This window comes from Anas acuta, chromosome 4 (assembly GCF_963932015.1).
Source record: "Anas acuta chromosome 4, bAnaAcu1.1, whole genome shotgun sequence".
Taxonomy (NCBI): Eukaryota; Metazoa; Chordata; class Aves; order Anseriformes; family Anatidae; genus Anas; species Anas acuta.
In genome coordinates this window covers 53,144,412-53,288,590 of record NC_088982.1, presented here as the reverse complement: position 1 = coordinate 53,288,590, position 144,179 = coordinate 53,144,412, and the positions used below count along the sequence as shown (strand labels likewise).

The 144,179-nt window shown below is 35.8% G+C and overlaps 2 protein-coding genes and 2 long non-coding RNA genes across 6 annotated transcripts; 2 read left to right on the top strand and 2 right to left on the bottom strand.

Annotated features, from left to right (window-relative positions):
- The first annotated feature begins 14,568 nt into the window (after positions 1 to 14,568).
- Positions 14,569 to 28,909, top strand: AGA (aspartylglucosaminidase). 2 transcript variants are annotated; one of them, XM_068681262.1, is made up of 9 exons: positions 14,569 to 14,878; positions 16,597 to 16,750; positions 17,382 to 17,494; positions 19,441 to 19,553; positions 20,439 to 20,550; positions 22,603 to 22,678; positions 23,496 to 23,603; positions 25,621 to 25,754; positions 26,563 to 28,909. In XM_068681262.1, the coding sequence occupies exons 1-9, from the start codon at positions 14,584 to 14,586 to the stop codon at positions 26,661 to 26,663; spliced, it is 1,206 nt and encodes a 401-aa protein (XP_068537363.1). In that variant the 5' UTR covers positions 14,569 to 14,583; the 3' UTR covers positions 26,664 to 28,909. The 2 variants fall into 2 exon arrangements, with proteins under 2 accessions (XP_068537363.1, XP_068537364.1); XM_068681263.1 differs by lacking the exon at positions 14,569 to 14,878 and adding an exon at positions 14,901 to 15,220.
- Positions 28,910 to 43,357: 14,448 nt separating this feature from the next.
- On the bottom strand, positions 43,358 to 64,983 carry NEIL3 (nei like DNA glycosylase 3). 2 transcript variants are annotated; one of them, XM_068681259.1, is made up of 10 exons: positions 64,785 to 64,982; positions 62,107 to 62,222; positions 57,227 to 57,361; positions 56,266 to 56,479; positions 54,175 to 54,249; positions 52,856 to 53,022; positions 49,814 to 49,983; positions 47,260 to 47,662; positions 45,332 to 45,503; positions 43,358 to 43,982 (listed from the first exon to the last, which is right to left on the bottom strand). In XM_068681259.1, exons 1-10 carry the CDS (start codon positions 64,899 to 64,901, stop codon positions 43,806 to 43,808), a joined length of 1,746 nt encoding a protein of 581 aa, XP_068537360.1. In that variant the 5' UTR covers positions 64,902 to 64,982; the 3' UTR covers positions 43,358 to 43,805. The 2 variants fall into 2 exon arrangements, with proteins under 2 accessions (XP_068537360.1, XP_068537361.1); XM_068681260.1 differs by lacking the exon at positions 54,175 to 54,249 and having other exon boundaries at positions 64,785 to 64,983.
- Positions 64,984 to 66,743: 1,760 nt separating this feature from the next.
- LOC137856201 (uncharacterized) lies at positions 66,744 to 75,533 on the bottom strand. The gene is made up of 3 exons (XR_011096279.1): positions 74,965 to 75,533; positions 70,941 to 71,064; positions 66,744 to 70,256 (listed from the first exon to the last, which is right to left on the bottom strand). It is a non-coding gene; the product is annotated as an uncharacterized lncRNA (long non-coding RNA).
- On the top strand, positions 73,141 to 138,949 carry LOC137856200 (uncharacterized). Its single transcript, XR_011096278.1, has 4 exons — positions 73,141 to 73,376; positions 74,823 to 74,948; positions 131,728 to 131,790; positions 138,862 to 138,949. It is a non-coding gene; the product is annotated as an uncharacterized lncRNA (long non-coding RNA).
- The last annotated feature ends 5,230 nt before the right edge of the window (positions 138,950 to 144,179 follow it).

The window sequence follows — 144,179 nt, the reverse complement described above, 5'->3', positions numbered from 1 at the left end:
TGTTTAGCTGAAAGCTGAGATTCTTTCTTGAACGCAGGGTTGGCAAAATGAATGTAGACAGCAAAAAGAAATATAAAATATAGTATGAGTTCTCCTGAATTGCAGCATACATTTTAACAATAACCAATGGCTACTTCTTAGCTAGTCCCCTAACAAAACAAATCATTCATAAACATCAGAAATTCAGAGATATACAGCAGGCCCAGTCCAAAAATAATGAAATGTCTTAAATAATTACTGTCCACTTGACAATTACAGCAAAGGCACAATCTATTGAAGTAATGCAGAGATAATAGAGACAATTTGACAGAAAGTGCCCAGGCCAAAACAACACTGGGTAAGACAGAATACATTGTCAGGGTTATAAAGCACTGTGGCAGCAAAAACTCCTCAACATAAACATTGCCTATTGCCCTGGAGTAAAAAGTATGGACATCTTACAAGACAATAAATTAAGCAATCAAGTCATATAATGAAATATAAGAAAACAAAAGGCTGCCTACAGAAAACTGAACAGGCAGTTAGCCTTACATGAGGTCATTCTTAAAAACAGCAAAGATTGAATCTGTATGACATAAAATATTTCATTAATTCACAAGGCAAATGAGAAAAGGAACATCTTGGCTCTGTATAATATAGTATCTGTATTTTAACACTTCACATTTTATGTCCATAAAAAAGAAGATTTAACACTGAAGTGATCAAATCATGCAAGCAGCCTATCTACTGTATGCACGGTGAATCTTAAAAGGGGAATTGCAACGGGTCCTTCTGGCTGTCTCCACTGCCACAGTGCCTTCTGGCCCTGCAGTGCAGACCTTGTTCTGCCTCTAATCAGCAAATGTTTCTAATCCCTGGCTGTAATCAGGCTTCTCTCATGGACTGAAATTAACTCTTCCCACTGAAGTGACAGAGCTGCATGCATTCCTGTTGGCACCAAACTCCATTACACTTCAGGCATACATGTAAGTACCAGAGGTAATGAGGAGTCCATTGGCTTTCCTGAGCTACCTTGAAATACCTCATGCGACTCTTGTAGGCTTTGCAGTCCACCCCAACCTCATGTCTTCTCTACACAGGGTCGGAATTCTTCTAAGCACAAATATATATATAATTAAATTAATATTACAAATTTAAAAAAATAATAAAATAAGAAAGAAAGAAAGAAAAAGTTATTCTTTATTGCAATCCAGAGTGAAACAATTGTCTGGTGCAGTTATTTCTGATCAGTACATCTGATCAGCTGATCAGCTGATCAGTTATTTCTGATCAGCTCTGCTGTAAATGTGCTACAAATTACATACTACATTGCCACCTAGCGAACAAACTTGGAAACTCAAGTACAATAAAATGAGCGTGCAGCAGTAATTTTATAATAAAGGTGTCCTGAAAATTCACAGATCAATGACTCCCCTATGATAGTTATGTGGTACATAATCCCATGTTCACTAGTCATCATATTCATTGGGTCTGTTTGTGTGTTTGTGCACGTGTACCTTATCCTGCCTAGTCACAGTGTGCATATGCATAATTATGACTGTATTCGCAGGATGAGCCCTTTATGAACATAAGTTTTACCACTTAAAATATATATTTGCTGCCACCAATGTCAAGGAAGAACAGAAACGTTATGTGTCTGCCATGTTTGTCACCACACCACTGTAGGTGACATTAAATCTGATTTTTTCAGTGATGAGACAGTTCAGATTCTGCTTAGATAAAAATGTAGCAACCATCAGACTCTGCTGGTTTACTTGGATTCTTCTATGAACAAGCTGGCCTACCAGAAGATTTGACATGGTTTCCAACATAGACTGTGTGGGTAAAAGATCTGTGGTGGAGTTCCTGGACTGACAAATTGCAAGTGATATCTTGACAACCTCCATATGAGCTTTTATGTCATGTTCAAGGCAGATTAGGGACTGACATGGGACATGGCAATGCCAGACAAGAGTAGACACAATGAAAATGTACTTATCACAGATTATGAAGGCATAAGGCAGCGCTGCACAGTGAAAACTTTTGAATGTACTCAATCAGTGTGACTGCCAACAGAGTTGTTTCAGATGACATCTTCCTCACCACCACTCTCCACTGAGCATGCAAGGTCAAGACGTGAGAAGTTTAAGGATCAGTTTGTCATTAGTTTTTCTTGCAGGAAACATCCAGTTCCTAAGAGAAAGATGACAAAATGAATTATATGACAAGGATTGTCTGTCTGGAATATTCTGGATCATTGCATAGAAAGGCTAATTTAATGCACTAGTTGTTGGAGTATATTCTGTGTCTATACTGAAAGATATAGCCATACAAAATCACAACTCCTAACAAACATGAAACAAGTATAAATTATTCATGGCATATATGTCAGCCCAGATTTTTTTTTTTGTGTGATATTGTTGAATTTGTAATTAGGAATTCTGTTGTAGTAAAAAGCAAAATATGCTTCACTATGAGCTGGAAATGAAAGACATTCCTTGCAATGATGTCCTTCATTTTAACTGGATACATCAGGACAAAAGTAAGTAGTAACCTATAATTAATATGTTTTTAGCTCCAAAGTGTGTTGGTGTGTGTGGATATATATACACTACATTTCTTAATCTTTACTGTTCTCTAGAATAACAGTGAATGACACATTCAAATGCAGATGATCCAGCTGTGTATCTAATTACAAAGTCATTTGTTGATCAAAGGTCATTCTCAGTGGTATACTTACACAGTTAGGTTCACTCCTGTTAGTATAAAACAAGCTGAATGTAGTCAAATACATGCAGTTCACAGACCCAGATGCTGCTTCTGTTTCATAAGTCGAAAAATGAAAAATACTGCTTGAAAATCCACACACATACCTGACAATATTGAATGTAGAGGAAGTTCCATGTCCCATCTGGTTTTCAAGGGAATTTTGTTATATCTCTTAGATATATTTTTCAGCTTCTGAGTATTATGTTTATTACCTGGATTGATTTGTAATCTGTTTTTCTCCTTGACTGAAACCTGTTTTCATGAGTGAGAAACTGAAATAACATTCTCTTTCATCTTCTAGTTCTTACAGATTGTAGATAGAATCATAATTTCATACTTTCTGTAGACTAGTGGGAGTCTGTATTTGCTACTTCAAAGCCAGATATGTGTTAAATTAATGAATGATTTTTCTTTAAAAACAAGCAGAGGCATTACTTATAATTAATGCCTGTATAGCTCTAGGAGTAAATACTCCTAGAGTCAAAGATGGTGCTTTCATTGGAACATCTTTCAATTAATAAAATAAAATAAAATAAAAGTAAAAAATGCAGAAAAAGACATGCTAAACTTTTAAAACTATAGATTTACTCATTTCACATTATCTGATCTATTTAATACCTGATTAATATTCTAGCACAACAGGAATTTCAAAGGAATAAACAGAATCAGTCTCATTTATTTTTACATACATATGTAGAAATAGGTAGTGTCACAGACCATATGACGGTTTAGCAGTACACAGATCTTGATGGGGAAATGGTAGAAAAAACAGAGTGACAAAAATAGTAACCATTTAATTTTGAACGCATATATTACAAGAAAGAAAATTGAAACTGCTGAAGTGATAAACATCACAAAACAGATTGACACCAGTCAGTCACACACAGAATGTGAATCATTTCCCAGAGTAAGCACCTATAAGAAAGGGCCATCACTGTCTTATATTGATGAAGCCACTTATAAAAAAATCATTGGGTGATATTCTCAGTATTAGAAATTAGCACAATCCCTGATTCTGTATTTTTTTTTCTGTGTGTAAAGTGGACAAAATTTGTATGTCTGATATGAAATTATACACTATAATCTATTAGAATGCATGTTTGATTGGGGCAAACTCTCATAAAAACATTCAAAATAACTTAAAAAGCAACGTTACCAATCACATCACAGAAAAGTGATGTCACTTTTTCAGTCATAGCTGAAATAACAACAGCCATCTTTGTTCTCATAACAATTTTACTGATTAAAGTACCTCCCAGGTGGTACATTACTTAGGCATGACCATATTTTCAATTCAAGGATTAATGAAATTAAAAAATGTTAGAAAAGATTTCTATACAAAGAATAAGATGTATTTTCTCTCAAAGTCTGCAAATGATTTAATCCTAAACACTGTTTATTGGGATAGGCCTTTTGGACAAAATTTCATTAAATACTGTGCCACTGATGGATTAAGTCAAAACTTAAACAAAAAAAAAAAAAAAATATGGGAAATATTTAGAGCTTAAAAAAAATAAATAAATACAGAATACAGAAAAATCAGCCATATTTTGTTTGATTAATTATGACACAGGGCTAGGGCAACTGCTCATGATTCCATGCTCCTCCTTTCTGCTGCCATACTCCCAATAACTTGTGGTTTAATCAAAGTTCATTAAATTGATATGTTTTCAAAAACTGTTTATCTTTCAAGTAATGCATGCAATTTTTAATGGTGTGGAAAAGAACATTACAAACATTTTTTTGCATTGAGTTCATATTAGGATAGATACAGAAAAGAAAGACATGCCCAATATAAAAGAAAAAAAAATATTTCAGTGAAGTTCATTTAAGATGTCTTGTGTAGTGAGAAAAAAAAAATAAATGTGGATGTACTTCAGTCTTCCAGTACTTCAGCCATTCTATATATGTCTAGTCATTACTTCTGTCTCATTACACATTAGTGTGCTGCTCTTCCTCAGTGACTCACACAACCACATTAAACCTCAAGTCTTCATTTGTTCATCCTAGAGATGCTATGTAGCTACACAGGCACTGGTGGAGGCAAGGACAGAGTCTTCTGAAAATGCTTACATGTAGGTCTTACTGATGTGAAAGAGGCTAAGAGGCTGCAGGTCATTTTGCACATCCCTGAATACAGAAGATGTAGAATTAGACCCAGTGTGCGAAGATAGCTGTAGATTTAAGCACAGGCTGAGCAGTTATTTTGGGTTTCACTGCTTTGGACTCAAATGCTTACTCTCCTTAACAGTCTCCTTTTTCAGCAAACAGCCATTGGTCACATTGGTTTTGTAGTCCTTCCTATTGCGTTCATAGTTTCACATAGGTGGTAGTTTGGGAACCTATGCATGAGTCAGATGCTAGGCTAGGTCCATTTTGAATCCGCCTCTTCTGCAAAATACGATATATGCCATATGGTACTCCCTTCAAATAAAAACTTGTAAATATAAACTATGTTTTTGTTATTACATCTCTGGTAACTCTGATTACAAGGGAGCTAGACATGATAAATTAGTCCTATTACATTAAGCAACACATGCATGCAAATTCTGTGTGTTTTCTGGTGGGTGAATTGCCATTGCAAGGGTTAATCTAAGCAGCAAAGCACCATCTATTATTCTTAAAATGGATTTCACTAGAACAATCTAATAGAGTAATGTATGTAGAATGAAGGACACCCACGTATTTTTATGGTTTATCATTATGAATTTGAATCTCCAAGCTATACAGTTGCCTTTCATATACAAATGCAAATAATACATAGTAGAATATATAATACAACAAATATGTTTGGATAAACAGGGCAAAGCTGTTAACATAGTTCCTCTTCATAAAAAATGTGTAGTGTAGTGTAGTGTAGCACATACATGTTTTAAGTAAAAATTCTGGCAGGTTCTTTCTACAACCAACCCCCAAAAGTGTTATTTCTGTTTAGAAGCTTGACAATTTTTACTGAGTCACAATAAAACATCTTGTACCATAGCAGCTCAAAATTAAGATCTACTTGGATGGAGGTCTACACTGTAACTCCATAGTTTAAATACAACATTATTCAGGTTTTCAAGTTTTAGGATATCCTACATATGCTAAACAAAACAAAGTGCTAGTAGATTTCTGCTTTTCTATAACCTGATCTGGCAATTTGGGCAGATTATTTAAATGTGTGTATGTGTGTGTGTGCGTGCTCATGTACGTACAGGAAATTTCTGAAAGAAAAACCTGTATTTGATTGTAGACGCAAATAAACATTTGACATATTTAGAAAACGCAAATGGTTGTGTTGTGTATAGTGTTACCAATGGTAAAATGTAACACAGCAGTGCATTTTCTATTCACAATTTTTATAAAGCTTCTGAAGCTTCTTAATCAAAATTCCAGCAATTAATCCCCATTCTTGCCTATAAAAACTCTTTTTAATAGAAAAATCCAAGAAAATCAGATAACATACATCCTAATTCCATAGGTTCTTACATCAATATTATACTTGTGTTTAACACACCAATTAATGGTGTTTAGCTTGTGTAAGATTGGATTAATAGAGGAGAATATCTGGTACATAAACTAAAAACTAAGCAGACAGGAGGATGCAAATGCCATTCCAAAACATATGGATAGTAATTTGGGTAGCAGACATACAATAAAATTTCTTAGAAATAAAATGTTTTGTTTTGTTTTGTTTTGTTTTGTTTTCTGGAAAGGCATATATGAATGTGTTCATGGAAATCAAGACAATGAAAAGATGACTATAGACAATCCTAAGTGAATTTAGTAATTGCTGCCTTGCACACCATTACCGTTAACTGTTACAGACCAAGAGAGCCCCAGATCAGAAGGACAAAAATGTATTCCCTTTTTGTCAAATGACCCCCTAAGTTAGCTAGTTGTGCCCTGCATGGCAAAGAGCTCCAGTCAGTACCACTATGTAACTCTTAGCTGAACTAGTTCTGCTGATAAGGGAGTAGTCATTTACGGGATAAATCTCCAACAAATCTAATGGGACCATCTGCAGCAGTAACTGCCTGAGAGGTCAGTTTAACTATTATTTATTCACGATCTGAATTAATATTTTTACTACAAAAGCAAAGTAGCCTAGCTTTTCAATGTGACTCTGAAGTCTAAATATAAAAAGTAACTGTAAAATCATAACCCTGGAAGGAAGAAAATAAATGAAGAGATAAATTATTTTGAAATTTATCTAGGGTCTGTAATGAGTTTAACATTAAATTATACCAAAAGTGAACATCAAAGATGACAGAAAGTGTGTGAAACAATTCCTTTATCTGAAGTAAAAGCTTCCAGAATTTGAGAAACAGCTGCATCAAATGAAAACACAAAAATTGAAGAAACAAAATTCTGCTCTTGCTTCAATCTAGTCTCCTTTGCATTCTGTGGCTATGCATTTGTGTGAAGAGGAAAAATTGAGATTATTCTATTCAAACAATCAGACTAAATCCTCACAACATAAATAAATTCAGAGCCATACCTGCTGCTTAACCGTTGGCTTGCCCTGTTGTCTCAAGGTATCATATCCTATGATTTAATCGGTACAGAAGGTCAATTTCTGGCACAAAAGTGAACTTAAAAATGTAGTGCTAGCTCATAACTTTGTATTTCTGTGCTTTGTATCTCAGCCATTTCATCTAAAATATAGTTGGTAAAATGCTATCTAGAGGGTTTTTGTTAGAGATTCTAGTTTGTCAGTCTGAAGCCAAAAAAGATGTATTTCTCAGTTAATAACCCCTGTGGTTAGTATCAGAGTCCAGAGGAACTTCCAAAGGACAGTAATTGAATGGTTGGTACATTGCTGAAATAGATTCTCAAAATGACTTTGACCTGATTTGTACATTTCTTCAGTGGTTTAGAAGCACTGCAGAGCCATAGATACATTCAGTTCAGACATCGTGAAGTAGGAACTAGCTCTTTACCACTACTCAACCCCTTTCTTAAAATGTCTTTAAGGTTTTTTAACCATGTTTACACTGAACATTACAAGGCTGTGATACCTCAGCAAACTTCATGTGGATGAACTTAAATATGACACACAGAAGCCTGTGTAAAACCAGGGCAGTACGTCAATATGCACAGACTAACAAAGGAATACATGTGCAAATACATGCACAGACCAGCATTAGTGCATTTTAAACAAACAGCTACTACAGAGAAACTAACTTGGGTAGAGTGCTCTGCATAGACATCACACATTTTTTCTTTTTGAAATTGGGGTTCACACATTGTAAGTCATATCCCAAAACAATTACTTACTACTTTGGGGTGTTCTAACCCTGAAAACACCACAGTGCAATGTATATTGGTACACTTTCTAGTCTTAAATAATCGTAACTCAGTGAGGATCCTGTTTAAAGGTCTTGGTAGATATACTCTAATCACTTGAAATAGATGTAGATGCTGTAAGTTGCTATATTTCTAAAATAATGTTTGTATATATAATACAAGGTTCTAGGTACCTTCCTTTCACCATTGAAAACTTAAAGTATGTTCATTTAAAAATGCCAAGACAACTTTCAGAGTTGGGGGAAGCAAATACTAACTTGCTGTATTTGTCCAACATCTTTATTATTGCCATGGATCACATTTATGAAGACATCATAAAGTTACAAACAGTAGCAATAAAAAAAGCAGTTCCAACAATGTAAAGTGGTCCATTGCATGTTCCATATGACAACTTTATTACTGCAGTGGACCAGTACAGCAATTACAAATAGGAAATATATTACACATAACTTGTTTTGAGACAGAACACTACAACAGGCCAAAATAATACGGTGAGAACATATTATTCTGTAAGACATAATAATTACTTTGTGACTACAAATAAGAAAGTAAGCCACTGCAATTTAGCAATCTGATTAAAAACATTGGTAACAAAAGCAGATTTGTCAATGGAGACATGAGTATTAATTGTTGTTTAGTTACCATTAATAGCTGCTCGGTTACTTTAATTAGCATCTGTATTTTTTCTCTTATGTATATTAATGCTTATTAACATATCGCCAGGGAGTGCTAAGCTAGGACACACCAGTGCTACATGCTGTACAAATTTAAAATGACAACCCATACCCAAAAGAGCTTAAAGTGCAAGTAAAAGACAACACATAAAACATGGGAAAAGACTGTTGAGAAAGACATAAAAACATGAAAAGAGTATGGGAGGCAGAGATCTTAATCCTGCGACTTCAACGTTGCACATTTTGACAGACCTCACACTGATGCTGAGTTTTAGGGAGGATTCAGAGGAGGATAACTAAGTAGCTTTGAAAATATTTACAGATAGCTCTTCTCATGCTATGCTTGAGAGAGAGAGCATAAAGGTCTTTCCTAGAAGATTTAATAGGTAGGTGATGGAGATATCCACAATAAATCTTGTCATCCCTTCCAATGTCATTTAGGGAATGAGTGAACATATGTAACATGAGATGAAGCCATGAAAGGCATCAAAAGAGAAACTGAGGGGAAAAAAAAAAAAAAAAAAAAAGAATCTCAAAAACAGAACATAATGCTTCCATGAACCTACTCAAAACAGAAAACTACAGCTTAGGGTCATTTAAGAATGTATTTTAATTGCAAGTAAGATGGGTTCAAAACTCTAGGTGTCAAAAAAAAAATCACAAGTAAGCTTATCAGTCAAATATTTTTATTAAGAAAATCATTTTCATGATAATTTTTATGTGTTTATGTTAATATTCAAATATGTATGTAAAATAAGATAAAAAGTAAACAAATTATGAATATAACTACAATGCCTAATTAGATTTCAAAGCACAGTTATGGAAAATTTGAGACAGCAAAAAGGAGCTAGGCATGCATTTTTGAACAGATGGTGCTAGATAAGGTCACACAGATATAATTGAGGTCAGATTTTGGCCACTGTAGGAATAGACACTGAGTGAAAGAGGTGAATTTCCTCCTGTGGTTTTCATTAATTACTCAGTGCCATTCAGTCACAGTATTGTCTGTGGTAGATCCTCTCAGTAATCCCTTGTCCATACAAGACTTTCTCTAGAATATTCTTTCAATATTATACACTTGAAGACAGATTCTGTTCATGGAATTGTTGATTTGCTTTTCTACTGCAGAAACACTTAAAAGCCTACTGGTCTCACCATTTATCTTAGCTACAGGCTGTAAGATACCAATAAGTATCAGGAGACAAACAGATTAAGGTGCTTTTTTCAGCTGGTGAAAGAAGAACTAACAGAAAAGACCAGCTAATGTTTATGAAAATACAAATGAGTTTTAAATTCAAAGACCAATTTTGAAATACTTTGTATTTGACAGAAGGCAAATCAAGAGCCTGGATAGATGCAGCAGAACTGACTTGTAGAGCCTGACACATACTGGTTAAATCCTCCTCACCATTTTGCTGTTGATTTTACACAAGATATCTCAGAGCAAATTATGCTTTTTGAATCTTTTTCACACCTTACATTAAAGATATATGCTATTAAATAGCTTTGTACACATTAAATATGTGTACATTAAATATGTATACATTAGAATATGAATCCATTATTGTATTTATTTCTAACAGGAAATCATTCACTATTGAATGACAGTTAGAAATAAAATCAACTGAGTTCCTACATTGGCCTCAAAGCATATTGATACGCTCTTTCAAGTCTTACAAAATATCTTCTCCACTGATTTGCAGCTTCAGCCTGCAAATGCATCCACCACGAGCAATACTTTTATATGAATGACACCCATATCAAAGTCTTGTTACTTCACAATGGTCTATTTTAGATGGTTAAAAGCAAACAATATTTGAAAAATGTCGTTAATGTATCAATTTTAAGAACCAGTTTGATTATATTTTCCTTTTCACTTATTACTAGAATTACTTTCCTGAAAATCTTTTCCTCTGTTTTCCTTTAGTAACATTAAATCAGATTTTTATTTTGGTTCCTTTCTCTTCCCTAAAAGCTTTTCAAAGAAATACGTGACAGAAAGAATAACAGTAATATCAGAAATAAATCAGCTAACAGTATTTACCTGAGTCAAGGTTTCTCTAGACTACCTGTAGTTTTACTTTGGGGAACCAGCTGAAAACAAGGCCGTGTTATTACTGAACTCAAACCCAATGGTGTAAGTGTATTTTATTATTTTCTGACTTCTGTAGTAAAGGATAATACATTTGTTTTGTGACTACCATTTAATTCCAATGTCTGTGGATCATTTTGGTATAATAAAAATAATATTGCTTCAGGCTTTTTAAACCAGCTTGGGCACACTTAAAGTTTATGTGTGCCTAACAATCTCAGCCTTGTCATGCACGAGGTCCAAGTGTCTTCTTACAACAAATACTACAAATACAAGACCAGATACATTGCCGGTAAAGTGTAAATGAGTCTGGCCTATCAGATGTTGCAAAAGGCTAATGGCACTGACCTGAAAATTTAAAAAGTAGTAAAGTAGTCGATTTCATATCTACTTCTTCTGGTAGAAACAGAAACTTGGTTGTTTGTTTTGTTTTGTTTTGTTTTTAACATTGCTCAGAAATAACAGCTGGCTGGTGATAAGCAACTGCCTGAATGTCATCAGCCCTTGCTCACAAACCTGTGCATCCCACCAACAGCAGGTGGACGCGCGGAGCTGAGGTCTGTCAGACCACTACGGCAACATGACTGATTTAGGGTGTCTGTAACACAAGACTTTCTGTAAAGCTACCCTTGTGAGGCTCCACTTAGAGTACTGCATCCAGGTCTGGAGCCCCCAGCACAAGAAGGATGTTGAACTGGGTGCAGATCAGTGCCATAAAGATGATCAAGTGGCTGCAGCACCTCTCCTACGCAGAAAGGCTGAGGAAGCTGGGGCTGTTCAGTCTACAGAAGATAAGTCGAGGCGATCGGCTCCGGGGCAGACGCGTTCTGCAGTGGAGCGGGGGATCGGGCAGGCAGGGCTAATTTTTCCGGCACCGAGCCCACTCGAGGGAGCCGCCAGGACCCGGCAGCCCTCAAGAGGGAGGGGAACGAGGTGAGAATGAGGCGTAGGCAGAGCCAGCAGTGCCCCCTCCCCGGCCGTTCATAAACTGCCCCTAGGGAGCGCGGCGACCAGGACGGGCAAACAGGGCGTGGAGCGTCAGTTAGCGCGGCAGTTAACAGGACAGGCAAACAGGGCGCAGCAGAAGGGCGTGGCGCGGCAGTTTGCGCGGGAAGGGCAGAGCGCTCCCCCCGCCCATACGAACACCTCCTCTAACGGCGGTCTACCGCTAGCTCAGCTGCAATGGTGTACACCAGGCACAGTGTGCTCTCCAGGGAGTCTGTACACACCCAGACCGACTGCCTGCTCAAAACTGCGGCAGTTCAGGTCTCCGGGTGCAGGGAGTGCCTGAGCCTGTTGCAACCACCTGCGGGGGGCAAAGAGACTGTGTGCGTGAGGTGCCAGCAGGTGGATGACCTGGTCCGCCTCATGGCAGAACTCAAGGAGGAGGTGGAGAGGTTGAGGGATATCAGGGAGTGTGAACGGGAGATAGACTGGTGGAGCAACTCCCTGCATGGCCTGAAGGACAGGCCCCGGGGTGAGACACCCCAAATGGAGGTGAACCCCCTGCCTTGTTGCTGTCGGGCAGAGGCAGGGGACCTAGGAGTTGAGGAGGAATGGAAACAGGTCCCTGCTCGACATCACAGGCAGTGCCCCCTCCCACTGGCCCCACCTTCCCAGGTGCCCTTACACAACAGGTTGGAGGCCCTGGAGCTTGAGAGATCAGTAGCTGAGGAAGAGGTAGAAAGTCTACCCAGGAGGATGCCTGGGGCGAGGAAGTCGACTCCATGCCTCAGGACTGCCTTCACCAGGACAGAAAGAAGGGTGATTGTTGTGGGCGACTCCCTTCTCAGGGGAACAGAGGGCCCTATTTGTCGGCCTGACCCTACCCGTAGGGAAGTCTGCTGCCTCCCTGGGGCCAGGGTCAGGGACATTGCCAGAAAGCTTCCCAACCTGGTTCACCCCTCTGACTATTATCCTCTTTTAATAGTCCAGGCTGGCAGTGATGACATTGAAGAGAGAAGCCTGAAGACCATCAAACGGGACTTTAGGGTACTGGGATGGTTATTGGATGGAGCGGGAGTACAGGTGGTGTTTTCATCCATCCCTATGGTAGCAGGGAGGGGTACAGAGAGGACATGGAAAGCCCACCTGATAAACACGTGACTCAGAGGCTGGTGCCAACACAGAAATTTTGTGTTTTTTGAACATAGGGCACTTTACTCGGTACTGGGGCCGGTCCTCTTTAATATTTTTATCGATGATCTGGATGAGGGGATTGAGTGTACCCTCAGTAAGTTTGCAGACGACACCAAGTTAGGTGCGTGTGTCAACCTGCTCAAGGGTAGGAAGGCTCTGCAGGAGGATCTGGATAGGCTGCACCGATGTGCTGAGGTCAACTGTATGAAGTTCAACAAGGCCAAGTGCCAGGTCCTGCACCTGGGGTGCAATAACCCCAAGCAGAGCTACAGGCTGGGAGATGAGTGGTTGGAAAGCTGCCTGGCAGAGAAGGACCTGGGAGTATTGGTTGACAGTGGGCTGAATATGAGCCAGCAGTGTGCTCAGGTGGCCAAGAAGGCCAACAGCATCCTGCCTTGCATAAGAAGCAGTGTGGCCAGCAGGTCTAGGGAAGTGATTGTCCCCCTGTACTCGGCTCTGGCGAGGCTGCACCTCAAGTACTGTGTTCAGTTTTGGGCCCCTCACTACAAGAAGGACATGGAGGTGCTTGAAAGAGTCCAGAGAAGGACGACAAAGCTGGTGAGGGGTCTGGAGAACAAGTCCTATGAGGAGCAGCTGAGGGAGCTGGGTTTGTTCCTTCTGGAGAAAAGGAGGCCTAGGGGCAACCTTATCGCTCTTTATAAGTACATTAAAGGAGGCTGTAGAGAGGTGGGGGTTGGTCTATTCTCCCACGTGCCTGGTGACAGGATGAGGGGGAACGGGCTAAAGTTGCACCAGGGGAGTTTTAGGTTGGATATTAGGAAGAACTTCTTTACTGAGAGGGTTGTGAGGCATTGGAACAGGCTGCCCAGGGAAGTGGTGGAGTCACCATCCCTGGAAGTCTTTAAAAGATGTTTAGATGTTGAACTTAGTGTCATGGTTTAGTGGAGGACTTGTTAGTGTCAGAGGTTGGACTCGATGATCTTGAGGTCTCTTCCAACCTAGACAATTCTGTGATTCTGTGAAGTCTCCAGAATGATCTCATTGCAACCTTTCAGTTCTTGAAGGGAACTTACAAAAATGGAGAGCAACTCTTTGCTCAATCAGATAATGACAGGACAAGAGGGAATGGTTTTAAACTAAAAGAGGGCAGATTTAGATTAGAGGTTAGGAGGAAAATCTTCACTCAAGAGAGCAGTGAGGCACTGGAAGAGGTTGCCCAGAGTGGTTGTGGATGCCCTGTCTCTGGAGGTCTTCAAGGCCGGGCTGCATGCCCTGGACAACTTGATCTAGTGGGTGGTGTCCCTGCCTATGGCAGGGGGGTTACAAGTAGTTAATCTTTGAGGTCCCTTCCAACCCAAGCCATTCTATGACTATCAACTAGTCCATGAACTATTTGCCACAGTAGATCCACAGAAAATTCTGTGTCACAAGATGCTTTCGACAAAGAGCATAAAAGTTAACAAGAAGGCATGTAAAAGAGATGCTCGTGGACCTCTGAGCACATGCTGCGATTGCATTTTATTCAGAAGCTGGCTGAGGAACACGCTTTATCTCAGTCTCTCGAGCCCACCAGCCCACTGCCCCACAGCCCGGCCGCCGCTGGGCCAGCCGCGGTCCCGTCTGGATGACACCTGCGGCTCTTCCTTGCCGCAAACACACTCCTGAAGGGCCGATGCCATGCCCGGCCATTTCATTGAACCTCCACCAGCCGGCAACCGCCTCCCCCCGCCGCGGCCGGGCGCTGGGCGCATGCCCCGCCTCAGCTCCCTCCTCCGCGGCGTCCCTGCGGCGCCCATGGGGCGGAGCGCGGCCATGGCGGCGGCAGCGGGAGGCAGCGGGGGTGGGCGGCAGGCGGTGGTGGCGCAGCTTCTGCTCGTCGTGCTGCAGCTGGCGGGCTCGTGTGGGGCGGGCAGCACCGCCGCCCTGCCCGTAGTCATCAACACCTGGGCGTTTAGGAAAGCCACAGAGACAGGTGCCCCGGCGGGGGGCAGCGCTGCGCCGTTGCGGGGTAGTGGTGGCTGCTGGGTGCTGCTCCTGCTGCGCCCTCCATGCTGATGGGCTGGTGGGGCTCCAGGGGGCTTCGGGTGCTTCAAATAAAAAAAAAAAAAACCGCGGGGTGAGCTGTGAGCATGCGGCCATTAAATTGCTGAGGGGCCCGGCTCCTTCCTGTTCTTGTCAAGGGTCAGAGCGATCCGGAAGGGGAGCTGCAAAATGTCGCCCTATCTGGGGGGGGGGGGCCTCTTTGAGTGCCTCCGCTGTTGGGCCCTGAGACCCTGCCAGCGAGTGGTGTGCAGGTCAAGGTTGGGGAAAAAATGTAATAATTAAAAAAAAAAAAAAATGTCTGTGGAAAAGCTAAATTAAAAATGTCGCTGATACGGTGATTTATGCTTCTGCAGTGGTTAGCAATAGCGATTTGTTGTTAGTGGTGTCCTTCTGAGATTCATTCACCTCGCCCAAGATTTAGGTGGTTCTGAATATTATATTTTTTGGAGCTTGTTGTATTGTGATGTGTTATTAACGGTCAAAGCGGGTTTGCCTATGGCAATGCTGCCAACATAAATTAGTTGTGGATACCAATTTAAAAAGGCTTATAGGTTATTTTAACATAGTTGGGTTGTAAATAACTCATTAGTAAGTCTTGCTAGTGAGGTGGGTTACCTGTAGAGGATTGTATAGGTCACAGCTGAAATACTGTCTTGAAAACTACAAGGCCTTTGTGCTGCAGGTTTTGAAAGCATGTGTTAAGACTGCTTACAGTAATGATTGTAATAGGAACTGCATGCAGTGTTGGGAAGATGGGGCTTCTTGAGATGGCTGAGACAGGGTAAATAGTTCACCTCTGCCAAAAGGAACGGAGCTGTGTCCCTCTGCTGGGTCTGGCAGATGGCAGAGCACCAGAGCAAGCACAAGGAGGAGGAGGAGGCAGGATTGCAGCTGTCAATGGCAGCAAACTCAGACATCTAGGAAAATCTTGCCTCAGGTCCAACCTTGTGAAATATTTCATGTGCGTAAAGCCTTCAGGCCCAGTTTGGTTAAGTCATGTACGTTTGGCACATCTGTAATGTCTTACAAAACTACACAATGAGCTAGATGGTAAGGAACAGAAGACTAAGGACTGAGCAGAATATTCTTTGCATACTTATTTAAGTTTATTTTTGCTCTTATGAAGTTACTGATGTAGGTTCAGATCTTTTAGATCTCCCAGTTTTATATCTTTCTATTCTGCAGCTGAACACTTAGTACTCTTATGGGAGTCTTTTGAGGGTTGCTTGTTACAACTTCATTTTTATTTTGAGAGAAAAGTTTTACTTAGCCTGCTTTATCTTCTTACCCCCACAAAAGGCTTTTAATAGACAGTGATAAAGTACTTGGTGGTTCTGGGAGGAGGAGGTTAATTAATATATAAATGTTGAATTCTTTATTGGTAGATAATACTTTCCCAGTCAGGAAAAAAAAAGAAGCTTAATTTCTCAGTCAGAAACAGTGATTAAATATGCAAGGAAAACAGCATTTAGAAAAGTAATGCTTTATGTTCTTTTGAATATGTTTGTATTTTTAATTTATTTCACCTATAAATAATGTGTTTTTTGTTAATCCACTTATAGTGCATCATCATAGTATCCAACGTTCTTAAAGCAGTGATGGAGTCTGTTTTCACGGGTGACCTTTAATTATTTGTGTTGATTACAGCATGGCGAGTATTACAGTTGGGTGGTTCTGAGCTGGATGCAGTTGAGAAAGGTTGTGGTCAGTGTGAGATTGACCAATGTGATGGGAGTGTGGGATATGGAGGAAGCCCAGATGAAAGTGGCGAAACAACACTGGACGCAATGATTATGGATGGGTAAGAAGACTGTGTGGAGAAAAGAACAATCCCTGTAATTTTTAGCATACTTTAATGTCAGATTTGTTACGGAGATCTTGTTGGCTTAAGGCTGACTATGGGCAAGTTATTTGTTGACTTGTGAAACTGAGAACCGTGCTTAAGTGGTGGAAGAGTAACTAATTATGTTTATTATTGACTTTTCACATGTAGTGCAGTAATTCAGCTCTAGATATAGCAGCTGCAGAACACAGTGTTTGTAGCACTGTAAGCTTTCCTTTTAGATGTGTTCCATAAAATATTTCATTTCTGTAGCAATTGTCTTCTGTACTTTATTTGCTATTTAAAGCTGTCTGCTTGAAAATAATTGGAAGTACTTCATGTAAAGAGCTTACGTAGCAAGATAATTGCTCAAAAATATTATGTATGGAATTATTGTTACTTGAGCAACATGCCCAACCTGTGCAAGAAAACAATATATGTATAATGTTTTTACCTACTAGCGTGATGCCACCTGCCTATGGCATAAACAATTAAAGCAATATATTAAAGCAGCAGGCTTTCAAACTTAGATGAGAATAGATTTTGTCTAATAAAAGTTGTGCAAATATTATTGTATTTTCTAATAAGTTCTAAATATTTCTGTTTCCAGGAACACTATGGAAGTTGGGGCAGTTGCAGATCTCAGACGAGTCAAAAATGCAATTGGTGTAGCACGAAAGGTCATTGAGCACACTAAGCATACATTATTAGTGGGAGAGTCAGGTAATTTTATTCTTTTTACTACTTCCATGTCTTAGACTCTTCTGCTGTAACAAAATCTGTCATTCATTAATGTTGGTAATATGGGTGGAGGGATTCCCTGACAATCAAGTGAATCTAATAAAATAAATTATAAGTGTTTACTATATTATTATATGTGTATGAATTAGGTTTTATTCTATTATTTCCACATGAAAAGATAAATACAGTCTTGCAGTCTTTCCACCAATTTAACTGCAAATATAAGCTTGTATTTCCAAGGCTTTGCTAATAACACTGATAACAGATATTAACAATTATTTGATGTAAGATACTATAGAAGCTGAAGCTGTTAAATGCAAATACTGCATTTAAAAGCATGGAGTAACGTTGTCTAAAGAATGACAGAACTAAGATGCTACTGTTACATATTACTGTTTTAATATATATTAAGCACAATTACTGTATTTCACAGTTTTTAAAATATTAATGAAGACTGATGTAAAAATTCACATTGGAGCTGTGCTCCTAGGTGCCATAAAAAAGCAATAGCAAACCTGAGGAATGATTAAGCTTTTACAATGTGATCTGTTGCTGTTAGAATAATACTAATTTCAAAAGAGATGTACATTTCAGGGAGGCATATGAGTTAGGTTAGTTGACTCACCATTAAGAATTTTTGAGTCTGGTGAGTTGCGTTCAGTGCAGAATAATTACAGGACAGGAGGGATATTTTGGTTTTCATCTGAGAAATTTGCAGGTCTGTCCCCAGTAGATAAGAAAGTTTCATAATCACATTGTGTCTGACCTTTTCCCTTTTTGTCCTAGCAATGCTTAGACCAATATCCAAGTAAAAAAAGTTCAGAGAGTAAAAACAAACAACTCTGCTTCCTGGAATATAAACAAGGCTTCCAAAGTTGTGGTTGCGCATGTTTGTCAGTCATCCTTTCACAGTTTTATCTCAAAAAAATCTGCTCTTTTAGAAATGGGAACATAAGTATGCTTCATTGAAGATGTCAGTTTACCTTCACTCTGAGTGCAGAGACTTTAATTGCATCTGTTTTCAGGAAAAACATGGAAAAGCTGTCCAGAAATAATTGAAGGCTTTTCTTAATGTCTGGACTGGAGAAGCCTGTTCAGATCTGTGTTAAAGTGGTGTTATTTGTCTATCAAGGATTGGTAATATAAATTGTTGAAGTATCTAAATCTAGCAACAATATCTGTTACTAATTGACATCAAAGGTCAATTTAATACAAATTGACAAATAAAATGAGAGAACAGTTCACAAATTCACAAATAAAATGAGAGAACAGTTGATCTTCTGTTTCAATATCCTTTCCCTAACTAACAGCCTTTTTTTCCTTTTTCTTAAGAAAGAATTGCAGCATTGTTCCATTACCTGTGTTGGTATTTGTTTTGCTCCCTTGTTACTTACTGTATTAATTTCCAAAACAAGGGAGCAGTCAATTTTAAAGGTGCAAGGAAGAAGTGTAATACGTTTTAAGCTGCTGTATGGATTTCTACACATATCAGTGTTCTAGTATTAAATATTGTGCCACTGGCTATTGCTCATATTTCATAAAAGACTAGCTTTTTAAGTAAATATAGTATTTGTTTTCATTTTAATATTTTTGTCATGCACACAGCTCAGGCTACTTGTGTTCCAGATTATTTGTGTCCAGCTGATATTTTTTTTCAAAGTTGAATTTTTCTGTCTTTCAATGCTGAAACTTATACCTGTTAACATAGCTGTAGTGAGTTGAGGAAATTTGATCTTCATCCGTGAAGGGAGAATTTATTGCAGTAGTACCTCACTATAATGGCTGGTATCATTCTCCAAAGAAATTCTCATTCCTAAAGAGGATGTAGAATTCATTGAACCATAGATAAAGTTACATGTATGCATTTTCATAAAATATATAAAAACACAAATAAAATAATGGTTTTGATTTTGTTGTTGTTTTCAAAGCCTCCCTGTTTGCTGTACGCATGGGGTTTCCATATGAAGATTTAACTACCCCAAAATCTCTTTCGATATATTCAAAGTGGCTTAATCAAAGCTGTCAGCCAAACTACTGGAAGGTACAGTGCAGTGGTTGTGGTGAAGGGGGGAGGATTAGAAAGCCATTAATGCAATGTCGTGTCTTTTCCAGCTTATATTGAAGTTTTGCTTTGCAAGTGAGGAAGTGTTGCAAGTGTTCTGCTTAATGCGCAGAACAAACCTGGTAGACTCAGGAAGAGTATGTGACTAGGTCTTGCTTCTTAATTTTTACTGGTTTTGAACATTCTGCGATAGTGCTTTGATATGGGATTTTTTTTAACTCCATATTTGGACATTTCTCAGATTAAACAAAGCAGTGAGTGTATTTTTTGATGCATGTATAAAATCCTGAAACGAATTTTTACAGTAGTAATTAATGTCCTTAAAAATAGAGCGGCTTTATGTAGAACCGTGAACACATTACATAGATAACTACACTGATCCAACATTGCCTGTTGTGGTGGGTTTGGTTTTGGTATAGGTGTTGTGGGTTTGCATATTTGTACGTTGTCTCCATTATTTCTTGCATCTAAAATGCTGTATTGCCGAGCCACTTTAATTCAATACATATTCTCCTTTTCAACTGGGGAAAATATCTTGACACTATTAAAGCAGACTCGATTCATCCTTTTTTTTTAAGCTTTAAAATTTTCTTAATTTTGCTGAAAAATGAACTTTTTTGATCAGTCTGTTAAGCAAAAGAGAATCTTTAATTTGATGAACATAACTGTGTATTAGTACAACCTTCTTACCATGTAATGCCAGAAGTCAATCTATGTTCTTCAAACAAAATATTTCTAGGATATTGGTATTATAATTTAAATATTGGGCATGTGATACTTGTGTAGTAGTTCATAGGTATTGAGTGTAATGTTTACAGGTTTATCTGTAATGAAGCATAACATTATTCATGCATCTAATTACAGAATGTGGTACCAGATTCTTCAAAATCATGTGGGCCATATAAACGACTTGAAAAGGTTATTTGCGAAAAATGGACCATCTCACAAAGAAACGTTCATAATCATGATACTATTGGTAACAACCTTTGGTAACTCTAAACCTGTCTTTTTCTCATTCTCCTATTAAGTCGTTCTGAGTTGAAAACAAAATATTTGATATCAATAACTTACTTCATAATGTTTCATTTCTGTTTATAGTAGTTTCAAGATTGTATAATTTATGTGTTAGGATCAAGTGCCTAAAAGTAGTTTTGTTTTTTTTCCCACTGCACTTATTGCATGGCCACTTGCTTCATCTTTTGACTTCAGCTACTTGTTTATTGCCTTACTACTTCTCCCTCAGCTACCTTAGCACAATTGACTGGGCAGATACAGATGCTTAGAAAACTGATCGAGGTTAAAAATAACTATTTTTATTCTGATTATAGTTAACTTAGGTCAACTCTCCTATGTAGCTGTCAGACCAACTTAAAAGGCTTTTCCAAAGGTGGAAGAAGTGAGTAAAGAGTCCTGTTGCCAAAAGCAGTGTTTGTCAAATTGTCCTTAAACTTACAAAACAAGGCTTACTTTCATTTTTCTTCTATACTTAGCTTTTGGCTAAATCAATATGTTTCTACAGGAACTGCTGTCCTTAAAAACAGTTATCAGTAGTAGTCCCAAAGACTGAGAGATTACCGACTGAGGACTTTTAATTGCTAAGCCTATCAGCTGGTTAACGAGCAGACCTGACAAGACAGCAACTGTTAAGGGAGTGGGGTGGAATCTGGAGCAGTTACAGGTTCATATCTTTCAAAGCTTTGCAGTCTTGAAACTTACACTTTTTGTTTTAAGATGGGTTTTCCTCAGCGTTTCAGAACTCTCTGCCTGACAGTATTTGCAACACCAAGAGTTAACAAGTCACTTCATGGGGGAATCTTTGTTGTTTACTTCCAGTCCACCCTACTCACAACAAATCAATGTTCTTTGAAAGTCAGGCAACCTACCAAATTCTGAAGCTGGTAGGTAGCTTTATTTACTGGTATAGTCTTTAATATGTTCTCAAAAGCTCTAAAATTGTGGAGTGTCAGGCTGAGAGGGGAGTCTGATAAATACAGTTCAGGACACGATATATCATTAAGTAGTCCTAAGCTGTTTTGTAGTAAATGTTGGCGCTTGTATTTGTACTTCAAGCTCTCTCACCCCATTGTTTGCTTTCTATATGAAATGCCTCCTTGACATTTTGAGAAGAGTCTTCATTCAGGATGCATTTATGAAGTTGTTAGGAACTGATGCCCTTCCAGTCTTCTTGTAGATGATAATGGTGGCCATAGACTTAGTGCCTCTATTACTTTCCAATTTCACTGGTCAGAGAACTTTTCTCTGAGAAAGAGATAGTGGCCTAATGAAAACAGAGAGACAGAATTCAACTGTTAGAATTCTGCTTCTTGGCTCTCACTTTATACTGAAGCTGATGCCAAAAAAATTTTTGCCCTCTCTTAAAGAGGTGAAGTATCACCTTGTGGAAAAGCAGTGGATCTGAAATCACGTCCTAAGTGTCAATGTAAGCTACTGTAATATGAGGCAATTACTTCCACATCAGCACAAAATTAGCAACAAATAGGCTAGTCCACATATTTGACTACCTGTTGTGTAATTCTGGTTTCTTTGGTAGGTTGTATTTCACTTTTGCCAAACAGAGAAACTGCCAAACTCTGCATCTTCTAACTTGATTTCTACTCTCCCTTCCCACCCCCATTCCCTGCCCCAAATCAAATACTGTTTATAGAATTCCCAAACTTTGTTATGATGGTACTGGTGCCCAATATGGTGACACTAGGTCCTGGTTCTCTACCAAGTAACATGGGTGTATATTAAGAGGCAGTGGCTGCTTGGACAGCACTAATGTGCAGGTCCAAATGGTGTGTCAGTCACTGATGTAGATTCCTTCTGGCCTCCTGTAGTACATCCAGAAAGATTCCAAATTTGTTTTTACAAAACTTATTAAGCGTATGATTTTTCTGTTTTTCAGTATAACATCAATTTAAGTAGTCTGGATGTCATGGTTCTGTTTAATGAAAACCATAGTGCCAATTTAACAAATCTGTCAGAAGTGTTTCTGAGTGTGTTTCATCCCTGTTGAAAATTTTAGGTATGGTTGTAATTGGTGGGAATGGAACCGTTGCTTCTGGGACATCTACTAATGGTGGAGTCCACAAAATTCCAGGGTTAGTATCTGATTTTACAAAAAAAAAAAAAAAGGCTTTTTTTCTGTTTCATTTCTGATGTTAAGCTTATGTAAAAGTTAAACAGTGTATCTTTTAGAGGGTGAAGATCAGAAAATGGCCTTGGTTATTTCTGGGCTGTAATAAATCCAATACTAAGAAAATGATGTAGTTGTAGGATGAGTTGGGTTTATTTGAGGGAATGATTGCTTTTCAGCTGGCTTAATTCAGTGTACAGACAGACAAAAAAAAAAAGTCACGTTGATGCCTTGCCTTATAATTAACCTCACAAGAGACAAGTGAGCATTTTGGAAAGGTGCACAGTCTCCAAAGAGATGTATGTAGAATCAGAGCCCCAGGCCTATATTTTGTCTTTGATTTTTTTGTTTATTTGTTTGCTTTTCTCTGCAGTTAGGAATTTTGTCTGTCAACTAATTCAGACAATTTCTGTATTTAGCAAGAGTAACTGAACACAATGATATCCCCAGCTGTTTACTGTTGCCCACTGGCTAAGCCTTACTGCCATATAGCAGGTATAATAACAAAGAGGTTCACAATGAAGGTGGGATTAAGCCTTAGGTCAGTCAGGTTATCACAGGCCACTTCTGATTACCGTGGAGTGACCTTTTTATCTGTTCTTCTGTGGGTTTAGCATTAACCCTGCTGGAGGTGATAAGGCTGACAAAGTTAGAAGTGTGCCCAAGTTGTAAGAACTTGCTGATATTGGGCCAAGAGCTATTACGTTAATGCAATCTCGCTGGCATTAGTAAATTTTTCAATTTTTTCATAGAATTACTTTTTTCTTCATTGTTCACTACAGCCGTGTAGGAGACTCTCCAATAGCAGGAGCAGGATCCTATGCTGATAGTACAGCTGGAGGAGCTGCAGCCACTGGGGATGGTGACATCATGATGCGCTTCTTACCCAGGTTTGTCCTTAGTGCAGACTTTGCTAGCTTTCTCTAGCAAAATTGAACTCAGCAAATGAAGTAATTGATTGAAAGATGATCTGACTTCCTGGTGGTTGAAGTGGGAGAGGAAGGAATAGAAGGGAAAAGAACAGTAGCAAAATCAAGTCATCGTTACAAGCTGTCTTAAAAGAAGTGACTGCTTAAGTACCTTAATGAGAGATCCCATTAATACTGCCAAGCTGAGAGCAAACAGACAGCAGTAATGAGTATATTACCAATGTGCGCGCTCTTTAACAGAAGAGTCACTGTAACAATCTTAATGAAATTGGTATCTAATTTGAAACTGAGAGATGTTTTAGTGCTGTCATTGCGGTTGTATAAACTGTTAAATGTGTCTGTTTTCATCGCTGAGTCTTGACTGTCATTCTTGTGGGTCAGTTTCAAAAGAAATGCTTTATGGAAGTCTGTACTGTACATAATGAGTACTGATGCTTGAAGGAATCTAAAGTAGTGGCCTTCACATTACTCAAGTACTTCTTCTAAAACTCTGGTAGTTATAAATGCCTGCTAGCAGATGTGTATATATAAAAGTTACAATCCTTAATGAGTGTGAAGTTATTGCAGACCAGTCCTGAAATAAAAAGCAACTGACAACTTCGTGAATTATTCTGAGGAATTGGGTACTGGCAATAGTACTGAGTTGGGTTCCATTATGAAGTTAATTGGTAAAAACTTACATTGCTGTTTAGCAGCTTGAAGGATTTGGTTGTAAGCATTTTGTGTTTTCACCAGCTGGTTCTACAAAACAATTTAGACTAGATGGTTGATCACAGGTTACTTACAGATCAGACATTCTTAATTCTATACTATTTAGATATTCTCAAATGGAAAAAAAAAAAGCATTCTCAAAAAAATAAATTGACCTGCAAGAAGTCTGGAACTGTCAACTGAAGGGCAAAATTGCTAATGTTTTCTGACCACCTTTTTTGGAATAGTAACATCTTAGCTCAGTTTTTGATTACTGGACACTATGAAATACAGCTTTATATTCAGATAGAAAGGTTCAAGTCATCTACATATAACTGATCAGCATGAAAAATCAAGGGTAGTAGGGTGTCAGAAAATGCAAGAAAAGTTCTCTTCTGAGTCACTTTGATAACATCATAGTTAATGCTATCTGTAGATGAGTGTTAGTGTAGCAAGTTGAGGTCTTTATGTATCTTTCATCAAAACAAAACATTGTTTGCTTCTAACTAAATTATGCATTGTCTTTTAATCTTCTGTTTCTGAAAGTAAACGACAACAAAAGGTTGCTTGTTTGTTTGTTTTTCCCTTTTGAGGATATTTTGGAAATGCAAGTGATATATCTCAAACATTGCACGTTGTTTTTCTAATGATACCGTGAAGTCATTTTGGTTCTTTTGCATTTAGAGTAAGATATTTTTTTAAAAAACATCTTGTAAAAAATTTTAGTGGCTTAAAATCATGATCAAAACATATTTATGAAACAAATTCTGTTAACTTTGAGTTTTTTTGAAACTTGTATTTTTTTTTCCCTAAAATATATATATTTTTAATGCATACTAGAATCAATAGTAGGAGAGTAATTTTGGAGGTCAATTTTCTTAAAAAAAAAAAAAAAAAAAAAAACTACCTCGATACATGTCTTCATGAAAACTAGTAACAAATTCTAATGTCAAACTTAGTCATTCAATGACAAAGCCAGTGACTCTTCAGATGATTCTTTGCAGTTGTTGTTTAACTGATGCGTGGTTTAGCCTCTTCTGCAAATGATCAGAGTTGTTCTATTGCCTTAGAATCGTTGATGGTGTAGATGACATCTTGCAGTCCCTTTTAGTGCTGCTTCTAATTACATTTTACGTAGAATTGAATAAGTTCCAATATGAAGTTTGGCTAAAGGTTGTGTATTATGTTTGCATTACTCAAAGAAATCTTGATCTCAATTGAATACGTAACCTAAATATGGCTAACTGGATGTGGGAATGTGTGTCTGTTTTTGGTTGTTTGCTTTTAGCTATCAAGCTGTAGAGTATATGAGGATGGGAATGGACCCGACAGTAGCCTGTCAGAAAGTTATTTCCAGAATCCAGAAGTATGTTCCAGAGTTCTTTGGTGCCGTTATATGTGCCAATACAACCGGAAGTTATGGTATGTATTTTGCTCAACAGGCCAATTCTGTTGACCCTACCTAGGTAGGTCTCAGAAATAGAACATGAAGGTGGACTTTACAGCACTAGTCTTTAATTATTTATTCAGTACAGCAGTATGAAAATTCATAATATCAAATGGCGGTTATCAGGGCAGCTGTCCTAGTGTGGAATTAAGATTTTAATTTTACCTCTGCATTTGAATGTCTTAGACTTTCACAAAATGTATGTAGAACTTTGTAAATGCTTTTGTTTTTTTCTACCTTTACGTGTTCTCCTGGATTGTGTATTATTATCTCGAAGATTTTTTTTTTTAAATACAAATGCTTATGCTTCCCCTAGATATGGCATAAGGCAGGGAGAATGTGTCTGGTAAGTATAGCTTCAAAGCAGTTCAAGATCAGTCATTGTGCCAGGCATCTCATTTCCGAACTCTCAGATCACTAGCAAATACAATTTGCTAATCAACCTAGCTTATTTAGTTAGACTACTTATTGTTGTTCTTTGATCTTTTATTTCGCATAACTCTGTGTTTTAAGAGATTAGATTTGGAGGAACTCATTAAGTTAATCAGGATTGAAAGAGAGAGATTTTCCTCATTTATGGTACTGTTTTGAGTTATACAGTAGTCAGTAGCACTGTATTTTTACTTTAAAAATAAATATTTTCAAGATGTCTTGGGTTAAACATTCTAAAAGAATAATTACAACATGGTAGCAGTAAAAACTGCATCTTTAGATGATAAAGCACACTAACAAAGGCACTAATCCTAAATGTAGCAAGTTACACTTTTTTTCTTTCTTTCCTAGGTGCTGCATGTAATAAAATTCCAGGATTCACTCAGTTTCACTTCATGGTTTATAACCCTTTGCTAAGTCAGGCAGCTGAGCAAGTAGTAGATTGCGTTTAATTTCTTTTGTCTTCTTGACATCTAAGCTTAGAGGGGGAGAATGCTAAGGGTCTGTAGGTGTTACTTTCAAAATTCTTGGTTTTTTTTATTCACTGTTCCATAATCATGTGAACAAGTACAAAGATAATGTTGATGTTGAAGATATTACTTCACTGTTTTTATTGTGTTCTGCTTTATTATAGTTCTGTGTAGTGCTGTAGCTTTCTATCCTAATTACTTGGTACATTAACTCTAAATTATTGTAAACAGTACTTTAATCTAGGACAAGATTTTTGAAAATGGACTCTGCGGTGTATCAGGAAAGTGGATATAACTACAAAATTAGTGCTGATACTTTCACAGTTAACATAAGGGATTTGTCTCTGTTTAAAAATTGACGTCTAATTAAAATGGGTGAAAAGTGGCCTCTGTAGGGAGGCATATCAATAAGTCAGGAATTTAGTGCACATTACCTCACTTCTCAACACAATTCCTAAACTTTTGCAAACTCAACAAACTGGAGATCTGAATACCACTAAGTTATCAAGTAATACTTTGGAGTAATACCAAATGTCACCTGCTCTTTTGGGGTAACAGTATTTTTGTTTAACAGCTGTTTCGTCTAACAGCTCTTCTAGTCTGTCTGTTTTCTTAGGAACTAAATAATCAAAGGGTATGGATAATAGCTATTGAACTGGACCTTCACTTTGCCTTTACATTTAAAAGAAAGTATTTAGCAGAAATCTGGAATAAAGGGCAGGAGGGAGGAGGGACTCTGCCTCTACAAGTCTGGGTGCAAGGTGATGCACTTGGGTCAGGACAATCTCAGACATAAGTAGAGAGTGGGAGAAGATCTCACTGAGCAGCCCTGTGGAGAAGGGCTTGGGGGTTCTGGTGGATGAAAAGCTCAACATGAGCCAGCAGTGCATGCTTGCATCCCAGAAGGCCAACTGCATCCTGGGCTGCATCAACAGAGGAGTGGCCAGCAGGGTGAGGAAGGTGATTTTCACCCTCTGCTCTGTCCTTGTGAAGCCCCACCTGAAACTCTGCATCCAGGTCTGGGGCCCCCAGCACAAGAAGGATGTGGGGCTGTTAGAGTGGAGGAGGGCCATAGACTTTATCAGAGGGTTGGAGGACTTCTCCTACAAAGAAGGGCTGAGCTGTGGCTGTTCAGCCTGGAGAAGAGAAGGTTCAGGGATGACATAATTCCAGATTCCCAATATTTAAATGGGACATAAAAAATGATGGAGAGCAACTTTTTTCCCAGTCAGACAATGACAGGACAAAGGGGAATGGTTTAAAACTAAGAGGGAAGATTTAGAGTAGAGCTTAGGAGGAAATTATTCATTCAGAGGGCAGTGAAGCACTGGAATAGGTTGCCCAGAGAAGTTGTGGATGCCCCATCCCTGGAGGTGTTCAAGACCACACTGGATGAGGTGCTGGGCAACCTGATCTAGTGGGTGGCATCCTTGCCTATGGCAGGGGGTTGAAACTGGGTGATCTCTAAGGTCCCTTCCAACCCAAGCTATTCTGTGATTCTGCAAGGGAGACTTATTTTGAGAATGCTTGTCTTTTTAAGATTTAGTCCTGGTTTTCTCTTGAAAAGAAAATTACATGCAAATGCTAGCAAGCAAGAAAAGGGTATTGAAGAGTAGTGGAAAACATTTCAAACTCTTAATTAAAGATTGACAAGCAAGAGGGAACTTGTGTCACAATAGCTGAGAATGCCTTTGGATGGAGTCGCATTCCCATATACATCCCTGCTATTTCAGTACAAGCTTTCAAGGAGTATTACGTTTACTGTAATGGGAAGTTAGACAGATTTCCTGTAGTGTAAAATAAATTACAAATCTGAATCACAGTGATTTGCTTGTCATGGATATGCCATGTGCTTGCCCTTTCCTATAGTATATTATCACTGAAAAGGTGCAGTTGCTTACTTAAAGCGTGACAGTTATCCATAGCTAACAAAGCTACGTTTGTCACTTTCCTTCTATGTCTGGAGATAACAGGCTTTATTTATTACAGCGCTTTGGCATCTTGAGGATTGTTTTATAGATGTTTAACGGTCTGTCTGAACTTTTCCTAACATGGTGGCTTGCTGATCAGTTGACTGAATCTTTACTAAACTTGAGATTGGTAGGAAAAAATTAAAAGGGGGGAAAAAAAGGCAAAATGTTTACACCTTGTCATAAACACTTCAATTATCCTTTGTCTACTTGAATAAAATCTTTGGGTAATAAAAGCACGCTTTAATGTATCTTTATAAGTAAGCTTGTTTGGATGTTTGTGTACAGTGTCTTAGAATGGTCGTTGCCTTATGTTCCAATTTGGTCTGTGTAAGAGCTGGGGAAAAAAAAAGCAACGTTCAAATGACAGTAGTCATCTTCAATGGCCTGCTGTTGAACTTCATCAACAAGGTCATTTATTTGGAGGATTCACTTTTGTCACGGGATCTTTGGCTCCTCTTTCTCCTAGCATATTGTTTGCTGTAGGTAGGTCACACCAAGCTTTTCTCAAAGGAGCTCTTACAGTGTATATCTGAAGTGGCTTATGGTGTTTCGTACCTGTCATACCTACAACCCTTCTGCTATGGTTACTGTATCTTCAGATGGATTGAATGGAACAGCATCTGTACTTGTAAATTCAGGCAGTCAAATACAAACAGATCAATAAAATTTCAATGATTGCTACTTTGAAGATAATGTTGTACGTTGTGAACACAGGAGGTTAAGTCCTGGCAGCTGAGTGATAATGTCTCAGACTACTGCAGCTGAATCCAGAAGGATTCATTTGCAAGAGAGCTTCTAGTGTGCTTATGCCACTGTATGCTAACTAGCATATACACCTAAAGGTTATGACTGCACATGCTAAAAGATGAGTAAATAGATACATCTATAAAAATGTATTTTAAGTCACTAAGTTAGAATTCTAACTTACTGTAGAGTCAGCTCATCAACAGCTGAGAATAAAATTTATCTCCATGAGATGTGCATATTAATACATATGGCTTAATAATGTAAGTTGTTCTTGTCATGCTGAATTAGTTCTAAATGAAACAGTTTGTGTGAATTATTTGAATATGTTGTTAATTTGACAGTATATTTAAATTATCAGTGTACTGTTCTGATGTTATGGACAATCCCAACTTGTATATTTTATGATTATTTTCTTAAGTTTTTAATAGTAGTGCTGTTCTCTTACACTTACTAGGTGTGATTTTTCCTTTTTAAAAAAAGGTTTTATATATGCAAACACTTGACAAAAGTAGGCAAAAACTCTGACAGTTTCTTCTGTGGTTGCAAAAAAAAAAAGAAATCAGAAAGTTTTTGTTTTTTTTTACACTTCTGACTTACTACAAAATACAGGAAAAAATATATATAGAATATGAAATTTGCAGGTTAGTACAGTTGAATGCATTCTGTCCGTAAAGGTGTTTTTTTTTGTTTTTTGTTTTCTGAATCCTGCTAAGTACCTTAGCCTCTAATTTTTGTTTCTAAAATTTCTTAGGGAATTATTTAATGTAGACAAATAAAGAATTTCTTCGCTATGTGGTCTGGCTCCTAAATCTAACTGTGACACGTTTTTCCATGGCACTGAATTTTTCATTAATAAAAAACTATATGAACTCTGACAATGTTTTGTATGCCTTTATTGAAGAAAACTTGTCATTTCACTGTAGATTACCATTGAAATGCTTCCTTTCATCTGGAACTGCCTCAATAGGGAGTTACGCAGATTTTCAAAGACATCAAGGTTGGACTTTGAAATAGAAACTACAAATAATATTATATGAATTGGAGTGAATCTTTTATGTCTTTAAGGTGAAGAAACTACAGCGGTGCTGATTTGCTTTTTAACTGAGAAATTTTTCTATTAGCATTTGTTTGGCTTTTGCTACTGAATGACTGTTGCGACTGTTTAGCAACCTTGTTTATCCTACTTTTGAAACAATGGGTGCAGGATTTCACTGCACATAACTGTAGTCTGTGGCGGGGGGGGGGGGGAACATCGGTGAAAAAGTTAAGTTTATTCTAATGCATCGCTTCTGTATTACAGCTATAGAGTAAGCGTTGAACTACAAATGTTCTCACTAGGGGGCCTGTTCATTCCTCCACATAATTTCCTCCACATAAGTTCCATTAAGTTTAAAGGAAAATAACAGTACTGAAATGACCACGGAGATGTGGTAGAATCTCTGGGTTTTATATATGACTTGTGTTGTTATTCTTTGAGCTGCTGAGTCAAGCAGCAAACACTTATAGATGTTTGTGTATTTAACAATATTTGCTGTGGTTTTGTGTTCTTTTGTTTTCCCTAGACAGTTGGAATCAGCAGAGGTAAATACACCTGCTGGCTGGTACAATACACTCTCTTTTGTTGTGATTAACTGATATATTTACAGTGACAGGTAGCGGTATGTGAAATAAGAACAGTATCAACTTCAAAGTGTGGCAGTAGATGAGGGTTTTTCTCTTGCTAGTGTTCTCATTCATTTATGTTTTCCTAATAGGATAGGGAAAAAATCTTTGAAATTTAAGTTTTTGATTCTTCGGAAGTAAAGTTTTGCAAAAATAGTTGTGTTGTAAATATTAGGGCTTTTTATTGTTCAGAAGTGATGATCTCTTTTGTAACACTGCTGTATACTTTCCAGGCAGACTCCAATGTACACTTCAGCTGGAATTTTATTTGGTGATAAATTATTGAGGGAGAAGCTCTTACAATTGAGAAGCAGTATCACAATAGATTGCGCTATTGCAATACTACAGATTTCAGGTTATACTTTAGCTAGGTCATGAACGCTTATTGTTCACAAGTAGTTGCTTTATGTGGTTATTTAGAGAGTACGATGTGACAGGCTATTTGAAAATAAAAATGATTGTGTTGCTAGCTTAAAACCGATCCTGGACACTCATCATTATGAGGAAAAATTCCAAGGCAAGTTGTAATAGATCATCAGTGAGGATGGAGGTTTGGTTGGCAGACTAATACATAGAAAAGTGTAAAGCAACTAAAACTTTTAAAAACTAAAGTTTTTAAAACTTTAAATCAATATTTTTATCTACAGCACTCTTTCTGAGCATTGAGGAGCAACATGGAATAGTTTTCTACTTTTTGTTGTGTAATCAATTTTTATGTAAGATTTTTTTCTGAAATTTTTACAGTAATAGATTAAAGCATTGCAGATTAAAAGGGCAAACGTTAAAAGTATTATAAACAGTCTAATTCATACGCAGTCAAGTGTGTTTTGTTAATTTGGTTGTTACTGAAGACTTGATTTATATGGTCTGAAGTAGAAAAAGAATATATTAGAGTAGCTGCAGTATTAATAAACTCTGCTTAAATTCAATCTTTTGCCATTATGAACCTGTCAACATGAGAAGTCCTATGATCTTGCTTATTGGCAATAATTATGAGAACTTCAGTTGCTGTTTAGTGAAAGTGACAGCTCCACAAAATGGGACTTCAGGCTGGTAATATCACAGCTGCATGGGTTTCAGGATGTTAACAAACAGCCTTCTGCGATGTTATCCTCCTACCTGTCTTCTGTATCTCTTTTCTGAAGATTACTGTTCCTGTACCAGGACTGGCAGACCAGAGTGCATGCACACCCCAAAGTCTTCATGCCAGATCCAGCTGTCTAACTTCTCTGACTTCTCTCTGCACTTTGTGCTGACAATAGCAGATGCCTGCATCCTGTTCCATTGGTTCTGCTGTAAGGTTCATAACTTCAGATCAAAGTGCTGTAGCAAACAGCTCCAGGGCAATTTGACTGTAGCTGTTTGCTGGAGGAGTATGTATCAAAGCCCTCAGGTATGTACAGAATACCATCCTCATTTCTTCGTGTGCTTCTAGGCACATTGCCACAGTGGTGGTAATAAAATGCATCAAAATACACTGAATAGAGAATGATTAGCTAATAAAGTGCTGAAGACAAGGTTATGTTATTAGCTTTGTCCATCTCTGGAGTGTGGTTTCAGTTGGATAAACATTTTGCTGCACCTGAAGGGGTGGTACTACCTGCATCCTCCAAAGTGCATTCTCTTGTCCAGTTATGCGGTTGGTTTTGGTGATTATGCAGGTCTGCAAAAGGGATCAATCTTCTGGTCTGGCTGAAAACTAACCCTTTTTTTTTTTTTCCTTTTTTTCAGAGTGCGGGTAAGCAAACTGTTCTGTTTTAGTAGACCGCCACCCAGCTGCTAATATCAATACAAGGTAGACTGCAGGAGTATGCAGCAAGGGACTGAGGAATGCAGGAAGTTATTCAGCTGGTGACAGCACATACTTAAATTGGCAAAAGCAGACTCTTCAAAACTTACCTGCAGATTGCAGTAGATTTCATACATGAGCCCTCAAGCTAGATGCCCATCTTTACCATTCGCTCCCAGTAAAATTCAGCAAAAGAAGTGAGAAATCAGGGGATTTATATACCAGGTTTCCATTACTTCAGGGAGAATATCATCAACAGGCTCGTGTTTCTAATATTCTCTTCTGTCTTGTAAACAGTTAATTCTTTAACATCACTTTCCCATATTCAGGATGGAAAAGTGCAATCTCCAATATTTATTTTGAGGGCCTTCTCTTGGTTAGAATAGGAACTTGAATTTCCCATGAGGAGGTTGTGCAACTACAGATGTCATACTTCAGAGCAGGTAGGATTACTACAGTGCTTTTGTGAAAATGAGAGCACAATGAATTCTTGACTGACTAATTGAAAGTCACTGCGAGATGTGCTTTGTGTTAAGCTACTGTGTTTTGGGCTGACTGCTGTATTGGTCTCTCGGGTTTCTGTCACAGGGGTGTATGGTTACTGAATCACAAAGACATTTAAGCAGGAGACAAGTGCCAATGTGCTTAGCTGAGCTAAGATACCATCTTCAATTGAGTTCAGCGATAGATTTACAACTCTAACTTAATTTGAAAAATCAAGTCTCTCAGAGTTAAGAAATTTGATCTTACATAAAGTTGTACAAAAACAATGTAGTGTGTCACTATATTCTAAGTACAAATGTCACATAAATATTCCAACTGTAGTTTCTAATTACCGTGGATGTACCTTTGATCGGTCTTAAATATTTGTAGTATGTCAATTGATGTCTCATTTAAGCATTATGCTTTGCCTTGTAGCCATGATTTTTCCAGACTTAACATGCAAGAACTTTAAATGCACATTAGAAGTTGAGGCAATCTGGTCAAATATTAGACAATCTCACGTAAGTGGCAGTGAGTAAAAAAAAAATCACTGAACAATACAAAACCACAAAAGCATTTAGTCTTAGTATGCAAAGATCTGAATGCTCCATCCTTTGAAAAAGAAAAGTTGTCCTTTCTTTGGTAGGTTCAAAAGGGATTTAAGCACCTGAGTGCAACACTTCAAGCTCTATGAGGATGTCAGTACTTCATCTCAGGTGCTGCTTTCTAACTTTGTAGGCCTCTGACATCTGTGTGTGTTTCTCTTGCTGGAATACATAAACCCATAACTCCTACTGCTAGGAATTCATTAGGCCCTCAAGCTCTGTTCATTGTCTTACCCTTTTGACCTGAGGGCTGGATTCAACATTCTAAGAGCATTCAAACATACTAAATGCTGCTCAGCGTATGGCTACAGGGAGTTTGTTGCACTTGGTTGTTCTAATCATTATGCCGTTGCAATTCATTTATACAAGGTGGAACAGTTTCAGCAAGAAACTTAAAGTACCGAGGAAGATCTCAGTTGAAGATCTGCTTCTCTGGAAAGGCAAAAGTAAGATTTCATGAAAGTATACATCTTGGGATATATGTCCATTCCTATGCCAGTAATAGGCAGTACATGGTACCAAGCTTTTGGCAAGCTTTCTTTGAGTATCAGCTGAGCTCAGAAAACAGGCTCAGTTCCTGAGGAGTTCACCAACACCAGGCTATTAAAGGCAACTTTTGGAGAGTAAAGAACATAGGTTTCTGATATCAAGAATCTTTTATCACTGGGATTCCTTAAGTTCCCATCTATTAAGTTTCCTAAGTGTCTGTTTCCGAGGATGTTATAAAGATGTGTGAAGCATCACTGAATGATCAAGTAGGTGTTCCTCACTCATAACTATGGAATGCAATTGAGTAGATACTACTCTCAAAGCATGTATGAGGCTGACTGCCACACTAGACAGAACTGCAGTCACACAGTTTCAGGCCTGCTATCACCTGTTGTGTGGAGAACACCACAAATCTCATCCTTTTACACTGTTGACAAATATGAATGCTTTTAATGAAGTTCTGCTAATGCTAGCAGCCTATTCATGGGAGAACAATTTAACCCCATTGTAATCTGAATAGTTAATCTTTCTTAAATCCAAGAATGTTTAGAGTACCTCACAGGGTTACTGGGACCTGCATTCTTTTTTTTTTTTTTTTTTTTTTTAATCTTGATAGTCTTAGGCATTATTTCCAAATTCTGGAAAAAGTGTATTTTTTGCCTCTTATCATTTCAAAAAGAAACTATTGAATTGTTCAATATATATATATATATGAATATGTATTCATATATATTATCATATGTATATATATATTATATACATACATATATATAATATATATACATATATTGAATTTTTCCTGTGCCAGAGAGGAGAATTAGGAGCAGTTGGCAGGCCCATAAAGAAATTATCAAATTATCATAAAACAGTTATGGCAAAAAATGGTTGTGAATGGGCATAAAGGACATTTGCAAGGTCATTCCTATTTATCTCACAGTCCACTTCCAGCACACAAGGATTTCACTATTTGCAACAGCTAGGAAACAGTATTTTCAGACATTATTCTCTAACTTAGGCACTCTCAATAAAGAAAGCTAAAGTAATAAAATAAGATAAAAATTCCTGTTAGGAACAGCTGCTTTTAAAAATAAATAAATAAATAAAAATTCTGCAGGTCTTGTGGGTTTTGAGTAGAAGAGTGAGAACAAATCTGATATTTAATGCTGAATTTGCTGCATGTTGAACATCAAATAGACTATAATGGTAGTCTATTTATTTGGACTCTAAACATAGAATGAGACTGAAAGAACATAGATTCCTCAATCCTCAATGTGTTTTTCTGAAAAGGAAAGGGATGGAGAGCAAATGGGAATCCCAGAGATAGTTTCCAAGAAATTTGAAGTACAGTTGATTTTAAATACTTCAGGAGTAAGTTGGATGTAACTTTCTCTTTCAAAGGTGATGTAGGTATGCTTTTTTGACACTTAACAGCTAGTGTGAATCATCAATCATCAGTCATGAGCAGGTGTGTGGTCTGCTACAGGTTGGTAGCTGAGCCTGCAGTACTGCCACAGGAGTGGAAGCTGAGAGACTGGGGTGTGTTTTGTTTGCTGCCCAGTATCATTCTTGTTCCTAGGAAACAATGCCAACCTCGGTGAATTTTTCATCAGTAATTTCTTCAATCAAGCAGCCTAAGCGATCTGTAAATATAGATTGAAGATAATCACCTAAGCTATCATTAAAAGATTCATCTCAATCAGCAGAGCCTGCTAGCTGATTGTCACCTGAAGCCTTGCAATTAACACAACTAGTATTTTTGACAGAATAGCTGAGTGTGGCTTGATTAATGGTGCTATCTCAGGAATTGCCTTTTCCAGTATTTATTACCATCAGAGCTGTCAGTCCTGCATACTGCATTATTTTGAAAAGACTTAACAATAGATACAGTTGAAAAGAAATATTATAAGATGGGCTTTAGCTGGCCTTTGGAGATTTAAGTAACAATTCAAGTACTTGAATTTCTTCATGCGTTTCATATATTGATTATAATAATAAATCAAAAATAAAGTTAATCCCCCTTGTGCAATCAGAGGCTTTAAACTGAATTTAAAACAAATGTATGTTAGGTAAAACTCCAAGCTACATTGTGTAGAAAAATGAAGAAAAAAAAAAAGTCATTCATTTTGAGTTGCAGCAGTACCTGATACATTTTTTACACTTATTACATTTGCACTACCATCACACAGAGCTGGGACTTGCTAAATAAAGTTTTGAGTCTACAGTTGGTAATCTAACTGCTCCTTTTCAATATCTCCTTTTGTGTTTGCACTACAGTTTCAGGGATTTTTGTTTTATTTTTTCCTCTGCCTGAATTCCACCCATAATTACTTAGAGTTCTGTAAATGCTAATATACTATCCCAATGCCACTGCATTTCAGTGTCCTTATAATTACTGTCCTAGTTTATTAAAACAAGTAAAAATTAACAAAATATAAATAGCTGTAGTATTTGTATACCTGAATGGTTTTGTGGCAAGAGTATAAATTTTTTTATGCTTGTGATTCTTTTTGCTTTGCTGTGCAGGAACAAGCAAGGCTTGAAGTAAAGCTTTACAGCCCAACTCTGCAGTGGGAGTCATTACATAGATCTTTGTCAGTATTGGTCCCTGTGGGAATCCAAGTTCCTTTAGTAGCCAGCATCAGGGTTACATGCTTGATACATTCATACATAATACATAGTTCTATACTAATACATTCTGTTATTATCATTGTTATTTTATTTTAAGAGGAAAACTTTTTTGGTATGATTATGTACTCCTTTTGACTTCTAATTCCTTGTCAGTAGTACTATATATTTGGCAAAGATACAAAAGTTTTGTTTTGTAAGTTTCTAAGGTAATTTTCTGAAACCTCTTATTATTGTGAATTGCCTGTATTTTTTGTTGCTGCTGCCCTTAGTGTCTGACACTGGATTAACCTACTTAAAGTTTTCCTGAGGAATTTATGAAAATTCTTCATTTTTTCAATTTAAAAAAAAAATCATTTTTTGTTAAAGCAAACTTTCAAGCAGCTGTAACTATAAATATTTCTATTCTGGTCTACTTAGATTCAGGTAATCTTTTTAAGAAGAACATTTGCTGAAAATCTGCTTTATATAAAGGTTATTTTGTATTTGTAAAAACCTTGTCTTACTGTACTATTTTAGACTGAATAAAAATAAGCACATCCTATTTTTCTAGTGAAGAGATGAAGTGTAATGTGAGACATCAGACATCTTTCTAGGGGAAGATGCGAAGTGTTGCACTACTAGGTAGTGAGTGAGCTTTGGAAAGGAGCTGAGAAGTGGCAAATACAGTACAAATAACATGAGCTACCAGAGAAAGCAAAGGGTAAACTACATATTCTGTCTATGTGATAATATAAAGAAAAATGATAAAGTTCATTTTTTCTAATTTTTCTTTGCACAAATGGATTTTAATCACGTTTGTATTTTTCATTATTGAAGGCCTTTTTTACTTTTATGCTGTTCATCTACTAAGCCCAGTATTTGCTTAAACACCATTTCTCAGTTGCAATCAAATTACACTCCTACCATCAAGATGACTTCATGTAGAAGTACAACCCACAATCTTTGCCCTGAGAGTGGAACTTCTGCTAAACTGTTGTTTTGTTTTGTTTCTTTACCTCCACAGACTCTGCAATGCTGAGTTTGCATTTTATATTTTAAACTGGCTCTTAAGATGTGATTCAGATTTAAATTTGAAATTTAGATTTAACGTTCCATTTATACTTTGTAAGTTCAGTGTTTTTCTAGACACTACAAAACTTTCATTTGTATATTATCCTGAAGTTCTAGAGCATTTTTAGATTGTGCTTAAATTTTAATCCCATTTGTTTCTTTTGATTAAAACTGATATAAAAATATTTGTACCCTGAGAAATAACGTCTAAATGATTTTCATCAGAGTTTATACGTTGTTGTTTTTTTTTCTCTAGTTCTTGATTAACATTGCATTAGGTTTTACAGGTTTGAATATTATTTTAGACCAATATTCCCTTCTACAACAGAGCCACTTACCAGAAGCACCTTATAAATGCTACTATTACTTATAAATTAGTAACCCTAATTAGGTTAGGGGTACTAAATGTAGTTATCCCTCTGTGGTGCTGTATTTTGTTTTCTGGATAAAGCTCAGAGCACGTTTCTCAGATTTCCCTGTTTCAAGTGTTCTTTCTCCTTTTACACACTACAGTATTGTGGCATCTAACAAACTGTGTTTGTTTTTTTTTTTTTTAATGTTAAATTATTGCTGTCACTATCCTTATTATCAAGTATTTCCTGAACCAGAGAGAGGTTATATTTGAAGGAAACAGCCACAAAGAATTTCTAGGTTCAGTGCATGTGGAGGAAAATTAGTAGACATAAAACTGCTTAAGCTGTTTAAAAGAGCATAATAGATCTACCTGGTTTCTGTAGAAGGGTAGGCTGGGTGATCACTGTTAATTCCTTCTAGGTCTAAAGACATATGAATACATTCTTTTAAGTGGCATTGGATTTTGTTAAAGAGCAATATATAAAAATGGATTTTGTTGTTGTTCGCAGGAAAATTACTATTCCTCCAACCTGACTGTGTTCCTAGATCCTATGGTTGCAATATGGGGGTGGCTTTTACTCAAGCTGCAGCCTAGTGCAGGATGTATATGTAGTTTTCTTCAAAAATCTGCATTTGCTCTGCATAAACTACAAACAGAATACAAATGAGTTCTTACCTGAAGATGAGGCTCAAGCTGCTATGGTAAGGTCCACTTCAAATATTTTTGGAGGTGGCTGGAGTCAGACAGGAGCATAGATCTGTCAGCAAAATTTATGCAAAGGCCAATTTTTAATCCGGTGAAGCGTGCAGTTGGATTTACCTCATAAACTGAGGTTAAATCCAGTTTAATCTGAGCTCAAATTAAAGTATGGAAAATTTCCAGCCTTTTCTAAATGGATTTAGTATATATGTTTTGAAAATTTAAGTGAAAATTAGACAATAAACAGCCTTTCAAACATTAAAGGAGTAAAAAGAAATACGTGCAGGATGTTGACATAGTAGATGCTGAATTTAGGCTGTCATCAGCAATCAATACAAATGTAGCTGACAGCAAATAAAATCGCATAGTGCAGATACAGGAGACAGTTTAATAGTTTTAAATCTAGGAATGGGATTTTGTTTAGAGAGAAAGAGGGCTTGCAGTTGCTGTGAAGTCCATGAAAGACTCTGTGAAAACTTTTGATTCCATGTGAAAGATACTTAGCCACTAATGATGAACATTCATATGTTCATCATTAGGTACTCATATTCAGCAGATAAAAGGATGGCATCTTCCACTTCTTTGAATGTCCCCTTCCCCCACCGAGCTAACACCCTCTTATTTGTTTTCCATTCCAGAAAAATAAGTGAGAACTAGCACTGCATTTGCCAGAGTAAGGTGGATGCAGATATAAATCTGTACGTGAATAATAGTAAAGCTCTGTCATTACAACTGTGACATAGTCATGTCTCAAAATTTGAGTGCATGTTTTGGGTGTAAATGTATTTCTTAGTGAATTAGTAATATCAGGCCTTTGCTCCAGCCCTCAGTCTATTTGCTGAATTCATATTACCATCAAATGGTAGTTGTGCATGAACAGATTAAGAAAAATGCATGCCTTTAACAGATAACTGGTAATAAAAGTAGTTTAAATAAGGATATAAAGGTCTGAAAATGGGCATAATATCTCTTGATTCTAACCAGAATGTCACAATTGGAAAATAAATATTACTTTGAAAGTGAAAGACTTACTCTTCCTAAATTTAAACAGTAATAATAACTAATGTGCTACCATAAAGCAGAAACTAGTTAGCGCTTTCTAAGTTTAAAATTTTTACTTCACATCTTGTGTGACCTTGATGTGATCCTTTAAGAACTGTTTTACATAGCATCTCAGGTGTGTTCAAAAAGCTTTATGAGGATGGCATTGTTGTATACAAAACCAGAAAAAGTGTTTTCTGCACAGGGTTAAACACTGGTTTCTGTTGCAAATTGTGCTATCGCACTTTGTAATGCTAATGCCTAAGAAAGCTCTCTAAAAACTGTAAGAGTATTTAGAAGCTAGCTTTACTAGAAGACTTCTTTTCACTGTAGAGTGTTTCACTATAGAGGTCTTTTCACTAAGCCCTTCTTTTTCAAAATGCATCAAGCCAAAGAAGCTTATGTGAGCCAGTCGGTCCTGATGGAGCTGCTTGTAACAGAGCCCATTTCCCAGCTGTGTACAGATACAGGAGGTTAAAGTAACAACTCTCTCAGAACCCCGAGGCATCTAAGAATGACATTTTAAAACCATTTATACTGGATTTCATGAGGAAAGAAATAATAAAAAAAACGTTTAGGATAGATAGTTCTTTCTTCTAACTAAGGCTTTATTTTTTTCCCTTAACACCTGGTTGCATGCAACACAAGTCATTAAAATGGGTGAGTAATATAAGAATCTAAAACAAGTGTGTTCTATCATTTGCACTATAATAGATAAATCGTTGGGGGAGGACACACCACACGTTTGTAAGCTACTGGGACAAACAGCAAAATCAAGACTTTTATTTTGAGCAAACACAAGAGATCCTTTCAAGACCTGCTCTGACCCCTTGATTGCAGATCCTTTATGGGAGGTATAGAGGGTGTCTATTCTGATATAAGTTTTCTTATATAGGAGAGAGATGAGATTATAATTAAATAATTTGTAGTCTTCATGTTATTTAATGAAAAGCATGTTAGCATTACCTATGTAAAAGAGCAGTTAAGCTCCCATTGACACCAGTATACCCTACCTTCATGAGGTTTGGGGAAGACATAGCAGTCCAAAAATTGCTTGTATGTTAATTTCTAAATTTTGTTTATATAATAAACATAAAGATAAAAATACTCAGTGCAAGCCAAATATTGACAACCTTACACAGGTCTAGATCTTTCACTCTTCTATTTACTCCATAAACAAAACTTTCATTATGCACATAATAACCCTGTCTTTCTGTATGGCTTCTGCCTTATTTCCTGTTTAAACTTCTTAAGTTTATTTTTTAAGTTTCAGAATTCTTCTCAATCATTTTGCACTTTATCTGCTAAATTATGTCTCAAGGTCTTTTTCTGAGCTAAATATTTATTTTTTGAGACTACTCTTTGACCAGAAATGGTATCATTAATCAGAGACAATGCAGAAAGATATTTAAAATAAAATTCAAGTTGAAATTTTTACTGTTTTAATAATGTACATTATTTCTCATACATTTAAATTATTCAAATGTCAGGAGAAATGACTTGTTAAATAGATGAGCCAATGATCAGGACAAAATATTTTGTTTTAAACACTTTTCCTTAGTTTAGTCCTCAGTTTAATCAGGACAAAAGATTAATTTCATTAAAGGATTCAGATTTTACATCTTTAATGGGTAAATGCAATTTATATATCACTGCTCCACTGTCCAAGTTAAATTTTCATATTGCTTATGCATTCATTTATTTTCACATATATTCTATAAATATAACGACATGGAAAGTAACTGCAGTAGCTAATAAAAGTAGTTAATTCTTTAAAGCTTGCATGTGCTATATGTAAACAGTTACTCATTCACTTCTTGTCTGGCTGGTAAGATAACGGTTAGGCTTTAAGGGTTGTTTTTTTGTTGTTGTTTTTAATCTTTGAAGTGTCAAAGTCAGAAAAAGTCATTTTAAGTCTCTGTTTCAGTGAGATCTTAACAGTTGTTAAAGGCAAGCAATCAAAAAGGGTTCTATTTCTTTTTGATTTTTGTTTAGCTGAACAACTAAAGACATCCAAATGCATGTAAAAATTATCAGACACTATCATAGTAATGATTTGTACAAATGAGCAACTGGTTAGATAACAATTTTAAGATTTAGATGTATAAGCTAAGCTAATAGTGACATACCATTGTAAAAGTAAGTATCATATAAAAAGACAGCAATAAGCCAGTCTTTACCATGTGAAGTAGCTTGTTTTGTTCTCGGGTGGCGTTCTGTACCCCACTTCAAATAAAAATATCTTCGTGAAAGACATGCAAATAGTGCATCAAACAATATAAGGACTATACTTTCTACTGTTTGATTAGAAAGATTACTTTCACATAAGGAAGGAAAGATTTAATACTTGAAAGGTGTAACAGGCTACTGAAGAGAGGAAGAAGAAAGCCTCCTGTGAATTTGTTAGCTAAGACACAAATTTAACTGGTTTCACTTGCAGCATGGCACTGAAGATTTAAATTGCACTGAAGTTCCACAACCTTCTTAGGAAAACTGAATACTCTTCAAGGTGCTTCTAAGTCGGTACCTTCTTCCCTGATGCTCTCCTCCCCCCCACCCTCCCCCCAAAAAGAAAAATCAGTTGTCAAATTATACAATGAATTCTGAACTATTTACATAGAATGGTGGACCATTTACAAGAAATTTTTAGATTTGTCCTATCTCAGACTACTTTCCAGAAAACAACACCTGTTTTTCAAATAAAACAATAATGGATGAAGCTATGGTCATATCTTCATTATAGTTTTGTTTTCCTTGCTAACTACAGCCATGCTCCAACGACCTGAAAAATTGTTTCCACTTTATGTCACAATTTATACTTTAGTATATTGTTTACTGTTCCCCTTACTTCATCAAGGAGTGGTAAGATGAGCAACTGTAAAATGAGTTTTAAGCACCTAAGGGATAGGGCTTTATTACACATTTCATATGGATTAGGGAACAAAAAAAATAGTAGCAGCCAGAATCAAATGTTATGGCAAAATGTGTAAGTAAGAAATGTGTGGAGTCATATTACTACTTGTGGGGCAATTTTTGTGTTTTCCACATTCAGCAAGGTCACATTCAACTATGATAAAATTTGAAGTGTACAGTCTGTCGCTGTTTCATTTTTGAGCTCTGAAGAAATAAACCATGAAGCTGAAGTATAAGAAGTATAAAGAAGTAGAGTATATTTTATTGACTTATTAAATACACCATTTCAAATATGAATTTACATTAAGTTATCCGTTCCATATATCACATACGGTTGAAAGTTTGCAGTACTGACAGTGCAGTGACACTTATATGAAAACAGAGAAAAGTTCAATGATTTGACTGGAAATATAACACAGTATGTCACAGTATATTGAAAGATATTTATTTCAGAATAATGCATAACATAGAAACAGTGTTTAATTTCATTTAAATTTTAAAAATAACTGTTTAAAATTGCTCTTTCCCAATCTGTAGTTGTTTTTTTGTTTTTTACTGTTACAGGAGCTGTTTTTAAAAATTAACCCACGACCAGGGAAAACCAAACAAAACTAACAACAAAACAGAAATGATTAGGAAAACTATACATACTTAAGACATCCTGAGGAACTGATAACTAAAACATCAGCATCAAGGGATAACCTGCATAGCTGACTCATTTTCTGCCCACTGGAAAAAGCTGCACTGTTTCTCCTTCCCAAAAGGGCAAACAAAAAAGTTCTTTCCATTATTGGGACCAATCTTCAGCACTGTCTTCATAACACATCGCTTGCCATGGTTACAAAAGGGAAAATGCAAGTCTGCCCACTGCAAAAAGACAGTTTTTAGACAGAGTTATAGTATATGACATGACTGTGAGTTCCGTATTTTAAAATTAGCACTGGAGATAGATCTACAGGAGAGGCCTTAGCAGAAACTCCTGGTACTTATCTCTTCTGTGATCAGTGATTCTAGTTTTTTTGTTTGTTTGTTTTTCTCAACATTAAGTGTAACTGCATGCATTTTAACTGCTGTTAAATATTGTAACAAACTTTCTAAGTTTATTTGATGTTAATGCAGAGTTTTCTTCAAATTAAGGCATGATAGCCATTACTGCCTTGAATTCATCTGTTATCTACCTCTTGTGAGACCCCATGTAGAGTACTACATTCAGCTCTGGGGCCCCCAGCACAAGGATATGGAAATATTAGAATGAATCCAGAGGAGGGCCACAAAGATGATCAAGGAGCTGGAGCACCTCTCCTATGAAGACAGGCTGAGCGAGTTGGGGTTGTTCAGCCTGGAAAAGAGATAGCTCAGGGGAGATCTTATAACTATAGGCCTTCCAGTACCAAAAGGGAGCCTACAGGAAAGCTGGGGAGGGACTCTAGTGATAGGACAAGGGGGAATGGCTCTACATTAAAAGAGGGTAGGCTTAATTTAGTTCTAAGGAGGAATTTATTTACTATAAGAGTAGTGAGACATGGACAGAGTTGCCCAGAGAAGCTGTGGATGCCCCATCCCTGGAAGTGTTCAAGGCCAAGTTGGATGGGGCTTTCAGCAACCTGGCCTGGTGGGAGGTGTCCCTGCCCATCACAGGGTGGTTGGAACTGGATAATCTTTAAGGTCCCTTCCAACCCATACCATTCTATGATTCTAGCAAACAGTCACATACGTTCACAGCAAGGAGCTGTAGCCACCACTTGAAGCTATGACTGTGCAATGGTGGAAGCAGTTGTCCAGACTATAGTATGTGCATCTATGGAGGTTTTCAAGATTTTGGCTAGACAGAGACATGGCTGATGTCCAGATTTAGAGTTTGCATTAGTCCTACTTCAAGCAAGATGCTGAAATAAATGAGTTTTGCAAGTACCAACATTTCTACAATGCATCTGTCTTACATCACACTGAAGCAGATTAAGAACATCTGCACAAGCAGGTACATGCTCAGCTGTAAGAGGAGTAACTGAAATAAAAAGTCTGCAACTATGATTATGCTCTTAATTTCAATTCAGTGTGCAGAACTATTTACAATGACCTCAAGCTTTTAATGGATCATATCTGTTCACAAGTACAGATTATTAGGTTGAGATGGCTGTATGAACAAGTATTTGAATTAAGCAAAAAAGTGAGCAGTCTTACTTATTAGAATACAGGTCCTGAAGTCTTACACTTACTTGAAAATAGTCGCACCGAGTTTCCATGGGTAAAGGACAGGTGTAAAACTGCCTGCCCTTGTTTTCTCCATCCTTTCTCACAACTCTGAGGCTGCAGAGGCGGCTGTGTTTACTGCAGCGAGGATGACCCATCTTTATATGATTATCATCTGTTATATTAACTTGAGGTTTGCTGTAATGACAGATTACAATATAAATTGTGAATAATGCAGAATTTTCCTATCCTCTTTACTAAAAAGTTACTGCAATGCTCAATGCTCCAAATCAAATTCTGACAGGAAGTAATCCAGCTGAGGGGGTGGAATACTGTTCTCTGAATGGGATCATGTTTCTTCCTTCATCATAATTGAGATAGAGATTATCTGAATGCAATACATGAGGCTTTATTTAAAAATGGTAACATGAAAAAGATTATACTTCATAAATGTGTCTTTCTAATATATTTATGGAGCAGAAAAGCAGTGATGAAACCACAGGGAAAACAAACAACTAATTAGTTCTTTTCATTCTTGTTAAGCTTCAGCTTAAATTTGTATGTTTGCTTTTATGTCTGGAAGACTACAGTCCTGTGGACATCAAAGTTTTTGTCTAACACCTCATTAAAACGTGGATCCCCACCCCTGAAAAAAAAAATCCAGTACAAAGTGTTTTGTTTTTTTTTAATGTCTAAGTTGGTGACTGGTAATAACTATTTATCACATGTTATTGTGATTGATGATGTGTAACTTCTTCTTTGCACTCCCTCTCATTCTCATTTATCCCACCTACCTCCTCTCTAGTCCTCTACTGAGTCAGCAAGGAGAACATGTATCCATACACCCTAACTTTGCTAACTAGTGAGATTCTGTTTCAAAACTGGTGCCTCAACAATGCAAGAAATAATTTTTTCATAACCTGTTCAGAAACAAGACCAATAATTTTGTAGCATAACATGAATATCTTTCATATTCACCCTACATTATTTACAACCATAAGTGACATCTACCTTTCACTCCCATTACAGTTGTGTATGTCTGCCCAAGTTTTCCTTGACAATCCTAATGGGTTCCCTAGTGAAGAGAAATGTGAGACTGTGCCTGAGTAGGGCTGCATAGGTAAAAATTTGGGATGGGTGAAGCATTGAAGTAATTATATATATAGGATGGGAAGGAACATTAAAACAAAACAGAGATGGGAGGTTCATCCAGCTACCTTGAACAGAAGCTTGTATCATGGAAAAATGTTGAAAATTTCTAGCTGACAAATTGCTTTAGTTAGAATATATCATTCCGTTACTTTCCTTTTGGTATGAGAATTCACACATTTCAAATGAGATAGCAAATTGTTCAGTGACTCTAACCTAAATTTTAGATAGCTTACACATTTTAGTAGTCATAAACCCATCTCATTTTAGGTTGCAGTTAACAAACATCATAAGTATAATTATTTTTGCAAATAATGAAAGCAAAAAGATACTTGTCTTTAGACAGGGGAAACAAGTTAACAATTAAGACAGAAATGATAATCACCTGTCTAATAAGTACTTTAGTAAGGGTCATCAGTTTATATGTGTCATCTTTCACAAGGACTTCAAGACCTCTCCAAGCAAACAGCAACGACAGTGCTAAGGCAAGCAGTGACTGGACAACTCCTTTGGTAGAACTGTACTGGTTTACCTATTAGAGCTAAACTACTTTGTTCCATGGGAATATCTGAACTATGAACTGTGTATTGGCCCGATGCCAAAACCAGGACTTCTCCAGCAACAGCCTAGGTCTTTCAGTGCTTTTGAAATCATAGTAGTTATAGTTACTCATGAGCAAGTTACCTCTGGCAGAAATCCAAAGACCACAGTTATGAACCTTACAACACAACGTTCCATTCATCTTCAGGGATAAAGATAGTTTATGGGATTATAAAAAGACTTGTTCACATTTTAGAATACCTACCCGCTTGTTACATCGTATTGGTGAACAGAAGGTACATGATGAGTTTTCCGCTTTTTCTTTATGGGTTTGAGAGAGAATGGTTCCTGATAGGAAGGTGAAGCCACAGCAGTTACATTTGTTGAGCTGTGTTTGTCCATGTTTCTTCCTGAATGATAGACGTTATTGTGGGTCTGATCACAATTGCTTTCTGGAGCAGCATACTCAGAGCATCCATCAGATATTTGGTTATCATTTTTCAAAACTACTTTGTTACCAAGATCTGTTAAGACAAGAGTTGTAGTTCCAAATGCAGCTCTCCTATTAATCTTTATTTCTGTGCTTGGTTTTCCAAATTCATTACAGGGGTACTTCATGAGCTTTGTGTTAAAGGCTGCAGAATCTCCAGCATTCTGTGTCTTTGGGACTAGAGAAAAACAAGTTATTAGTTATAAGCCATCTGTGTAGAATAATAAATTGTATTTATTTCCTGTACTTATAACTCATATGGGGAATGAAAGAGTAAATTTACTATGCCATACTGAAAGATCTCAAAAACCTGTCATAGATTAGCTGTAGAAACAAATTTCTTTCAATACAAAAGCTCATGTACTTTTGGAGCCATGTACAATATACGCTTCAAGCTAACATTACTATGTCTGAATAGGATCAGAAGTGAAGAGTAATCTGTACATGAAAGCTATGAGACAATTAACTATAAAAAGTGGAATTTAGCACAGACACTGCAATTAAAATATTTAGATTTTTCAAAATAAATCCTTATAATTCCTGTGAGAGATTGCAGGGTATGGTAGCTCTAACATCAATACATCATCCTTTTTTAAGTGTTGTTTTACCATTGACATAAAAGGAATTTGCTTGGTTTTCTACTGCTTTCACAGTTTCTATCCTTTCCAAACACAATGTGGATCCAAACTTCTTGATCCCTCATTATAAGAGGCTTCAGAGGCAAGAAGTTCAGACATATACTTTGCATTTGTTTCCTGACCTGAACAGTAAGTTTCTTCATTGAAACAGAAGCCTGCACCATGGGCAATCATCATCAAACAAACTAGGGTTAATACATTACTGTAATCCCTCAAAAAGGGTGAAAAGAAAAACACTGAGTTCCTGCGTGCAATCTTTTTTAAGTAGCTGTGAAGCCACAGTATTCAAGAATAGACTACTTTCTTTTCTACCATCTCCAGGGAACATCTCTGTGCATCTTCCCTTCACCCACACAAACAAGAGGGAATTAACCAGAAGAAAAATGGGTAGGTAAGGTATACACAGTGGCACACTGTCTAGTACCAAAGGCAATCTCACTCAGAAACAAAGTAATAATTCTTAGAATTTACTGTGAATGCTACCTGTGTCCAGACATTTTTTATTTTGCCACTGCTGCACACAATGAAACAGACTGGTTTCAGTGCACTCAGACTGTTTAAGAACGGTGTTTGGCCTTGTACTTAGCAAAGGAGCAAAGAAACTGAGTGGCAATGGTAAATAGTTATCTTTGTCAACAGAATGAATTCTTTTGGCTGTACAGTCAACAGCAAACTTTACATACCACAAATTCTATCCTCAAATTCAGACATTTCTAAAAACAATAGTTAATTTTAGAAACAACATAAAAGCCAAAAAATCAAAGGTAGAGAAATCTCTGTCTGAAAAGAAAGATAAGAAAAACTATGTTAAAAAGTCTCAAATACCACTTCTACAATGAAAAAATGTTACTTTAAAAAAAAAGAGAGAATTTTTGTAACTGTATTCCACTAAATCCAACAGATCTTCAAAATTCAGACCTACTTGCAATAATAGCGTATAGTTAAAGAAGTGAAAGAATACAGATCTCCTCTTGAGAGAGAAAATGGGTGGAAAGTCTGTCCGTTACCCCTCTTATCCCTTCCTAGTATCTAAATTCCTATACAGAAATCTGGACAGAAGTTGGCTTGTTACTCATTCCCTTTTCATGTCCCTTTCTAGGTCTCATTCACAGCTGTTTCTGCCCACCTACAGGTCTAGAGAGTAGCACTAAAGCTCCAGGGTACAAACAACAAATGCTGTTAACTCCACAATCATCCTTACTCTGTACTCAGAGGAAAAATACTAGCCCCTAAGAAACCAAACATTCTTTTGGAAAGCGTACCAAAATATATAGTCCCCTACTGTTTTTGTTCACATGGAAGAATGATAATTACTTTTCTGCCCCCTGATGGTTTCTCTGTCAGACATCTACTGCCAACTTCTAATGATTTTAATAAGAGTTTAAAGCATGGTATTTTGTCTCAGTCCTTGCCCCAGCAATAACAAAGGATTACCCTGGAGACTTGTCTATAGAATCGCCACCTGCATACAAAGCTGGAAGGCAAGACGCTTTCAGGGTTGAAGACATGACAGTTTCTGTAATTGTCTGTGTAAGATTTCCCCCAAATCTGACTTTAAGTTAGCTAAAGTTACATAAATACAATTCACATCAAGGCACTTCTACAGTTCTGTAGTTCTAAAATCTGCACCAAACCCACAACCCTCCCTTCTCCCCACTCTCCAGTACAGGGTCCAGACAACCTTTCAATACCTTCAGGCCTTGAAGTCAAACAGGCATCACAAACTTCAGCAGAAGGCTTGTTTATTAGGGTGCAGCACATACACGTCCACTCTTCTTCACATTTCTGAGCTATGTGTTCATTAGAACATGACCCCCTGCCATATGCCCAGCCAATTAGGCTATTTCTAGCTGGCAGTTTGCTGTGAAACAGAAGAATGATGTTAGTCCTTTGTGACGTTTCCTCTACAAATTACCTTACACCACTATGTGCAGGAAAGCATGGTGCTAGAGAACAAGTAGTACAGTGTTATACCTGCCTATCATAGCTTGGACAGCATGTCATGATAAGTGTTTGATTTTTTTTTCTTTACCTAAAGGGCAAATCTTTCCCAATACTGCAGAAGTAATACAAATAAAAATATTCAATCTGATACGGACAGAAATTTAGTAATGAACTGATACACTCTACAGCACAATGTCCAGCCTCTCTCAAATTCCTTATCATTTTCAAGTAGGGCAGCAAGAATTTGGCAAAAAAGGACAACTGTTTCAGTACACTCCCATTATCCCTTGTACAGAATGCTAACAAATACATTACTGAATGAAGAACTGTTCAGAAGCTGGACTACAGACAGCCACACTATCTATCAAACATCTTGGCTCTCGCTTAAATTGTACCTGTTAGGGCACTTTATTGTTAACAGTCAACAAAATTGAAAACCTTGAAGTTAGAAAGTCTTTCTTTTGTGACACCATTTTGTGATTTACTTTTTTAAACACTTAGGAGCCTGTTCAGATTTAAGAATTTTCTTTCTTTTTTGTGCTCTTTTCTTCTCATCAGAGTTCACAAACATCCTTGTTGTAACTGATGAGCCAAAGTTGTACAGAAAATACTTCTATAAACTTGATCTGTAGTTATTTTCCTGTAAATTACTGCACCCCTCTGTTGGTACATTTATTTAGAGTCATAGTTCCTCTTTCACAGTCACTGCATGCTACCAAGGACTAATTTTGTCATACTATTCAAATGTTGTTAGCATGTTAAATATAACATGAACTTATTGGTTCAGTAACATTTATGTGAATTGTGACATTCCTTAGACTTACCATTTATTTTGTAATTATCACTCTCTTTAACAGGCCAGATTTCTACAGTATTTTTTTTTCTCAACAGTATTGATATTTGTTATCTACCACAGATCTTCCACAACAGGAAATATACGGAGGCTAATAAGAACTGTTGACATACCAGAGATACTGTGCTGTCAAGAGTTAGAATAGACATTACAATACCATTCAGCAAAATACTGGGGGGCTAGATAACAAAACAGATGAACTGGAAGTATTAAAAATGGATATTTATACATAATTAAATCATTTCTACTACTCGGCTATCAAAAATGCATTACCAGACTGAATATATTCAGTATGCCTTTTTTTTAGTATAATTCTCATTCCTCCTTTTTGGCGTTGATAAAATATAGGAAAATAGTGTATTTTAAAAAATTCAGGGTACATTTGAATTTGGTGAAGTAGTTTATATGAAGTGCTTTCTTCATTTTCTCAGTTGAGCAAAATCATAAAGCTACTGGACTTGACCCAGGAACAACTGAGTTAAATTCTACTGTTTATGAACTGTAGCAAGTCAGTTTGATCTCAGGGCCTCCTTTTAGCCTTCAAAGGTGAAAAGCTTGGAATGGCAGATAAGCCACCTGAGAGCTAAACGTACTTTTATGTGGTAATAGTTACTGCATAATAGAAAACAGAGCAGTAGAACAGTGATTCTGTTCTCAGTGTATGAGAACAGAATAGAAACAATCTTTCATTTTACAGCTACTATTACCACATTTATAATTGAAGTACACCATTGTTTGTTTGTTTGTTTTCAGAGCCCCCCTATTTGTTCTAATATGGAGAGAAAAATATATTTTTTCCCCTGCATCATTTTCTATTTATCTGACTCAATGGAACATTGCCACCTTCCTACCATTCTGCAAAAGATTTCTCATTAAAACTTTCAGAAAAGAAAGCAGATAGGGGTTATCAGCATGTGAAATATTTATCTTCCAAGCTGGAATTTTGAATGTTTGATCTGTACTGAGAGATGATTTTTAAGCTCTAAGCAAAATCCCATCAACCATCTGAATCTTGAAAGAAGACAGAGTAGGAGTGGCAGAGAGAGTTTTATGTGTTCTGTAAATCTTATCTAAATATATGTACACACACACACAACACGCACACACTAATGAAGACAAAGTTTTTAAATTGAAGTAGTGCCTCTTATCAGATTGACAGAGTTCAAAATTAAAAGGCAAGATTCTGAGACCTCAGATGAAAATTTTCAAGAACAACTTAGGTGTGGAAGAGTCTGCAGTCAAGGTGCTTTTGAAACTTTTACCTTTTGCCCCTCTGTGACATCAAATACATTTTGTGCTTTTCTAAAATAAAAGAAAGAAGGCTGCTGCTAGCACTATTTATGTGGCACTGAAAGTCTCTGTGGCACACCTGTAGTAAAGGCTTTCCAAAACTGATAAGGAGGAATAAAAGTCCTAAGTGCTACGGTATTTGCTGCACTCTGAATTTACTTTTTTAGTTTTCCTCAGTGTAACTCTACAGCCAGAAAAAAAACCTGCATTGATGCACAGTTGTCTAGAAATTCCTGGACTGAAGAGGTCTTCCTATGAAAAGGAAGGGAGACAAAAATTCCTACTTTCCTTAAGCCATTCAACTCTTTTATGTGTAAATATCCAAGCCTATTATAACAGCAACAATGGGGGCAATCTCTCCAGAAGCAATGAGTAATTCTGAGTACTCTGAGTTGTTTTTATGATTCCCATATTTTATTAGAGCACCAGCTAGCTCATAAGAGAAGGGGCTTTTGAAACAAGTATTCTAAACAAGGCTTTTAACCATTTAAAAATAACAGTGGCCAAAACATTTTTCTTTCATAAACACAAGTGAATTTAGATATAAAATGCACATTGGTTTGCATGCAATTGGTTTGCTATTCATTGTTACCATAACAGCACTTCAAGTGCATCAATGTTTAAGCATTGTAAAGTTACCTCATACCTAACATTGACAAGCTGGGGATCAGCATTTTGACATTGAGAGCAGAAGTAAGTCATCCTGTCGTTCTCTCCTAAACGGCACACAGTGATTTTCCCATTGCACTGACCACAACTGCGGCACCTGTATACTTTGTAGTGTTTGTAGAGTGGAGATCCAGTTTTGCGGCACTGAAAATGAAACATTTAAAACCCAAGTTACAGGCCCAACGTTTATGTCAGCCTTTCTACAGTTCATCTGAAACTAAAAAAAATAATAAAAAACACCCATGTAAACTGATAGCTTAATGACTAAACAAAGATATTGAAGGCAAGCTCATAACAGTGATTGCCTGTATCTCATCTTCTTTTATGGAAATAATTGCCATTAACTTTGGCGTAACAGGATCTGGAATTTTCCACATGTTGGAATAATAGACAGAAAAAAAAAGCACAAAAAATATAGTAGCATGACATAGGCAGTTATATTCATTTTATGTTCATTAAAAAGTACATTTTTAACCTCTACAATTGAAAGACTGTATTAGATGTTAAGATGTTAAGTGCTTTCTTTCCTCTTAGCCTACCAAAAAACAAGTTTCTGTCAACACTAGCTCCTTGCTCTTCATGAAAAATATGAGAAACAATCATTGCACAGTTGTTGTTCATTTCTCTGCATGCAGCTTAAAGAAAAAAAAATACATGCAAGAATTAGGTCCACTTCCCTCTTTCTCTTTTGGAAAGATAAAGAGCAATCAGAAATTATAGGGCTTATACAGGAAGAAATAAAATCCTGTTGAAGAGTTATGGCAATAGGGAAAACCTTGAGTTTATTTCACTTCAGCAACCAAAAAGGTTGCTTAAGTTAGAGGAAAAAAAGTTAGAATTCACAACGTATTTACTCATGTAGATATACTTTCAAGTTTCATAAAAGAAGCTGCACAAACTGAATTATCTTCATACTTCCCTGAGGTGACCTCTAGCTCCCAGTTTGAAGAGTGACCTTATCTCACCTTATAAGCACATGCTTAACCTACATCAATTCTGACACACTCAGGGTAACATTACAGCCCATGTAAAGCAAAACTCTGCTGAACTGGCCCTCTGGCAACGCATGTGTCTTCTTGCTGCAACTGGGCCAACATTCTGCACATTTTTACAGTCTAGAAACTCCACCTTTCATCATTTGACAATCTGCAATTAATAAAGAACACTTAAAGCAAGACTCCTATTCACTGAAACACTTGTCTTGTTGCATCTTTTTAGTTTCCACTAGATGATCAAATACAGTTGACATATGCTGGAGTCAAGTTTTAGAGGTTTCTCAGGAATGTGTGTCCATACCTTATAAAAAAGCAGAGTAAAGTCACGTGTCATTTTCACCAAATGATGTATCTGCTCATCTGTCAGTTGGCAAACCTGTAAATAAGGCATGATTTTCACAATATTGTTAAGCAACAACAGTAGAAAGATGTATAACAACAGGCATTCCAAACACCTTCAGTTGATGTGGAATTGCATTAATTGCATTGCATCCTGTTATGATGAGTTATTTGACTTTACATTATATATATATATATATATATATATATATATATATATATATATATATATATATATATAATCATAGAATCATAGAATATCCTGAGTTGGAAGGGACCCTTAAGGATCATCAAGTCCAACTCTTGACACCACACAGGTCTACCCAAAAGTTCAGACCATATACATATATATATAAAAACAAAATTTATATAATTTGCTTATATATATTTAAAAAAAACAGTAAAATATTACTCATGTTCTACACTACATAAACTCATTCTGTGAATAGCAAACAATGTACTTTGCCTCAACCGTGCAAAACATTGACTAAAAATTCAGTGGTTGATCTTTTATTGACCTAATAGTTCCTGATCACAGGAATCATATGGAGTTAAACACTCTTAATTACCTCTTAATTTCTCTGTGGATTTTGTAAAATCTACCTATCATCAGAAACTCCTCCTTGTGAGAGATCTTCAGGAAGAATGCTGGAGACAGAGGCATCACAGTTAGAGATGTATCAACCATATTTCTGCTATGAACTCCAATTTTAAGTCATATTTTAATTTCCTGTGCCATCTCAAATTGCAGATGCATACTAATGCACTTTGATTAGTATCTAGGGATGAATTAAGCACTGAAACATGTTGTCCAGAGGGGCTTTGAAATGTCACCTGATGCATTTTTATTTTTATTTTTAAACTCTTCTGGATAAGACCCTAAGCAATCTGATTTACCTCTAAAGTTGGTCATGCTTTAAGAAGGACACTGGACTAGATAACCTTCCAGATGTTATTAAAAATGGGTTGGAAACAAGATATGCCAGAGAAACTTAATTAACAGATGCCTCCATATTTTCGGTAGAACTTGCATTCATATTCCAAAGAAACCAAGCATCAATAAGGTTAATGAGGTCAGTTCCATGGTTCATTACTTGTTTTAATTAATATATTCAACAACAAAAGTGAGATCCCCATCCTGTTATTCTTACTTTGACTATTGGATACACAAGTAAGCTGCAGCTCCTATTGACATAAAATTTTAATTCAGATAAATAAAATGTAGAATCTATGCAATTTTTGAGTAACATCCAACAGAGAAATCAAGACCCAAGACTCATTTTTATAGGAATACTTAAATATCAGGATTTATAAACAACTGAGAATGCACCTGAGCGTCCTCAGACCTAAATGAATATCCACTCACTTCAAATGGACAGTCATCATATCCATGCATGTCATCATACAGCTCTAGGAAAGAATAAAATCCAGACTGATCCTATGAAGAACTTTCAGAAATATTACATATAACTAAAACTCTCACTATTTTCACCTGTTTTGCTTTACATTCTATATAATCTCAGTCTGATTTGCTAACATCAGACTTGTTTTCAACATGCATGTTTGAGGATTTTTACCAAAAAAGTATGGTAAACAATGGCAGAAAAGCACACTATGCCAGCTAGCAGGAAAGTAAGTGGAGGAGACAAACAACTGTACTACATACTATTTGGGTAGTAACTAAGTAAACCTGAGCATTCTTCACTTTATTTATGGGCTGTCAATTGAAAGGCAGCACAACATGATGCCAGACAAGGTCAGGATTTGAAAGGTAAATGCACTCCCTAGAAAAGAAGTTTCAAGCTGTAAGACTGAAGGCATGGCCTCAACCAGTACGTCCAACTTAGGAGACAGGAGCAACTTGCAACGGGTTCCAAGGAAAGCCATGACAAATTATAATGATTAAACTGGAATTTCAGTGCCTTGGAATAACTTAAGAAATGATAGGTGAGAAAACAAAGGAAGATAAGAAGATGACAAAACATTATATAAATGTGTATTTACATTTCTAATATTTGGAACATTAAGAACAATCTTGGTACAGTCCACCTACTTTAACAGCTGGATGAAGACCACTGTCAAATAGTGCTTCATTTTTTATGATATTTCCCACTCCAGGTAATACTGTTTGATCCAGTAACACATCACACAACATGCGGGTTTTCTGCTGCTTAATCTCACTTTCTGCTCTTAAGAAGCTAAACTTTGGAGAGCAGACATCCAAGCTTTCCATCATTCTCACTTTCTGCTCACTCTCTGCTGCATTTCTGGAAGAGAAAAATAAACTTTCATATATATATATATTTCTTTATTTGTTTGTTGTTTGTTTATTTATTTATTTATTTCTGTTGTATGTTAACATATCCATACAGTTTTTAAAACAACATATGAAAGTATAATAGAATAGTATACACAGGTAACACAAAATGTGAAAATACCAGTCACAGGAAGAGGCACAGAAATGATATTAACCCCTCCCTCACAAAGCAGCTCAATGATACATGCACAGAACTTGCAAGCTATATACAAAAAATCATTCCTATTTTCTTCATATTAGCTCAAAAACTAGTTGTAAGGTCCTTGCTTTAAAACTACTTCCAACATTGGAATCATGTGTTTGGACATCAACTATAATAAACTGTATAGCTACATGGGTTTGGTAGTTTCAACATGACAATTAAAGTGATAGGGTTCTGCATTCAGATAAAAGGACTAAATTAAATCCAACTTTCATTCCCAGTCTCAACACTACCTAATAAGGCCACGGTATTGAACTACTTTAACTGTATGTAAACTCTAATACAAAACCAACAAATTTAGATTTCCATAAAAATAAACATGTTGTGTTTAGGAAGTTTAAATTTATTTCAGTGTGTCTATGACAGCATTCATCCAAACACTTAACATTGTTTGATTTTTCTACTACATTCTTACAAGAATGTTATACATTTAAACCAAGCCGTGCAGGTTTTTTGTTTGTTTGTTTGTTTTAAATTAGTTAGCTTTCACTTTACCTATATTCTGTTGTCACCCCAAAAAAACAAATAGTATCTTCAGTAAGCTGTATCTCCAAAACTGGTAATGCACCATTTCTGTCTTTGCTTCCATCGGGATTAATGCGCATGGAACCATTCATACCAAAGTGAATCCTTGGAAAGAAAGAGAGTTCTTATGTGTATTTAATCTTAAAAATGTTTCCAAGCATTAAACTAGTCTATTTGTTTATTTAATTTATGAACTATTCTGACCTAACAAAGTCAGTAAGCATGTACATAAATTCTGGTAGAGTAAAATAGCAACAAATTACTTGTTTGCATAGTGTTCAGTCTCCAGAGAAGAACTGTCCTGTCCCTAAATTAGAAACACTCCAAAACATAGCAGTTTTCAAGTGGTCTTCAAAATTCATTATGCAAAATTCAAAAGTGATTGTTAACACACTTTTCTGGTGTATTGCACTTAGTATTTGATTCCACCCAACATGCTAGCTTTACACAGGTTCTTAAGTCCTCAGGGAGACTGAAAGAAATGCTTCAGACAATATACTGCTAAATCAGGCAGAAGTCATCCGGTGTGAAAGCAAAGATTTCAGTCCTTTCTCTGCCAACACTACATTATATCACAGCTACATCCAATAATGCCATAAACAATGTAATTAACATCTGCCATATGCTGTTTTCTGATTATTTTTTTTTATTATTTTTTTAACCTACAACCAAGGCAATGACATCAGGTCAATTAAAAATTAATAAAAGAAAAACTGAAAAACACACATATGGCAAAGGAGTGGAACAGACACTTTCAAGGATTTCTTTTACAGATCACTAATGTTTTAAGAAGTCTTACATTTTATAATATATTCTACTGGGAACTAGTATACTTCAGCAAAGGACAAGTTTGACTGTAGTCCCATAAATTTTGTTTATTACAAATTTGCCTGGTACATTCATGTCCTGTCTCTACTTTTTAGATTAAATATTATATATCATAAAAGGTGCAATATTTTGTAGCTGCAAAAAAGATTTAACAGATGAATCTACTCATATGACAAAACAAACTGAACGTCAAAGCATACGTCCTTTTAATGTCTCCATGTCACACATCAGGAAGGATGGGCATTTTAAGTACTTGCCATCAGGTTGAGGAAATATTTCAGTAAGCATAGTCTAAAGCCAATTCTTTATGTAACATCCTCATAGTATTTATTCATTAATTTCCTTTAGTTTTCAAAAACCTGTGTCTAGAGCTCTGTTCTTGGAAATCAGTTCCGTTAATAAAGATATTTCAGCTGGTTTTGTTTGTTAGCCACTTCCTGTTCTAAAGTGCCGCGAACAGTACTACACAAGATTAACTAGTCAAAAAAAGATTAAACCAAACTCTTGCATCCTGCTACCGAATGGGAATGCACTAAAATTTACAGAAAGTTCCTTTTAAAAAACAGCATTCACTTTAGTAGCTGGTGGTTCTATTAACCGTATTTTGTTTAAAAGAAACGTTAAGAAGTCAGTACTGTTAACTACTATAGCGACCTGCCAGTTCACTAATAGAAAAAATAATTCATGATCATTGCTACACATTTACATTAAGAAATTTACAAGATTTTACTCTGTTTCATTATCTTTGATATGTTGAAATCGGGCAAAAGAATGACTAATAGGAAAAAAACATTAATTAAACTTAGGATCTATTATTAAATGACAGCTAATAGCAAAAAAAAAAATATGATTTTTTGTTGTTTTAAAGTAAAAGGGTAAGTTTTTTAGAATTAGTGTTACACAATATCATAAGGCTTAAGCCATTTTTCCCCTAAAAAGAGTTAAATAGCAACAGAGTCAATATATTACAAGGAAATGTAAGAAGAACACTGACAATTCACATTATCACATTCTATGTGCCAACATGTAATTCCCAGTCAAGATGGTGGATGTCTTTTCTTTAAGGCATTTGTGGTCAATAATTATGATCTCTTTCCTAAGAACATTTTCATCTGTTTTCAGTTATACAAAAATATAGATACACTATTAATTTTCAGAAGCTTTTCCAAATAATTTCTGACTCCAAATAAATGTTAATAGCACACTACAGAAACTAAGCCCAGTACAAACTTTCTCACGTAACTTTCATTTCCTTAGCAAACCCTGCAATCCATGCAGGCCTCTCCAGCACAACTCACTAGTATCACAGACTTTTTTTTCAGCTTTGATTTTTTTTTTTTAAGTGACTTGCAAGTCAAAGTAGAAAAAAAAAAATCTAGTTTTTCCTCAAAACTTGACATGACTTTCTTCAGAGACTTCGATTACCTTGTTTAAACGGGAATCAAAAAGTAGAAATACTAATTTCTCCTCATCATTATTTGTACTCCTAAATAGTTGCCTACTGTGGATTGCAAGCATCCTGGACTTCCCTCATTGGCTATTTGCTACCCATTAACGTGGCAATAACTCAGAAGCAGCCTCATCTGCAAGTCAGGCAAGCAGTAGCCAAACTGTATTAAACAATTCCATGACCAAGTTACCTTCTTCCACCAGGCAGCCATTCCCCACTTGAGAAAACCCACAGTATGAGTTAATTACCTTTCATGGCCCCATCTTTCACCAGATATGCTACCTAGGTTTGTCTGACAAACATTTCAGCATCACTACCACATTTTCACAGGAAATCTCAGCAGATGAGAAAAACTGGTTTTATTATGTTGAGAAACTGTACAGACACAGAATCTGTGTAGCGGTAACCCCCATGACAATAGTGTCCTATATTTGAGTTTACTTTAATAAAGAATACATCCTCTGAAGGCCTATTCCTTACTTCCTCTCCCAGAGCAATCCTGACGATCTTAGATACAGTTTCTGAAGCCTTCCTCTTACTCCCCTCAACAACTTGGTTTCAGATGCACAACATACACTTTTAAAAGATCAGAACAAACATCTTAACTACCAGATAACAGGTAACTTCTGTCTGCCATGTAGAGGACACCTTTCCTCTACATAACTTTCACAACATTTGTTGTGAAAGTACATAACTTTCACAACATTTCCAATCAAATAATCAATGCAACTAAAAAGATTTCTTAATACAATTCTAGAGTTAATTTAAATGATGAATTGGTGAAACTTAAATTTATTATCAAAAGAGAATTGAAGAATATGCCCCTGCTCATGGAAGGGGGGCTGGAATTAGATGATGTTTAAGGTCCCTTCCAACCCCAGTCATTTTATGATTCTGTTTTTTCACAAAGTATGGTATATTACTGCACTGACAAGGAAGCTTAGTAATTATTTAATAGCTTTGAGGGCTAAAAGATCATATTTTCCATACTAGACCTTAACCACATTTTCTTTCTCTTTGAAGATAACTTATGCAAAATGCTTGCTTACATTTCTTACAGTAATAGCCTTTCCCCCCCCCCCATTATACTGTAATTCAGTTTGTACAATAAAAAAAAAACACTATTTTTGGTAATTCACTCCTTTGCTTATGCAATTAATTTGTAATACATATAATACAGTCATAAGCACTGTATCTTTTTGTTAACAGAAAGTTTGAGGCATTATAGATATTTTATCAAAACATTTGTTCACGTATTAAACCTCTTTTCTAAATCATATGACTGGAAATTGACCAGAAAAAGACCACTGGTACATATCTCTCAAACAAGAATATTGGGGATGTTTTGTTTCTCTGCATTAAGATTTAGCTAGGTGATGCCCAGGTCAATTCCCAGGAGATATCCCAACCTTTTGCACTGAACTTTCAGGCATCTTTGGTAAATCCCTATATTTCCCCTCTTATTACATTCTAATCCCCATGTCCCCCCAACACTGTTTTAATTAAAAACTAGAAAATATAAACATCTTAAAATTGCAGTAAGAAGTCATGTATACAACAACAGCAGTTTCTTAAATCGTCAGGACCTATACGTAATATCGTTAAGAATTAACTTGTGAAGAGTCTTTTGATATACAGCAGTAACTACTATGCCAACAGTTTTATTAAGAGATTCAAGACTCCTATATAAACAGCTATAGAGTTTGGGATACTTTCATAGTTGGTAGACATCTCTTTTGTTCCTGGAGACTTTTCACAGGATCACATATCATATTTGGGGCTTCTGGCTTTGTTTTATGGTATACAACTTTTATCACTTTTTTTCTTTCATTGCACTTTTTTTAGCATTAGTTGTTAAAGCTTTTAGTATTAATTACTATTAAAGCCATGTGTTTACTTCACTTACATACGTGCAAGTTCCTAAGACACATTCCTCTAACACTAAAAAAATAGGCATACAGCACTACACCTGATAAACAGCAGCCCCCTGCCACCAAAGATTTGTCTACGCATCATCCCTGATAACTTCTAATGTCACTGCTTTTATCCAGCGTGCACCATTGTAAACTGTTGTACCAGCAGTCAAGCATTTTCAGTTCTCTCTCCTATAACAGCAGTGCCACTGGCAAAACATCGCAGAATTCTAAGGTGATTTAAGGTTGAAACTATTTATCAGTTTTAAATGAAGAAAAATCATGACTTGGCACTTTTGTTCAAGATTAGTCACTAGCTGACAATGACTACACTGAATGCAGAAAAGACCATTTTCTTATTTAAAGATTTAGAAAAAATAGAATTATGTTTCCTGATTGAAAGAAACAAAGCATTTCAAGGAACAACTGTCCTTTTCAGGTACCTCTACACGGAATCTTAGACTAATAATAAAGCAGTAAATTATCTGAAACAATTTAAGTGACTATCTAGTGTTTCAAGCTCTTAAACATAGGCTGCAGAGAAGTTTCTCCATAAGACTAACTTCCAAATATATGGAACTGACAATAGCATGAACAACAACAAAAAACCTGAAAACACACAGTTCAAACACATAGAAAACATTTTTCTTGCCTCTTACCTCAAAGCTTTCTGATCAAAATACATAAAAAGTTCCTTTCCCAATGTTTCCACACCCCTGTAAACATGTCCAGTAAGGAAGTTATGAACAGAGGTTCTCTCCTCACTCGTGGCAGTCTGAAAATGAGTACATATGCATGAAGATTAAAACAGAATTTATAATACTTTGATACCAGCATCAGTATGTATTTAGCAAGTAGATGTATGAACTAATTTTCCAATTTAGACAACATCAACCTTTTTTTTTTTTTTTTTTAAATCAAGGTATCTTATCCCTTTTCCTTCAAGTCATGAATTCAAAAACAGAGTTCCCAGCTGATAAAAACTAATGGGTATAGTTTGAACATTAAACAGTTGTCAGAGTGTCAACTTTCTGCCATTTGCAAGGCTCCACCCTTCTCCAAATACCTCTTGCTGGAATTTCTTGCCATGCTAATTATATGCTTTCAGCATTTCACATTGCATATTACAGAATAACCTTCACAGAGATGCTTCTCTCTTCCTAACAGCTGAAGGTCTAATCTCAGATGATGTTGAACAGCAAGCAGGACACTACTAGAAGAGATGACAATAATTGTGTAATTGAAGAAATGATCTTTTCTTGCATAGCACATGAAGCTTCATTACAATTATAATAAGAGACCTCTACAGGTTATCTGGTCCAAATCACCTGCCCAAAGCAGGACTAACTTAGATCAGGCAGTCCTGTGCCTCGTTCAGTCAACTTCTGAGCATCTCTGGGGATGGTGTTTCTCCTCTCTCTGGGCTCTTGTTCCAGGGCTTGGCTACTGTTATAGTGGAAAAGTTTTCTTAACATCTAATCAGGACTTCACCTGTTGTAGCCTGTATTGGTTGCCTCTCATCCACTTCTGACAATGGCCTAGCTGTCTCCACACCTTCCTTTATAAACAGCCAAAGAGAGCAATAAAGACCCAGTTCCATCAGCCTCTCTTAACACATCACGTTTCAGCTTGCTAGGCCTATTACCATTACTACATTACCATTTTTTTTCATACTGGGAGTTGACAACTGGACACAGTAATCCAGATGCAACTTCAGAGGTGCTGAGCAGAGGTACAGAATCATCATCCTCAGCTGTCTGGCTACACTGTTAACACAGCCCAGCAGGTAGCTGGCCCTCTTCCCCAGAAGGGCACAGTAGTATCCTCACTGAGCCACATTCCACCTGAGCAGCACTCATGCCCCTGCCATTGCATGGCATCATTCTGTTCCAGGTAGAGGAGTTTGCAAGTCCTGCAAATGCTGAATTTCACAAGTTTCTTACAGCCCATTTTTCTCAATGTGTCAGGGTCCCTCTGAATAGCAGTTTGAGGTCTCTGAAAGGTCCTTTTCAGACACTGATGAAACTTGCAAACAATATACCCATGGTCATTGAAGCCTTAACTGCAAGAGACAGATGCAAGTACCAAAGCTTCATTAACAATGCTTAATTGCAGCATAAACATATGTGAAAGCAACTCCAGCAAATCAGCAAGGCTTGAGCTGATTAGCGAAATTCCAAAGCTACTTTCAAAATAATTCCCCCACTTTCTTATTACCCTGAAATTATGTACATTCAGAGGGTTTTGCAGTTATTAATCTATCGAGTAGAAATATATATATATTGCATTACACCAATATCATTTACTTCACCTATTATCAAAATAAGAAAGCAAAAATTTCCTTCTTGCATAAACTGCTCATTCCTTCCAATAAAAGTATTAAAGGAAGTCCATATGCAACAAAGTGTTTTGGATTTAAGGCACTCAGGTTTGTTTAAATCTGTGTGGATGTTCTTAAATATTACAGTCCTCAGCAATGGCCTAAGCTTAGGCTATGGTTAACTTTTGAGATTTGAAACGCACAAGAGCTTTGTGATGGTCATTTGCCGATGAATAAAGTCAACCCTGAGCTGACTTCTGCTGTACTAAGTTATGAACAATGAAGGGCATTAAATTTTCCTATGAAATTGTAAGAGTAACTCCCTAATTTTAAAAAGCTTAGTCCTGAGGGATACAAAGCCATCAGGCCCAATCTGTTGATGGCATATCTTAAACAGATGTATCTTGAGACACATTCTTTCTTATGTTCATTTAAATATTGTTTTATTCAGCCTTAATCCTTAATACATTTTCTTACATCGCAAAGGGTGTTGGAGGGGCAGTCCCCAACTTATTGTCTGAAGATATCTAGTACACTTACTTAGGACTTGAGTGATACAATTTCACTCAGCTGAGATAATAAATAAATAAATAAAAACCCAAACACCTCATCGCCTCCACAATCAAAACCAGACCCAGGATTGTCACAGCCCATTAGCTAGACCTGCTCATTTATACGAGCTTGCTACCAGAAGGTCTCACAAAGCCCCAGCAGAGTTTTATACTGTTGCATTAGTTTATGCTGCCAGCTAGAAAGATGAAAACTAGTTGCGAAATTACACAGCCTGTACTGAGAGCAGACGGCACAGCCTTTGTTTATTTGAATAGCTGGTCTAATTAACACGATGCTAAAAAAAAAAAAAGAAAAAAAAAAAAAAAAAGGTTATTGACATGCAATTAAGCCCCTTAACACCACACACGCAGCCGTACAACTTCTGCACTTCTGCACACCCCACCCCTAAGCTTGATCGCGGCCCCCCAGAGGACTCCCAAACCCAAACTCAGCCCCAGCCCTCACCGCGCTGCCGGCCCCGGCTGGCGCAGCGCCGCCCCGCGCCCCGCGCACGGCCTGGCCGCGGCGCACGCGGGCCCGCAGCCGTTCTGCGAACAGGGCGAGGCACGGGCCCTCCACCATGGCCGCCGAGCGCTCCGCCGCCGCCGCCGCTTCCCTTCAAATCTCCCGCTCGGCTCGGGGGCGGCGCTGCCGGGCTGGGCCGGGCCGTTAGCACCCGGCGAGAGTAAAAGAGGCAGTCCCTGTCATCGCGACCCCGGGCGGGAGCAAAACGCCCTGAGAACGTTAAACGAAAGGCTTTGTGTCGTGAGAGCCTTCAGAGAAAACACGGTATCTCTTATTTGTCTTGCTCTTAAGCGTGAACTTGTAGTGGCTTTGAATACCCAGTTAGCTGCCACAGACTCGGTGCACAATTGGAAGTTAATTTCAGTCCTAAAAGAGTCAATATTTAATAGGATTTGCAGCCAGCCCGTGTCTGTTTACACATAGAAAATGTTCTTTTCTCTGCTGCGTTGGTAAGAAACCCTAAGTCAGCATGGATGTAATAAACTCCACAAGCTTTGGGAAATTCTGAGGGGACTTGCGCCAGAAGGTAGGCGGTTAGGTGCCACCCCTAACATCCACCTCGTGAGGCACACTCACATTTGTCTTTCAGTGCCTATGATTTCTTATATAAACAGTCCACATCCAATCTGTTATCAAGGCACTGGCTTTGAATAAAACGTGCCTAATTCCTAAGAGGATAAGGGTTTTTTGTTTGTTTTTCTTCTCCCCTGGAAGGATGTGACTAAATGAGGTTAAAGTTACTATGTTCACTGAAATAAAAGTATGATTTCAGATGTGCTAGGAAAGTTAGAAAATGCTACTATATGTAATCCCATTCCATGCCCTTGAGTCCTGCCTTACTGTTCTTCCAAGGCAGCTAGAAATCATTGAGTAACTCTGGTTTCTGTAGTCACATTTAAGCACATTAAAAATATACCAACAGTCCCTGTTATCAAATATAATGTGTTTTGTGATAAGGAAGTTTAACTGGATATTTTTCAGTGGATGGCTGGTGCAACATGTTACAGTAGGTTGGGTTTTCAATTCCACATTTAATTTTGCAGGTGCATCTGCAGTTCTGACACTAGGCATTTACTAAGGTTCTCTGCCCCTTTTTTCACTCACATACACAAGAGAATTTTAATTGGAGATTCTACAGTAACTCAACTGCATGCACTTTTATTCACAAAAAGTTGAACTCAAGTTTTGTACAAGATGTTGATGAGCTTTATATTAAAGTGTTTGGTGATAGTTGATAAACATTTGGGAGTTTCTTTACTTTAAGAAAAGCATTTAAGAAGACATTTGAAACAAAGAGGAGCAGTAACAGCACAGGAGGAGATACCAGTCTGACAGTTTCATAGTGTCAGACAAATGCTAAATGCTGAGCATTGGTTTTGTCCCACAGTGTGAAGTGCAAGTACCTCAATAACAGCAGCTGAAAGAGCAACAGTAATTGAGGAAAATTATTGCTGACACAGTTTTTTAAAAAATGATGTAGTAGTGCAGTCAAGAGAGAAATACATAAATGCTTCTATTTTACAAAGTTCTAAGCAGAATAATCTTAGCTGCCTTTATAACAGTAGTTCCTTGAGACAGGAAATCTCAGTTGCTGTCATTCAGTTTCAGCTTTGCAGTTCCAAGATAGTCAGACTAAGGGGAATGTATTTTGTAAGAGGCAAGTTTTAAAAGGATGCTGATAGATTGCATATAAAATAAAAGCTTTTGCTTAATTTATGTCCAAGTTCTTTGCTAAAATATAACATTTTTTTGGCAGGTAATTTCATCAATGGTTGTTTACACTTTATTTTGACTTTGAAAAATCTAATGGCCATGAGAAATAATATCTCCAAAAAGAAATTAAATGTGCAAATTTCAAGAACAAACAAGCATATAAATCCCATGAGTGTATAAGTTTAATATTTGAACATTTTATACTTCCTGTCTGCTGTTCCATCAATGAAATCATAGCGATCTATTGTACTATGATAATAGATGTAGCAAATAATGACAAGTCACCTGCGGTGAAAGGTAAAATCTATTTTTGCAACAGAAACTGAGTAAATCTACATATGCTCATAAATTTATTCCCTGTTATTACAGTTGTTTGCACAGCTGCCTCTGTTACGTTTCCCAGGGGCATTCTTGGGTGACATTTCTTGATTTGTTTGTGCATTTGCAATATTTACATTCAGATATTAGCATACAATAGAACAGTGTGCTCACAACTGGACACTCATATTGTTTCTGACATAGTTGGCACATTACTGCAGTTATGATCTCATTAGACAATCAAATCAAAAGTACGTTTATTTTTAAAAAATCAGGTTTCCCATAATTATGAGAAGCATACACATTCTTTTTTATTTGTTTGTTTCCATTTTCCAGGACTTTCACAAGAGCCCTAATTTCCCTGCCTTGTACCAGTTCTTAGCTCAGGGCATTTGACATAAAACCGATGTGGTTAATTTGCAAGAGTAGAGCTACCAATATCCAATTGCTTAAACTCTTTGTTTTATGTGCATTTTCTCCCTTGGATTAATGTGTTGTCCTTAGAACACTGGCACACAGTTTAAATACATTTGTTAAGTTTGCAATTAACAGAGCTTTGAAAAAAAAAAAAAAGTTGGCAAGGAATATTATCATGTGACAAAAGCAGACTAACTTAACTGAGATGTCATGTTAAGCCACAGACTAAAGTTCAATTTCTCTGAATGGAACACACAAGACAACAGAAATACGAAGACAAGTGCACCCTGCTCTTTTAAATCCAACAGTCAGAAGAACCATGTCAGCATTGAGATTCTCATTAAGGCACAGTTTTTTAATTCTGGCTGGTTGAAGTATACAATGAACTATAAAGACATTCCCTTTATGGTGACAAAATCTTGGATAAGAATTAATAAGCAGCAGAGCAGCAGATGACTGATCTGTTTCATGGTTGCCTAGAGAGTTAATGCGAACAGTTAAGTACACTGAAAGTTACTGATCGTGTAATCCTAATGAAATCCTTCCTAAACCTTGTAAAAACATTCCCAAATCCTCCTAAATTAGTTTTTTTTAATGCAATTAATCCAAATATTTGTGCTGTTAAGGGAATGTGTTCTAGTTATGGATTCCTGGTCTGCCAGAAAATTTTGAAAGTCACATGGTGTTGATACAGGGGCATAATTAAATTATTTTTTTTGTTAGTTATCTTGAAATAAATAATGCCTTGATTGGTGAAATCCTTTTGTTTTTGTGAAGTCCTTACTTTCCATTAGAGAAAATATGTTGTTGTAACTTAGTATTTTAAAGCTCCAGTTTTTGTAAACTAAAAGAGGAGCTTTGGAAATTGCAGTAAAATATCAAAATAACATTATTAACTAAGTTGTGAGTGACAGTTTTAGCATGGGAGTTTTCTGCATTATTGCAGTCACAACAAAATGCTACTTACAGCTTATGTACTATTCTCACTGAACATGGGGTATGTGTTGAAAATACTTTTGATTAATGCATTGGAAGTAAGAGAGACAGTTGAGTGTCTCTTAACCATCCTAATTTACACAAGTTGAAAGCTGGACACAGAACCATATTCTTAGCGTACCAATTCTTATACTAAACAAGAAAGTCAATTTCTTATTTATAAGTTTAATATATTGCACTTTAGGTAGCCAAAACAGGACATGAGTTTGACAGATAGAGGATGCAAATTATGTGTACAGTTATCAATATTTTTATATAGACATTGTCACAACAGTACAAGGATTTTCTTGACTAGAGTTTACTAGAGCATTATGAATAAATGACTGTTGCAAGACACTTAGTAAAAAATATCTTCTCTCTGCATCAATTCTTGATTTCCCTAGAGATAAACAAATAATAATCCCTGAAAATCTTGGCTAGTTTGACGCATTAGTTTTCAGCAAAGTGATTTTGTCATTTTTAGCCAGGAATAGAAAATTAGCTCTGGATTGATTTCAAACACCAAAAATCATTCATTCACCTTTGTACTGTATTAAACTTTCATTTTTTTCGCTGGAAAAAAAAAAAAAAGCCAGACTAATCTAACTTAAATCCAAATTTGTCTTCTGTGTGGACTAAAGGATTAAATCCATGAGAAAGGCTTAGACTTACAAGGAGAGAGGCAAGCTATTCACTAATCACAGAGGTCCATCAACTATGGTCCATTTGATCAATGGCAAAAGATAGGCACCTCACCAGACAGTGATTTAGAGTGGAGGCCTCATGGCGTCTTTTTCTGTATTAGCCATACAGGGAACAATGCCACTTCCTGCTATTGTACATCTTTCTGCATTACTTCAAGCAGTCACCTATTTTTCTTATGCAGTATAAGAAGAGCTGTGTATAAGAATATTATTCACATGTTTGCTGAGCTGGGAACTATCTGGAAGTGCCACAAAGTTGGCTAGGTGCCTGTGAGCACTCTGGGTTCCTAGCAGTGAACCACTCCCTTTAGTTAGATACCTAAGCACAGCAACATTAAAAAACAAACAAAAAACAGAATGTGGCAGCTTTATCTAAGCTATTACAGCAGTCTGCTGATACTTGGATAACCTATTGGCACATCCTTCCCTGGGAATTAGAAAAAAAATGTTCCTAGAGTTTCAGACTCCTGAGAAAGTATGCAGGAAATAGGATATACAGTGTTCTGCGGTTAACTTAGTCTCTTGTCAAAGTGTTTTTATTTTGCATAACATACATGTACTTAGTCTTTAACGAGAGCAACGACAGGAACCAAGGTCATTTAGATTAGCCTGGCATTATCAAACCTAGTTTTCAGCATCTGACTGCTGAACGTAGCCGCTTCAGACTTCATATTTTGTAATACAACTGTCTCTGGAAGGATATTCTCATCTTAGGCTGTGATCTTGCCATTAATTCTAACAGGAGCTTATGAGAGTATGAATATAATTTTGTCATGTTGGGAGTGAATCTGAGTCTTAATGATGTAGTTATTATGTTATTAAGTATTCAGTATTCATCTACATCTTTATATATTTATTAAAGGGAAATGTTTTACTTCTAAAGAGATTCCTCTCCCTTTCTCAAAGTGCCTAGTAACTCCATAATAATGGCAGTTCCTTTGTTGGCAGGAGACCAATGATCCATATGCTGCTCCACTTCAGATTAAGTGCTTTGAACCTAGATATACTGTTTCTTGTGCAAGTATTTTAAGCCAGCAGGAAAGCTGCAGAGGCCACAATAATTCTTGTTACATTTCTGTTCAAGAGTTGGCCTGGTAAACATAAGAAACTACATCTCTTGGAGCAGACTCCAAAAGTAAGACATACAGAGATTACCTAGTCAATTCCATCCATACATGATGTATAAAGAAACTGGTATCTTCTGGTATCTTGATGCTTGGGTATGTCCTAAGGGAGAAAGTTGGCCACAGCAGAAACACAGCTTCCCAGGAACACAGGTATCTATCTGCAGGGTTAGGTTTCGTTAGGTTTTATCAAAGTTGAATGCAGGAAAGCCTGGTTTTGGACAAGTTATGCCTAGGTATCAGACCTCAGAGATCCAAGTATTACAGACTAAGCATTATATTTTTTGGAGGACAAGAAAGATCAGAAGATACATGGATTCCTTCAGAAATGTTTTGTGTAGTACATATGAGTTATGACATTTCAAAGTTCTATAACCATACCAAGCAACATCCCAGTTTCTTTCCTAAATCTTTCTTTGCCCAAAGGGGCAAAACACCTTTTACCGCTATTAAATGACAGAGAAGTATTGAAAAAGAATTGAGTAAAACACATTCTAAATTCACAAATTAAATGTTTAGAAATTCCAAAGCATGAAAAAAAAAAAAAAAAAAAGAAAAGAAAAGAAAAGAAAAAGAAAAAGGATATTTTATATGTTTGTTTTGGAAATTATAAACTCTTACTCTCATTCCATTCCTAATTAAATCCTCTGCTTGCTTTAAGGTAGCCAGGTCCACCAGCGCAAGTGCCTCTGACCATTCACAATAGCATAATGTAATTTATAGTCATAGTTTAACTTCATTTGGAGAAATGTTTAGAGAAGTTTGACAGCACTGTGGAACTGCCTCAGGGTGTAAGTAGATCTTACTGAAGCTGAGTATTCATTGAATAAGTACAGACAACTTACTGAGCAGTTTAAGAACAGCACTGTAGCTACTGCATCTTGAGACACAGTTCAGTGCCAGGAGTTTTGTTTGTTTTGTTGATGCATATTGTCTCCTCCCAAATGAAGTAAAATTTACTTTGTTTTTCTGGAGGAGAAAAGAGAATATTTAAAACTTGCCGTAGTTTTTTCAAAGGGTAAAGCCTTGAAGATATTTTAGAAAGTGTCCAGCAATAGCCCTAGGCTATCTACACGCTAAAACAGACTAAAAGGAGGAAATTGGTACCTGGAGAGAGGCAGAAACATTCTTTATAGCCTTCCTGCATTGTATTTATACATACAGTGCTCTGAGGTGTATTCTTTTACTGTGGGTTACTTTTAAGAGTAACACCTCAAAGAAAGATGAGGTAGAAGAAAGTGATCATGGGTTGAAGAACTTGCCATCTTTACTTCAGGTTTAGATGTTGTACTTTGATGCTATCCTGAAAAACATTAGAATAATATTTGTTTAAAAACTTAGATATTATAATAAAGTCCGTGAAGCTCCAATAACAGAGCTAAGTGAGATTTGCAGTGCAAAGTGCAATGAGGGATGTAGCAAAAACTGACCTAGCACATGCACCTTGGTTTTACTTCTCTGTTACACAAACAGTAGAATTCCTTGTACCTTGCTGCAAGCCTTTATCGGCTGCCTATCTGCATGCAGCACTCCATTTTAATTAGCTTCAAGATTCAAGGCTTAGAAGGAATAGCAGGGGTCTCTAATTATCTTCACAAACTAGTGATCTGCCCAGAAAATGAGGAATGAATAAGCATTAAGCAGTCAGAAGCCAGTATTCAATCACAGAGAGAGGCAGGAAGAGTGGAAGATGAAGTGTAATTTTCACTGACTTTTCAGGGCCTTCAAAATTACTAAAAAGATATCCTTCTTTAGCAAAACATGCCAATTGTAGGTAGAGAGGTTTTTCTTTTTCTTGTTATTGTTTTTTCTTATCAATAATGTTGGACTAGATTCTTTAGGATAATTTCTTTTTCTCATATCTCTGCAGTATTTTGGATATTTTTATTTTAAATCTATTTGTTTAAGAATTGGTAGCATTTCTTGAAGGATTCTGGTGAGACTGTTTTCCAAGTGTTATTACTAATTTTTCAGTCCAAATTCAGGGGGAAGAAGACCACACTGTTCTTTCCTTCCTTCAAAAAGGAAAAAAAAAAAAAAAAGACATTGGGATTAAAATAATTGCTATTCACACTGGTCTTGCCAGAAAAAAAAAAAAGGCTGAGGATTATCTCTTTAGCAACTTTTGAATCAAAGCTGTATTACTGATATGAGGCTAAAAAGGCTTTGCTGTTCTTTTATAATTAAAAGCTACTGTTAATATGGAAATTTCTTAAACAGCTGGTGCATTGGAAGAAAGGTTGTACTCTTCTCTATGAATAATCCTTTTAAATCTCTGACATGATGCATAGCTTCTCAAACAATGCCTATAAATAAAACAAAACTGGATGCCTTCCATACATATATTTATTTATTACCTTTACTTGTGCCCCTGTCAGCGATTAGGTAAGAATGCAGTAACAGAACTCACACTGGCTCGTGAAAGTAATGTGAATGTCCTTTCCTGGGAACTTTATTTCTACTTTCATTTTCCAAAATACTTACTTCACTGTGTCCAAAAGTGGTGTCAGGCTTCACGAGGAAGCCATACAAGCCACAGCCCCGAAAGCTCACAGTCACTACTTTATTCTTGAACCATTCTTGAACTATTCTTGTCAAGGGTAACAGGAGAGGATAGACCTTGCTAAGTTTGGTAAAGGCTAGAGACAGTTTTGAAACAGAACAAAAAGCTTTAGCTCTGTAAGATTTTCTGCCTTTCCTTGTAGAAAGAGGTTTTTGCTTCTGGCTAGAAAGCATCCTATCAGCACTACAGCTGAGGTTTTCATTTTGTTCCTGGCTTTGGGAAGGGGAGAAGTACCAGTGAAAAGTTCCATGACCCCTGCCCCAGAGGGGTAAGAAGTGGTAGGAAGCAGGTGGAAAGAAAACAAGTGTCACTCAAAGACCAGATGACTTGCTGGGTGCTCAGAGCGTATGCGTGGGGTGTGTTTTTGCTCTGCATTCTGTAGACTCGAGGAAACCCGGAAACAGACACGCGGGGCACGATGCAGCAGCGTCTTTTTCAAAGTCAGGCCGGCAGCTGGGAGGAGCAGCTCTGCGGGACGGGATCCTCAGCAGGGCGGATGGGCACGTAGAAAATGAGTCAGCAGCGCGCCCTCGTGGCCACGGCCGCTAACCGCATGCACCGCTGCCTCGGGAGGGATACAGCCAGCAGGCCGAGCAAAACCGTGATTCCTCTTTCCGGTGGCGCACGTGAAACCGTATTTGGCTCCATCAGTTTGTTCAGGGGGCTGGAGCACATGGTGAACTGAGGCTGAAAAGGGTTTGCTTAGCAGAAGGGACAGGTAAGGCTTTCTACACTTCTCCACTTGCTGTCTTCACCTCCTTAATGAAAGGGGAAGCTATTAAGGATACAGAGGCTCTCCTGAGCAAAAGGAGACACAGCAAAAGGAGAAGAGGCCATGCAGCACACACAAGGGAACTTTTGACTGAATATAAGAAAAAATGAAATTCACAAAGAAGATCCAAGCACAGACGCAAGTTTTCCAGGGTGTATACAAAATATCCATCATTAGAGAATATTCCTGGGGAACCAGATCTAACTTTGAATTTGGCATTGCTTTGGATAGGAGACTGGACTAGCTGAACACTAGAGGTCTCTTCCAATCTGTGCATTTCTATGAGTCTGAGATCCATACTGCTTATCAGACAGAGCGCTCTAGCTGTTTCTGAAATTTATGTGAGATACTTCATGTTACTTAGCTGAATTTCAAACTGTTTCACACCTGCTACAGCTCCTCCCTTCCCCCCCTTTTTAGTACTGAAATGCTATTTTTAAGAAGTGTTAACAGAGGACTATTAATAAAAAGTTGCTGTTTTAACTACCATAGCAGTAAGAGGTGGGCTTCCATGCAATAAAGTTCCTCATGATTTGTAAAGTGGAGACTGTTGCTCTAGCAGCAAGGCAGCTTGGCAGTGTGTAGCCTAATATAAGCTGATGGGGAAGAGGTTTGACAGGAATACTAGAAAGTTCAAAAGCAACAAAACCCTGTTTTTGGATATGTATATATTTTTTTCTTCTTTTTCTCAATTTAAGTGTTGGCAATACTACAATATTAGAAATGGTATATTCCTTTTGCCTTTGGGTATTTTGAATTCTCTTTACTGTATTTCAACCTTTGTTTTTAGTTCCCTCATGCAGGCTTCATAAATGATTATAATTTTGTATTAGTAGAGTATGGCCCATCACAGGCTAAGGAGGACTGTTGAGAAAGTAGTGGTGAACTGTGCCTGTTCTCCTAGTAGCATGATTGTAAGTCAGATCTAAGGAAAAGAGAAGCTACATAAAACAATGAATAACAGGGTCATCACTGTAAAAGGCTTTTGACACTTGAATAACTAGGAAAAGATTAATGTTGGTTACTAAATAGAATCTGGTGAGGAAAAAAAAAACACAGAACTGCATAAAATAAACCAAAGAAGGCCTATAACTGCACTTCAGAAGCACACTGAATGAGGACTTATGGCATATATATTTACAAACAACATAATACATGAATCATGAAAGTACAGAGTAGGAAGTTGCCCCCAAAATAACATGCTGTAGTAGTTCTGGGGTTGAGCAGATTCTTTCTTGAGACGACTCTTTCTGTAATTGTGGGAAGGTTCCACTGTGGTTCACAAGAGATTTTATAGAATAATTACATAGATAGAGTAAAAATTGTTGAGACTCACAATAACCACTAAATATCTTATTTTATACCTTTTTTTTTTTTTTTTTTTTTCCCCAGATATTGCTTTGACAATCTGGAGGCTGAATTACTAGAAAGGAAAACTACACCAACAAGCTATGACAGAAGATTATGGGAAAAGTTGCAAACTGCTAATGAGAAAAAAAAGTCAATTATACCATATAGGTAAGAACAACATTACCTGTGTTGTTACCTGGAAGGGGGGAGGGGGAATCTTGAGAATCCTCCATCTGTAGAAAGCTCTGTCCAAACTAGTTCAGCTACTGTTAAATAGGTTTTGCCCTTAAAGATGTAGAGGATGCTGACTTCTCATAAATCACATTCGGTCTAATATGCTGGTTTTGGAGCGCTTTAAGAAAAATATCTTGCTTTCTTCTAGAAGTTGGAATTTTTGAGTCTTTTTCTCTTTAACTCAGAGTTTGCATCTCAGGTAATTCAGCAGTGCTTCTTTTCAGAAAGTAGGGATCTGGTTCCGTGTATTTTCATCTAGAGCATTTACAGTGAGCTGATTGCTGAACTGTCTCAGGTGTCAAGAATCCAAAGGTTTAGAGATCTTTTAAACCTTGTCAACTCTCTTCATTTTCTGACTTGCAACAAGAAGCAAATAAAGTCAGTGAAGTTTTTTAGTAATTGGTGTAATATGCTCCCTGTGGTTAACACAGCAAAGCAGGTGGGCAGCCTCCTTTTACATCTGCTATATCTTCCAAACACTCTCCTCCAAACAAAAGGTAGGATGAATTATGTTTTTTGTAGAGGTGTCTGCCAAGGCACCATGGGATTAGTGTTAGGCCTGGTCTTATTTAACATCTTCATTAATGATCTGGAAGAGGGAGTTAGCAGGCCATTAATTAAACTGGCAGATATTACACAAGAATAATTCTAAGGTCCTAGCTGGACTAGAAGCAAAGGCAGACTAAAAGCAAATACTAGTATTAAGAATATAAGATGAATATGGGGAAAAACAGTTTTTCTTTGCCTGCAGTGACATCTGAACCATTTTGCAGATTGTGACTGTGTGTCCATTTGTATCACCTTTACCTTTAAACACTGCCTTTTAAGTAAACACTCATCACCTTGAGAGAAGTAACCAGTTGCACAAGATAGGGTTTCCTTGTTTTTAGCAGAGATAAAAGGATAAGGTATGAGAAGTTGTTTGTTTTGTTTTCTTGCTTCATCACCAAACTTGTTTGATTATAAGATTTGCTAGTTTGCTTTCACGTTTCTTTGGAGGGAATTAATTCCACTTTAATTCCTTACTGAATGTTGAATCAACAGTTTCATGAAATGGGTTCCATATCAATCTGTCCATGCTGCAATCACTGGTATTGTTTAATTTCCCTTTTAAATTTGATTTTTAAAAGGAAAAGAAAACTTATTTGCTTTGCTATGTGTCAATTTGTATATAAGACCATGTAAACTACACAAAAGAGTAGTTATGATCATCAGGTCTAAAATCAGGTACATAAAATCAAACAATACAAAACAAATCTGCTTGATTTTTCAGAATTTGTGAATGTAGTTTGTGTATAATAATCTGTATAGGCTGTGAGTAGAGAGAGTGTTCCCTGCTTGTGTGCCTGTGCCTAGGTCACAATAATGTGGGCTGTATGCTTTTCCCTTGGACAAGTCAGTTTTTATAAATCAGGGATAAATGTGCACAGCGTAGATTAAGTTTGAAATAAGTATTGCATCTGTAGGACACAATATTGCAGTTCTTGTGGTGCTTGGAAGTCTACTGTAGTTCTACTTAATAGCACAGGAAGCAGGCTCGTGATACAGCAGCGCTCTCAGGAGGAAGCTGGAGATATAGCAGAATCTGAGTAAGTCAAGAAACAGAGAAGTATTACTACGAGTGCATCTGTCAAACGGGGGGATGCAGGAGAAAATGAGGAGGTGACAGGTTGGACAGAAAGAGAAATAGCATAATATGAAGTGAGTTAATGATGCCAGCAATTTTTAGCAGTTGAGAAGGTAAGGGCTGCAAAGGCAAGGTGGTATTCCATGATTTATGTGCAAGAAGTGGGCAAGGTGATATTTTTGAAGTGTATGTTTTAAGCTGCGAAGTTGAGTTCAGATGTTCAATTTCACCGTTGTTCAGGATGAACACTATAATTACAAAAACCATGTTGTTGGACTTAGCAAGTCACTGAATAACTGGGTATCTCTTGTGATTCAGTCTGAAAGGGATGACTTGCTATTGAAAAGTATTTATTGAGAATCAAAGGGTTGTTTTTCTTATATCAGTTATATGTCAAAAAAGGTTCATAAATTTCAATAGCAGTTACTTCTAACTTAAGGTATTAAAGCTGAAAGAGATTAACTCAATTAAAAATAGTTATTATAAAGATTTTATTTATTTTATTTTTTTAAGAGAAGACCTTCTGTCCTGGCCCAAGAAATTGAAAAGTAGGGGAAAACTTAAATTGAGCTGTAGTATTTTCTTTATGAAAATCAGTGAAAATAGAAGGGATACTTTTGACAAAAAGCTACAATATAACTCTCAAAATCTCTTAACAGTCTGAAAAATCAAGGGATTTCTCACATTTCCTTGGCAAGAATTTATTTTCAGTGTTTGTTGCTGTTTCAAGGTTTTTTTTGTTTGTTTGTTTGTTTTTTTTTTTGTAAAAATGGATGTACTTTATTGCTGTTATATATGCAAAGTATATTTTGTGAGCTGAGCAACTGTTGTTGGGATGAAATGTATGTTATAGGTATGGTTATTGGTATGATCCTAGATTTGAAGATTCCTAAAATAAAATGAAAAATGTAAACTTAGTAGATGCTGGATATAATGTTAAAGCATTGTTCATTTGACCGTCCATATTTCCAGGCTTACTGAGCATCTCAAACTGTTATTATTGTTTTGCTCTGATGGGGCTACTTGCAGTCATCGGTATAAGCTGCTGATGCTTTTGCTTTTGGTGATGACTTCTTATTCTAGAATGAGCTCAATATCTCTTCTGGAAAGACACCTCAATAATGTTTAATGACGAAACTTGAAGAAAAGAAAAAAAAGTTATCTAGGAGTAAACTCAGTGCATTGCAGGTTAGGGGACATCTGAAAATAACAAATATCAGCTGTCAAAGAAAGCTTGTTGAAGTAAGCTTGCAGTAAATAGTAATAAATCATCTTAGAGCACAGCAGTGGAAATTTTCAGTATGTCAGTTGTCAGGTCAGCTTGTAGTATATGGTAGTCACTGGTCGTTGTGAGGATAGGAGCTTATAAAATGGTAAAGAAAATAGGATGTGCATTCATCAGTGTATGACTGATGTGCTGACATAACACTAATTGTGTCATGAACACAAGAATGCTGTAATACAACTTCACCATAGTGGACTCAAGGCCGTAAATATATTTTACCAGCTGCCGTGTGGAATGAAAATCTATTGCAAGAATTTGTTTTTTATGGGACTGCTGAAGAGGTGTTGATCATTGAATCAAATCATGAATTCTCAAGATCATCGTAATCAGGGAAGGCAAAGTATCTTTTTGATGTAGGAAACATCTGTTAAGGAATTTCTCCTGAGTCTCATCAGTAGTTGGCGAGTGTTGTTGCCTTAGCAATGTTTTCATTATTGCTGTGTCTACATGTATAAAACAGCATAATATGTTTTATACTACTGGTCTTTTCTGTATTCTCAGTGCAAACTAATAACATGTATTTTAAGTTCTTCTTAGAAGTTGAAACAATGTATAAGATAAAATAACATAGTGCTTTTTAACAGCGTATTCCTATACTGTGAGCTACACATGTAGCTCTATTTTAAGAATAAGACCTAGTTACTTTTTAAAGTAACTTTATTTTATAGTTTTCTACTACAGTTTTCTATACATGCCTCATGGGCAAAGGAGATGCTTTACAGTAAAGCCTGTAAGGCATATTCTCTTGTTCAGTGGTGCTTGGGCTGTGCCAATCTGCTGCATGAGGGCTGGACATATGCATATACACTCTTAACCTTCTTCATAAGGAACTACATATTTTCATCAAACAAAAAGAATAAGTTCATATGGAGATGTTGATGGACAAAATATTTAGTCACCATGCTACTGTTTCCTCCAATTTAAGCAATTTTTGAAGAAAATACTCTTTTGGTGTTAGAACAATTGTGTATTACAGATCATGCACCACAACATTAACTTCGCCTTCTCTTATCCATTCTATGTTTATAAATCTTCAACGGTCTATTATAGACAGCAGAACCAAATGAACAAACAAACAAAACAGCTGTACACATTTGCCTCAGAAAAAGGAATAAGGATGAAAGAAGGGGAGATCTTGACTAAGATGCATGCTAAAAGCTGAAGCCATCAGAATTTAAGTTATGATGCATGATTTGCTTTGTATAAGAGCTGTGAAAACAGTGCAGTTTGAATAAGGGAATATATAGTATTATTCTGCTTTCACTTCCTTTTATCATTTTGTCATAACATCTGTTATATATGGCAATACTATAATTCATTACATCTATGAAAACATTACACTAGAGAAAATATTAAAATACAGTATCTTCATTAGATTTTTGCTTTTTCTGTCTGTTCCTAACACCTAATTATTATCTTGTGATTCAGTGTATTAAATAAGTGTTTTTACAAAATATTCTGTTTTAACTTCATACATGTTGTCTTTTAGTTTTCTTTGCTTTTGTATTATAAAAGAAAATGAACAGATTTACTTAATCAGCTTTGACTTAGATACATTTCTTTTCAGAAATTATGAGCAGTAGCAAAGTATTTCATCTACAATTAGAAAAATTTTGGGGAAATGACTTTAAAATATATGAAAGTGTATGCATTCTTGTCCTTCCTACAGCTTATGTTGCTTTAGGAACATGAGTCTATCTACAGTTGACCTGGCTGTATGTTAGTATGCTCCCCGATAGTTCTTCTTTTTGTCCCTGCTCTATCAATCACCATCATCAGTAGTTACTTTTTATGCATTGGACTCCAGTAAACAAATAGATACTGTTGACTATGTATGGAATATCATAATCTAGTCTTAGTGTACAATCACTTTAACTTTTACTTCTCTTGAAAACAACCTTGTATTGAATGTACACAGCATCTTACTTCAATAAAGTTCAGTACAGCTACACAGTGCTTGTTTTGCTGTGTTAATAACTGTGCTAAAATTACTACAAATCATTACCAATAAACTATTGAATAGTATCTTTATATCTAACATCTAAGTATTAGCTGTTCCTACAACTAAACTGCAACTGCAAGGTCATTAATATGTGCAACTGACCTGGCAAATGCAAGCAGCTGGCTGTGCATAGTTGTGCCTGAATTCTTACAGGTAGGAAAATTACATAGCTAAGCACTCATGCTTTTTCTGTAGTGCCAGATGTACAAGTGGAAAAGGATTAGTGTTAACATGGGAACCTTAACTGTACCGTTAAAGACATATCAACTGCTGTGAAATATCTGAAGAATTTATTCTAAATCTGAGTTAAAATAACTCTGGTAGATGAAAGTAGTGACAAGGCTATGGAAATTACCAATACTCCCTCCCCCCCCCCCCCCCCCCAAAAAAAAAAAAAAAAAAAAGTGGCAGACAGGCTGTGGCAGGTGTCATCTTTGGAGTCTGAGTACTTCTGTATGACTCGCGATTTTTTCCCATTTATTACTATCAAGGAGAGGATGAAACAGCTTAGCTTCAAGGCAATACCTAATCCCTTCACATCTAACTTCATGCACCTGGCTCTCTTCAGAAAGAAAAGCTATTCATTTGTCAGTCTCCAGCTTGAAACCAGTAGTTCCCAGGCACTGTTTGCCAATGATTACATCAGTTGACATGACACATCAGGCTCACTGGTAAACTATCACAGAGTTCTAGGAATGAACTTTTCCTAATTTTAAGAGTTAGTACTTTTGATTTCTTTAGAGGTTGATGTTAATGTAACATACATTGTAGAAAGATTGATAGCCATGGCTATAATAATGAGGTGGTTGTCATGATTGCAATATTTTAGAATCCCTCAAAGTCTGTAGCAGATCTTCCTCAAGACAATTGTGATTTGTTTAGCCTGAATTCAAATGATGCCTTATGTTAATCAGTGGATTCCCACATCATGTAGAGATGCATTGAGACAGACCATCCATAAGCCAGGAAAGGAACAGAGTGAGGGTTCTACTGGATGCTATATAGCTATGCATCAGAGCAGACCAGAACTTACATATATGGGCAGCTACCACATATCTCAGGTGTGAGGTAGTAAATAACATCTGGAGTTAACCACTTCTCAGCTAAGCTTTAACAGAATATTCACAAATGATTAGCTTTTCTGAAACCCTTTTGAGAAAATAGATTTGTTCATAGTGTGTAGGACCTAACTTTTCAAAAAAATAATGTTTCAATTTGTTGTCTACAGAATACTTAATAAAGTATAGCTAGCCTCATAAAATTAGTTAGAACAGCAAAAAATGGAGGTTAAACACATTGTTTGCAATAAATAGAACCCTAGTGTACCTTCTTTGACTTTATTAGGCTTACAGTAGGAATGAACTTGGCTCACTTTCTCTGGTTGATACCAACCTCCAGTTGCTGATGCCATTATTAAGTTAATTGTTTGGATCATCAGTCTATGTCAACAAAGCTTTCAGAGTGCTTGATGAGATTTCAAGCATCAAGCTGTGAGGCATTAAAAAATGATGAATTTACATCCAGGTAAAACGATGCCCTTCAGCTATAATAATGAATCACTACTTTGTTTACAAATGGGTATTCATCATGAGACATGGCATCCACAGACATTTTTGAAGGGGAAAGGCATTAGCAGAGTAAATGATCTTTGCAGCTAAAGCTGAATACGCAGCAAAGTGAAAAAGGAGAGCATGTCAAATTATCTTTTCAGAAAGGAATTATGAATGCAAATTCACACTGGTGTTGCCTGACCCATATTTAAATATTAAAAAAAAAAAAAAAGATACAATTCAGTTTTAAGATGTCCTTCTTCAGTAGAGACAAATCAACACAATATATTTCTTTTAAAAGTTTAATTACTGGATTGAATTTCTCAGTACACACTTTTAGACCCTGAAGAAAATACTTAGTCTTATAACGAAAGGCTACTTCCTCTAGCATGCAGCAGGTGCCAGTGGTCTACCCCTCACTGTTCTGGCAGCCGAGGAGGGTTCTTCTATACCGGCTGTCCTTCCCCACACTATTTCTGTTGTTGGTTGGGAAGATTGATGTAATTGCATTAGGCCTGTCTGCCCAAATAACTATGTGATCACATCACAGGTAAATTTAGTGTAATTAGTTAGTTCCACAAAGACAGTAAAGACTGTACAGCCTTAAGCAATCCAAAAACATGCACAGAGTTGCCAGAGGTCTTATATTGTGATTGCCAGCAAATTACTAATACTGGGCAGGTTATCCCACCTGTCTTGCAGTCATACCTGGATTGTGCTTTACAACTGTATAATTGAAATTGAATATATTGCTTGTTACATCTCCAGATTTATCAGTAGTATGTAGAGAAGTATCTTCCATGTCATATTTTTGTTTTCATTATATATTACAAGTTGTCCAGAAGGTTCACTATAACAGCAGTGAGTTATTCAGATGAGCAGTTATTGAACGTGCATTCAGTACTGGGAATGTGTCAACATAACAAATTCCACAAAGCTACTTAGAGTATAAGCCAGAAGCCAGCGACACATTAATACCTCAGCAATGCACCACTGATATGAAGATCTGCATAAGACAATTACTAATTTGAAAGGCACATAGCCTCTTGCAATCCATCCTTCAGGAGATGGATATCCTATATAAAATGCAAGCAGGGAAAGGGTCTGCAATCAAAAGATCCAGACTGGATAGTATCAGTCTTACAGTGATTAGGTCCTGAGACTTGCAAGGCAACCTTCTTTAGGATGCCCTGTATCTGAATGTCTTGAAAGTAGCCTTGGAGGATTTCTTCACAGATTAGGTTACAAGTTTCTCAACAGCATAGGTTGACAAGTGCTGCATTTTGCCGGAATGTTTGGTGTTGAGGTACTAAATATTTTTGCTAGGTAACCAATGATTCTGAAGGCAAGATTTTTTTTTTTTTTTTTTTTTTTTTTTTTTTTTTTTTGCTTTCCTCAGGGTATTTTTGAAGTCAATGAGCCAGAAGCATTTGGTGTTCTCCTTTTCATAGCTCTGAGCATAATGTTGGTCTGCCTAGCCACTGAAGAAAAGGGGAGGAAACCTCCAAGTAAATAGTAAGACTTGCATACTGATAACATGGGAGTTACCAGAGTCACTAACCACTTTAGTCCCAGAGCTTGCTAAATTTAAAATAGAACTGGCACAAACTTCAAGACAGAAGTTAATTTTCCATCTTCAATTTGAAATGTGCTGGCAAAAGTTTTGATCCTGAATTGAAAGGATAGGTAAAGGATGACTTTGTCTTACTTAGAAAATGCAATGAAATCTGGAATCGTTTTGTATAGCTTTAAGGCAGTTAATAATATCTACATTAACTATATGCTAGCACTGCTCACTATCATCAGGCATTATTGATTCTTTTTCATGAATAAAAGCATTTTTTCCACTTTAGTTGTGGAATTGTCTGCCAATGTTCTGTGAAAAATTACAAATAGCTGTAGGAATTGTTTACATAAGACAGGAGTATTCTTGTAAAGAGAGGCTGGAAATGTTGTAATGGTTCCCATTTCTAAAACACATCACTAAAAATTACCTTTGTATTCAGAGTTTCAATTTACAAACACAAATGATTGGAGTTCATTTGGCTGAAGCAATTACTGCTTGTCTGCCTGGCATCTTCTGCAAGTTTATTGCTCCTGCAGCAGTAGCATCCACACTTGAAACATGTTCTAAACAACTGCAGTTTACTACCCAGGTTGTTAAAGTAACCCTAAGTAACACCAATATAATCTGGTATGGTAAGCTGTATGAGATGGTAAACCATCTGTTGTGGTCGTTCCTGCTGTCAGATCAGAAGCTTTAGACAGAGAGACGAGGAAGATAGCCGAGAATAGTAAATACTATTGCCATCTGACTGTAGTAATAATGAGCCTCCTCAGATATTTCTTAGTAGTTTGGTTTATTTTGCTTTGAAGCAGAAGTGTTTGTGTATCAGAAAGTAGTCATGCTTCATCTGAAATTCTGGCTCTGTAACTTCAGTGAACCTTTAATACCAAATCATTTATTATAACAAGCCTACATTTTTTAGGTTATAATTGTTCTCTATAATTTCTACTGAAAGAAAATATTTCAGTCTAGAACTGGGGACTATGTTTTTTTTTTTGCATATTTTTGCTGTTTCCTTATATACATAATTTACTCACACAATAAGACTTTTAATACACAAAACAAACATCAAGAATACAGAATACAGGAAAGTAATGCATACAGAGCTACATAGAGGGAGCTCTTGCTTTGTTTTTTCAATGCAGAAATTCAAAGAAATATTTCTGGACAATGAATCAGTTTGAGTCAGAATTAAGATTATTTGTAGTAGGCTAAAACAATAGATGACTGACTTTCTCATTTGTCTGATACAGAAATATTAATTTTCCTTAAAATGCAAATGTTTTCAGCTGCTATTTGTTTCATACACAAACATTAAAAGAATAAACTGTGTGACATTGAATCTTCATGGTCACTCAGTGCTCAAACAAGAAATTTCTTATTCTAGGTTGTATAAAAGGAGAACAGTAACCCTACAAAATTAACTGTAAAGAAGTTAATACTTGTTGTGAACCTTGTGTAGTTTGGTTGCCGTCTTTATCTTGGATTTGTAACCACGTTTTTGGTTCCCATCATTGTTAACCTATTATGTAATCTGTAGATGCAGTTAAGGACCTTTCATCTGTTCAGTGTGCTTGTTGTGTTTCAATTTTCCTTTTCCTGCAGTTGAAAAGCATTCCTGCTTTTCAGAGAATGTTTGAAGTCTAGCTGCTAAACAAACACTAGAAAGAATGAGGTTTCCTTCCTTGTTACTTATATGGGAACTTGAAAATTCATTTTTATCACAGATAATGTGAAAGCATTTTCTTCTGCAGGGAATCAGACAGGAGAATATATTTCACGGGCCCTTGGGGTAGCAGACAGAGTTCTGTGCAAGGAAAAGTCAAACCTGAACCAGAATCTTAGTCTGCATGTACTAACAAAACAAGTGCTCTAATCGCTGTGATCTTCTAGTAGGAGTAGCTGACCTCTTTTATGTACTAATTTTCTATCCATCATTGTATTCATCTTACACCTGTCTACAGTCTGAAAATTAGACAAAGTATTTTAAAAATCTGTTAGTTATACAGCAGTTTTATTAGAAAATGGCATAGTTTATGAAATAATAATGTATAATATCTACAAGCTTTTAAATTATTTACAGTTTGTAATGCTTTGGGTTTTTTTGTTTGTTTGTTGTCGTTGTTTGTTTTATGGTTGTGGTTTGTTTGTTTGTTTTCGATAAGGTAGAATGGTTACATGAATTGTCCTACTGTCAGTCACAAAGGGCTAAATAATCTGGCTGCTGGGACGGGATGTTGTACTAATTTCTACTAAATGTGTTGTGAAGTGCAGGTGCATAGCATTCTTCCATGTCACCGTTCCCCCTGAGCTACTCTAATAAATCTGTAGATCATGAAAGAATTAACAGAAATCAAGAATCAATTAAGATAATTTCAATAAGATCAATGAAACTTGTCTGCTTTATAGAGGTGAAAATCCATTGCAGTGTCTTTTGAAATATTTTGGAGAGCAGAATTTTTGCCATACTGATGGGTTTAAAACTCCTAGAATGTAGATTCACTACTTTACCTGCTTAGGTAGGTTTACAGTTAACAGGCTTGCACTTGCATATCTCTTTAAGTATTTTTTTTTACAGATACTTTAATTAGGTGTTTACTGTAATAGTACCAGTCTGAAGCTTTAACTGACCCTGCAGCATCAGTGGTAGGAATCAGTGCCAGCAATCAGTGTTCCTGAAGGTCAAATGCTCTTCACTGATAGCCATGGCTGAAGAGGCTTCTTTTGATGTTGCTTGTATTATAAAGTACATTTGTCTTTTGGAAATAAGAGCCCAGTACTCCTGGGCCACCTAATTGCAGAGTGCCCCAGGATTGGGCAAGAGACAGGGCCCCTTTGGGCAGTTCATTGTTTGGCTTTTTGGCTTTTTTTTTTTTGCTTTTTTTTTTGGAATGCAGTATATTGTAGCATAAACTAAAGAAAGATTTCTGCCTACTTGTTCCTTGCAGGCAGCTTGCTCTGTACCCCAGTGATGTTAGCCAGGTTAGGGTTACAGATTCTCTTTAAGGCCCAGCATCATGCAACCTGTCAGGTGGTGAAGAGAGTCTGCACATGAGGCATTCTGGCATACCCTGCCTTTGCAGGACATGAGGTCAGCATGGGATGGGCATAGGAAAAATTGGTTGTTGTAGATATTCCAGCAGGCCAACCCTATGAAGACAGATACAGGCCAGTCTATCTACTGTAGGCTGTCAGCTTCCAGGATGCAGAAGGGCCCTGGGAGGACAACAGAGAAAACTGGTAATGCAGAGGTGCTGTTCTGCTGCAAGATTTCCCCCACGTTTGCTATGACACACTGGTGGGTAGAGTTCTTTATGTAATACTGTCTTTGTAGGTTGTAGAATAGTTGTAGAAAGGTTGGAATTGGAACAAATCCTAGAAGGTCTGCTGTGTGATGGCAGTGAGGATGTTTTTTGGAGAGGTGCCAGTGGGATGTCTATACTAGAATGACTCTTGGGAACTGTAGGACATAGTCACCATCAACATGGATAAAATTATAACTGTAAATCAAGTTTCCCTGACTGCCACCTTTATGTATTGCTGTAAGAAGATAATAATAATTTGTACAGAATAGTACTAACAACAACATTATTCCCAGAGGGAAAAAGGGATGTGTTCTTGAACATGATGATCTAAGAAATTACATGTATATTATTTGACCAGTTGCTACTAAGCTGCCTGGCTGAGCAATCCAAAAAGCTGCAGCTCAGTCCTATAGTAATGACATGTTATTGGAGGTAATTACAGCAGTCTGGTATGTACCATGAGTCTTAACTCTAAATTGTCTTTGACTTTGTTCAAGCTTTTGAATGTTCTCTCTTTAATTTGCTAATTTTCATGAAGAATAAAACACAAAGTGCTAGACTGAGATAGTTCTGATTATCCCAAGGTATTCCTTTAATTTTCTTGCTTTTGTTTAATTTAAAATTCTGTGTTAGATATTCTGAATATTTAAGTATGTGTTTCCTATATTTGGTACATATGTACTCTGGTGCACATACTGTTCTGTATACTTGTTGTCTGTGTGGTGTCTGCATTTGCAGTGCGTCCTTGGAGCAGCAAAGCCCACAAGATTTGAGTGCTCACACAGAAAATCACACTGGGAGTGGCAAGTGAAACAAGAATGTTCCTCAGCCTAGAAAAGGGATAGAAAGGATTAGGTTAGGGAAATAGCACTTTTGAGTCACAGCTTTTAATCACTGTTGATCAATTTGCACCACAACTCTCTATCTTAAAATGATCAGAAATAGCTGATGTCAAGTTACACTTTAGTGGGAATTCTTGGCATGAAGTGGGTGATGTTTGTTCAGAATAGCCAAGGAATTGTCATGCAAACTTGTAGATGAAAGAGTGATAATCTGAACTGCTTTTGTACAGCAAATAATAACTAGCTAACAAAGTCTTATGAAAATATTCACTGTTTGGATTTTATGAATCTTGTAATACATTTATAGTTTTGTTTTACATACTGAATATTGTTTCATTGATGTACAATTTATAAATTGATTAAAAAAAATCAATTCAGATAAAAAAAATACATAAAAATCCAAAAAAGTAGGCTCATAAAAGGTACTATAAAAATAATCTGTTATACACCCAGTGCCCCAACACTTACTTGTTCAAAGCAGAACAATGATTGGAATCTATCCAAATGTAGAAAAATGCTAAATGCTGCCAGTATACTGCCAGTATAAAACCAGTCTCTCTTGCTAGTATTCAGTGTCCCTAAGGGAGTAGTGACCCGTACACTGCCATCCATAATAGCTACTTTCTCAAGAACAGATGGGAAGAGAATGTTTGTACAACCAACTTCGGTAAGTTGAGTTGTTTTTTCTTCATATTTTCTTCACATTTTATTGTGGTTTAGTGGCAATCAGTGGACTCCAAGAGAAGATAGCCTTACTGATTGAGGTTTCAGAGGCAGAAGCAGACGAATCAGTTAGAGGAAGTTTTAACTCTCTATTCATCTGTTATGCTACATTGTTTTCTAGTTTGCCTTTATATTGTCCCTTCTGTCCAGCAATGACTTTCTCATTGTTCATTTGGTTTTCCTGTAACTTTCAGCTCCTTATCAACTAACTTGAAATATCGTTACACAGTTCAGTTTGAGTTTGGTCCTTTTGAGCACTAAAATATGAGAGGCCTTACCACAACTTGGTGAGCCAAGATTGTATATGGGAGACAAAGAAGAAAAGGAGTCCAGGAAGTCTTAAATTAGGATTTTCCCCATCTCAAACAAAACCTACAAGACAAAAATACCCCCACGGTTCTTAGCAAAGGAGGATGTTTCTGATAGCAATCGTCTGATTCAGACAAATTCTTAAATAAGGATAAGCAACATAACTCACTAACTAAGTAGTCTTCCCCTTTGACACAAGTTCCACATTCTATCCAGAGTTTATGACCATGGGAAAGGAAGTGAGAATGTTCCTAGATTTTTATGGGCCAGACCGGCAGAAACTGAGCTATTCCAGAGGAGTCTTATCTTCCCCCTCCACGTCACAGTTCCGTCCTCTAGTTCATGAAGACAGAGCTATTCACAGTATGTCTAGAATGATTCAAGAGCTGAAGAAAGTTCCCATACACTGTGAGAACACTGTTAGTTGGGCCGGGCCTCTTTCATTATGAGCTAATGGCAGGAAAAGACTTTTTGTCTTTAATTGGTACGTTACTACAATAGAGCTGCATTCATTGATAGTGGTGAATTGCAAGATTTTGTATTAGCAGATCAAGAAGATCTCACTGGTGCCTGATTTTTCCCCCCTTTTTCTTTTTTTTTGTTTTAGTTTGAAACTCCTGAAGCACTCTTCCCTATTTTAGTGGGTGGAAGGAAAGTAACAGAATGCACTGTAGAAGGCAGAGAGAACACTTGCACACAAACTCAAGATGTTGAGACAGACACAAAGGTTTCTTGGTGGGATCTGTAGCTGATGACACACAGAGACATAAATAGCACGAGATAATTCAGGAGAAAAAGAATGCTTCAAGTGATGATGATGAAATGATGATGAGGATGATGGTAACAATTTCATACCATGCTGTTCCTCTACTGCTATATAATTTTTGTGAGGATTTGCTCAAACCCCCTATTGGTTGTTCTTGTTTCTGACGCTATTAGCAATGATTGGAGTATGCTAAATATGTGCAAATATTATACTTTGATTGGTTGGTCATGTTACTGAATAATATTTCCTGAAAAATCAAATAGCTATTATCTACTCTGTTGCACTATATGTTTTGATATTCTCTAAAACTAACTAAAATTTACAAAATGAGAGATGAGGAACATGGAGGGAAGGAATGGTGATTCTCTTGCCAGTGGTAGTTGATTCTTGTGAGAATCTACCATACAGAGCACTTGATGACAATTGGACTGAATCTTCTAGTTGAGCTTCCTTGAAATGAAATGAAATTCTGATCCAAGGTACAGTAATTGTTGGGGGTGAGGGAGATATTCATGTGAACGGTGTAATGTAGATCTAAAATAAAACCTTCATGCAGACACACTCTGTGAGGAATAGCCTGATGATACAGAGACAGGGGGAGATCCAGAGCAGGGATCGGGAAGCAGGTAGAGATCTCAGAGAATCATGAATTGGAAACTGAAGTTGTGGGCCCTGATTTCCTCACTCCTGGTATAGGAAGGCGGTGACTGACCATATTGCTGCTGTTTCTGTCCACAGACATAATGCAGTAACAGCTGAAACTTGGAAGTAGGTTACTCCTGTTGGTGTGTGCTAAGAGTAACCTAAAAATGCCTGATAGATCAGGACTCTGTATTTGCATGGTGCTTGTTTTTTTTTGAATGACACCATTGATTAAATTGATTATATGGAAATCAGGGGCTAATCTAACAACCTAAGCAGAGTGTTGTACTCAATAAGTCATGTACTTCCAGTGTTTAGATTTTTAATTGTGATTTTGTTTTCAGACATTCCAGTTATTTCTCTGTGGTTTTATTTCCATTCTCAAGAACAGAATTCATAACCAACTCATATGTGTTGTTTTTTTTTTCTTTGTATAAGAATTGTTCCTGGTGATTATAATCGTGATTAAAGAGCTGTCCTGTACAAAATATATCAGGGGATGTGGCTCTGAAGAATATAATAACAGAATAGCAGAGGGGAAAGAGAACAGGTGGACTGCCTTACCTTGTTTCAGTACTGGAACAAGGAAAAGTCTGTTTGTCTCTTTAGCCTAGTTGCAGTTGACTCCATGTTGCTGTTCTTCCTGGTTGAATTATTTATTCCCTTCTCCGCTACTGTGTGATGGTAATGTGATGCATCATTTAGTTGTATAACATTCATGAATATTGCTTTCTACTTTTTTTTTTTCTTTTCTTCATAGTAGCTTGTTTTGGAACATTATTCCAACATCTTGTGCCCTTCTTGTGCATAGCTCCTTGGGAGCTACAAAGTTTGCTGTCTCTGGCCTGATTCTGTAAAGTTCCATTACCTCTACTAACTTGAACCTTAGCTCAGGATCAGAAGTATTCAGAACGTAAATGATCTGAATTTAAGATCTGAAGAAGGATTCAGAACATAAATGATCTAAATTAAAGGCTGTAAGACAACTTGAATTACATGTCATTGATGAGTCAACGAAGTTGCAATTTTAGAAGTATTCGGCAGTGTAGAATTCCTAATCTTTCCTTATGCATTATTTTCACGTCCACTCTGTGGTAGTGTAAATTCATAATCTGGTATCCTTGTAATATTGCTTGCACTGTTAATTAATAAATGAGAAATTGCATCCTAATATATTTACCTTACAACTCACTAAACATGGACTGTAGATATTGGAAGGAGCTGCCAAGTCATTATGATAAGAAGTGGAGAGTAGAGAATTACCAAGAGAAGGTATTTACATACATGCCCCAAAGGAACATTTGGACACATCAGCTATATTAGTAGAATTAACTGTTAAGCATGACCCAAGGTCCCTTCAGCCTAATTACACCAGTCCCTGAATTCCTTGAAAAAACAACAACTGAGCAATACACAGCTGGAGGAAGGGCTTCAAATGCAGCTGCCTTGTTCCTCTTAACAGAGGATTAAAAAGTTGTTATGTGAGAGATCATTATGATAAACAGAAATCTTTTCCTCATATAAGCTGTGGGGAAAGTTTGCTTGTTCTCAGCTTTCTCAAGAGTGTTCAGTGAGAATGAAAACATGCAAATCTTTTCTCCAAAATGCATACGTAAGGCAAAAACTGGCTTGTTACTGAGCATAACAAATTCATGCCTGAGTGTCCTATCATTCACATCTGAGAAAATTCAATATTGATCTGGTGACTCTAACTGAAAGCAAAACCTATTCTTTTGTCACAGCGGAATATTTTTTTCTTCCGACTTAAGTAGTTTTGTTTGAAATTACTTGTTTGTTTCTCTTTCAAATGTTTCCTAGAAATTGTGTAAATCTACTTTAGAGTGAAAAATATAATTTTTTTGTTAAATTCTTCTTTAAAAAATACATTTCAACTGACTTTATACACAATGTTCAGGAGTTATAACCTTGAAAATACTTTCTGTGGACTGTTCTGAATCATCATGTATTTCAGCATATATATCAATTTGATACTAAAAGTATAATCACCTGAGCTAGGCAGAATTTCTGACTTGTTTTTTTTTTATGATATATTCATTCAGTATGACTGATTCTTGCTCGTTTAAATTTCTGATATTTTCTCTGAAGAAAATTATATGAATATGACAAAAATACACTCATCAGTTAAAATATTTTTAGCAAAATACAGAATTCTGTTGCCAGGAGAAAAAAAAATAATAATATTTCATTAATCTTCTATCTGTCAGCATTCCTTTGTTGTAAGACTTCTTTTTTTGGGGTATAAATACTATGCGTATTGTACAGATATCCGGTACTGAAGTGTTACTGCTAGTGTAGTTTACAAAGAACTGGATTTTACTCATTTTTTAGTCAGCAAAAGTGTTAAGTAAAATACTAGTCAAAAAGTAACCTGGACTTTAAAGCATCCTCAAATCTAAATATCTGTAGATATGAGTTCAATACAGGAAAATCTGTCACAAAATTGCAAACATTGCCTTTGCATGATAAGCAGAATTTTCAATCCAAGGTGTTTTAGTTTGTCATCTACTTCACATGACAGTATTTGGCAAGGTACTGCAGCTTCAGATGAAATGTGGAACTCATGAAACTCAGGTGAGGACTCCAAAAGCAGAGATGAACTGCCCTTGCTTGTTTTATGTCCTGGGTAAGAATATGCTTTGGACCAATTTAAATATCAGCAAGAGCTTGTCCATGTGAACCACTTTTAATGTAGCAATTATCTGCTTTGAACTGAAGTACATGCTTCTGATAAAAGCATCATTCTGTCTGAAGTTTGTCAAATGGTTCCACCATTTAATTGGGTTAATTTAATCACTTCAAAAAATCTAAAGTAAATATTTGTAGGATTTTTTTCTGTCAAGTACAAAGAGTGGACTTTCTGCTTGTATGCAGAAGGCTGTATGTGTTGCAGTTATAGCTGACCCTCACTGTATCCCTTGATCCCTTTTTAAGGTCTAATATTTGTTGTCAAAATCGTATTTCTCTGACCCACCCTATGCAAAGGTGTAATGAGAAGCTGTTCAGTCCATGAGTCCATTTAGGAAAAGAATTATGACTCAGAATCATCATTTCTCCTCTGCCTTTCCCTTGCTGTGGTGTGGGACTGTGAGATTATTGCACTGATTTGTAGGGAGCAGTTTATCTCCTGTTGTTTAAATGGCTAGGTACTTTGGCTAACCTCACCCTTCCATAAAGCAAGCATGTACATGAGGGGAGAGAGGAAGAATAATAATGAATGTTCAACTTGGTGAAAGATCATAACCTAATAAATTTATTCACATGAAGCAATATTCTGCTTTCCTGTGAAGCTAATAAGGTTATTTACAAAGTACTATTTCTTGCTAATAGTATCAGAACTTGTCACTGATCTGATATTCCATACTGTTGTTCCAGTGGTCCAGTATTCCAGCTGAGGAATTCCTTATTTTGCTGCAGCTCAACACTGAAAAACATTTCTCTTAAAATGATTTCTTCATGCTTAGGAGTGCCAAATGTACTGGATATAGTTTATTGGTATCTAACAAGTCATATCAATTTGGTTATGAATAATAAATTACAGTCTTTGTAATTAATTATGGAAAAATAACACTTTCATATATCTCTGTAAGCATTCTCCTTATCTCCATTAATGTATCTCCTTATCTTATGGTTCTCCATAAGCACAGTCAATTAAAAGTGATAGAGCAATGCATGCATTTCTCTATTAATATGAGGAAAAACACTGCAGAACTAAAGTAGCAGAAGAGTACATTCTCGTAAGACAACCTTCAGTTTTTGACAGTTAGTTGCTTCCAAACCAAACTAAAAGCTGGGCGACAATTTCAAAAAAATACCAGAACACTTTGCATTCAATGGTGATGCTTCAAAATCAAGTGAAATTACCTAGTCCTTTTGTTTGCTTTGTTGTATATTGAAAATCATTAAGCCAATGTGAATACCTTCACCAACATCCATGCCTTAATATATGTTGCATTGTGCTGGACACGGAAATTATGCTTGATCTAGAAAAATAAACATCTTAATGAAGTCCAGTAGCTTAAAATCAGCTGTTTTAAAAGCTTACCCTAAAGGTAACCTCTAAAGATTTAGCAAATGTACATTGGAATGGGTAGAAAATCTTTCCATTCTACTAATAAATGTGTTACAATTACAGCTAAGGTCTGCATGAATTTTATAGGTACAGTTCTTAAACACAGTGCAATATAAAATAGAATGTCCATAGTAAGGTTTGCTTTTTTAAGTAAATGGAGTTATTCTTACAGGAAATAATATGATACAGAAGTCTAGGCATAGATTTACAAAGATTTGTTTATCTTTTTATTTTAGATCCTGGCCTACATATACTATGTTGCAACAGAAAGCAAGCTGATTAATTTAAGTGGGAGGAAAATGTCTTTTTTTTTTTTTCTTCCTTTTACAGAGCAGATATGTAAGCAAACTCTGTGTTATATGACTGGTATTACCTCGGATCAAATCCAGGGTTAGTGAGGTCAAGATCACAATCTGATGCTGCTCATGCATTGTGCTTTCAAATATGCAGACTGCCTATCCACTTTCATTTTGAGAATGTCAAGCAAGTAGCAACACTGAGCTGATTACCCACTGCATGTGTAACAGATGATGAATTGACCAGCAAGTGTTATAATACCACTTTTAGAGTTTTTAATTGCCCAATAACAAAGAAACATATTAATACAACATGATACATGTGACTCTTCCTTCTTTTGGTGATACAAAATGGCCTTGCATCTTCTGATGTCTTTGTCATAAAATGCAAAACCAGTCTGAACTGGAAGAAAATTCGGTGTCTAATTAACTGCCAATTTTTAGTAAAGCTTGATTAGTTCTACTCAATGGAATCCTTTATTGACTTTGCGAGGGCTGAGAAAGGAACTTTGTCACATCCATCAGAGTTAACAAGAAGAAAGAGAGATCATTATCTCTTTGGACTCAGTGGGTTTTTGGCTTTCATTCTTGTTTCCCAAGCCTTTGTTTGAAGCTAAGATGGAAGAAGAGAACTGAATTAACTGAACAAAGGGAGGCCAATATTAAAGGCGGAGAAGTGTGTGATTGCCAATGTTCCTGTGAGCTTGATTGTTGTTTGTGATGAGAGCATAACTGGACATCTGAGCAGCTACTCCCACAGAAGGGATAAGAGCTTGGATTTTTCTTCATACTCTCAGTAGTGACATCAGATTCTGTTCCAGCTCTTTGGAGAGCCCATAGGCATACAAAGCCCCCTATGCAGAGGCTTGCATCTCACTTTTGTGTGTGTGTGTGTGTGTGTGTGTGTGCATACTCCTGATGAAAACATTTTGATGTAAAAACTCCGTTGCTCCTAGAGGCTTTCTTCTAAGAAGCATTTTTATATTGTGAAAAATAGATTGTGCAATATAAAAAGCACTTACACTGACAGTCCACTTTAACTTGCCTAATAATGTTTTATTGAACTCATGAAGGCACGTTAATGTGCATAGAACACTCTCAGCATCCATAGGATTTTATTCAAAGTATCATCTCTGTGGTTCAGAAATGTAATGAATAATATAACAGCCCCCTCCCTACCTTTTGGATCTGAGATTCAACTAGTATACACATATGCAGGTGGGGTATACAACTGAGATACAACTTTCAGAGGGCACCATTTTCATTATTTTTAAGAATTATTCAGATGTGATAGATAGAAACACACATGTTAAACTGAAAGGGAGAGTAGGGTGAAAGAATGCCGGGAGAGAAGGAGATTGTAGTAATATAAAAATAGTTATTTTCCCATTTAAAATATGTGATAAATCTAAAAATACTCTGCTATTGCAAACGTTATCTCAGCAAAGAAATTTGGTCTTCTGACATATCAGAAGAAAATTACCAATATCTCTTGTGAGATTATTACTTTCTTACTGTGATAGACTAGTTTTAGGCTGAAGTAGTTTTAAAAAATCGCTTATTTAACATCATAAATTTTGTACTAAGTTCTTATTCTTTCGGCAATCCAGGCATGAGAGCATATGCCCTCCAATTGTTTGGAGACTGAATGGCAGGCACAGTGTTGTTAACAGTGCACAGACACCTTCATTTAAACAACAGAGTAATAAATCTTCAGACTTTCTTGCCCATTTCCTAGCAAACAGAGGCTTTGAGCAATCGTATTGGAAATGTCCCAGATAAGGGTAGCTCTGTTACTTCTATTCATAATGTCTGTATTTCAATTTAAAATTTATCTTTCTTTTAAGAATTCCTGTTCTTAAGCTGGTTTTCAAACCCAAGACAGTAACTTTGTACGTAGATCTAATTGTAATGAAATGTATGAAAACATGTCTTATTTCTTGTATTATAATTAAAAGCAGTTTATGGCATTTTCCTCATTCCATTCAGCTCAAAATCATGAAGCTCTACAAATACTGAACATTATTTAGACATTGCAACTGGGTTGTTTTCCCTACTTTATAGATGTTTTATTTAGTATTCTCACCATTGATACTGTACATATTCATTTAAATAATAATATTAAATAATAGAAATACTTGTGATAGCTCTATGAAATTGCTTTCTACCTTAGCAATTGTTCATGCAAATCTTTTCAGAAAATGAACACAAAGAAAGTAAATGATTATAGCTGACCAAAATTCATCCAAAACACAAGGGGATGTTGGGAAAACAGCTAGTCAGAAGGTCACAGTAAAACTATTTTCCAAATAAAACATTTTCACCCATCTCACTGGGTGGGAAACTTGATAGGACTTTGAATTCCTTGGTGTTCTCTTTGTTCATACGGTAGATTAATTTGACCTAGGTTTCTAATTTACTGCCTGATGATTTTATTTCGTGAGTTGTAAAGTAGATAGGCTGAGTATAGAGTGAAAATTTATTCAGAGTGACAAAAGAATAACAGAAGTGTTAACTAGCAGAAGAATAGACTTTTTTTTTTTTCAATATTTGATATACCTAGGAAAAATGTTTAAATTATAACTTCATGTTCGATGGGTATGAATTTACCATTTCTTAATTAAGTAATTAATTGATATAAAAAATAGGATGAATGATACTGCTAAACAAGATGTTTTTCTGTGCATGAATTTAGGAGAGAGTGTCCTGCAGAATTCAGCACTGGTACAAAAGAAGTGTCTGTTACTAGACATAATAAACAACTTACAAGTGGTTAATATACTTTTATTTACTCTGACAGATTTGAAATGACTTAGTATTATAGGCTGTATACTAACATTTTCAATACAAGAGATGTCAGAGTACTGCAATGATTTCACACTGGCTCTGTGGGTTGTGAACTCCTTTATGTTTCAGCCCGCAGACACAAAGAAATTGTGCAGCTGCATTCAGTTACATCTGCAAATGCAACTTTCTGTAGAAAGGTTAATATTAAAACTAATTTCAAATTACTATATTTGACCACTTCCCATTGTCTTACAATATGCCATTAAACAGCAATAACTAGAATCTGTAGTATCGGATAACAGAAGACATGATATATGACTGATGTGTTGTACTGCAAACATTCCTACCAGTAGGAGCTTAAGCAGTAATGAAAGGGAGTAGGAAAAAAGAACACTCTAAACTTCACATCCTTGCATCTGTGACTTTGCATGAGGCCACTTATTTGGAAAGTCTATGACAACCAAGTTTTGTGATTGTGTTTTGAATCCAAACATGAACTTTTCAAATAATCTCTACGTTTTATGGTGACAGAGTGTTTTTGCACAGTGTAAAGATTTGGATAAAAGATCTTAGTAGTAACGTATCTTAACCTTTCAGTGATACCTTCCCACTGGTAAGGAAGAAGTTAGTTATTAAATCTAAAATAAAGTCTGAGGAGAGACCAAAAGAATGATGAAGACTAAATTAAAGTATGAATTCGGTTCATATTTGCCTTATTGGCCTCTTACCTTACACCTACCCCCCCCCCCCAAAAAATATCAAAACAAACAACAACAACAACAAATAATAGTAAATATTTATAGGTACCTAGCAAATACCTCACTTCTACCTTATTTTTCTTTGAATTTTGTGATGACTATACCAAACTCCAGGATCTACAGACTGAAACCTCTTAAAATCCAGTTAAAACTATAGAGAACAGATACAGGCACTAGAGGGAGACATGACCATATAATCTTAACCTATGCATTAACATCGTAATGTTTGAGCATGGTGAAAAATTGCTGTATAGAGCAAATGAAACACTATTTCTGAAGGAAGTCGTTAGATACAAGTACTGAAAGGGTTTAATGTATGACTAGTAATAATGCTGAGGTCTCTAAACAGCATTTGAAGATCCCCCCAAATTTAAATCAAATTACATATCAACTAATGTTTTCACTACCATATCAGTAATTAGAAATATCCTTTCAAATTTACTACAAGGCACTGTTTGTAAACTCTAACACTTAATGAAAGTGAAAGTAAAAGAGGACATTATTACAAGGTCCTTTACAAGCTCACCCATTTAAATCTGCTTGTGTATGCATTTCTGTGTAAAGAATTATTTTGGGCCTAGGTACTATTTGAGAAGAGATACAGATGGTTGCTAGACAAATATATGACGTTCTCTTTGAGATTTTTAGCATGGACGAGAACTTTTTATCTTCTTTTGCAGAGTATATTTAGAGGTGAGAGACAGGTTTTTAAATATGTTTATGATTTCATATAAAATGTCACCATCTGTTTATTTTTTATAAGGTTGTTTGGTAGAGAAAGTATAATAATGCATTTTATTATTACTGTAATTAGAACTATTTTTAGTCATTGAAGAGATCACTTTACAGCCAGATGTCTAATCTACTAATGTGTTAGACACATGGAACATTCATTGTTTATAAGAACCTAATCTTTATCTGGTAAAGCAATCAATTACGATCCAGACATCTTGTGACCTGTAATGGGAGACTGAAAGACACAATTTGTTTGTGCTAGCCATCTGTATAAAATCAGGATGTATGCACAAATATATGTTCAGATCAGATATTCCCAGCCATATTCAGCAGTTTGGGGGTAATGTGCTGCTTTCTCTGTGTTTTCTAATTCCATTGGTAGTGCTGATATGTACATATAGAACTTCTTACACAACCTTCTAAAAACATAATGTGTTTATCTGACATCTTTAATACTGTAGTTACTCAATTTTTTTCAGGGTGACAAGAATATTTTTTGGTGATATATTACCCATGTTGTTATTACATTTTTTTTATATAAAACAATGGAGGCAACATTGCCTAATTAAACAATGTGGTTTGGAAACTACATTCTTAAAGAGAAATTTAGTTTTTCCTGCTAGCTCTAACTTGGATAAATTCTTAATAGTCTGCCAGAGAAGATCATAATACTTTGAGCTTAATTTCTAGGACATCAAGCTTTATTTTCTCTTTGGATAATGCTAGTTTAACTCTTCCTGAGATAACATCCTTGAAAACTTGGAAGTTATTATATATGGAAAGTAAATTATTTATTCATGTACCACATGTCAGCTGTCATTCAGGAAAGAAAAAAAAAAAAAAGGAAAACAAAGAAAACAAAACAAGAAGGCTTCAGGGGGTTGATAGAAAGATTTCCCATCTACAATGTTTGATTTTGCCTGTATGCATTTTGCTGTGCTCTACTACTTTAGTTATAGGTGATACATTGCACGTAAGTTTGTTAGTCTGTCATTATAGTATGAGAACATTTTTTTTCAACAAATAGGAAAAATAAATAGAGTCCCATTCTTACTCTGTCTCACCCCAATATGCAGTTGATATATGACTACAATACATATTTTTAATTATTCAATTACAAGGCAAAAATAAGAACCATGAAGAAAGACTAAGAATGAGGTAAAACAGTTCAAAAGGCACTAAAAAAATCAATTGAAGGAAAGAATACAAGCTGTGTTGTATTTTATTAGAGATGAGGTCTGTATGATCAAGGAAAAAATCATATGAATTATTGTTAGGCTTTTGTATGGTTAGGGGTATTCCTGATGTTGTATGTAAAACTTACAAAGTGCGTAAATGTGACATCTACTTCATGTTCTTAACGCAAATGAACTTTTCCAAAAGATTCACTATTTTCACCCAGAATATATATATATATATATGTATTTTTTTCAGACGAAATAGAATTATATTCATATATATATATATATATTTAATAAAATATATGCTTGTCATTTCCAGCGTCCTAGGTGTGCTGGGATATACGATCATTCATACACTTGTCCTGTACCCTGATGACCATTTTGTTATTTAGAAATTTTAACATTGTCAGTAGAAGAAACCTTGTCACTGAGAACCTTTTCCCTTCATGGATATCAGTCTTCTCACCTAGCATAGCAGTTCAAGTTACTGCTCTGCATTATACAGGAAATGAGATTGAACCTATTGTTCCCCATCCAGGCAGTTTCTCTCATTCTGTGGTTTGGAGAGTCCTTCTTTTTCTACTTTGTCAAAAATGACCTTCATTAACAGATGACCTCCAGCAGGAAATCAAATTCAGGAAAGTTTTTGATGAAACAACTGAAGTTATTTCCAGTCAGGCTGTATAACTATGCCTTACTCTTTTGTTACCTTTCGTTCTCAGATACTTATCAACCTCTAACTGTCTTTTCATATGTTCCTAATTCATTACATGAGCTCAAATATCTACTTTGGGGTTCAGAATTTAACCACTATGCATTTGCGTGAATCCTTTTATCTTGTATTTTCCATATTATAAATTGTAATTCCCTATATTTTCTTTATCAGTTATTCAACTGTCATAGAAAGCATCTCATGTAATACTTTCTGTACTAGTTCAAATATCATTCAATAAAATACATTTAATAGGAAGCTATTTAGCATATATGGTAACAATTTGCAGTTCTCAGTGGAAATAACTTCTATATCTTTGAAAGAAAATATCCTTCATCTTTGAAAGAATGTATTTGTTGTAAATTGTATACTATACATCTTCGAAAGAGCAGAGTGCTGTTTATTCATTTATTCTTTTTTTTTTCTTCTTCTGAAAAGACATGAAAAATGCAAAACTTCTTCATTAACAAAGGCATTCATTATACTGCTGATTAAAATAAATGAAAACAGTTCAACTGTGCTCTCTGAATTAGAAGCAACTTTTATAACATCATCAATTCTCCCAATGACTGTTTTTGCAGTAGGGTAAGTATCCTAATTAATATGCCAGTGTCCTAGTATACTAGGACCTGAGTGTTTTTTACCAGGAGTTGCATACACAGTGAAGTTATAAAGACCCTATTACAAACATCTCAAATGCAGTTGATTTATGCAATTATGGTTGCAATATGTACTAACACAATGTTATTAACACTAACCTGCCCTATCAGCTCTGGGAAATTCAGAGCATTGCAGATGTTTTGCCCCGATGCCTCTGGGCACTCACTGGTTGCTCAGGTGATTTGGGTTTAGTCTGTGGTTAACTAACTGGACCCAATATATTGCTTTATATGGTTAATATATATACCTTAACCTTATATACTTTAATGACTGTATTTACTATGAAGCACCTTTCCAAACTTTCTTTCTCAATGAAATATAACTATTTATCATTTGAAATATCATTTAACTGGTGCTGGGAACCTTATGCAAACATAAACCGTTAATTTTAATACAGTTCATTCTACCTAGCTAACATGGTTCCCTTATAAACTTGCCTAATGTCAGGAAACCTTGGTGTTTAACTTCTTTTATGATACAGCTTGATGTGAGGTCACAAAGATTGGCTCAATTAGGTAGACTCTCGGAGGGATTACATGCATACTCTGCACACTTCTTAGCCAGAAGATAATCACTTTGAGGTGTGAGATCCGTGAAGCTGAAGACAAGCCAAATACAGGTTCTTGTATCTCTCTGAAGTTGGATAAATTAGTTTTACTAAGACACTTTATAGCTTTATAGGGCTATTTTTGACAGTTGTTTTAAATGCAACTAATCAGCTTGCACTTACCTAAGCTGTTATTTGTGCCCATTAGTGTTTTTTTGTTTTGTTTTGTTTGTTTGTTTTGTTTTGTGTTTTTTTTTTTTTGTTTGTTTGTTTGTTTGTTTTTTTATCTGGTTAAAGATCAGGCTGTGTATCACATTGAGGGAACTGAATTAAGTAATCTAGGTATAATGAAAAGGTTTCTTTCACATACATTGAGTAGAGCTGTTGTGAACTTACTCAAATCAGAACCTTCACTAATGTCTCTGCTTTTAGATACAGTGCCTTCATAATCATATTGCAAGTTAATAAATTCAGAGCAAATTTTTAGAAGACAAGATAAATGAAAACTATAGTAAAGGACATTTTTTTCATAAAATTCCAACTTCCATGAACAAAATTTTGGGGTCTTTAAAATTAGCATTTAAATATTTTCTAGCTAAGAACTCCCTTAAATTGCAATAGGTTTGTTTTAAGAACAAAAAGTCAAAAGCTGAATATTCAGATTTGGGATTTGTAACTGATGAGTTAGCATTGAAATTCTTTACGTATAATTTCCATCTTCAGGAATGTTAAAACAAAGATAGGTCTTCCAAAATGATGAGAATAACTTAAAAATCAAGTCTTTCAATGTTCTGTTTATCCATGTTGATTTTTAATCATTGAGAATCATGCTTTAACACTGTAATAGCTACGAGTGTTAAAATGGGTTACTTTTTAAAAGGATGATTTTCTCATTTTTCTTATTGAAGGAGTTACAAATTGTTTCAAGATGGATAACACTCTCTGTCCCTACTGCTGTTTCAGATGTCCTTTTGAAAATCTGTAACATATTGTGTTTAAGCATAGTGAGGAAAAAAGGAGCTTGTGTTTACTTCTTGTAGTTCAGTGCCAAATCTATCAGGTCATGCATTTGTTTGAGAATACAAGGTAAATTAAATGTTGAACAGAAAACTCGTGGACAAGCCAAAATCAGTTGCTGAGTGACAGTACGTTTCTGTGACTATAATGGAATTACATAACAGACAAAATTTGTGTTTGGAAATGTGAGGGTTGAGGTGTAAGATCAGACTGCTTGTCTATATTATAGTGGTGTCCTAAAGGGATGCTATAGTAAGGAGTAACTGATAAGGATAATTTCATCTGAAGTATCAAGGTCAGATACATCATTTTCCCTCTGTTTTGTTTTGTTTTGTGATGGGTGACTTATGAAACTTTGTTTCAGTACTCCAAACAGAAATTAGACAAAGGGAAATTATTATAACATTTATAAATAATAATTGCTGTTATCTGATATCATTGGCCTTCTGCAATGCCAATTCAGTTTATTTAGCCAGAAGAGATTCATCTATTTAAAACGTATTCACTATTTCAACCAGACAGACAAAGAACAATATTTTATCGAGAAATCCTACTGGGAGCTCATACTGGCATTGATGAGCCATTAGCAGTAGTTTAGCTGTGGATACACTTGGGCCTTCTCATCAAAGTGGAAATCAGGACTTGGACAGAAGAATATTTACAGAGCTAAGTGGTAGTACACTTTTTGTTTCTCAAGCAGAAGACTCTTGCCACAAAAGAATGTGAAACTAGCATGTAAAATATAAAGTTCAAAGTAATTAGGAGTAGGATCCTAGTGGTGGTAAAAGGCATTTTTTCTCCACTGACAGTATTTAGTGTTTCTTTCACGTGTCAAAATATTGTGTCTGTAGTTGCCCCAGATGCTTGTATGCCATGTAGTTTATATGCTACATAGTTTGTCATGTCATAGGATAAACTGAAATATTAGTTGCGTATTCCTAGCTCTTCCCTAATTAAGGTTTTTGCATTTCTTCTATATATGAGAAATATCAGCTGGACAGTGTAATTTCAGTCATTTGAGTTTTGCTTTTGACAAAAAAAAGAAAAAGTACAGTTTCTGAGATGCATACAATAATGTAGTCTCATATTTCATGTCAATTTCTACAGTTTTTGTCACCATGAGCTCCTCCACAGGACCTTTATCTCTAATTCCTTACTGCTAAGACTATGTAAAAATAAGGATACCCAACACCCTTAAAATACTTCATTTAAAAACTCAGCTGAGAAGTGTTGTCAGGAGAATTTTACTGAATTCTGCATAGCAGTTGGGGAGAAGGAGAGAGTTTTTTTTTTCATTTGCTTTTTTTGGAGGGGATTATTCTTTTGATAATGAAAGAAATATGTTCTATTTTCAGTCACATTTTTATAAATCAAGAGCTATTCCATTGTTTTAGTCAACTGGATTTAATCCAGTGAGAAAATGCTAAGTGTATTTGTAATTCATTCTGAACCATACTGTTTTATTTTGTGTGGTTTCATGTATGTAAGAGACTTTGTAAAACAAGTATTGAATGAATAAGCTAGAATAGAATTGTATCCCTTTAGAGTTTCTGCTTTGTTGCTAAATCTCTTGAAAGCTAGATTATTCTGTGTACTATAGAAAATGCTTAAATTGTTCCCATAATTTTGCAAGAAGAGGTAGATGTTATTTTTTTTTAAGGAGTGGAAATAATACAGATCACTGACAAGTAAATCACTGAATTAAAGGAACCTACATCTGCCACGATGTCTCTAATCGATACTGTGATTACAATTTCTGTACCCCCAAGCATTTTAAATCATGCTAGAGCAGGAAGGTGATTTTTGTTGTTGCTGTAGAATGTTAGTTTTCTTCCTTTCTTTCTTTTTTGTTTGTTTGTTTGTTCATTTGTTTTTACATTTGGACTAGAGTGAAAAGACTTTTCCAAGTGAATTCAGTCTTTGCTTTAGTAACTTTGGCATCAGGTATAGATTGTTCCATTTATATTGTTTTTCAGTATAGAGTTGTGGCATATTATGTTCTTAAACAGCCTTAAAATAAACAATGCTTATGTTTTCTTCTACATAAATCAATACAAAGATGCTTGGAATCTTTGGCAGTCCTTCTTGAGTGATATCATCTTTTCAATGTTGATCTATACAGCATCTGCCATATGAGCCTGACCAACTGAGCTAATAGAGTCTTATTGACTTTGATGGATCGTGAGCTCTGGATTGTCAAGTAGGAACAAACGTTCCAACTCTTAAGTTCCCTTAAGCATTTATAGTTTAAAATCAAGTAACAAAGATTTATCTGGTAATTTCTGTTAGCCTTTGATAAAACAGATCTAAAAGTTATAAATGTAGGACCTTAAGCAGTTAACAGAAATAAAATGTCTTCAAGAATAAGTATCTGAAGCATTTCAAAGAAAATTCACCCACTATACAGCACTAAATAAAGAACCTGTAAGATAATCAGATTTGTCTTATCTTTGCATATTTTGTAATACATGTATATATTTTTCAATTAATTGAAAAATCACATTGGTAGACCTGTGTCTGAAAAATGTTGCAAAACTTATTTTGAAGTTCTATTCCCCAAATCCCTATTACTTGGTGTTAGATGACTGTTCAGATTTTCTGAAATTAAACAAAGGCAGATACTTGCTTAGAGTTCTTAAGACTTTAGCCAAAAAACACATTTCATCACTATGGTTGCAAAAAACAAATACCCACTATTGCAATGTATCTAATAGGCACATAGGAATTAATTGACATGAAAGGATTTGCTCTCTGATACTAGGTTAAAAACTGAATTCCTGAAGGAGAGAGAGTGCAAGTAGAGTGAACTGATTAGAGCAAATCTCACATAAAAATTTTATTCTTTGTGTAGGTTTGTTTTTGATCAGCTTTGACATATTCTTTTAAGAGAAAAGTCTGCTCCTACCCCCTACTTTGAGTAAATGATAAGTGCTTGTACAATGGCAGATGATCTGTTTCATATCTATTCCAACTGGCATAATCATTGCATTCTTTGTGTACCGTCTCTCTAAACAGAAAAGGAAGACATATATGGTAGAGTAAAAAGTCCTGATCTGTAATCCAAGTGTTTAAAAATATCATGAGAGAATTGCTGGGGTGGTAAAGCAGCAGAGGTTAATCTGCTAGTTTGAAAAATATTACGGTAGAATTGTTAACATTTCAAGGCCAAGAATTAGAAGATTAACAGTTGGGTTTCACATGCAACTTCAGTGGAGCTGCACACACGTTATGATATAGAGTTTAATTACAAGGACTTGTGCTTGTTTTCCTAAAAAATAGTCTCAAATCTCATTCAGTACACAAATACTCAATATTAATTTAAAATTTGTCATTAAAACTGGTCCGGTGCTTTATTTGCTAAATTCATTCAAATCCTACTTGAGGAAGGCATCATATGTTTCTCTGTGGACTTTTGTATTTCTTATTCCCTTACAGTAGTTGAATGTTACGCAAGCACTCGTGCATTTATTTGAAAGGTAGGCTACATGACTTGAGATGGTGTTGCTGTTCCTGTGATATGGGAATTGAGTTGCAGAATCAGGTTACAGAATCACAGTAAAGTACCCGCTATCACTTGTTGCCAAATTAGAAACATCAGAGACCTAAATAAGCAATGTATGTAGCAATTTATTTTTTCTATTCTTTCTGTTTCTATAAGCCAAAATTACTTCTTAAACTTAGTTTATTCAAAGTTACTTTGTCTGAAGCCACTTTGCCCTTCCAAAGGACCAGGCTGTCCTGGTTTGAACTAGGATAGAGTTAATTTTCTTCCTAGTATCTGATATGGTGCCATGTTTTGAATTTAGGATGAAAATAATGTTAGTAACACACATTTTTTAGTTGTTGCAGAGCAGTGTTCACACAGAGCCAAGGCCTTTCCAGCTCCTCGCACTCCAGCTCCTTCCAGCGAGTGGGCTGGGGGTACACCAGGAGCTGGGAGGGGACCCAGCCAGCACAGCTGGCCCAGGCTGCCCAAATGGATGTCCCACACCATGTTGAACATGTTGGCATGTTGAACAGTAAAGCTGGGGGAGCTGGCAGAGGGGCTGCTTAGGAATGGACTGGGTATTAGTCAACAGTGAGCAATTGCATTGTGCACCACTTGTTCTTTAATTATTGTTGTTATATTTCTTTCCTGTTCTGTCCTGTTATACTGTCTTTATCTCAATTCCTTTCAGGAGAATTCATATTTCAGTAAATGGCTGCCGGCATTTTCCAGGTATTTTTACATGTATTTTTAAATTTAATACTTGTTTTTCAGAAAGACTAAGCAGATATTTAGATGAGACATTACATTTATTTTCTGGTTGCTGGAATCATCTTCTGTGAACAACTGATTCTACTTCCACCCATGGAAAATGACTTTTTCTGTGGATATTTGTTAACCCTTGCCTTTACATAATAAGACTTCATGTGTAGATAAGATGAAACATAGACTTTTTAATGAGAGAAGCATCCCTTGGCACATCTGAAAATTGGTTATTTTTAAACAAATATAGTTTAAATAAGGCTGCACTGGTTGAAAAATGAAATGAGGGGTAGAATCAACTGCATAATGACTATGAAATACTTATTCAAATAATATAAGGTTAATGAAAGCCTGCTATAAGAAGCAAGGACATAATGCATGCAACATGTGTAATGAGCTTTGAGATCAGTAAACTTTCTTAAATATTATGCTTCTACACTCACTGTGGGGCCAGAGCTACTGTGTTCAGAAGGCATAATTCTCTTTTTGAACATTGAGAGACAAACTGCATAACTGTCTATTTCTAGAAGCAGAGTATGAGATATTCCTTCCAATTTATGGCACAGATGAATGTGCCAAAGACAAAGACATCTTCCCTATTAGGTTATGTCTATGCATATGAAAGACAAAATTGGTGCTCAGTCTGCAGCTCATAGCATGCAAGCTCTGCACGGCTTTTTTTTTTTTTTTTTTTTTTAATTGTTATTTTTGCATCTACTCTGCAGAAAAGTGTACCAGAAGATGCACAGAATAATCTGAAGAATTTGGTCAATTTACTGTTTCTTTTTTCAACTTAATAATGTAAAAAGGGGAACGATGAAGGTCATGACATACAATTGAACCCTGGATAGCAGGAATATGGAGATGTGGGGTGGTTTAGAATTAAGATGGTATAGTTTGTGGTAGCAAGGCAGAACATAGATGGCACATGAAAGAAGATGACTGAATAGCAGCGAATGTTTAGTAAAAATAATTTCCCATATCTTCATAGTGTTCAGGTATCAAGATAAAATTTTGACACAGCTGTATGTCATCCTGCCTTCAGCGCTGTTGTTTTCCTTTTTAAAGCCAATCGGTTCTTGTTTTGAAGAGAAGCTTAGCAGTCAAGCATATGAATAGTTCATGCAAGCCTTCAGTCTTCCTAATTCCTCTTCTGCTATAGTGTCATTTTATAATTAGCTTCACTACAAAACATCTCAGCGTCTCACAGACAGAATTTATTTAAGAATAGAGTAGGAGCATACTGATTGCCTTGTTTCTAACCAGTTCGTAATACCTGGGATGAAAAAAGGTTGATCCAGTATGCTTTGTTGTCTTGGATGTAAAACACAATATGTTTCCACCTTTATCACCTAAATCTGATAATAGTCCTGTAGTACCATCTTACTCAATTTAAACTGCCATTATCTGTAACATATTGGGTGAATTTAAACTGCCATTATCTGTAACATATTGGGTGAATAGTGCAATCCAGATCACACCAGTGAGAACTATGGCACAAATAAGCTAGTGAGAATAAAATCCATTTACAAAACAGAACTCTGAGGAAGTTATAAGAAAATTAAGTGCCTGAAAAATAAATTTTTAGAAAACTCTGCCTTCAAGAAAAAAATAATGATAAAGTATGGAAAATTATATGTAATATTTGTTCTCTGAAGAAATGTCATTGTTGAAGAAAATGACTTCAGTGCTCTACTTGGACGGAAAGTACCTATTACACATTTAGGTGGCAGAACTCCCATAGTGAATTAGGAGTTCAAAATTAGGAGCGAATAGGCCATTTGACTGTTTCTAATCAAAGGTGATTAACTTGTGGGAATGCTTTTTCTTTTGAGATTATGACCTCTGCTGCTGAGAACATCATTTCTGAAGAGAACAAATAAGTCCCTTGTTAAGGACATAAGAAAGTGAATAACCAATAATTCATAATGTACAGTCAGTTGTGGAGTACTCCTTAGAAAATTAGGCCTCGAGTGTCTAATTAAAGCAATCTGTGAAAGCCCTTAGCTTATTGCTGATGGAATTCTATGGAAGAATTCCAAAATGGTTCTGCACTGACTCTAAATCGCATATTAAAGAACTGCTCTGGATACTGCATTTAGTGTTAATAACATCTAAGTAGAGGTCAAATCTAAAAAACAAGTAAACAAACAAAAACAAACAAAAAAACACTTGACAGGCTATGCTTAATAAATCCAGTTTGGGCTATTTCAGACTCCAATAACAAAAGTCCTTGTTCTCTGTTTTTAATTGACTGGCTTTCCAAAGTGTTTAATTGTTTACTTCAAAATGCGTAAATCTAACCAGGGTCATCTTGGTTTGAAACAAAAATAAAATAAAAAAAAATAAAGTGATGGACGTTATTCTAACATTTGGGCTTATAACTGATAGTTTTGTGACAATACCAGAACAAAGTTCATTTCTTAGTAGTAGTTAAAATACTAATAATATGAGTTAGTAGGAATGTAAAAAGAAAAGAAAAAAAGAAAAAGCCTATGGCTATGCCATATTGCTGAGTATTCATTACGTTATTGAGCATTCTGCACAGTCCTGGTTCCCTCGCTCCCTTGCTCTCCCATTGTTTTTCCTGCTGAAGTAGAAGTAATATAAAAGATAGGAGAAAGTTACAGAAAAGCTGAAGATAAGGTTTTTCCATTTGGAAAGGAGACAGCTGCAGGGTGACATAACAGAGGTTACAAGCTGTTGGAAAGTAGAAGTGCAATTGAGAGGACAATGTTTGCTGTACTTCTTCTCGATATCTGTTTGTTGTTAACTACCTGTGGAAAGATAAGGAGCTAATTAGGTCTTCAGGGCTTTCTAACATTCTTGTGAGTTCTCAAACTGAGACAGTCGCAGTTTATGATTACAAACAATGCAAGCTACTCTAATGTAACTTGTTTTTAGGAAAAGCTAGATACAATACAGAAGTAAGGGAAATTCTAACAAATTCTAAATTATTGCTATGAGAAGTAGAGATCTGTTTGCTGTATGATCAGATCATTTGCAGGATTAACTGTCAAACATTACAGAATAAGTGATAGATTGTAGGGCCTGCAAACAGGTTTCTCCTAATTTGTAATTTGCCAAAATTACAGCCCCAGCTTTGTGAATTCCCCTGTGGTACTAGCTAGGCCATCTTTCAAGGCAAAAGGGAAACAAAGTCATACTGCTGCCCTACCTGGATTGGCTGTTTGGCTTTTAAGGGTGAATAAGAGTAACCTTCCTAGAAGTACAATCTTCTTAAGCTCCGAGGAAGAATAGGAAATCTCCCTGAAGAACAGTAACTCTTGGATTGATTGTCTTGTTTCAGCTAATCTGTTTTAAATACATAACTAGGACATATTTGGATTTATTTAGTCATAACTGTATATGGATAAATGGTGATGTTTATATCAAAGATATTGTTAGAAAAGCTTTAACCAGATATTGACCATCTACTCATTCCCACCCACCCTGTCCCCCCAAGGTGAAATACTTGTCATCCCTGTCAGTTGAGGAATTCTTGCATACTTCTCTTTGAGTATGCAGATATTTAATTTGAGGCTTGAGATACATGGAAAGGAAATGTTTTTATTTCCAATCTATAAATGCCTGGAAATGAACCCATTTGCAAACAACTTAATTTAGCTTTATTTATACAATTATAAAGGTTAACAACTGTGGTAGCTTATTGCTTTGATGCTTGTAGTTCTTTCAAAAATCACTCTAAGCTTACTTTTGCCAAAATAATCAAGTTTTGTCATTAAAATTTTGTAGTGTGAAGAGATAAGGGAAAGTAAACAGAAGACATTTAGTATTGATGAGAAGTCTCTGCTGATAAATCAATATGCTTCTTATCTATTGATTTAGAAGATCAAATGAGGTACTCAAGTTACATTTCTGTTTTGGTTAAGTGAGGTCAAATAACCTTCACCTCTGTACTCTCACCTTACAATTTCTGAATGATTGTGATAAATTAGTTGTTGATAGAGATCAGTCTTACTGAAACTATAACTTGAAATCTTTCAGAATAAATGTAGATAATTTTGTCAGTATTGGTTACTATGACTGCAAGTGAAAAAGAGAAGCAATCGTGTAAATACTGTGTACAAATCATCCAAAAATTGAATTGCCTGTAGTCAGATTAAAGCCTAGTACTCCCTCACTCAATACAATACATCACAATTTTCAGTGAATTTCCAAGCATTATTGAAGTTAAGATGAAGAAATATTATTACTCAACACCTACTCAGAGCTCTGTCCAGCAAATACTACTGTACATGAGAAATATTTGAATTGTTTTAACTGATAACACTCTGGAATGTCTTTACAAGAGGATTTCTGTGGTGCTGTGTGTTGTGCCACTTCTCTTTCAGTCATCTACTCTGCAACGCAGGCCACAATAAGTTAGATGCTGAACCTGCTTACTTGATGTGAACAAAATTAAATGTCACAAGTAGAATCAGTCCATCTTGGACAACCAAGTTACTGAACACAACATAAATATGGCCAGGTCAGACCTCTTTACTTGAGCAGATATCCTATCCAAAGCATAGATTAAGCTCTAAGATGATTTAAGAGCCTCCCACTATGTGGGAGTCACAGGATGCAGTTTTCTCCTTTTAAAAAGGGATCATGCCCTTCCTTTCACTCAGAATGACTAATTTTGGTATAAAATTTCCTTAAATTTCTACCTTTTTCAAGAGCATCCTTTTCACGTGGATCTATACACTAGTAGTTCTCCCGTGAATGTTGTGCATCTGCAAAGAATTAAAAATTCATCAAACCAAAATAGAATGAAAATGAGTAGGATTCTCTAGTCTAATTTCAAAGTATTTGTTTGTGTCCTGGTTCCTGGTCCAAGAATCAACATCTAGGAGAGTAGCTCTCTTCCTATAAAGCTTTACAACTCATGTCTCCCAAAGATCAGTGACTAGCCAGTGTAAGATAGGCAAATTCACTTTCAGGAAAAGAGGTGATCAAAGTCTCCAAAACCATCTTCTAAATTCTCCTCCTTTAAATAGTATGAATTGATGAAGCTTCCACAGAGGTAGCCATCACTACGTAAGTCACATAGGTTACTATTCCATTATCGTCCAAGTCTTGGTGGACATCGGTAAAGACTAATAGACTTCCTACCAGTCTTCTTGCAAAACTTTATTTCTGGCACTATTAATCTTGTTGTGCATAAGGGAATACTGCAACATCAGCCTGATGAACAGAGCATTCTGGGAGGTGGGATTTTCAAGTATACACATTTCTGTCATAGCTGGTGATGGTGGCACTTTGTAGTCTGTGGAGCATACCAGTTCTGGGAGTAGAAGTGAAAAAGTAACACTACTTAAAAAATAAAATAAAATATACCAAGAACTGTGTTTTCTGAGAGATTCAGTCTTGTTGTCTTTTGTTAAGGAAACTCAGAACACACATACAGTGCTGGGTACTTTAGGTGACATGGCACAGCAGCTCTTGGATCCTGCCCTGTCCTGGAGCAAGGTTTAAACTTGAAACTGTGACAGGTTATGGCAGGTATGAAAATCTAAATGATGGAGAATATAGGCAGAATGTGCCCTTATTTTCCTATAGCCCATGAAGTTTTTGAAATAAGCTTAGTATAATTCCACATTTAAAAAAAAAAAAAGAGGAGCTTAATTCTACATTTAGAGCACATTGAACAGCAGGCAATAAATAAGTCTTATATTACGCATATAACATTGGCAATAAAGAAAAGCATAATTAGGAACTGCTCTTTAAAAATTAGCCACTGATAGAAGTTGTGTTGGAAAAAAAATAGGTAAAGTAAAGACTATCATATGTTAATGTACAAATGGAAAAATTCAGTACTCAAATTTTGTAATATCTGAGTGTCTAAGTTACTTTTCATTTTAACATGCTCTTAATGTATTTTGGGCATGTGAGATATACTAGATTAATTAGTCATGCTAAGTATTATTTGGCAATAAAGTACAGAGCATGAGGTAGGTTTTTCTGACCATCTTGACTGAAATACCCACACCACTGCTCATGTGACAGAGAAGCCTTATGTTGCTGCATCACAGATTTAAAAACAACAGCAAAAAAAACACACACACACACATACACACAAAAAGACAAAAAAAAAAAAACAAAAACAAAAAAACAGAAGAGAGAGGGAGAGAATTTGCAGGAATGGAAAACAATTGTCTATACCAAAAGCAAAGGAATTATATCAAAGTATTATGTTCTGTAGTCTATAGTTTTTGACAGCTTTTATAAAACCAACAATATTAAATTAAGGCACTTATATAACCTTCATAATTCCTATGCCTAGCAATATAAATTCATGTGAAAAGATTTTCCTGGATAAATAATTAAATATATTTTACTGCCCTTTATGGATCCTACTGCAACTTACCAATACATGATGAGTAAAATGACAGAGGAGCAGTAAAAGTCAGGTTGTGGATGTTGAGAATAAATGAATTCATACAATCATACAATCATAGAAGGATTTGGGTTGGAAGGAACATCAGAGATCATCCAGTTCAAAACCATGGACAGGGGCACCTCCCACTAGACCAAGTTGCCCAAAGCCCCATCCAGCCTTTGAACACCTCCAGAGATGGGGCTTCCACAACTTCTCTGGGCAACCTGTGCCAGTGCCTCACCACCCTGCGAGTAAAGAATTTCTTTCTAATACCTAATGTAAACCTCCCCTGTTTTAGTTGAAAGCCGTTATTCCTTGTCCTGTAACTACAATCCCTTATAAAGAGACCCTCCCCAATGTTCTTGTAGGCCCCTGTATTTACTGGATGATCACTATAAGGTCTCCCTGGAGACCTTATAGATCATCTCTGAAAATCTTATCTCTGAACTTTTCTCCTCTTTTTTTTTTTTTTTTTTTCCCATTTGATTCTAAAAGGTGATAATCTGTAAATCAAAATGTAAACTTCTGTTAATGTCTACTAAAAATTAATCTTACTTAATTGAAGCAAACAGTTATTAAGCTGCTTTCTAAGTGAAAAACTTAACTTTTTTGAGAAATATATTTAAAGAATGAAAGTATTCAGAGAAGATGGAGGAGAATTATTGAGACTATATGATAGGAAAGGTGGAAAGATAAGACAGAATTACTTGAAAGCTTTATATCTTATTTGTTTGCAAATATGTGTAGTATCAAAGCATTTTGTTTGTTGGTATTTCATTATTTTCTTCTCTCTTCTTTAAAAGCCCTTCAAAGCTTTGACAAATTACATACAGCTTGTTTTTCAAATCTGTTTAATGATAACACTTTCTCTTTTTATAATATTTCAGATGAAGAACTTGTTGGATAGAATAATCAAGATAAATTTGTTGTTTGTTCTACATGATCTATCATTTGTTCTTTAAAAAAAAAAAACTTTTTGCAAATGTAAAGAATTAACATGTAGTTAAATAAGAGATCTGAATTTGATAGAAATTTTAACTGTCTATCAAAGAAAAACTAGCATTGTGAAACAAAGTTCCTGCATACATTTTTTTCCTCAAATACTAACTGGAGAACATCATGTGGGTTCTTTATAATGGAAAATTCAAACTGGTGCAATAGCTTGAAGTTCCTGCCCTCTGTATTAAGATTCTCCATAGTTCAGAGTTCTTAAACTTGAGTTGCTCATGGATTATGTTATAATAGAAATAATGATGTATAGCTAATTTTGCCATAATGTGTGAAATCTTATAGAACTCCATAAGAAAGAATGTAGCAATACAGTGGCAATAAAATTAGCATTTAATCATTTACATGAAGGGCACTGCTAAAAGTGCCATTCAAGAAAGCTCTTAAATTTGTGTCTGCTTTCAGCACACAGATCTTACTTTCATTAACACAGTGGAAGAAAGGGTTTTGAGAATGACGTTTACAAAAGGCACACCAGACATGCTGTATAAAATTAAGTCTGCTGACAATTTCATGCATGCAACAGAATTAATTCTCTTGTAAAATCCTTTAAGCAAGAAATATTTACTTGTAGGGTATAAAGCGCATGCATACTTCTAGTTTTGAATGTGTCTGGAATTAAATGAGAATTGGAATCAGTTCTAGTGAGAAAGATTGACACATGAATTTAGGAATATTTTTCTTGCCTTTCATTGTCCCAAGTCAAAAACTTTTAAACCGCATAGTGTTTTGCTACATTTGACTTTCCTTTACCTTCTGTTTTAAGGTAACATGAATTCCACTGCATAGCTAAGGGAAGAACTTGACTTATGAAACACAAAAAATGACAGACTTATAGAGGGATCAGGCATATGTCATATGTCATATGTCACCTGCTGGACTGTGGTTTATAATTCAGGTACAGCTCATAACATAAGGAAGATCAATACTCTGACAGTTTTTCAGCACCATTTTTAACCACCTACATACTTGTTTATAATACCAGTTATGAAGTGAACCATACCAAACTGATCAAGAACACTTCAGCATCCATCTCACAGTTTCTATATGATTTCCCAGCAATAAATCATAAAGGGTCTTTTAAGAGCTGCTTTAGTGTGCAATCATTTCCTACAGTTTTGTTTTTTTCTTTTAGTATTATAATTGATCTGTTATTAAATAAAAATCTCAGAAAAGGTAGATCAAATTAAAATTTTTCACAATACCTTTATTTGCATCTGAGAATTGGTGTTTCCAAATGATTTTCAAAGTCTCAATTTTTTCTCAGTCAAAAAATTACATTCCATGCAGTTGTTAAATCTCAGTTACATTCAGTTCAACATCATGTATTGCTGTATTTCTTGGCTAATTCTTGAACTTTATTTGACAGTTTTGCTTTATATTTTATTTCAAATACAGCTGCCACCACCAATTATGAAATATGTATGAAACCTACTACTCTTTTTAGACTCAAATCTACCTCTACTCTTCATGCATGCTGTAACATCAGCATTAGTGTATTATGACAGAATGAGAACTGCTTAGTTTTCTCCTGATTTGACAACATCTTTAGGACAGCTCTTACTGAATACAAACATCTTGCTAGCTATTGAATAGAAATCTGTATTTCTTATCTTAAAGTTAAAATATGTCTTCTTCATCATTTTTCTCTGTACCTCTTGTGTCCAGCTTTTGACAGTGGATGCATTTTCAACTTTTGTAATTGCTGAGACTTTTCTGAGTATGTGTTACTTACTGCAGTATCTAGGCAACTTACAGTTTGAAGGAACTGAGACACAGAATATTTAATTATGGTATTACAATTTGTTTTGGCAAAAAACTGATTTTTTACATTCTGTGTAGGGCAATGCAAAAATGCCGTCATCTCAAAATACTGTTTAGATAACCTGAAAAACAAATCCAGTAACTCTTACTCAACATCTCATCAAAACTGGCTTGTCTAGAAATTGCAGGAATAGTTACTTGGTCTCCAGGACATAGGTTTGGCAGTGAAAGTCTAACTTCTGTTCTGGTTCTTCTTTAAACTATGTTTTGGTCCTTAGAAACCCTTTGTACATTTTTTTTTTCTCCATCTGTAAAGAGAGAATAAACATAACCTTTTCTGTAAAATGTCACATGGTCTATAGATGGAAAGTGATTTGTAAAAGCTACATAACTGCTAATTGGGTTGTGTATAACCAAATGTGTTATTTTATACTCTGCTTCATGTGTTCCTGCACTCAAGGTAACAGCAACAACTCCCCTACATAATAGTCACATTTGCAGGACAGGAGAAGTCTCACAACCTTTCTTCTCATTTTTGGCAAGATAGGGGTAGAAGTTCGTGGCAAAAGCAAGAGTACAGGCCGGAGGGCAGCGTGTGCTGGAAGCAAAGAAAACGTGTCATGTGATCAGTGGCCTCCCAGAGATCCCGGTAGGCCTTGGTAGAGTGTAGGTCATGGAGCCCCGGCAAGATTTCACAATACAGAGCAGAAGCTGCAGAAATTAGTGCTGTCTGTTGACAGTAAATTATACTTTTATTTGGTACAGGTTTTCCTGTGAGGGAACGCTGAATTAAGAGGGTCTGATTCCAACTCCTTTTTTCACCAGTGTATTAGAGTTTCTGTAGCATGCGGTTAAGCATCCTGCCTTTGTTGTTGGCCTCACAAGCAATCATGGGTGCAGGCTCCCGTTTTCCTTACCATAGCTAGTAGGTAGAGCACAGGGACCTGACTAGCCATAGTGTTCTGATGACTTACATGCTACAAATCTTTTCATTTTAATTTTTTAAACATTTCTGCATTTTTTTTTCTGTGATTTATTGATATAGGTATCCCTAAGTTAGTGAAATGTAAGCATTGTAATCCTTTCACCAGTAATCTTTTTATTCCTAACTGGGATTTTGTGGGAGATGTGGGAACTGAGTTGACTGCTAGTGTTGCTACATTTGGGAATGTCTTGTCATTACAACAAATCCGTCTGGAGTTGATTTTCAGAAATTCTTGTGGTCTACTTAAGAAAATCAAAGTTGTACAACAAAAGCTCAGCTCAGTGCCTCAGATGATGTACCTAGAACCTTAAAATAGCTTTCTTATCCAGACCTTCCTATTCTTGTGCTTACTGAAGCTGACCAAAGGTACTGAAGGCTGACTTTGACCAAAATGTTGGCATATGCCTGTGATGACACTGCTGTGATTGTGCCCAATGTCTTCCTGTTATGATTCTTCAGTAGAATATTTCAGGAGAATGTCTAAGTCAGAAGAAAAGGATTTACGGTGCTTTTTGCATTTTATGATAATATCTTTATTTCCAGTCAAGCTCTCTATAATACGTGTATAATGGATGTTATGCATAAAACAAGCAGGAGATCCTTCCTTCTGATTTAATTAAAACTTAATTCTCCAACATGTAATATCCATTCAAGATGAGCCATTATTTATTTATTTATTCAGAAAAAAATATGTATTCATTATTTATCCATAAAAATGTAAACAGTTATATATTTTTAATTAGAAACAGATCCATGTTTCAGATTTAGATTTGAATGGATTTTATATGGATGTCCTTAAAATTCAGGAGAAATTGTGTCTAGATATATTGGCAAAATTTTGATGAGAATTTTATATCACTGTAACTGAATACCAAATATTAGGAGATTAGAAGTAGCCACAAACAAGTTATTCCACGCAGTGTATAATAATGCACTAACTTAACTATCATATTTATTTCGGTGAATTTTTATTGTTTCTTCTGGATACAAAGAAAAGTTGCAGATAGTGAGAATTTTGTACTCAGTGGTACTTGGTGATTTAAGAAGTATGAAACACTAAAAAAGGTTGTGAAAACCTCAGCTGTGTTAAGCAGAGTATAGAGTTAACCTTCTCCTCACCTTAAAATGACATTTTATAATGACATTGATCATTTTCTAGAGAGTGAGATTTTTTGAATTCTTTTGCTGAAGAAGGAATTTTTTTTTCATTCTTTCGCATGCATATGACAGTCATTTGGCAGAACATGAAACTCATCATGATCAGAAGCAGCTTTGTAAAATCTATTTGTCCTCTTCTAAAAGTGGTGTGTTATTCTGCTTAGATACAGAAGTACATTTTAAAAAATTCCTTTTGGCATATCTTGAACAAATGTTACTTTACATGTTTGTTATTCCAGTTCAAGCCATGAAATACTGGACCTCTACAGTGTATTTCAAAACAGCTACTTAAAATGATGGAAATACAAAACTTTGTGTTAGAAAATTTTATTTATTTTTTCGTATACATTACTATTTATTTTTATTATTTTATTAAAATGATTTATAAATTATAAACTGTATTATTTTATTTAAATACATATAGGTGTAATAAATACATGTAGATGTAATTTGTATAAGTAATATTCAAAAATTATTTTTAATAATCAGTTATTTGGTTCTGAGTCATGGTGGTGATGGTATGAGGATTGCGTTGAAGATGCACATATTGGCTTTGATTAAGGATTAATCAACATAGGAAGATGATGACTAGCAATATCATCACTGCAGTGCATGACAGTGGGCAGACAGAAGCAGAGTGTTGCAGAATAGTAAGTCTTCCACTGCAGAGCAGTGACAAGCAAATCTCTTCCTGTTCTATGAACATGGTATGTGAATACTTTGAAATTCTTATGATGTATGCCATAAGTTCATATTTTCGCACACATGCTCCCGCAATTTATATTTATTCAGTAAAAAAAATTCCAACATTTTGATTGCAATTTTCTTTGTAGCCTAATGAAACCTGTCATTTGTTTCAGAGTTAGAGCAAGTGTGAGTGATAGATTTGGCTGCCTACTTTCATTTATTCTGAAATGACAGCAAGTGTGGGTTGGCTGGCTAATATATGAAAACCAAATCACTAACAAAAAATGTACTCATCCTGTTCACTTCAAGATTGCTGGCACTGTATTTCAAGCAGCTTAATTCAGTCATGAAGATCCCTATGAATTATCTCTCTCTCTCTTTATTCCCGTTTATCATTATCTGTATCTGTTCCTTGTGTTTTAGGCAATTCTGTTTCTTTGTTCTACTGGCAATGCTGCGGATGATTATTTAACTCATTGCAAATGTGCTCCAGTAACACCGTGCTGTCTCTTTTACGGTTTATCATACATCAGTCACAACAGTATCTAGTTACCCTTTTTAATACTCATTGTATTAATTGTATTTAATACTCAAAATAAGTCATTGTGTGGTCTGTTTGGGTTAACAGACCTTTTTTTTTTTTTTTTTTTTTTTTTTTTTTTTTTTCCACTGGTTACAGCAGCATGAGAACTTATCCAGGATGTAGTTAGAGCTCTGATTTCTTGTTCCAGGTTAGAACAACTTTGGGTTTGCTCTAACAAGCATCTACTGAAGGTAAATCTCACAGCTATCTTTTGCCTTGAATCCTACCTGGCACAGTTTTTCTACATTCTTGTGTCCAAATTATGCAAAAGTGGAAGTATAAGAAGGCAAGGTCAGAGCCAATCAAATATTTCCAGAATGAGGTTAAAGAAATCTAGTGTGCCAAAAAAGACCTTTATAATGTCGCAGCTGGTATTTTGTAATGAGTCTGAATGACTAAAAAACATAAGATACGCAGAACTGCCTGAATATTAGCACAGGATTGTTTATGTAGCCCAGACTACTTTGTTTATTCATGGTTATCATCAGTTAATCAAATCTTTGTGCTTTTTTTGCATTTCAGAGGCTATATTGTGTAACATAATATTATATTGTGCAACAAAGTTAAGACTGAATAGGTGATTAAATAATTTAAAGTGGTGTCTTAGAAATGGTGGCATAAGTTAATGTATGCATTTCAGGTGTGCTTAGTACATTTTTAGCCTGCAGTATTTTCTGCACAAAGAACAAGATTTTATGTCATGTCAGATTATCAAAACAACCTCTCTTCTCTAGCCTTTATATCCCTAAATGTTTTGAGGGAATGATATTCCAATATTTTGGTGTTTTGTTATTCCAATAGACCTCTAAAAAATCACTAATAGAATAGCACTCTGTTAAGAGAAAGAAAAGGTGATTTACAGCTACCAAAGTCAGTATTCACAGCTAAGTAGAGCCCTATAACATGGACTGGAGCAGAATATTATTGCTGGACAAATTTAATTAATACCAAAAATAATTTTTCAAAGTATTATTTTCTTCTAATGTTATGTAAATAGTCCAAATCCAAACCAGACATAACTGATGCCAAATCAATTTCCGTACATACTTCATTTTCAGCAACTTGCAAAATGATGTGATTTCTACTTAATGAAAATGAAAATCGGTCCAAGAACCAAAAGCCCAATTCATATGGCTTTAACTCCTGCAGTGTGATTTCTAAGCTCTTTACTGTCCCTAACCTGGTACCTTTATTAATCTTCCATGAACATAATTAGTTTGATTTTATTTTTTTTTAATTGTTGTCATTATTGAACTCTCATCAGAGTAAGATAGGAAAGTGCAGAATTTTAATACTTGAAATATTAATTAAAATCTATCATGGGTAATCAAACCAGCACCAATACAGGCTGATTAATAAAGAAAATGAACTTTTTTTATACATATGTTGCAAGCTCTACTTCCAAAAACAGTCAACATTTCTTTATTAAACTTCTTATAGACAACAGCTGCATATTTAATGTTTTTGTGTGTGAAAATATATGATTTTCTTTATTTATACATAAATAAACCAACATGGTAAATACAAATATTCCATTGCAAAAATTGTCAGTACAAGCAAGTACAATGAAAGTAAATAATGAACAAACATTCTAGACTAACTAGTCTAGATAAATCACTATAACTTTGCTCTGATTTACGTTTCCTTTTTTTCTTTTTTTTTTCTCTTTTTTTTTTAATTGTTTGGATCAATTTAGTTGATATATTAGGATTAAAAATAATGCCTTCTGAGTTGTAAAAGCTTTATTTATACACAGAAGAAATAGGTCTAAAAAATGGAGAAGTGATTAAATTGGATACCTACATGCATCTGTGAATTCTGAGGACAGTTTCCTACAAAGAAACTATCCAGAATGCTGAGGAAAATATCAGAACCAAAAGTAAATTTGGAAATTGAACTGAAAAAAGCTGCATGTGCAAAAGAGCATTTATGGTGCATGGAATCTTTTAAGTTGAATGTTTTTCCTCACATGATATCAAGTAAGTAAGTTACATTATATTGTGTGCTATATATAATAATAGCATGTTATATATATATATATATTATAAAATTATATATATAGTTATATATATATATATTATAAAAATATATATATATATTATATTATATAAAGATATGCAATTATCATATCTCTAGATACCTAAGTATAAATGTTCTAGATTTTCAAGCTGATTTAACCTTGGCAAAATAAGCACCAGTATACTTCAAATTCACATGTATTTTTTATATTAAGCATGAGATAATTCTAATTTGCAAGTTTTCGTTAACTGTGTTATCTTTATCACATTATGCTGTTACACATTCTAAGCTCACACACAAAAAATACAGCTGTAAGTGCAAGCATGCGGAAGTTCATTATTAAGAAGGCAGTTACTCAAAGTACATATACCATATGCTTTGGGAACTTAAAGCTGCATTTCACTGACTGTATAATCAGAGAAGAATTTAGATATAAATCTACATATTCTACATCATAATTTTAATGCATACTATCAAAAGTATGAACAAGATGTATTTCATGCTGTTGGATGTGTTATTTAATGCAGAGGCCATTGAGAACTGATTTCCAGCTGATCCATGTTAATTACAGGGTTAGAGGGCAAGTGATAAATGGGCTGAACAGAATTTACCAGAAGTTAGCTTAGAGCATCTATACGTCTTTCTGTGAGTTCCTGGACATAAATATGTTTGTGTGTTCTGTGTCACACAAATCAAGAAAATGAGGTTAATTTCCCCTAGCATTTATATCTCCACATCTCAGCCTGTCGTGTGAAGCTCTTTACACAGTCAAGGGCTTTTAGTCAACAGAATCATAGTCCACTTCCCATAACCCTAAGTTGGTATCTGTATTTGTCTAGGTGACTCACACCTATTTCTGATTGATGAGTACAGGTATCTTCTGTGCTGTAGATGCCTTTGCTTCAAGGAGAAAAAAAAAAAAAAAAAAGAAAGAAACAAAAACCAAAAAACTGTAGTGAATCTGATTTGTCCCAAGTCAGAAGTTTACTACATATGTGCAAACTATGGGCTCAGCAAAGGTTCTACAAAACCTTTATGTTTTAGGTGTCTGATACATGTACTATTCAAGTAATCTTGGCATTTTCAGTACCTTATACCAAGATGTATTGAGTGTGAACAGCCTATTGCCACATAATATGTCGGGTTGAAATCCAAAATGCAAAAGGTCAACACATGAGCCACTCAAATGCATGGAAAACTTCTCTGGTGTTTCTTGATATGCAAATGTTATACCATCTGAACTGTTGGACGTTTGGAAATCCAGGGTAAATGTCCACTTTTCCGTGTTTTTCTCGGGTGAGATTATGGAAAAGAGAATGTGTCTGGGGAAACCCAAACTTGTTGTTTTTTTTTTTGAAGAGCAAGCCAAATGTATAGATTTCAACTGCCCTCCAAATTCCAGCAGTAGCGGTTTCTCATAATGCAATATGAATATAATCGCATGCATGTAAGAAGAAATAGAAGGATTGATCTCTTGGACATGTGGTCATTAGTCCTCAAAACTAATTTTTCACATTGGCTTTATGAACTGCTGGCGATGAAAAGCCTTGGAGACCTTCTGAAATTTCTTGGCAGAGGCAATGCGGTTGGCGGGGCGTAGTAAAGCACAAGGCATCTCAACTAGGTATGAAACTGTTGTTATCATTAGGAAATCACTGGCCATCTGGTTGGGCATAATGTGCAATAAGCTATAGACTATGGATGTAAAATTCAGTATTAGAAATATTTTCTTGAAAATAGAAGGGCCAAATATTTGTTACATCATTAGTATTCATAACTAGAAGAGAGAGACAAATTTTTAAGGTCAGAACTCTAGAGTGTGAAAACTAATTGAGGACAACCAGAATAATGTGTTCAGCTGAAGACTAAATGACTACACAAGCAGAATGAAACCCTCATTTAAACTCAGTTTCCAAGGGATAGTGCAGTAGAGCTTCAGGTAGAATTTACAGCCCTTATTAGAAAGACTGTGTACATCATCTTAGAAGCTGTGCAAAGAGCATACCTTCCTAAAAGAAAAAAAAAAAAGAAGAAAAAGGATACGGGAAAGAAGAAAAAGGATACAGGAAAGAAAAAAAAAAGTTTCCTGTTTTCTTAATCGCAGACTTTATTTTCACAACTTTAAGCGCTCTTTGAAGTAAGGGAAATCCATGGAGCCATGTTATACACACAGGTAGTGCATACAAAGCAGTTCTGGTTAAAACCCAGATTATCCAAGTAGCCTATCCATATTTTTGTAGTGATCTCTTCCAAATAGTGTTTGATAAATAAATATTTACGTTTTAATCTAAAGCTACACATACTCCATTTTCTAGCTGCCTTTACTACATGGCTATGTAATGAAAATTAATAAGAAATTGCTGTTTATTTTCAGAGACCATATGGGTCTAAGCAGAAAACATTTTGGAAATGGATAATTTTTTTATTTTTTTTTTGTTTGGGTAGATGAATGAGGAAAGAATTATTGGAAAGTTAGGAATAATCTGCCTGAAAAGAATTACAGCCCTGGTAAAGCTGTTAAACACATGCTTTTGCTTTAGATCATTTTTGTTTGGACACCCTGGGCAGGCTGTTGACAACCTCACAGTATGTATCCAGGCACTTTGAGTTGTTCTGGCGGAGCCCTCGCTGACTGTGCCTAATGTGCCAAGCACTTGCAAACTGCAGTAGTCCTCTTCTCATTTGCTGCACCAGGTGCCTGACTGGAACACCCTATAACATCTTTAGAATCCACATGGCCTATTTTTTTTAGGGAAAGCAGAATACTCTTATGTCTCGGGGGAGTGTAAAGGAGAAAGCATTTACAAGTGTTCTTCCAGGAGTTGAGAAGCAGTTTTGGTTCAGAATTCTCTTGTGTGAAAAGCAAACTTTCCAAAACAAGTAGAGGATATGATTATAATCCTCATAAAGATAAAAGGTGTTAGCTATTATTGTCATTACCTCATAGTCCTCAGCGTCAGCTCTTGGGGATAAAAACCATCTGTGTCTTGGATATGGAAGCTGAAGTGAAGGAAGCTGAATTTGACCAGTTTGTTAAATGAAGCTGAGGCGTTAACAATGAGAATGAAGGGAAAATGCTACCTCTTTTATAATTTAAAAAGGAGTAAGATGTCAATTTTTTTTCTTCTGAACATCATTTTTTCTGAACATTGTTTTGGGCAAAGGATAAGCTCATTTACATACATGTTACATTTAATTTGTTTAATTACAGGAAAACTTATCTGTTAATTTCCTACCTACCTGTAATACAATGTACTCATCCTGTGTTAAATCCACGACCTTTGAAAACTGTAATGTGAGCCAATATCCAAATCTTGCAGATCTAGTCCTTGGTAATAGTAATTTGTTCCTTTCCTGCTACATGCTGACTCTTATCAACACAGTCCTCTGACTCTTATCGACACAGTTGTTGAGTGTCGTCAGGATAATGTTAAGAAACCCAACATCGAACGTTATGGACTCACAAATTAACATTATTATGTCCAAAAGTCTCCTTTATATAAAAAACGTCTTAAAAGCTTGAGGGTGAATGCTTTTGTCAGATGTTACACTTATAGTTTATGTAATTTAATCCTAAATTTCTTTATTAGTTCTGTTGAACAAGATACTATTGTACCTTGTATATATTGTGCTGTATATGTACAGATGTATAGATGTGGTTGTGCACATACACACACACATGCATACATGATAAATGTGCCATAAAAAAAAAAAAAAAAAACAACTGAAAATTAGTTGAAAAAACAAATAATAAGAAATGCAGAGTGTTTTAAAAAATCAAGAAATGTAAGGAAAGCCTAGTGTTTGTGTTGTTACTATATTTTTACTTCGCAGAGCACATATGAGATGTTTCTATGAGACACTATCCTAGAATAAATTCGTAGATGTAATATACTGCCTAAAAGCATCAGGAGAAGTTTTTAGTTATCAAAGTAAGTTCTGGAGAAAGATCTTGCTCATTGCTCCAGACAAAAATGGCTAGATTTGAACACCATTGCAAAAGATGAGTCATTTAAACCTTACATGGATTTTGGGGTTTAGCTAGAGACCTGGGATGAAGGGCATATCCAGGTTTGGATGCTAGTGAATGAAATTCTCTGATTCACTGAAAGGAACAATTTGTGAAATAAATAGCAAAGAATTCATTTGGTCATTGTTTCAGGAACAGCTTATTTTATGTTATTTTTTTCTTTAAGTTTGACATAGCAGAGATTGGACTCAGATGAGAAGTCTAAAACTGATCCAAAGTCAAACTCCTCCCCAGTTTTGATAGAATTTCTTGTTTAGATTGGACAATAGGTTTAAGAGTATGAATACCTGCCTGCTGCATCACAAGCATCATAGTAGACCATTGTCTTGTTCATTTATAATTTGCCGTTGATTTTTAAGAAGAATTTTGCATTTCAGTGGGGATTCTGATTTATAAACTTCCAGGGATAATATGTTGTAGGACTTACAGTGCTGTATAAATTGTAGGTAGTAGATACTTTAATAGAAGATTCTATCTTTTCATTAGCATAAACATAAAAGAAAACTATTTCAAGGTCTGAGCAACATAAATAACTGCTTTTTAAACCATATCAAAAAAAAAAAGAAAAAAAAAGAAAAAAAGAAAAAAAACACCTCAAGTAGTATCATTCCATAAGTTACTATCAAAAACGTCATTAAAGAAGCAGAGAAGTTAAAAAGAATACTAGAAACTAGAGCTGGGTGGAACATTCTTTATTTTGAAAACAGCATCTTGTAAAAGCCAACAAACAGTTGTCTCAAAAAATTAGTCTCAACAATGCTTTGTGTGTTATTGAAAAATCAGAGTCTGTGATTTTTTGTCAAAAAGAGAGATCCCCTAGCAAAATGGGTACAAGAGTCCAGACGTGCTTTACTATAATGATTCTAAACAAAAATTTGAGTTTCAGGTTTTCCATATTCCAGTTGACAGTGTGATTGATCTAAAACACTGTTAAAGAATTTTGGATTACATTTTTAATTGCACCATATGAAAACTTTTGCAGTCAGTAGTGAACTTATATCTTCAGTAGCCCCCAAGTAAAACATTTTTCAAAACAATAGGTGAAATGGATTTAAGTTACCATCTGCCTGTTGTAGTTAGAATTCCAATTAAGTTTTCAGAATTACTGTTTTGCAAAAGTAACATGTGAATGCTATATTACTCCTGTTTTCTGTGCCATTCAAAACATAATATTTAATTGTATACACAACTGGAAAGGGAACTCAAAGAAAATGCATGATGTAAATTAAATGTTTACAACACTTAATGTTCTATCTGAATAGGTGTTGGAATGCAGTTCAGATCAATTAAAAACATTTTTGCTTCCTATGAAAGCCAAAGAAAAAATGAAATAAATCTACTTTTTTAAAATTCATCCTTATAAACACCAAATTGAAATTGGAAAATGAGAGTAATATCTTTTCTCTGTTATGTCATTATCTAGATGAGTATAAATTTGCCGTCTTACCAACAGTCCTAATCTAACATGCAGCTGACTTTTAAACAAAGGTCCCATGACAAGTGTTTGTTGTGAAACACATATTATTGAAATTACTCAGTTGAAAAAATACCTTGTATTACATGTTTTGCTAATATCCTTTTAGCAAAAGTAAAACAGTGAAGTAAAAAAGTGTTTTATTCTCTAATTTGTAACTTTTCTTATGCATCTCTGCTCTTCATTTTTCTGAGTGCCTAGCAAGAGAAATAGTAGCATGTTATTTGTGTATGGTTTTTAGGTCAAAATCAAAAGCCTGGTATTATTTGCCTTTTCAAAACATGAGGCCTAGGCTGGAGCATGTTCCAAAATACATCTCTAATTAAGAGAAACGTGTAATCTGTAACCCTTTTCTGCTTGTCCCCTTTCTTTTTCCTTACCTTCTTCAGTCCCTATTCTTACTCTGTAGAACAGACCCAGGTAAAGTTCATCCTCACCAAAAATCCTGCAGCAGTGTCAGAGTGATGCTGAGTTACAGAAGACCCCCTGTATATCTGTAAGTCTTTTTAACATATGGCAGCAAATGGCATTAAGAGACAATGGTCTTGTGGCAAAAGTGATTCAGGAAATCTAGGGTGTGTTTATTTGCTTTTGCCTGCAGCAAGTAAATCGCAGTGTGCTTCAGTTCTTCCCTTGCAAAACATACATAATATGTCTTTTCTCTTATGCTTTGTTTTTGTCTATTCCCTTATGGTATATTTTAGAAACAGGTCTGTCTTTCTGTGTGTGCTTTCACAGTGCCTAGAATCAAAGCTTGCATTGTCAAGCAGAGCTGGCTTATACCTTCTCAGAAGCATCTTCTGACAGTGAGCAGGAACAATCAATGTGGAGCAATCAACTTGTCTCAGAAGGGTAGAAAAAAAGATGGAGCAAAGGCAGAGTAGTGAAGAGTGGAGTGCAGTGAATTAGGCTTCCTGTGGCTCCTGAAAATGGTATCAATTACTGTTATTATTGAGAATTGGCCACCTTCTCAACAATAGCCACAGCACTCAGCACTTAATATCAGCAAGCCAAGAGTTTGGCATTGACCTGATCTAGTGGGTGGCATCCCTGCCCATGGCAGGGGGGTTGGAGCTAGATAATCTTTAAGGTCCCTTCCAACCTGAGCCATTCTATGATTCTATGATTGACAACAGGCTGCTCATGAAAAGCAGGAAGCTTTTCTCTTTCTTAGACATGAAAGTAAGGAGTAGTGATTATATTGGTATATTGGAATAAAATCAATCAATGTATGACAGTTCTTTGTTTGCCCTTTCTTATGCCTGAAAGATTACCCATCATCCCTCCTCCTCCCCCCACCCCTACCCCACCCCCCAAGAATTCCTGATCATCATGGTTTCATTTTGGGAACTAAAATAAAATTGTGTAGTGTGAGCGTAGAATAATCTATATGTGAAACTGTCTGTATAAACATGTTTGATTCTGCTTGTGCATGCACAAAACTGTAAGATACAATACTATACGTACAGTCACAAGTTTCACTTGGCATAAAAGACAATTTGAAGACTTTGAATTAGTCTAATTGATTTTATTCAGTCACCTTTAAGTCAGGCTGAATAAAATTTAGAGGATCAGACATTACTCTGCCTTCCTAGAAGTAACAGCATTTCAATACAGGAAGCAATTTCAGCAGTGAAAAAATCTCGCTGCCATGCTAGGAGGAATGAAGGAGCAGAGATTTGTGGAGCAAAGTCCTAGCACTATGCTGCTCCAAGAACAACACAGAATATTTCATGGTATGTACCCATAGAGGAATATTTACAGGTGTGTATATAGATACCTATGCACTTCGTTTCCTCAAGCAGCAGAAGAGTAAAAAGTTCTTCCTGCCACTTTTTTTTTTTTTTTTCTGCTTGTGTTGACACCAACATAGCTAGAATTAACAAAACGTTCTGTGGATTTTTTTTTTTGATGAGAAATCTGTTAATGCTGCCAAGTCTGTAGTCATTTGTGCCATGAAGGCTAGATGAGAAAGATTGTCAAGGAAACAAACAATAATGAGTTACAATAGAAAGTGTTGCCTTTAGAAAACTGGGGAGGCAGGAGCCAAAGATCTACCAGACTAATCTGTAATCGCTGTGGCTTTCACAATAGAACAAAACACTAAAAGGATACCCTGGGTTTTGATGTGGAAAGTTTATTTGTAAATGCTTTAATAAGTTTTCAAGGAACATTAAAAATGATAGGTGGCAAAGACTGTTTTGACATCGTGCAGAAAGGAGTACAATCATTTTTTGAATTGTGTTCCAGATATCTGCCTGGGTCTTTTCTACACACATTAAAGATTTTTTAAAGTAGTAATATCATATGAAAAACCTTTTTTTTTTTTTTCAGTCCAAACTGGAATGTGATCGTATGAAAATTCCATGAAGGCCATGTGAATTAATTCAATGGGAAAGGAGCATATCTTTTATCTTATTGAGGGATATTTTCCAGAAGTCCATTAGTTTCCCAGGGAAGATCACTGTTTAATTACATCAAAATTTATGATGTGATTATATCATACATTAGGATTCAAATGTTTAATGAAACAAACAATTTAACATTGATACAACGGGAACTTGTAAGTATGTCCCTCTTTCTTTTACCTGAAATGTTCCTGCCTATTAGCGTGAGTTTATTTAATAATGTGGTTTTGGAAGAGAATTTTTTGGTTTGTTTTGTTTAAATACTCATCATAAAAGCTATTGGTAGGCTATTAAACTATAAGAAATATAATTTATATTGCACTGGGGCAGATTAGAACCCATATCATCCAACTGGTAGCAAATGTACTGTCACTAGTACACCACAGAAAATACTGTCACTTTTATGCTTCTTTTTGTTTTGCTTCTTAGGGTAGATTATATACTATCCCCTAGAAGATTAACATTAGAAAGAAGGAAGGGTTAGATTGGAACCTGGGCTAGAAGCATATCTGGAAGCATAGCATACTGTAACATGCTATTTTTTTCAATACATCTTTGAAAAATAACTCTATGGGACCTTTTTTGCATATCAGATATGGTTTGCAAATGAAAAAGAACACAGGTTCAATAGAGGGAATAAATACTACTGGAAGGAAATATGCACAGATTAGGAGAAAAAATATTACTGAGGTACAGAAAAATGTCTACAATATATTTCTAGTCCTTAACTCGGGGATATTTTCACCTTTTCAAGCATCTAAGAAAAATTTTATATATAAAAATGTATAAAAGATAGAAGTAGTAGAGATACATAATTGCAAATGAGGTCCACATAATTAGAAAGGGTTTTTATACAGGTCCTGCAATCCAAAGGAGAAACCCATCAGTTTTCAGAAATCAACATTTTCATATCAACCCCACATGCTAAGTGTCCTAAGTCAGTCCCTGGAGCCTACATTTTGTTGTCAACCCAAAGACAGAATCATAAAATCATAAAGGTTGAAAAAGACCTCCAAGATCATCTGGTGCAGCCATCACCAATGTCACACACTAAACCATGTCCCCAAGCAACAGGTCCAACCTTTCCATTAACAACCCCAGGGACGGTGATTCTACCACCTCCCTGGGCAACCCATTCCAATGTCTGACTGCTCTTTCTGAGAAGAAAGGTCTCCTAATTTCCAACCTAAACCAGAACCTGAACATGGGAAAGATAATGTAGCAACTACTGGATAACACAGTGCTTGAATGTATCCACACATTCAGCTGACCCTGTTGGAGTCCATTCAGCAAGCCTGATGGCTTCTGTTGCCAAGAGAGTGGTGATACCAGGGACAGGAACTTCAGAGCTGTCATTAGTCAGCTGTCTAACTGTATGAATGGATTGTCTGAAAGCACCAAGATCTGGAAAGCTTACAGCCCAACATGTCATCTGTATGATGTTGGTCATAGATGTCACATCTATATCATCTATAGTCATCTGTGTCACATCAGGTAAAAAAACAGTCAATAGGAAAAGCTTTGGCCTTTTGATCTTCTGATGTGGGATTTTAGGTACTGATTTAACAGCAAAGTGGAAGACCATAGAAAGCAGATTTTGAGACTTGCCATCACTGCAGCGGAAGTAGGATTAGGCTTGGTACAGCAATACGAGGCATTTAATAGTTTGTCACTGTCTCATTATTGTGTCCTCTTTTGCCTCCTTTCAACTAAAACTGTGGCAATTTTATGAAAAGGCTATCACAAAGAGAAAACTCAAAGAGGAGCATGATCCCTCTAAGAACTGTTGTATGGAACAGAGTTGTCCAAGTAGTCAAAACTTGATCATAGAAACAAAAATGTACTGAGATCCAGCTATAGTATCACACTAAACCAGGTCTTATTTGTGTTTGGATGTATTCATGATGAAATAGCTTTGCTGCCTTGTTTTATCATGCATAATCATGCCTTTTCTTTTTTTTTTTTTTTTTTTCATTTGAAAGATGGAGCTGAGAGCCTTATGAAGATGATGTACTTGTGTAAACATACTGACTTTTCACTGTGCATACTCTACCAGCTATAAAGCTGCATTTATTTTATTTTAAAAAATAATTATTATAGCTCGAAAACGGATTAGTGTTGACATCTCTTCTTAACAATGTGGATAGGAACTCAGAATGAACAGCTGTTGGGACAATCTTGGATGAAAGCCTTTCCCTAGGCAAATGCAGTAGTTGCACAGACACGGGCAAGGGCACATTACTGCCATTACTGATGCCCATCTGTTAGACTGGCAAGTTGCCCACTCAGCAGCTGAGTCTAAAGCAAGGTCTTCAGGATGTAGACTGCCTCTTCTATGACAGTACTGCCACCTTGGTGCCAAATGACTTTTCACAGTGGCTTCTGTTTTCAGGTGGAAATCAAAATAATATCTAAGGTGGAGGAAAAAATGAATGTAATCAAATGGCAAAGTTATTTTACTTTTCAAGTAAACTTGGTGTAATTATATGGCTTTATGTATATATGTATTACATATTTATATATAAATATATACATAAAATTACTTGTTTCTTTTTGTGACAGGTGATTGCAGTTGCTCATCTTTAAGAAGTCTTCAAGAATTTGTCACAGGTGACCAAATAAGAGGTACTGAATTCCAAGCACTTCTGAAATATCTGTCCTTAATATTTCTGATGGAGTCAATGTCACTAAAAGCCTAGCAGTAGTCTTTTATAGGCAGTGAGTAGAATTCAAGGTAATTCCTACTGCAGTGCATAATCTTCCTCTAAGCAGTTAGCATGACCTTAATTTTGGATGCAGAATTACAGCTTCAGTGTTTTATGTCCTGCCAAAATTCAGCTTATACTTTACACAGTGTTCTCTTTAATTGTGTTTTCTTCAATAGAATTGTTTATTCTTTTTATTTTATTGTAGTCTGGTAAATGAGGTACTAAATTTTATGACATGTATTATATAAAAATATAGGTAAGTTTTAAATTTATTAACGATATGACCTTAAGTATGAAAGTGACTGTGAGTTTGGAACCCAGGCCTATTGCAAGTCTAGCCTGAAAATCTCAGTGATGAGATTAAGAAAAAATAACTTAAGAATATTCTAGCTTTTCCTGTTTAACAGAGTATGAGGATTTTGTCTTTAAATGAGTACAAGTTTATTAATATTAAAAGAATTACATTTAGTCATCAAGAATACAGTAATATGGCAATAACAGTGATAAAAATAAAAGTGAAGTTGTGAAATAGAAATTTTACAAAAAGTTTCACCAGGGGGCAATATGACACAAAATCTCCCAAGTTCATTTCAGTGTGTAAGCAAATAGTGAGTTTTAGACGTCTTAGCTGTAGCTTAAGTTATGCAAGTTTCTGCAATAATAGCAGATGAGTATCAGAAACGTATGCCATCTCCTTGACTTCTGATTGGAATTTATCATTTAAACAGACCAGGATATTAATGACTAAATAGTGTTTTTGGAACTGCATGAATGGGAAACATACATTATGCCGTACAGGTTGCACAACATAGTTTTAAGGCTCCAAATCAACCTCCTAACTGGAATGATAGAGCAATTGCTATGAAATAGAAAAGCCCTTAATATGGGGATAGTTTTTCTGTATGAAGAGAAAAAAAAGAAAGAAAAGAAAGAAAAACCAAATAAAATATTTGGTTTATGTCTCTCCATTACAGCAGAGCTCCCTCACAAAATAAAGGCAATATTGGAATGTGTTGTAATGGCTTTTCGCCAAAAACTTTTGAATCTTTGAATTCTTTGAATCTGTTGCTGCTGCTGCAAAAAGCAACAAATGCTTAGGTTAGTATTTCATGTTCCCAACAGGGAAAGACCATTCAAGTTGGTTCAAGTAGGAAGGATATGCCCCAGAGAAAGAAAGACTACTATCCATCTCTGCTCCCTGATACAAAGAATAATCCTTATTTTTTTTTCAATGAATTAATGGAATTAAAATGAATTAAAATATGTCTAGAACTGTCATAATTCCTTAACTGTATGAAGCAGAAGTAAGAAATATTTCATGTCTGCTTTCATCCAAAATGTTTAAATTGCAGCTTGTATTTTTAAAGTGGCTACTACTCTAACTTTAGCTTATGAAGTCATGAAAACTATGATGTCCTACTACACTTAAAAAAAATAAATTCCAAATCCACCAGGGTTGGGATATTTCATGTTATTTTCAGCCCATTTTAAACAGGTTAATGATTATATGTAGTCAGTTGCATTTCTATGCAGAAATCTTTTTGTGGTGGGGGTTTTGTGGTTTTGTTTTTTTTTTTAATTTTATTTTTCTATTCAAAAATTCATGGAGCACTTTGCACGTGGAAGTTAGTATTATTGTGGACATCGCCTAAAACCATGCTCATATACTTTTGAAAATGGAAAATAGTAACACAGAAAAATAATGTAACATCAGTTCCTGGCAAATATAGATGGAATTAAACAGGCTTCTGAATTACATGATTATGTTGCAATACCAAATCCTATGGAATGTGGAATAATTTGCATATGAATGAGAATCTTATTCATTTACTGAATAAGATATTTACTGAATAAATTGCAGCAGACTTCATGTAATATAATGAAAGTAATCTATGTGCAAAGCAGATAGTGACAGTTTGGATCCAGATGTAGCCCAATGGTTATTCATCAGGTACATAAAAAATTCAGACCATGTTCATTTACCTCTAAGGGGACTGAATATCTGTGAATTTGCAACAGAAGTTATTTGTGAGTTTTCAAAAGTAATTTTATTGATTCCAAGGTAAATGCTCATTTCTAGCCTGTGGTAAGCTTACTTACAGGCTGTCAAAATTAAACAATGGCTTCAAAAATACATATAAATAATATTTAGCTTACAAAACAACATTTATTATCAACTGATATGGACTTCCAGCTTCTGGAATTGAATGACACCGTTTGAATCACTTTGCTAGCTACAGATGTCTCTGAAATCAGGGTAACAGAAATTAGGCTGAATGGGACAGTACCATAGCTACTTTTTGAAAAAAAAAACAAAAAACAAAAAACACCATGAACTCTGGAAGAACTCCAAACCCAAAGAAAATTAGCTCTGTAAATAGATGTGGGAAACCCAATGTCATACACTCTCCAGACATGCCCAGATAGATGGTTTATGAAATACTGCTTTGTTTCATGCATGAGACTTCAGATGTCCTGAAATAGTGTGACAGGAAATCTTTATTTACCAATCTGTTGGCTATTATTCCGTATAAACATTTTAAATAATATTTTCCCATTGAGATGCACTACCCATAAACATTTCATAACTTAATAATTATAGTTACAAAGTACCTTAACAAATTACCCTACATTTGACAAATAACCGATGAAGTCTGCACCAGCAGTCCTACTACACTTCTTTGTGCCCTTGAGAGACACTTCTGCTTTTTACAAATGTTGTTTCATAACATCTCTTTACCAGGAGTGGCAGAGGGGTCTAGGGTTTGCACTAAAAAACTGAGGAGCTTTGGATTGGTAGTTAGATGTCAGGAGCAGAATAAATCCTGAATTATCTTATCTTTGGTACTCCTAGCACTATTTTAAATAACTGTTTGCTGCGAGTGCTACTATCTTTTTGTGTGACTTTCAAGGTAGAACGGTTTATTACGTTGCTTTTGTGTTTATACAATGTACTTTTCCTGCAGTAAGGTGGAAATTTTAGCTTATTCAGTACACAGTAAATTTCTGAGTCCTATTGTCTTAGATTTTTCTTGTCATTTTCTTTCCACAAGTCTCTTTGTCATATCCCTAACCCCACATACACCCCGCAGTATCACCTACCTGGAATTAACTTGTCCATGGAGTCTAGCTGTTTTAGAGACTATCTCTATTTCTCCAGCAGCTGGAATTAATTAGGATATTATGTCTACTGAAAAATAAGGCTTTCAGAAAGTTAGGGACAGGGCATTCTCAGTGCGTGTAATTTACCTACGTATCTACATGTGCTACATGGATGCTTTTTAATTGTTATACAAACATAAATGGTCTGTTCAGAAGAAGACATTTGTGGCTGTCTAATGACGTTCTCATAGAAAGGAAAAATAAATTCAGTTTTCAGTGACAGGAGTTCAGTGGCTTTCGTATAACAAATAGATTGTTTTGATATATATTTCTGGCCATACTGAAATGCAGAGCCAAAAGAGTTGTCCAGAAATCACATAGGTTTTCAACAAAATCCAGCAATATTGTAATGGAAATCAAGATAAACATAAGAAATAAATCTCAATCAAGTAAATTGTTGAAATGTGATTTTTGCTTTTCCTACGACGAGTGTTGAGGTAACTTTAGTTTAAAGAGGTTATATAAGTAATATCAGAATATTCTGCAGTATCTGCCAATATAGGGAAGTAGAGTGAAAAACAATATGTAAAGATGAAGGGGTTCCTTGTAACAATTATAAGCTTAGTTAGAAGAAGAAAGCTATAAATAGAAAGGGAAAGCTATAAATAAATAAATAATAAAAGGGAAAATGCAATATGAAGTAATGTTGAACACAAAGGAAAATATGGAGTGCCTTTCTTTTAATTTTTGGAGCCTGCAGGTGGTGTAAGCACCTTAGGAAAGTTTTGAAGTTCCAGAATAATGGTTATTTTCTTCTTTTCTACTAATATTTTTTACAACTACTTTGTATGTTTATTGAGTATGTATTTTTTTAATCTGGTATAAAACTTCACTTCAGGTTGTTCAAAGAGGGCCACGATAGTGCAGGTTTTAGACTCTCTCACCTAGAAATAATTAAAATAAGTTGTATTAGTTTATTTATAGCTTGTTTATAGGAGAAAAACTGGATGGGCTGCTAGGATATAACAATGGATACTTTCCTGTGAGAAAACAAATCACACATACCACTTCTTTTTGAGAGGTATTTAAAAAAGATGCATATTCTTAAACTAACGTATGGAGCTATACCATCTTGCTGTTTTTTCAGTACAAAAAATACAGCAGCCAAATTATCTATGCTAGCCAAATATTATCAAGGTGATAACATATTTAAAGATAATTATTTGTTCATAGCTTGAAAGTGTCTATAGGTTGATGATTTTCACATATGCACTTTATTCTTGCTTGTTATCTACAGACATCTAATAGTCTTGTGTAATAACAAATGAGGATCTGAAATAAATTTGGTTAGATCCTTTCAGCACCGTGTTTGCAAATTTCTGGTGAAATTATCACTTGTAGTTACAATAGCTTCAATTACAAGACTGATTTTTATGAGGTTTCTTAAACACATACAGCCATTTACTGTCCCTGTGGGCAGGGTGGGAGGAGGCCCTGGAAGAGGCCAAGCAGGAACATTAAAGGCTAGTCATTCCCTCCGGATCCTGAGCTTACATCCAAGGATTTTCTTTCAAATAATGACTTTGTGCCTTTGCTTGATGGGAAACCTAGCCTACCTGGTAATAATAATATTCATCATGCATTTTTGTTATCGTTTTCAGTAAGTGACTTCAGGACTCTGAGTCTCAGTTGTAGGCTGACACAAAATGAAACTAGGTGGAAAAGGTGTCACTGAACTGAAATAGGTATTGTGCAATCACTAAGTACCCAAATCATGGGCTGCTTTATGTTGAGATAGTTGAATAAAGTGCTACATTTTCTGTTTTTTACAAACAGTAAAAAAAGATAATGTGGGCAATAAAGAGTTATTTGTAGAAATCTTATTGCTTTTGTCACACCATCTTAGGAATTTTTTTTTCCACAGGAAATTTTTAATTTCTTGAGTCAGGACAGTTACTGGTTTTTGTTTGATTGCTCTTGTTTGTTTGTTTGTTTGTTTGTTTTTCCCAGGGAGGGCAGGGTTTCAGCCTAGAATGTAGGAACAGATGAATCAAATTTTAACTTTGAGACTTTTATATATTTTTTTTCTGAACTAGCTGCCTTTGGAGGGAGTACTTTGATAATCTAGAAGACAGGAGGTAAAAGCTATAACTAGTAACTTAGAAAGACATCCATCAGCAGTATGCAGAAACTATTTTGAATTCTTGATGTTTGTTCTTATTTTATTTAAGACATTTTCTCAAGAGAGCTGTATGTATTCCTTGAGAAATGCTTGAGGCATAGCTTGAAATAAACATATCAGTACCTATGAAGTTGCACAGAGAACAGTTTTTTTTATACTGAAACTCAAAAATTTAGAAAACACTATGTAAAAAAGGGATTAGGATTCTCCTTCCTTCCTTCCTTCCTTCCTTCCTTCCTTCCTTCCTTCCTTCCTTCCTTCCTTCCTTCCTTCCTTCCTTCCTTCCTTCCTTCCTTCCTTCCTTCCTTCCTTCCTTCCTTCCTTCCTTCCTTCCTTCCTTCCTTCCTTCCTTCCTTCCTCTTTCTTTCTTTCTTTCTTTCTTTCTTTCTTCTTCTTTCTTTCTTTCTTTCTTTCTTTCTTTCTTTCTTTCTTTCTTTCTTTCTTTCTTTCTTTCTTTCTTTCTTTCTTTTTCTTTCTTTTCTTTCTTTCTTTTGAGAGGTGAATGTGAAATAAATTTGGTTCCAAACTTTTACTTTGTAATAATTATTAAAAAATCAAAATCACCTGACAGTTTTTCCTGTCCTTTAGCAATATTCACAGCCCATTAAGTTTTTGCTAAATGAAAATAAAATACATGTCATTATATTTATTCTGCCTGCTAAACACTAGGAATTAAATAAGTTACAATAACTCCATAGAGTTTAAAACTGTAACTTGCTACAGTAATTACAATAAATAAATAAATAATGACGTGATAATCATGAGAAATCGGTGAATAAGAAATGATGCATGCTCTCTCAAACAAAAACAAACTGATACATTCTATATAACTAGATTGCATTGTTTCTAAAGGAAGATCTGATGGCAATATATTGTAATTTGCTTCACAAATTAAAAAGTCTAGCTAAATGTATGTAAGCAGCTAAATAAAAAATAAATAGAGCAAGCAGATATCTTGCATTCAGAAACCTTTCAAATCTTCAGTTTATTTTGCAAAATTATATACACTAAATATGCTCAGAGGTAGGTAATACATATCAAAAGGCTCCTACATCTACTTTGCACTGTAATTTGCACATGGATTCTGGACTAAGTCAACATTTGTCTGCAAGTTTGATATGTAGATAATAATACATATTCATTTTTTATTGTGGCCAAAGATCTGTTGATAGCTACTCGGACTGTACCACGAATACAGTTCTAGTTAAAAAAAAAATAATAATAAAAAACACATTGGAAGTAATTCTAAAATATAAAACGCTTGCTGGGTTTCCAAAAATAGACTATTCTATGTTCTAATAGATAAAACACTTTCTGAGAAGTGCTTTCTTCTTTGCTTTGGCATAGCTACTGTATTCTCTTAATAAACTGGTAAACAAATTGGTTAGAATACCAAAAAAAAAAAAAAAAAAAAAGTTTTCCAGATTCCAATCCCTAATACACATTCTTGTCTCAGACATCACAATTTTACTTGAGTGCTGATATCTGTCAGATATCAGCTCACTGTGGGGAAATACCTAAGTTCAGCAGTTAGCTTATTCGGCACTTAGCAGATAATCATGTGGTTTTTGTTTTTTTGTTGGTGTGTTTGCTTCTCTTGATGAATGATGAATGAACACACTTTGACAATAATTAAAAGGATTTCATTTTGTGTTTTGTGATGACTATCAAGATTTTTTTCCATGGTACTATTTTCCTTTCTAGGTTTTTAATGGACTGGATATATGTTCTTTAGCGTGTTTTTTAAAAGCAAGCCAGCAACTTGTAAGTAAGCAACTTACGCTAAAACAATGCTACTGGATAGAATTGGATTATTTTTCCCCTAGCAGAAATAATGGGCCTTTCTACTTCGTTCATTTTACTGCTCTATATATCTCTTTCCTTACTGTTTTAAATGTAAGAAAAGAAAACTATTTTTTTCCAACAGTTTGGACTGTTTCGCTCTACCTGATCATTAACCCAATCCCAAGACTTAAAACAAACAAACAAAAACGTATTTAGTATTTTCTTCTATTTTATTTCTTTTTGTAAGACTTTTGCCTTTTAATCTTTGTTCACTAAAAATATTGTAGTATTCTAAACTTCTCAGTATGAAGTCCCAAAACCTCAAAACTCATTTGGGTTCGTTTGTCAAACTGTATTTCTTATTTCAGTACAATTTGCTCTCAATTCAAGACAGGACAGGTGGGGAAACATGGTTGTTGTATTCCAAATGGAAAACAAATAAACAAACAACCCTGTTAATATTTTAAACTTGAAGCACCAAACATAAATTAAACAACATATCATTGCAACAGAGCATTTTTTGTTTCATTAATAAGTACTGCTACAATATCTATTTTACCATCTTTTAAGAAAAGAGAAAAAAAAAAAAAAGATTATTTTTTATAACCTGGGCTTCTAAGAAACCTATTGGTCTGTTTATTTCTCTGAGTAAAGATTATGGAAGATTCTGTTCTTCTCAAGGAAGTTTGTTGTTGCAAGTTATAGTTGTTCTGAGTATTTGGGCAGTATATGGATACTGTTAGAGATGATAAAACAATGGGTTTAATAACACTATCGAAGTTTTTTTTACTTTGATTGAAATATCAAGATATAGCATATTTTCTAAGTTAGGGTAAACTTATAATTTTAATATCAAAACTTCAGTGTTATGTAACATACGCAACAGGACAGATTGCTAATAATGGATGTAGTTCCTATTTTACTGTCTCTTTTATTTATTTTTTTTTTCTTTTTTTTTTGCTTGTTTCCTAAAAAATAATATATTTCCCGTTCAGAAATTAAATGAAATATTTCATTGCCTGCTCAAGCTACATCAGGTAACTTGACATAACCTGATTCTCATAAATAGGAAAGTTGTAGGGGGCACAGGATATTACAGCTGGTCAAAACAATGCAATTGAGTATTTTGAATATTTTGCTGGATTGGTCAAAAGGAAGCTTTTCAGTTCTAAATAACTCATTATGGCAGTTCCAAAATTCAACTCTGAAATTTCTCTGTTTCCACTGGCAAAACCTTTTTTTTTTTTTTTTAAACCCTAAAAAGAAAACATTAAACCCTAAAAAAAAAACATTTCAAAATAATAGCATTTGGATTTCAGACCCAAGTTCTGTTATTTACAGTTTATCAGAGCAGAACCGTAGTGATCACAGGCTCACAATACTGGTACAAACTTTACAGTGAAAAAAGTCTCAGCATCTTTTGAAAACTGTCATTAATCTTCTGAAGTTTTTGACTGAAAGTCACCTCTATCAATTTCCAATGTTATCTGCGTGACATGTTCACTATTATCAAGATTCTGATACAGAAAAATAAGTGAAAAAATACAGAAAAATAAGTGCTGTAGGTTGGTGAGAGCAATTGAACTTAATTGAGGTCTAAATGAGCACTTAATTAAAAAAAAAAAGTGTAAAAAATTGAGAAATGTATATTTTGACATATTTTAGCAGAAAATAATATGAAACAATTAAATGATGATAATTTGGAACAAAAGAGTAGATAATATTCTCTGGTGCCATACACAGCTGTTTACATTTTTAGAGGTAAACATAAACAAAGTAGCAATGCTTTGCATTCAGTTCAGACAAAGTAAAATGATTACAAATTATGCAGAGTGGGAGAGAATCTGATCCGCTGTTATTGGACCAGCTCTATACTTATTTTGTCCTTAAAAATCACATAATAAATATTCACTATAAGCCTATTAAGAAATTGAAACAAATCTCTTGAGTTAAAAGTATTGTTTGTGCAATTTGCTATATTAATTAATGTTCCTAACTTGCAAAAATAATGTTCAATTTTTTTTTTTTTATTATTTTCCAAAATTTTTCATGGATGCCATGCAAAGTAAAAAAAAAAAAACCTTCAGAAATGCTTGTGGTGCTGAATTGGATTAATTGTATTATATGAATTGTATTGTCTTTAATGAGTTGTCAAAGCCAGAGCAAAAGTTAATTATTTGTCTCTGACCTTGGCACAAGTCAGGAATTAGAGTGTGTATTTTTCACAATATGTAAAAAGTATGCATTGAAGTTTGAAAGCTGGTAAAAGAAAAAGTTTCTGCCAAAAGAGTAATCATAGATATAGCAGTACATGGCAGAGATCCCAAGGTTAAGAGACCAGATGTGAGTTATATAATTTGCGAGGAAAGATGTTTAATGTGACAACTGCACAGTCAATGCAAAGTAATACTTGTACAAATCAATTGTTGTTTACATAGGAGACTACAAAATGATAGCATTACTGTGTTGAAAAACATTTATTACACTCTGTGGTGGTCAGAAGTGAATAAATTTGATACAAATTCATGCTCCTGGGAATACCAAACACATCTTCAAGACAGCAGGAGAGCACAGAGCTGATTTTTCTATAACTTGCATAATGCTTTTCTCAACTGTAGGGAAGCATATTTTCAGTTAGCCAAGAACCAAGTGTTACTAGAATTGAGAGATAAACTGGAACAGGAGAAAACTTCTGCCAAGCAACCCATTCCCTGTAATCCTAGTCTAAGAGAGATCCAAGAAATAAACAAAGTTTAAGAAGTAGAAAACCAGTTTATTAAGTATGAAATGAATATTTTGTGAAAAATGAAGGAAAAAAGCAGGCAACCATTTGACTACATTCACTTAACCAGCTTGCGCACTTCTGCCTTACTTTTGTTATTATATTTTATGCCTTTGTAAACCACATGAAAGGAGGCAAATTATTGCACTGGCTGTCTTATAAGGAAATTAGGTAAAGAATTATTAGTTCGCTGCCAAGAAATAATTTGGTTTCCCACAGCAATCTGGTTAAAACCTAACTAGCAGGTTCTATAATGGAAGTCTGCAAAGTATTTAAATAACAATATTGAAACATTTTAATCACTATACAGGTAAGGAATGCACTTAAGTATAACATGAGGAGTACTGTCCATTGTCATGCAGAGAACCTTTTAATGGTTTTTATTATTGTTGTTATTTTGTTGCTCATCTACAGAGTACAGAATTTTGAAAATAAACTCAACAATGTTTAGAAAAACAGAAACTGAATCTCAAAGGTCTTTAGGTGTATATACTTTGGAAATGCTGCTGGACACCACTGCCTGATGCACCAAGGGACAAACTGAGGTTGGGAGACTAGTTTTAATAATTTTTAACTTCACATTCCTTCACTGTACAGTTTTGAGTGTGAATGTGAGCCATTTCTTGGGAGTTAGAAAAAAAAATTGTTCTAGCTTTCAGTTATACAGGAATTCAATGAAGCTTGGCATCAGAATTTGTGGGCCGGAGGGAACAATGTACTGGATGCTGTTGCTCATCAGGGTAAGATGATCATCTTATCATTAGTTTCCATTATCTTTAATGTCCTGTAGCTCCTATTTCTGCCTTCAGGTCCTCCAGTATATCCAGCCTTTTGCTACTTCCTTGTGATACCCTAATTCTGTATAGTTACTCTTATGTAATTCCAGTAGCTCTACCTAATTCTAGTATTATTTTTTAAGTTGACCAGTTAAACAGGAAAACAACACACTCAACAGTACAAATCTGCATGTATACTGATTAGGAGGAGCTACTTAGGCAAGCACAATACCACCAGCAAGGCTCCTTGTTTTCTCTTTTTTACCCAGAAGATCACTGATGGGTTCTGTATTCTCAATCAGCTGTTGTACTTCACAAAATATGTTGCAAAGCAAGACCACTTCCTATCTGAAAAATTTGGTGGACAATGTCCAGTTGACTAAAAAAGGTATTAGAAAAGGCAACAGTATAACCTTAGTTTTCTTTGGAAATATGGCAAGAATAAGAATTCCATTATCTAGTACGGTTAGTTGGGAACCATTAATTTCATACCACAAGAGTTCCAGCACTGTAGAGAGAACAGAATATAGTGCTAAATTATTGACAGATATCTAGACTGTGAAATTGTGAATTGAACAGGCACATGGTATTCTGGGCAAAGAACTGGCTGAACAGTAGGGTTTAAAGGGTTGTAGTGAATGTGGCTACTTCTGGCTGGCAGTGAGTTGTTAGCGGTGTTCTCCAGGGCTCAATCTTAGGGCCAGTTCAGTTCAATATTTTTATCAACGATCTGGATGCAGGAGTTGAATGCATCCTTGGTAAATTTGCTGACATTACTAAACTGGGAGGTGCTGTGGACTTTCTTGAGGGACAAGAGACTTTGCAGGCAGATCTAGATAGATTGAAACACTGGGCCATCAGCAGCAGCATGAAATTTAACAAGAACAAATGCCAGATTCTGTACTTGGGACAAATTAATGCTGTATTACAGAGTGGGAGATGACTGGCTGGAGAACAACCCTGCAGAGAAGGATCTGGGGGTTCTGGTTGACAATAGGCTCAACATGACCCATCAATGTGCCTTGGCTGTCAAGAGGGGAAACGGCATTTTTGTGTACATTAAACACAGCATAGCCAGCCAGTCAAAAGAGGAGATTCTTGCAATGTATTTAGCATTGGTGCAGTCTCACCTAGAGAATTATATGCAGTTCTGGGCTCCACAATTTAAAAAGGATATTAAGATACTTGAGGAAGGCAATAAATCAGGTTAAAAGGCTGGAAAGCATGTCCTATGAGGTAAGACTGAGGACAAGTTTGTTAAGCTTGGAGAAAAGGAGATTGAGGGATGACCTCATTGCTCTCTACAGCTTCCCAAGGTGAAGAAATGGAGAAGGAGGTGTTCATCTTTTCTCCTTGGTATCTTGTGTCAGGATGTGTGGGAATGGCTCAAAGATCCATCGTGGGAGGTTCAGATTAGATACTAGGAAAAACTTTACTGAACAGGTTTCCTTCAGAGGTGTCTTAATATGCTTAATAGGCATTTGGGTGATGCTCTTAATGATATGTTTTAACTTTGGATCAGCCCCAAAATAGCCTGACAGTTGAACTCAATGGTCTTTGTAGGCCTCTTGCAACTGTTCTATTCTATTCTGTTCTGTTCTGTTCTGTTCTGTTCTGTTCTGTTCTATTCTATTCTATTCTATTCTATTCTATTCTGTTCTAGACATATGCTTCTATTC

Excerpts from the sequence above, each read along its gene's own strand:
- NEIL3 (XM_068681259.1), bottom strand. The coding sequence starts at position 64,901 with ATGGTGGAGGGCCCGTGCCTCGCCCTGTTCGCAGAACGGCTGCGGGCC. Across the intron at positions 57,362-62,106 it reads TTTGATCAGAAAGCTTTGAG|GATTCACTTTGGTATGAATG; the intron begins GTAAGAGGCAAG and ends TTTCTTTCCAAG. Across the intron at positions 45,504-47,259 it reads CAATACGATGTAACAAGCGG|CAAACCTCAAGTTAATATAA; the intron begins GTAGGTATTCTA and ends CTGTCATTACAG.
- AGA (XM_068681262.1), top strand. The coding sequence starts at position 14,584 with ATGCCCGGCCATTTCATTGAACCTCCACCAGCCGGCAACCGCCTCCCC. Across the intron at positions 16,751-17,381 it reads GACGCAATGATTATGGATGG|GAACACTATGGAAGTTGGGG; the intron begins GTAAGAAGACTG and ends TTCTGTTTCCAG. Across the intron at positions 22,679-23,495 it reads GGAGTCCACAAAATTCCAGG|CCGTGTAGGAGACTCTCCAA; the intron begins GTTAGTATCTGA and ends TGTTCACTACAG.